At 41.3% G+C, this 144,179-nt stretch overlaps 2 protein-coding genes and 1 non-coding gene across 6 annotated transcripts in view; all 3 read left to right on the top strand.

Annotated features, from left to right (window-relative positions):
* The first annotated feature begins 1,624 nt into the window (after positions 1-1,624).
* SLC17A8 (solute carrier family 17 member 8) lies at positions 1,625-67,186 on the top strand. Of its 2 annotated transcripts, XM_025402933.1 has the most exons (12): positions 1,625-2,031; positions 25,407-25,659; positions 35,832-35,950; positions 38,199-38,313; positions 41,082-41,169; positions 46,611-46,697; positions 47,172-47,311; positions 47,429-47,578; positions 48,862-48,994; positions 57,514-57,624; positions 62,844-62,971; positions 64,950-67,186. In XM_025402933.1, the coding sequence occupies exons 1-12, from the start codon at positions 1,931-1,933 to the stop codon at positions 65,292-65,294; spliced, it is 1,770 nt and encodes a 589-aa protein (XP_025258718.1). In that variant the 5' UTR covers positions 1,625-1,930; the 3' UTR covers positions 65,295-67,186. The 2 variants fall into 2 exon arrangements, with proteins under 2 accessions (XP_025258718.1, XP_025258719.1); XM_025402934.1 differs by lacking the exon at positions 47,429-47,578.
* LOC112635712 lies at positions 46,977-47,082 on the top strand. Its single transcript, XR_003122045.1, has one exon. It is a non-coding gene; the product is annotated as a small nucleolar RNA U13 (small nucleolar RNA).
* A 51,630-nt stretch (positions 67,187-118,816) lies between the features above and the next one.
* Positions 118,817-144,179, top strand: part of NR1H4 (nuclear receptor subfamily 1 group H member 4) — an 85,990-nt gene continuing 60,627 nt past the window's right edge. For all 3 annotated transcript variants that reach the window (XM_025402137.1, XM_025402138.1, XM_025402139.1), the window contains exons 1-3: positions 118,817-119,421; positions 139,269-139,403; positions 140,217-140,349. In XM_025402137.1, the coding sequence (XP_025257922.1) occupies positions 140,271-140,349 (79 nt within the window). In that variant the 5' untranslated portion in view covers positions 118,817-119,421; positions 139,269-139,403; positions 140,217-140,270. The remainder of the gene's footprint in view (positions 119,422-139,268; positions 139,404-140,216; positions 140,350-144,179) is intronic.

Raw genomic sequence — 144,179 nt, forward strand, 5'->3', positions numbered from 1 at the left:
AAAAATGCTTAACACAGAGCCGGGACCCTAGAAAGAGCTCAAAAGATATTAGCAATATTTAGCCTACCAAGGATTCAGCACGGACTTAGTCGAACCTAAGTCAAATCTTGGAGAATATGGACAGTGGCTTGCAGAGGATATTGACTGGTCTTGTGAAAATGACTCCTGGGGAGCCTGAGAACCTACAGCCTATGATTTGTCAGTTGCATGCAGACTGGGGGATTGGAACACAGGAGCCTCAAAGATGAAGAGTTTTTTTTCCACCACAGTAGCAGTTACAGAGGCGTCATCCTGCTGCCCATAAATGTGGCTACAACGTGTAACGTTTCAGCCCCAGTTCAACAAGTATTTAGGTAACGCCCACTCCCTGCCAGGTCCTGCTGGGGCAGAGGACAGGTGATTTGGAGGCACAGAGGAGGGACATCTCACCTTGCCTATGCAGTTTTCTAGAGGATCGATATCTTAGCATGACCTGAGAACCCCTAGAAGTTACCCAGATGAAGGGGTGCAGAGAGTTACCCAGGCAGAGGGCATAGCTTGAATAAAGCCCAGAGGCGATAGGGAGCTTGCTGAGTTCAGTGAAATGAGGATGTGGAAAGCAGAGTGACAAGAAGAAAGACTTGGGGTCCCAGGGAAAGGTCTTAGGTGCCATGATAAAGAATTTTATTGTAAATAGTGCTGCAATAAACATACGTGTAGATGTCTTTATAGTAGAATGATTAGAATATATGGACACAGGGAGGGGAACATCACACACCGGAGCCAGACGAAGGTTGGGGGGCAAGGAGAGGGAGAGCATTAGGACAAATACCTAATGCATGTGGGGCTTAAAACCTAGATGATGGGTTGATAGGTGCAGCAAACCACCATGGCACATGTATGCCTATGTAACAAACCTGCACATGACATTCTGCACGTGTATCCTGGAACTTAAGGTTAAAAAAAAAAAAAAAAAGGCCATCTGGAGGGAGAAAAGGGGAAAACACAACACAAAAATAATTTTATTTATCCTGAGGAGTCAGTGGAGAGTTCTAAGCAGGTTCTTGATATCTTTCGGCTCCGAAATCTTCAATTAGATGGTCCCAAATGGCATCTACTATCATACTTTAAGAGAGCCTGCTCTGTTGATTAGGAGCAAATAAATGTCCTCCTGGATGTATGTGGCTTGGGTTTTGCATTTGGGCTACTCAAATGCAAGTTCCTCCTGGGACCACATCCATGCTTGTGGCTGGCTGAAAAATGGCTTCATGGCTCTCATGAGGGGAATAAAAGGCATGGAGTGGTGGCTGTGAGCCTGTCTGCAGGGCCAGACCTCAGAAAAGCAGAGGGCTGTAAATGTTTCATAAACTTCTCTCTGGGTGCTTGCTCTGGCTGAGAGCCCATTCATAAGCCGAGGCGGCTGAGGGGCAGGTATTGTGCCGGTTACTATAGCATCACCTTGGAAAGGCTCACTTGGTGAGAGCCGCAGGCGAGCTGGGGTGGGGCAGGAGGGGGACGCGGCTGGCTGCAGGGGCTGGAGCTAGGTCACGAATGCTGCTGCTGGTCTCAGGACTTCTGGTGGTCCGGAGTTCATGTTAGCGTCCCCAGCTGCAGCCCAGGGACGGAGAGAGGCTGCGCTCAGTCTGAGAGTGGCTGCCTGAGACAGCGGCCACAGGCTGCTGCAGAGCGTGTAGCTTTTGCAAGGGGCTGAATTCCCAGCCAGACATCCCTTGGCCTCTTTTTTGGAGGGGTGGGGAGCAGAGAGAGGAGGGAGTTGTCTTGGAAGATCATCTGGGTTTCATCTCCTTTTTGATTTTGAGTAGTTCCCTCCATGAGAACTGACTTCCAGGTGTTCACCAAGGGAAACAAGGTGGTCCTCACACTGGAAATGAGAAAGGATGACAGTTTTTGAGACTGACTGTTAACGGCTCAGAGGTACCCTTCATTCAAAATGCCTTTTAAAGCATTTGATACCTTCAAAGAAAAAATTCTGAAACCCGGGAAGGAAGGAGTGAAGAACGCCGTGGGAGATTCTTTGGGAATTTTACAAAGGTAAAGTTTGAATGCGGACTTTAGTTCCTTTCTGAGTAGCTTCGTATTGCCAATATGTGAGAGACTTGGTATCACGTTTTTAAAACCACACTTTAATGTGGAGAGGATAGGTCAGATTAGATCCTTCTGGAGCCCCTTCTAGCTCCACTAGTCTATGTCTGGAGGAAAAACAGATGCATTAAAAGTATTGGGTTCTATTAGGAAAATATCGAGACAAGTATTCTGTTTATATAGCTGGATTAGCACTTTCTGGAGATGATGATATTGCATGTGGTATGTTTGGCATTGAATTAGAAAATATTTAGGGAGATAATATTTTATGTTAATTCATTAGTAATGACACATATAGTTATGTCTTGAACTGAAATAATTTTTATGAGTTTTTCACTGAATCTTTCCACTATAAATGAAAATTAAATATTTGTAATTTTTAGCTTATTTAATAAAATATGTAAAGTGGTTCCTGATTGTATAGTTTGCAAAGAGGATAATTACACATTAGTTTGAAGGAGGTAACTTAAAAAATTTCTTTAAAGCAGAAAATCTCACATAATTGCAGTGGGAAAATGTTAAGTACTATCATTGAATTGAATGAGATTTTAGTCCAAACCAAAAAGTAAATATTTTTTAAAGTAAAATATATTAGTGGAAGGTGAGTTTGCCATAAATGAATGAATTAATGTGATATTTTTAATTTATGAATTTGTATAGACATAGTAAATGCCTTCTCAAATTATATAAATGATTTCATAAGTGGTCCTTATGTGCAAGGTAAAATGACTGCTTTATCTCTCTGATAATAAATAAATGTGAAAAATACCTTTGATAAGCTTTTCATTTGCTTGGATGATTATTTCTAATCCTGGTGAGTGAAAATGCCATCTGGTGTGTCCTTTAACTTTTCTGTTATCTCTTAAATTTAAAAACTTTTTCATTTAAAGGACTATTTCCAGGCAATCTGAGATTCATCCCATTTCTTGTGTTTTAAGACACATATGCTCCTGTCAGTGTTAAATTTTCCATTGTATCACTGCTAATAAACTTTCCTAATAAAAAAAGGGTTGGACACCTTATTATTTTAGTAATTAAAGACAAAAAGGCTTCAATCAGACCTACACTGAATTAGCATGTCTAGATGAAAACCTAGCTCAGTGACAGCAGCAGAAACCAGCCAAATATAGAAAAAATTACAATAACATTTTTTTCAGAGTGTTTTATCCTTCCGTTGAGCACTCCCCAGGTAACATCTTATTGTGATGGCGTTCATTTGATTAGAAATGCAAAAATAATTTTTGCATAATAAACACCATAGCTTAATTGGCTTATTCAAGTGATGACAAAGGAATCTGGCAAAGTCAAGAATGAAAACCATAGGCCAGGCACAGTGGCTCAAGCCTGTAATCCCAGCACTTTGGGAGGCGGAGGTGGGAGGATTGCTTGAGGCCAGAAGTTCGGGACTAGCTTGGGGAACATAGAGAGACCATGCCTCTACAGAAATATAAAAAATTAGCCAGCATGATGGCGCATGCCTGTCATCTTAGCTTCCCAAGAAGTGGGAGTATTGCTTGAGCCCAGACATTTAAGGTTGCAGCGAGCCAAGATCGTGCCTCTGTACTCCAGCCAGGGTGACAGAGTCAGACTCTGTCTCAACAAAACAAAACAACACAAAAAACAAAACAAAATAAAAAAACCCATGACATTGGGCCATACTCACCATTATAAACAGCAAACTCTGCCTTAGTTTATAAAATACTTGATATAAAAAAATACTTAGGAATTTTCTTTTCAAACTTAAGTTTAATTGCTTTTTTTGAAATTTAATTGCTTTTTTAAATAGGAATTATTGATCTAAGAGCCGGTTTTGCTATGTTGGATTGGAGGAGCCACATGGAGATCTTTTTGTTTACCAAATTGGTTTGCTTAGGGATATAACAAAATTGGTGATTTTCCAAAATGTGTGACCTCAACCAGAAATTGGGCTATGTGTCTAGGACTGTTTGAACAGTTTCCTCAGAACAATAGAAAAACAGCTAGCACAGTGCTAGGGACAGAGAATGCACTAAACAAATGCTAGATATTGTCATGGTTGTCCTAATTGTAGAATGGCTTTAGAAAAAATAAAGCCAAGGTCAAATCCCTGTTTTCAGTGATCTATAGAGAGAAATTATTGGCGGAAGAAGTGAAAACAGACATTGCTTGAGCGGTGATTCAAGTTGATCCTCAGTTCTAGTGAGGAATTATTAAGACCAGCTCTGCCACATGTTTGACATTAACCACAGGTGTATAAGGTAATTGTATGTAAATGACCCTGCCCAGAGCCTGGCATATACTGGGCATTTCCCTCTCATTTCATTGCTTTTCACGTAAAACCAGTTGACAGAATCCGACGTAAAAAAATCACAAAGAACTGTTTTCTGTTTTGTAGGAGAATTTGGAAGCTAGAAGCCCCTACATTCTAACTTACAAGGCAATGTAAATCATGGCTGTCTAATAATGTTTGAGGCTGAGGTCATCATCTAAATGGAATTCTTGAGATGCTTTTTAATCACAGTATTCCTCACGGTCAGGGGAGTGGCAATTGCACAGGGAAGCATTTGAGAGTTCGCACACAGGGTTGATTACAGTCAGGCATGATTAGCCTTCCTGGAAAACAGTCATTGATAAGAAGCAGCTGAGCAATTAATCAGCTAAAGGTAAAATAATATATTAGAAGTGTAGGAAGAAAGAAGATGCACTCATTTATAGTTTAGTATTGCATTATATAGATGACATAGAAAGCATTCAACTTGGAAATTAATGTCTAGAAATTGACATGCAGATTTGTTCAATTTAAATTATAATTTATGTATCCTTTAATTGTTCATGTCTAAAAAACATAATAGTGACAAACAAAACAGTATCTTTCAGACACAGTAAACTCATTTAATTCTATTAAAAACCCCATAGAGAGGGGATTACTATAATTACAACTTTTCTTTTTTTTTGAGATAGGGTCTTGCTCTGTTGCCTAGGCTAGAGTGCAGTGATGTGATCATAGCTCACTGCAGCCTCAAACTCCTGGCGTCAAGCCATCCTGCCTCCTTGGCCTCCCAAAGTGCTAGGATTACAGGCATGAGCCACAGCATCTAGCAACAATTTTACAGATGAGAAAACTGAGCCACAGAGAGGTTAAATAGCTTGCCCAAGGTCACACAGCTTGTAAATGGCAGAGCTGGGTTTCAAACCAGATGTTCTGTGCCCATCATTCTTAATCACTACATTATGTTATTTCTCTAATCAAGTGTCTTTCCTCTCCCTACTCACTGTCTTGATATTGGGCCGCTTATTTAGGAAGGTATACTTGGACTGCAATGTAGCCAGCAACTTCTGGACCTGCTGGCAAGTATGGGCTATTCTCCTAACTGGTTGTGCCTTTATTGAAGGCTTTCTCCAAGGGAGGCTTAAGGGGAGTCTGGTCTCTTTACAAGTATGTCTCTCTTCCCTTTAAATGAAACTAGTCCCTGCATTGTGTCTGTCCTTAGCATTCAGGAGTGTGCCAGATATGCACTTCCTGCTCCATCAACAAAGGCGAGTGTGTTAAAGCTTGCTCTGAGATCAGGCGATCTTGGGTTCCAGTTGCTGCAACATCCCTTACTTCCCTGCCTGCATGACCTCTGGTAACTTGGCTGCAATGGGATGACTCTAGGAAACCAAGTCAGATTACATCTCACACCTGCTCAAAGCTACCTCACTCAGAGTTAAAGCCAGGGCCCTTTCAATGGCCTTCAAGGTCCTCTGTGATCTAGGACTTTTGGAAGGCTCTCTGAGTTCATCTGTGACATTTACCTACCTCACTCTACTCTGGATTCACGGGCCTCCTGGCTCTTATTAGAACTCCCTAGATCCACTCCTGTCCCAGCTTTCGCCCTATGTTTCTTTTGCTTAAATGCTTTCCTCCCAGATAGCCTAATGGCTCATTCCCTCACTTTCTTCAAGTCTCTGCTCAAAGATCCCCACTTTCCTGGCCATTCTATTTAAACACAAAGCTCACCTGCCCTCCTCCTCCTGCCCTCTTCTCTGTCCCTCTTTCCTGCTTTACTTCACCTCTGTCTTAGGTAGGTTCCCTAAAAAGCACAGCCTGAGACAGGGATTTGGGTGAGCCTATAATGTGATTGAATGAGCTTTTCCTGAAAAAACTGGGAGGGAGTAAAACAACAAAGGAAAGGAGAGGCTGGGTGAGGTGGCTCACGCCTATAATCTTAGCATTTTGGGAGTCCAAGGCGGGCAGATTGCCTGAGTTCAGGAGTTTGAGACCAGCCTGGGCAATATGGTGAAGCCCCGTCTCTACTAAAAGACAAAAAATTAGCCAGGTATGGTGGCATAGGCCTATAGTCCTAGCTACTCAGGAGGCTGAGGCAGGAGAATTGCTTGAATCCGGGAGGCAGAGGTTGCAGTGAGCCGAGACCACACCACTGCACTGCAGCCTGGAAGACAGAGGGAGACTCCGTCTCCGAAAAACGAAAAAAAAAAAAAAAAAAAAGGAAAGGATAAAGAGCCAAGCAAGGATGCACGCTCACAATGCCCGGGGGCCAGATCCACAGGGGAAGGCTCTGGAACATAAGCCATGTGCTGGTCCTTCCTTTGGGGCAAGTGGGGCAGCCTTTTATATCTCTGCCTCAGTCAGTCATCAGCTCTGAGTTGATGGGGGTGGGTGAGGGGTTTCTTTGGAGGCCACTGAGCAGTGGGAAGTTCTCCAGGGTTCCTCATGCCAAGACTAGAAGCCCAGGCAAGGAGTCACCATGGTGGCAAGGGTCATGGGTCCTGATCCTCAGGAGGAACGAGAACTGTCACCTCATCAAGGGAGCAGGAAGAAATGTGTTTGGCACCGGGGTGGCCCACTCGGACATCTCCTGATACTGCCTGGGCTAGTTTTATTATTTTTTTAATTTTAATTTTTAAAATAATAGAGATGGGGGTCTCACCATGTTGATTAGGCTGGTCTTAAACTCCTGGGCTCAGGAGATCTTCCTGCCTTGGCCTCCCAAAGTGCTAGAATTACAGACACGAGCCACCGCACCCCGCCTAGTTTTAACTGTAAATGGGAAAATATAGCAACCATGACCCGCTAGCAGCTCTGGAAGTAGAACTGTGCTTGCCTATCAAGGGGATCTGGGGAGTGCGCGATGGTGTCTATGACAGCCCACCCACTGCACCGCTCAGATCACATGAAGTTCATGCCATCTAGGTACAGCTTCTCCAAGACTCTATGGTTGTAATTCCCGAGGAGCCTTCCAAAGAAGAGTTATTAAGACGGAGTCCAGGTCCCACTGTGATGACTGGTCCCTCCTCTCCACCCCTTTTGATTCCCCTCACTTCTGTTGGTTTGCGTGATGGGTTGCCCCAGCTCTTCATCTCTGAGAAGTCTAAATCCTTGGTTAACATAAACTCACCAGGTCATGGTTGCTGTATTTGCCCACTGAGAGTTAAAAACTAGCCAAGGGAGTATCAGGGGATGTCTCAGCGGATCATCTGGGTGCCAAACATATTTCTTCCTGCTCCCATGATGAAGCAACAGTTCTGGTTCTTCCTGAAGATCAGGATCCATGACCCTTACCACTGTAGTGACTTCTTGCCATGTCTTCCGGTCTTGGCACAAGGACCCCAAAGTGACTGAGCAGCTGTCATAACCATATGTTGACTGAGATTTCCATTGTGTTCCTAAATGGAAGAATTCTTCCTTGTGAATCAGGATTTCTAGACCCTCAGAGCCTAAGTTGAAGAGATGAGACATTCCTCAGGTGGGTTACTGGGAATGATGGCAAGTGGGGCCACTCCTTCTCTCATGCCTTGTTTCTTTGACCTATGTGTTCTGCCCATTGGGCACACAGCACTATATCATAACTGTTGGGTTTTTTGTTTGTTTGTTTGAGATGGAGTCCCGCTCTGTTGCCCAGACTGGATGCAGCAGCTTGATCTCGGCTCACTGCAACCTCTACCTTCTGGGTTCAAACAATTCTCCTGCCTCAGCCTCCCGAGTAGCTGGGATTACAGGCACCCACCACCGTGCCTGGCTAATTTTGTATTTTTAGTAGAGATGGGGTTTCGGCATGCTGGTCAGGCTGGTCTCAAACACCTGACCTCAAGTGATCCGCCTGCCTCAGCCTCCCAAAATGCTGGGATTACAGGTGCATAACTGTTGGTTCATGGAATATACTGCCTCATGGAGTATAGCACCTTACCCTCCCAAGGCTTCATCTCCAAGCTGATGTCGCAGCTGCATCTTTGAGAAGCGTCTTCAGAGGCTGGGTGCTGTGGCTAACACCTGTAATCCCAGCACTTTGGGAGGCCAATGCAGGTGGATCATTTGAGGTCAGGAGTTGTAGACCAGCCTGTCCAACATGGTGAAACGTGTATTTATATATATATATATATATACGCGTATATATATATATTTGAGATGGAGTCTCGCTCTGTCGCCCAGGCTGGAGTGCAGTGGCTTGATCTCCGCTCACTGCAAGCTCCGTCTCCCGTTCACGCCATTCTCCTGCCTCAGCCTGCTGGGACTACAGGTGCCCATCACCACCCCCGGCTAATTTTTTGTATTTTTAGTAGAGACGGGTTTTCACCGTGTTAGCCAGGATGGTCTCCATCTCCTGACCTCGTGATCCACCCTCCTTGGCCTCCGAAAGTGCTGGGATTACAGGCATGAGCCACTGCACCTGGCCAAAACATGTATTTTCTACTAAAAATACAAAAATTAGCTGGCGTGGTGGTGGGCACCTGTAATCCCAGCTACTCAGGAGGCTGAAGCAGGAGAATTACTTGCTTGAACCTGGGAGGCAGAGGTTGCAGCGAGCTGAGATAGAGCCACTGCACTCCAGCCTGGGTGACAGCAACACTCCATCTCAAAAAAAAAAAAAAAAAAAAGAAAAAGAAAAAGAAAAGGAAAAAAAGCTTCTTCAGCTCAGCTCTGGCAGGCTGTCAGCTTCTGGATGGTGTGGTATATGGCAAGGCTTAGGGATCCCATTGTCATGTGCCCACTGCTATGCCATCTTCACCATAAATTGGGTGTCTTGGTCTGAGAAGATGTGATGTGAGATCCCATGTTGAGAAATCAGACAGTGAATCCTCAACATGAAGCCAGATAGTGATGCTGGCTGAGACTTGTAGTCTGAATAGGCAAACTCATACATGGAGTATTTCAACCCCAGTCAGGATGAATTGCTACCCTTTCCAGGATGAAGGGGTCTGTTATAAACAACTTGTGACCAAGAAACTTGTTTGTCCCCTCAGGAATTGTGCCATCTCAGGGGCTCAGCATTGGTCTTGCTGCTGACAGCAGCAGGAGCTAGCTCAGTCCTGGTGAGTGGAAGCCCTGACACAGCCTCCATCCCTACTGCCATGGTTACTCAGTTCACAAGTGCACTGCTCTAGCACCGGGTGGCTGAGGATGGAAGCTGGCTGACATCAACTGGCCAAGTCAGCCTGTCTGTCGTCTGTTTTGTGCCTCTTCCAAGTGGCATGTGATAATGTGCAATCAGGAGAGCTCATACTAGGCATCCACTCTTATAGACTGATCCACATCCCTTCCCCAGATCTTCTTCCCAGTCCTCCAATATTGCTTTTTCTGGCCCCTGACCTCCAGTGAACTCATTCACCACTGCCTATGAGTCCATGCATATCCCTACCTTTGAATGTTGCTCTTTTCATACAAAATGTGTGGTCAGGAGACTGCTCAAAACTCTGCCTATTGGGAGGCTTTCCCCCTCACTGTCCTTCAGGGCCATCCCTGGGGGAGCTGGAGTATAGCAGCAGTCCATTTGCAACATGCTGTAACATACCAAATTGACCAGCTCTGGACCAAACTCAGTTTTTTTCCTCCTGTAATTTGTTCACGGGTGTGAGCTTATGGGGAGGCATTGGTACAGCAGATATGGGTCATGTGGAAACCTGGCCCCTCTCACATGGGCTTACTTGTGCCCTGTGGCCCTGCTGGTGTTAGATTCCAGATGGATCACTTCCATCTCATGATGAACAGTTGGACGTCGCAGGTCTGATAGTACCTAGCTCATGATAGGTCGTTTTGGCTGCGTGGCCTCTTCATATTGCATGGTCAGATGCTGTGTCTCCACCAGGACTCAGTAACATGGCATGACTTGTTTTTTGTCTGTTGTATATTTCTCTAATATAGATGATATGGCTTTGTCCCAGAATCCTAAGGCTTTGTGCTATATTTCTCCTATTGAGTTTTGACAGAAACCTCATATAGTGTCTTTTCCTATTCAGATGACTTTAGTGCCAAGGGTATGCTGGAGAATACAGCCCTAGTGGCAAGATCACTCTTATTGCAGCCTGGACTTGCTACAGAACATTTTCTTGTTTTTGGATTTCATTAAAAATCAGCAGTTTTTTATGTCATGGAATAAGTGGGTTAGAACAATATTCCCAAGTGTTGAATACACTGCCTCAAAAACCCAAAGAGGTCTGCCAACCATTGTGCGTCTTCCTTAGTGGCAGGAAGTTCAAAGCACAATAACTTTTCCTTCACTTTGAAGGGAATGTTCTGGAATGTCTCGAACACTAGACCCCTGTGAACTTCGTCCATGTGATGGACCTGTGATCTTTGTAGCAATTTTTTCCCACCCTTTGAAGCACACATGTCTTACTGAGGCATCCAGAGTACTTGTCAGTTCTTGCTCCTGAGGTCTAAACAACATAATGTCGTCTGTTGGTCATAATAGATCAATGTGATGTTCTGCAGCTGGTCCAGAAGGTCTCTCTGACTATATTATGAGAGAGAACAATCCACGGATATATACTGTCGTTCATCTCATGTCACTGTGAACTTCTTAGCCTCCTTTCTAATAGATATGGAAAGAATGCACCAGATCAAGACAGGCAAGCTATGTACATGAGTTAAGAGTGTGGTAGTTCCCTGCCATCCACCATGATCCCTTCTTTTTTTTTTTTCAGGGGCCCAGGCTGGTGAATTACATTGGGATCTAATGGGGGCTACTACCTCTGCATCCTTTAAGTCTCTGAAGGTGCAATAATCTCTGTCATTCTGCATAATATAATACTGTTTTTGATTTATCTTCTTACCCAGGGATGACAGTTTTAAGGATTTCCATTTGACTTTTTTTCTATTACAATAGCTTTTATTCTACAAGTCAAGGAACCACTGAAAGGGTTTTCCAAATGCTAGGTGTCTGTCTTCCAATTATACATGTGGGAATCATACATGGGGAAATGACCACTGGGTGGGTCCAGGGACGTGAACTCACTATGAGACGAACCTGTGCCAGGACTCCACTTATTACCTGACCCTCATAAGCCCCACTCTAACGGAGGCAGGATAGTGCTATAAATCCCTGAGTATCAACATCAGCTTTCCCCTTTACCCAAAAGTCTGCAAAAGATCGAGGTATTTCTCTTTCTTCAGTGTATGTTTACCCAAGTTAATGGTGGTAGACTCCTTCGGGGAAGGACTGTGGGCATCACGACTGCATTTTCTTCTGCGGTGTTGCAGGTTCCTTAGTCACGGAACCTTCAGTCTTCTTCAGTCTTCAGCAAGAGAGTGTGACTTTCCATTGGGGTGACCAGCCTCAGCCTACTGCTCATTCATCAGCTCTTGATCTTTTCTGGTTTTATGTATATGAAACATACCCTTACTGGCTGCCCTTTTTTTTTTTTTTTTTGCTCCTTGGAGCACCATGTTCTGTGATTCATCTCTGAGATTCCTATGGGCTGATTCCCTAACTGTCATTCTGAATTTCCTGCCCTTGCCTATGATGGTTAAGTGCTGCCAATCATCCCAATTGCCACTGGTTCTGGAGCAGCACCTCCTACGGTAAGCCTCAGCCAGCAGAGGACAGCAGCTTCTGAGCATCTCAGTGTGCTGGTGGCCCCATCACCACTACATTCCTTATTGTCTTAGGAGCAGGAGTATTCCTCAGGCCTCCTGAGGAATATAGTTCATTTGTGGGTTTTCTGGTCTTACATAGAAAATCCATTCCTGCATAGTCAGTTATTTGAGCCTTTTGATCTTCTTTATAATCTGCTATAACAGTTCCCAACATTTCTCGTTAAAAAAAAAAATAAGTTAAAGAGAGACCTTTTAATTGATCAAGAGTGTGATCAACATTAAAGATAGAACAATTACAGAATTCTTATATTCCAAATAACAGAGATCAAAACTTTACTTGAAGGAATAGAAGATAGCCAGTTTAATTATCAGCAATTCATCACTAAGACTGGTTCAAATTCAGCAATTTTTCTACCAGGTATTAAAAAATGAAATAGGCTTGTAAATTAGGTTTATATAACAATGAAGGAAAAGAGAGGATGTAGACCTGGACCAACCCAAGTCAGGACACTCTTGTGGCCTTGGGCGTTCTCTCCCGGAATGGATAATTTTTTATTCTTTTATTTATTTATTTATTTGAGACAGGGTCTCACTCTGTCACCTAGGCTGGAGTGCAGTGGCACAATCATACCTCACTGCAGCCTCAACCTCCCAGGCTCAAGCAATCCTCCCACCTCAGCCTCCTGAGTAGCTGAGACTACAGTTGCGAGCCACCATACTTGGCTAATTTTTAAAATATTTTGTAGAGATGAAGGTCTCGCTATGTTGCCTAGAATGGTCCTGAACTCCTGGGCTCAAGCCATCCTCCCAACCTCAGCCTGCCAAATTGCTGGGATTACAGGCGTGAACCACTGTGCCCAGCTTTCAATTTATTTTTTTTAAAGTCATGGTGGTCATGTCCTATATCTCTGCGTACAATGTAATAATGACTAGAAATTAGTACAGAATTACATTTTAAAATCACCAGGCTCTATTTTGTTTAAGCTCTATCTCTAGGAAAAAAGCGGCAGAGAACACATACCACTAGACTGTTCTGGATAAAACACATCTCTATTTTGTTTAAGTTTCCAAGAACTGTATTAGCAGTTTATCAGGACCATTTCTCTTAAGGCCTTTGCTGGGATGTTAGACCCTGTGTCATGGAACCATGCCCCCTTTATTAGTTTCCTAGGGCTGCTGTAACAAAGTACCACAAACCGGGTGGCTTAAAACAACAGAAACTTATTCTCTCACAATTCTGGAGTCCAGAAGTCCAAACACAAGGTGTTGGCAGGGTCAAGTTCTCCCTGAAGGCTCTGAAGGAGGCCTCATGCTTGCCTCTTTCTGGCTGCTGGTAGCTGCTGTGAATCCCAGGCATGTCTTGGCTTGTGGATGCATCATTCCAATTCCTGCATTTGTTGTCACATGGCCTTCTCCCCTGGTGTCTGGGTCTATGTGTTCAAATTCCCCCCTTCTTATAAGGACACCAGTCATGAAATTAATCTAGGATGACGTCATGTTAACTTGATTACATCTGTGAAGATCCCATTTCCAAATAAGGAATTGGGGGTTAGAACATCAACATATCTTTTTTGGAGGACACAATTCAATCACCTACCATATTGACGAACTCTCCCTTATCCAACTTTACTACCCTACTCCCTCGAAATCTAGAACATTCAGGATCCATTCCTGGGCATACTTACCTGCCTCTTGATGTAAATGTTCATCAGATTCTACGACTCCTGCTCCCGGTATCTTTTCTTAGCTCAAAAGTATATTTTCTCATCTAAAGTTTATATTCTCTCTTTTTCCAACTTCTCCCAAATCCTTTTACAACAATCAGATTTTCTAAGTGCTTCTTAAAGGTTGGTAGGGTCTATAGATTCAATACCTACAGAGTAAAGCAACCATATTATATATCTTGACATAGACATACTACATATTAACACATAGAAATAGTCTTCACTTCTGCAAGGAAATACGTTGTATCATTCAAAGTTCTTAGTTGCAATCAACAGAATCCACTCTAGCTAAAGGGGAATGAAATTTAGTAAAGAATGTTAGGAATTGGGCCAGGAGGAGTGGCTCACCCCTGTAATTCCAGCACTTTGGGAGGCCGAGGTGGGTGGCGGATCACCTGAGGTCAGGAGTTTGAGACCAGCCTGGCCAACATGGTGAAATCCCATCTCTATTAAAACTACAAAAATTAGCTGGGCATGGTGGTGCGTGCCTGTAATCCCAGCTACTCAGGAGCTGAGGCAGGAGACTTGTTTGAACCCAGGAGGCAGAGGTTGCAGTGAGCCGAAATCACACCATTGCACTCCAGCCTGGGCAACAGAGCAAGACCCCATCTCAAAAACATAAATAAACAAAAAATAAAAGAATGTTAGGAATTGTTCAGACTTCCTGGAAGGATCAGGTCTGGATGCTCTATCTCTAGGAAAAAAGCGGCAGAGAACACATACCACTAGACTGTTCTGGATAAAACACAGCTGCTACCACTGGCTGCCTCTAAGTGCTGATTATATTCATGACTTGTTCCAGAAATTCTGCCACAGCAGTCACAGAGGAGCCAGTTGCCTCTGTTGCATTCAAAACCATCTGCACTACCATTCCCCTGCATGCTGTATCCTCTTCTTGTTCTGTCCCGTATCTAAATCTTATTCAAGTGCTTCGGATTTAACAGAGTTCACCTCTCATGACTTCATTGTAGCTGCAAGAGAGTCTAGGAAAAGTAGTTTTTTTGGTTTTGTTTTGTTTTTGATTTTTTTTTTTTTTTTTTTGCTGCTCCAGCAAGATTCAAAATATCAAGAAGTCATTAAGATATTCGACAGTGATAAATGATGGTTGTCTGCTCCATATGTGTGTTGCTAGTCTAATTTTTATTTTTCAACTTTTGATACAGACATGAGTACAAAACATATTTTTCTTATGTCTTGATTTTAACTACTAGAAAAGTAACAGTCCAAGTATAATGTTAAATGGCAACTGAGCTCACTGTGGAAGTGACAATAGGGAGTGGTGGGAACTGTGGTAAATTGAGAGCCAATTGTAACCATGACAGAGTGAGAGCTTGATAATTTCAGGTCTTCAGAATTTTCAGAATAAACAAGAAATCCAAGGTTTTATATGTTTGCTTGTTTCTGCTTTTTTGAGCTATCTTCTGATATTTATTTATTTATTTATTTATTTATTTATTTATTTAATACAATTTTTAAAAGTAGAGATGGGGGTCTCACTATGTTGCCCAGGCTGGCCTCAAACTCCTACCCTCAAGCAATCCTCTCACCTTGGCCTCCCAAAGTTCCAGGATTACAGGTGTGAGCCACTATGCTGGGCCTTGGTTTTTAAACTCTGTCAATTAATCTAAATTCTTTTGTTTTTGTTTTTGTTTTTTTTGAGATGGAGTTTTGCTCTTGTCACCCAGGCTGGAGTGCAAAGACATGATCTCAGCTCACTACAACCTCTGCCTCCTGGGTTCAGGCGATTCTCCTGCCTCAGCCCCCTGAGTAGCTGGGATTACAGGTGTGCACCATCATCCATCATGTCTAGCTAATTTTGTATTTATAGTAGAGATGGAGTTTTGCCATGTTGGCCAGGCTGGTCTTGAACTCCTGACCTCAGGTGATCTGCACGCCTTGGCCTGCCAAAGTGCTGGGGTTACAGGCCTTGGCCTGCCAAAGTGCTGGGGTTACAGGCATGAGCCACCATGCCCGGCCAATTAATCTAAATTCTAAGAGAAAAAAAAAAAAAAAGCAAAAACCCATACACACATTACACCAGATAAACAAAACATGGTTATGAGTCACATATGGCCATTGGGCTGTCAGCTTGTCATCTGTGACTTAGGCTTTTTAAAGCCATGGAGACTATCTTTTTTTCCTCTTATTCATCTAATGATCCCTGCTGAGGTAAGAAGCAGTGACTCTCTGCTTAAATGGGGGGATAGGAAAGGGTCAAATTACCAGGAGAAAACAAAAACAGCCTAGGTTAATACCTCAAAATCTATGAAGCTGGGCTGAGTGCTAGGGATTTTTGGTTGTTGACTTTCTGAACTTATAATCTACCAGAAGAGGCAAATATCAATTTTAAAAATGAGAGACGTAGGTACTGTGAGAGCATTGACTGGGCTGGAGTTGACCAGGTGCACTTTATGGAGCTCCTTTTGAATGTGATGTGCTGAAATCCATGCTAATAAGATCCTATTTCAAATCTCAAACTAGCTCTGGGGATCGTATTTTAAATCCTCCTTCCCTTCTTTAAAATTTACCATTTATTGATTATTTATCAAGTGCTAGGAATTAGGCTAAGTGTTTTGTAACTCGGTCTTATTTAATGTTCATGGTAGTCCTATCTTCTTCTCATAAATAAGTGAACTGAGGTTGAGGGAAGTTAGGTAATTTGCTCAAGGCCACATACCTAATAAATACCACAGTCAGCATTGAACCCAGGACTGTCTGTCTCCAGGGCATGTTCTCTTAAACCCACTGCAATACTGCTTCTCCAGAACCTTTAAAAAAAAGTCTGTGTAGGTAAAGCACTCGCTGTTTGTCAGGCACTTTCTGATTAGTTCCTGTGGCACACTGGTAGCAATAGGCTGGATAGCAAATCTCAGTTGTGTTCTCCCTTCACCAACTGCAGCTGGATGATCCTTGGGCTATTTGTTTTGTTTTGTTTTGTTCTGTTTTGTTTTTAAGACAGAGTTCTCACTCTGTCACCCAGGCTGGAGTGCAGTTCACTGCAACCTCCACCTCCCAGGTTCAAGTGATTCTCCTGCTTCAGCCTCCTGAATAGCTGGGATTACAGGCGCTTGCCAGCACATCCAGTTAACTTTTTTGTATTTTTAGTAGAGATGGGTTTTCACTATGTTGGCCAGGCTGGTCTTGAAAGCTGACCTCAGGTGATCCACCTGCCTTGGCCTCCCAAAGTGTTGGGATTACAGGCGTGAGCCACTGCGTCCAGCTGGGCAAGGTTTTAAAAATTCTGAGTCTCAGTCTTCTGAGCTGTAAGATGGAGGCAAGTCCTATTTGTCAAGACTATTTTGAGGATTAAGGGAGATAATATATATTTTATAGAAATCTCGCGGAGTGTCTAGAGTGTAGCAAGTAGTCAATGTCCTTCAGTTAATTTTCTTCTTCTAGTAGAAGAGCAACTCAAAGATTATGTAAAAGACAACATGAGCTAAATGGGACCTTTTCGGAGGGCAAATTTGAATGCTGTATTTGTTTGCTAGGGCTGCCACAACAAAATACTACAGACTGGGTGGCTTAACCAACAGAAATTTATTTTCTGTCTGTTCTGGAAGCTAGAAGTCCAAGATCAAGGTTTGATTTCTCCTGAGGCCTTTGTCCTTGGCTTGCAGATATTGCCTTCTTGCTATGTCCTCAGATGGCCTTCCTCTATGCATATGCATCCCTGGTGTTTCTCTATGTGTCCAAGTCTCTTTTTATGTATTTTTTTGAAACAGGGTCTCCCTCTGTCACCCAGCCTGGAGTGCATAGTTCACTGCAATGTCCAACTCCTGGGCTTAAGCGATCCTCTCCCCTCAGCCTCCCAAGTAACTGGGACCACAGGCATCCATGCCACCACACCTGGCTCAAATGTCCTCTTCTTATAAGGATATCATTCATATTAGATTAGGGCCCGCCCTAAGGCCTCATTTAACCATAATTACTTCCTTAAGCACCTTATCCTAAATATAGCCACGTTTGGTGGTACTGGGGGTTAAGAGTTCAACACATGAATTTTGGGGCACACATTTCAGTTCATACCAAATACGGTGAGCAAGAAAATTGATTTAAAAATATTGTTATATATGTATTTAGCTTTAGAGAGGGTCTGTCTATATTGCCCATGCTGGTCTCGAACTCCTGGGCTCAAGGGATCCTCCTGCCTCAGCCTCCCAAACTGCTAGGATTACAGGCATGAGCCACCACGCCCATCCAGTAAATGGATTTTTAAAATTATCTGCACGTTCTCTCACTTTGTGCTCCAAGTGTTGATCTTAATTACCTATGAAACAAAACAAAACAAAACCTTTTCCGCAATTAGTGGGAACATTTGAATTGCAAAGAAATAGTTCTTTAAGTGCCTAAGGGTTAGTTAGCATATCTTAGGCAATTAGACTCCTGGGGCTTGGATGTTTGCTGGACAACTGTCTGAGAACAGAAAGCAGGCACCTCCCTAGTGTGCAGAGGGCCAGCAGTCCGCAGACCGCAGCTGTCTGTATTTGGAGAAACAAGAATGAGAATGTCACTCTAGAAAGAATGAAGATTCTCTGATCTAAAAGATCAACTGCAGTCAAGCAGGGAAGGAAAACTGAATGGGATAAATAGCTGTTAGGAATAATTAAAGTCCTCCAACGCCTAAGAAATGAGTTCGTTTTTCTTCTCTTATTCTTAAATAACTTTCTCCTCTCCCCCTTTTTATAAAGCCTTTTTTTTTTTTTTTCTGGGCAGGGATGAATAGATCCTTAACCCTGTCTATAAGTGCTTCAAGCCAGGAATGATGTCTGGAATTGATCCACCAATTCCATTCAGTTGGACAAGGATTCATTGTTTCCAGGCACGATGCTGAACATGGAGAATAAAGATGAGTTGGAAATGGTCCTGGGATCAGGGAGACCTTCATTCATATATGGACACGACACAAATCAGTGACTTTTTTTTTTTCCCCCGAGACAGGGTCTCGTTCTGTCACCCAGGCTGGAGTACAATGGTGCCATCTCGGCTCACTGCAACCTCCGCCTCCCAGGTTCAAGAGATTCTCCTGCCTCAGCCTCCTGAGTAGCTGGGATTACAGGTGCCTGTCACTGTGCCCAGCTGATTTTTGTATTTTTAGTAGAGACGGGGTTTCATTTACCATGTTGGTCAGGCCTGTTTCGAACCCCCAACTTCAGGTGATCCACCCGCCGCAGCCTCCCAAAGTGCTGGGATTACAGGCATGAGCCACCGTGCCTAGCCCCCAGTCAGTGGCTATTTACTTAGCACCTGTGCTGCTGAATGAAAATGACTCTAACTCCATGTGAGAAGTGCTCTAACAGAGGAATATGTAAAATGCTAAGGAGACACCAGGGATGGCAGAGACCCTAACGTTCAGGCAATGTCTATTCATTTATTGGCGGTAATGTGTTAGTCTTTGTAGGGTAGGCTCATGTATCTCTGTGAGATAAATGTTTATTGTACAGAAGAGGATATGTGAGATTCAGAGAGGCCAGGTTATTTGCCCCCAAGTCGAGTATCAGTGGCAGAGCTGGAAATCAAATCCAGATTATCTGACTGCCCAGAGCCTGGTGTGTTCCATGATACAGGGTGAGGGTGAGGGGGTGCTTAGTCTTCCTCTGTGAGCTAGGCTATACAAGAAATGGCCTGCTATTTGAATGCTTTTAAAACAAATCAAATCTGGCTGGGCACAGTGGGTCCCACCTATTAATCCCAGCACTCTGGGAGACTGAGGTGGGTGGATTGCTTGAAGCCAGAAGTTCGAGACCAGCCTGGCCAACATGCTGAAACCCTGTCTCTACTAAAAATACAAAAATTAGCCGGGCGTGGTGGCCTACGTCTGTAATCCCAGCTACTCGGGAGGCTGAGGCACGAGAATTGCTTGAACCTGGGAGGTGGAGGTTGCAGTGAGCCAAGATTGCGCCACTGCACTCCAACCTGGGTGACAGAGCAAGACTCTGTCTCAAAAAAATAAATAAAATGAAACAAATCAAATCTGACTCTGAGCCCCCTGCCTGGGGGAAGTTAGATTTCTGTTCATTTTGGTGCTCCCCCTTTGCCACAGCAAGGTTGTGCAAAGGACTCACAAACAACTCAGGAGGTCCTGCTAGTTGTTGATCCTCATTTGCTCCTGAGCCCATGATCCCTTGAAGTGGTGGCTCAGCTGCCACTTTGGGCAAAGGAAAGTGAGATCCTGTGCTCACACCCCTCCCCACAGCTCCCGATATCCCGTCTCCAACTGGAGAGCTGCTGTAAGGGCTGGCATCAGGTCAGCCAGCTATAGGTCCTGCTTCCTGGGGAGCCCACAGCTCCTTCTTTCAGAGCCTTCCCTTTGATCATTACTTTCCCCTTCTTTCTCTCCATCTCTCATACTGTATGTCTCCCCTCTGGAAAGTCTCAGGATATCTAAGATGGCACTGTGCACACACAGCATGCTTGTGTTGGTTCAGGTCTTCCAAGAAAGCAGATACCAAGACAGGATTTGGCACATATGAGACATGGTCTCGCTCTGTCTCCCAGGCTGGAGTGCAGTGGCACAATCACAGCTCACTGCAGCCTCAAACTCTTGAGCTCAAGTGATCTTCCTGCCTCAGCCTCCCAAAGTACTTGGATTACAGGCATGAGTCACTACACCTGGCCAAGAGATTTATTGAGGGAAAATGGGAAAGGAGCTGGAGGAGGCTGGGAGAGTGTTCAAACTGCTACCTGTGTAGGAGAGAAGGAAAGAAGAAAAGCTAGGTGAGAAGACTTTCAGACTATACTACAATACTGGGAAGTTTTGGCATGGCCAGTGGGGAGTCCTGGAGCTAGTCACTGTCAGAGGAATCCCGCCTCTGGCAGGAAAGAACGGCCTCACATCCCCCAGGTGCTGAGTTCTTGGCGGAATAGCAGCCTGTGAGAAAGAAGCGCTGTCCCCACGCCAAATGGGTGGTTGATTCAGAGCACAGCAGCTGGGGCTGTCTGCAATTAAGCACTGCAAAGCCCCACAGCGCTTTCGGTTTTCATTAGCCTTCATCTAAAGCATCTGCATGCATGTAGAGAGGGCTAAGCTTATGACAGGTGACACTTTATTAATAGCAATAGTGATAGTACTTACCACCTATTAATATAAAGTACTTTTTACATACCAGGCACTGCCATGAATCATTTACATGCATCAATCATTGAACAACCCTATGAGATACCCATTACGATTAGCCCAGTTTACAGATAGGGATTCTTACAGGCTGAATTGTGTCTTCATATGAATCTGCCCAAATTCTTTACGGTGAAATTCTAACCCTCAGTACCTCAGAATATGACTACATTTGGAGATACGGTCTTTAAAAAGGTAATTAAGGTTAAATGAGGTCCTTAGGGTAGGCCCTAATAGAATATGACTGATGTCCTTATAGGAAGAAAAAATTGGGACACGCAGATCCATAGAAGGAAGACTATGTGAAGGCACAGGGATAAGAGCCATCTGCAAGCCAAAAAGAAAGGCCTCAGAAGAAACCAAGGCCTGCTGAAACCTGGATCTCAGATTTCTGGCTCTAGAAATGTAGGAAAATACGTTTCTGTTGTTTAAGGCACCTAGTTTGTGGTACGTTGTTACAGCATCCCTGGAAGACTAGTAGCAGGTCAAGTAACTTAGCCAAAGTCACAGAGCTAGCACGTGGGAGACAGCACTGGGCGTCTCTCAGCCCAGAACCTATTCTCTTACCGTGCTCTTCTGAGTCATGGTGGCTGGGCAAGGACTACAAAGTAACAGGTGCAGATGACAAAGTGACTCAGGAAGATCATTGAGAAGGAGCACGGCTTGGTGTGCTGGGAACACACAGGAAAGGGGCCCAAGGGACCTAGACAGGAAAGGAGAAGGGTTTCATATCTTGCCTCTACCCACTAAGGGCTGTGTGACCTTGGCCGGTTTGTTCTTGCCTTCTGAACTACGGTTCTATTTTGTGTCAAATGGGAGTATTAGATTTCCCATGTCTCACTGAGCTGAATTAATGATCAAATAAGAGAATTACATGAAGGCATCTGTAGAGGAGAGCAGAGGGAAAGAACTGAATTTGCCTCATACAAGTATTGCTGTGGTTGTTACGTATTATCCTTGTTTTAGCTGCTAGGAATATACTATTATAGTAATGTGTCAACATTAGAGCATCAGTTTTCTTTCTTCTTCTTCTTCTTCTTTTTATTTTTGAGATGGAATCTCACTCTGCTGCCCAGGCTGGAGTGCAGTGGTGTGATCTCGGCTCACAGTAACCTCTGCCTCCTGGGTTCAAGTGATTCTCATGCCTCAGCCTCCAGAGTAGCTGGGACTACAGGTGCACAGAAATTCATGGAGACTACTAGGGCAGCCCATTATAAAGTCCTATCATCTAACTGCCTCTCAGAGCTAATGGCATCAATGCTTAGTCTAGCACCTCACTCATTAAGTGACGGTGAGGATTAATGTAATAAAAATAGCTGGCATATGTCACTTTTTAATATGTGGAAAGTTCTGTTCTAAATTACCTAAGTTTAATAACTCATTTATGACAATCCTAAGAACAATGCTATGAAGAAGAAACTATTATAATTCCTAGCTTACAGATGAAGAAACTGAAGTCCAGGGAGGTTAAGTAATTAGGCTGAAGTCACACAGCTGAGTAGGCGGGAGACTCAACATTTAAAGTAAAGTACATGAGCTCCTCAGTTGGACATAAATTGGAGAAGTGAGGCATCCAAGATGGCGTCAAGATTTTTTTTTTTTTTTTTGAGATGGAGTCTCACTGTCACGAAGACTGGAGTGCAATGGTGCAATGTAAGCTCACTGCAACCTCCGCCTCCCAGGTTCAAGTGATTCTCCTGCCTCAGTCGCCTGAGTAGCTGGGACTACAGGTGCATGCCACCACACCCGGCTAATTTTTATATTTTTAGTAGAGACAGGGTTTGCCATGTTGGCCAGGCTGCTCTCGAACTCCTGACCTCAGCTGATCCACCTGCCTCGGCCTCTCAAAGTGCTGGGATTACAGGCATGAGTCACCGCACCCAGCCTGATGGCTTCAAGATTTTTGCTGGAGCAACCAAAGTTGCAAAATTGTCATTACTTATGATGAGAATGACTTCAGGAATTATATACTTTTTTTAGGGGAAGTCAGTTTGGACATGTCAAGTTTAAGCTGCCTTTTAGGTGTCCAAGGAGAGGTCAGATAAGGCTAGTTATAAAGATTGGGAGCTGTTAGCGTATACATGGTATCCAAAGCCCAGAGCCAGCTTAGATGACCTAGAGGGCATAGATAGAAAGCAAGAGACCTGAGAACGGAGTCCTAGGCATTCTAGTGTATATAGGTGGAGGAAAGAAGGAATCAGCTATAAGAGACAAAAGAGAAGAATTAGGAGGATGACCAAGTGTTTTCCTGGAAGAACATAAAATGGCCAAGGCAGAGAAAGTGGTCAATTGTGTCAAATGCTGCTGCTAGGCTGATGAAATCAGATGAGGACTGAAAATGACTTTTGGACTGAGCCATGAGGAGGGCATCGAAAACCTTAAGAAGAGCAGTTTTGCGGGCTCAGGTTGGGAATACCTGGCTGGAGTGGGTCCAGGAGAGAACAAGAGGAGAGGAATTGAAGTCATTTCTTTCTTAAAAAAGGAAAATGAAAAATAGGAGGATAACTGAAAGAGAAAATGTATTTTATTTTAGATTGTCATATGGGAGGAATAAAAGTTTATTTCTAGGCAACAGGAATGATCTATTATACTAGGGAGGAGAACATAATGGATGAAGTGTGGGGGTGGGGATTTCTGGAGCAATATTTGTAAGGGGACAAAAGGGGACGAGATCTAGTGTCCAGGGAGAGGGGCTGGCCTTAGCTAGAAGCATGGACAACTGCGGATGAACACATAGACCCCATCAGTATAAATGCAGGCTGGCAAGTAGATACATCGGTAGGGAAATGATTAGAGTTCTTTTCCAATTGCTTTAATGTTCTGGCACATTTACTAAGCTTCTTCTACTCTGGGCTCACAACTTGAAACTGAAAGCTCCTTCCCGTGTTTTACCATCGCTTTTCACTTTGATTTCAACAAAACCCACATCATCCAGTAATTGTAGATGCTTGTGTATGTGTCTTCCTTCCCCACCAGCCTAAGAGCCGGAAGAAGGCAGAGAACATGTCATATTCTCTATTGCTCCCCAACACTTAACATAGTACCTGAGACACAGTAGGCACTTAATATATATCTGATGAACTGAATTGAATCCAGTATATTTGTTTCTCTATACTTGTGCTGGAAATTTGGTTTTCCTTGAGTCATAAGAATTTGCCAAGGTGCCGGGGCGGTGACTCCTGCCTGTAATCCCAGCACTTTGGGAGGCCAAAGCAGGCAGATCATGAGGTCAGGAGATCAGAACTATCCTGGCCAACATGTTGAAACCCTGTCTCTACTAAAAATAAAAAAAATTAGCTGGACGTGGTGGCACGTGCCTGTAATCCCAGCTACTCGGGAAGCTGAGGCAGGAGAATCACTTGAGCCAGGGAGTCGGAGATTGCAGTGAGCTGAGAATTGCGTCACTACACTCCAGCCTGGTGACAGACCGAGACTCCATCTCAAAAAAAAAAAAAAAAAAAAAAAAGAACCTGCCAAGGTTGTCTTTCATATGAACCGGTGGGCAAATGACTTGTGTTTCATCCAAACTATTATATTAGCTATTTGTCACTGAATTTAATATTTATGAAAACTTGCAAGTTTTGATTATCTTTAAAAACACTTGGACCTTAAGTGGGCCATGACAGCATCCTCAGAAAGATGACAATAAGTAAGAGGATACAACTTCCTTTATAATTGACAGATAGGATTCAGTTTGCCCAATTACTGTTTTTAAAAGAAGAGATAAATTCACTATAATGTGCCATAATTGGAATCTATAGAGGTCAGTGAAAAATTCTACCATTTGAATAAAAGGTGCTAGAGGACCACCTCCTTAGAGGAACCATCTAAGGAGAAAAGGATATACAACCAAATGGGTGTACATTGTGATAGAAAATGTCCCTCTCCACCTCCACTTAATATTTTATTAAGACTTAGAAAAATTAGGCCAGGCACAGTGGCTCACACCTATAATCCCAGCACTTCGGGAGGCCGAGGCGGGCGGATCATCTGAGGTCGGGAGTTTGAGACCAGCCTGACCAACATGGAGAAACCTTGTCTCTACTAACAATACAAAAATTAGCCTGGCGTGGTGGTGCAGACCTGTAATCCCAGCTACTTGGGAGGCTGATGTGAAAGAATCGCTTGAACCCAGGGAGGCAGAGATTGCGGTGAGCCGAGATCGTGCCATTGCACTCCAGCCCGGGCAACAAAAGCAAAACTCTGTCTCAAAAAAAAAAAAAGGACTTAGAAAGATTAAGGTCAACTGTAACAGCTGGGTCGAGCAATGTGAACAAAGTCTGTCAATGCTCTTTCAGCAGGAAACTCAGTATAGCATATTGTTTTAGACACAGGCTCTGGACTTCAGCTTCTATCCTATCTCAAGTGACTTAGTTTCCTTATCTATAAAATGGCATGATGACACTATCTACCTCATGGGGTTGTTATAAGATTTAAATGATTGATTGAATGCTTATAAAAGTCCCACACAATACCCAGAACATCAGTAGTTTTAGCCACTATAACTTACTTTAATAATAATAATATTTAATAATAAGACTTACTTTAATAATAATAATACACCCATAGTATTCTACTATGGGTCTTCCTTTTTGTTTTTCATCTGCTGGTACCTTTTATCTTTTTGCTTAGTATCCTTTCTTTTTCCTTTAATTCTGGCTTTTATTTTCTGCCTATCCTTCTTCCCATGTAGAAAAATCGATGGGAGCACTGAGGAAGAAGATAACATTGAGCTGAATGAAGAAGGACGGCCAGTGCAGACGTCCAGGCCAAGCCCCCCACTCTGCGACTGCCGCTGCTGTGGCCTCCCCAAGCGTTACATCATTGCTATCATGAGTGGGCTGGGATTCTGCATTTCTTTTGGGATCCGGTGCAATCTTGGAGTTGCCATTGTGGAAATGGTCAACAACAGCACCGTATATGTTGATGGAAAACCGGAAATTCAGGTTGGTATCAATCCATGGTGGAAACCTTTTCTTTTTGAAACAGGGTCTCACTCGGTCTCCCAGGCTAGAGTATGTGGCGCAATCTCGGCTCACTGCAGTCCCAACCTGCCAGGTTGAAATGACCCTCCCATCTCAGCATTCTCCCATTTCAGCATCTCAAATGAGTAGCTCCTCCCATCTCAGCATCTCAGCCTCTCAGATCAGTAGCTGAGACTACAATCGTGAGGAAACTTTTTTTGACTGCAGCTGTGTCAATACTTTGCTCCTTGAGAGAAAGCCCTGCAATTCCTTCAGTGATATGACAAAAATGGAGAGTGGCTACTTGTGCTGAGCACTGTGCAAAGTGATGGGGATAGAAAGGTGAACGACCTAGACTGGGCCCTGGAGACTAGTAAGTGATGACAGCTTTAGGGGTTGGGGGGTAGGTGCCATGTTGGAGGTACACAGGATGCTCAGGCTCATAGGAGAGGGCCCAGCCCAGACTTCGCTATTGTGAACAAATTCCCAAAGTGATGGCTGGACCAGGCAAAGAGGGTGTGGTGGGGTGGGAAGAAGAATGTTTGAAGAAAAAGGTATTGTGAACGACTGTAAGAAAGAGACAGAGACCGAGACAGAGAGTGAGTGTGTGTGTGTGTGTGTGTGTGTGTGTGTGAGAGAGAGAGAGAGAGAATGCACACATACTATGTAGGTATATTTTAGGAACTGAAACAGGAGCTCGTCATCTTTTCTGTGTCACGGACTCCTGGTGATGACTGATGAATATTTGCCAAAGTAATGTTTTAAGTTCTTAAAATAAAACACAAAGGATGACAAAAGAAGCCAATTATATTAAAATATAAATACCAAAACATTTAAAAATCGCATTTGTGACATAGAAACATATGGGCTTCTTTAGTAGTACATCGGTGACTAAATCTAGCATTGGCTCTAACTTCTACTGTGATTTTAAGTTGGAATGTAAGCTACTGTTGGAAATAGTGGCCATGACTGTAATACGATTTGAACATATTTACGATTTACATGTGGGACAGAGTCATAGGTACTTGTCATACAACTGTGGCTTGTTGCCTACATTCATAATGGCAGAAAATGCTAAATTTTGGTTAAGAGTGAAAATAAAGATGCATGTTTTCTTCCCATCCAAGTTCTCAGATCCGTAGGATTCCATCCACAGACTCCAGGTTGAGAACTCCCAGTGATTGGGTAGAGCACCTTGAGGTGGAGGCAACGAAGTATATAGGGGGCTAATCATCCGCAGCCTGGTGGGCGTGTAGCAAGGGGCTGCAAACATGGAGTGATCATACCTGTGCTCCAGACTGGTCACTGCCCCATCGCAGGGGGCCAGATTGAGGTGAGATAGGAATGGAAGCCACAGGGCCAGTTCAGAGGCCATCATAGTTACAAGCAAGGATACTTTGAAGTGACTTAAATAGTATTGTTTTAGGAATCACTGGAAACATAAAATCTGGTTTGCTGCTTAAATGATAGACCTAGAGAAGTACTGAGGTTATGGGGGAAAAGAAACAAACAAAAATGTCTGCCCAGTAGACACCCCATAAATGCATGTTTCATCGTACTAAACTCACACACTGCAGTGACTCATGCAGAAATCCGTTCATTTGCAGAGAGGCATTTAACAGTTCTCTGGTCCCTCCCTCTGTTTGAAGACACATTTAGATCACAGTTTTTTGAACTAGTGTCTGGGAAATCACCGCGCTGCAGGCTGTGCGGTGAAGAAGGCAGTGTGAGACCTGCAGCCATACTGTGCTGTGTCCTGTGAGACTTTTCAAGAGGGAGACGTGCTGGGCAGTATTTCCTGGGCTGACTTGACCATAGAATGCTCTCTTTCATGCCACATCTATTAGCATCATCTGGAACAGTCTCCCCTGCCAGGCACTGGTTTGAGAAAATTTGATTTCAATCTGTCAAAAAGAAGTCTTCAGTTGGTCTGCAAGCTATTTGTTTTTGCTTTTTTCAAACCAAGAGATTATTCTGCCAGAGGAAAACAGCACCATGGAGATCCTCCTAACTAGTCTCTATCTGATGCCACAGCCAAATCTGTCCTAAAAGGATATCCTGTCTTTTGTAGGGGTGTGGGGGATAGAGGTAGAAGGGCATATCATGCATTTTTAAAATAAAGAATGATATATATTAGCGAGGTTTCAGATGTGTATCACATGCATTCTTTCAGCCTTTTGTGAGCAAGGCCAGCTAATTAAAACTTATCTGCTGAGGCCCAGATCAAAATGAGATGCTGTTTTGCATTTGTTTGTTGCCTGAAAAGATAGACCTCGGTCAATAGAGTCTGCTCTGAGGCATATGGAAAAGACATTTTGATAAACCCGAGGAACAATGCTAATGTGCGCTCTCTAGTTTCTCTGACTGCCCTCTGGAGTCTTAAGAAACTGATTAAAATCTGAAATATGGTTTAAATTTTTTTCCTCTGGACTTAGGAGTAGGGATTTAGTATCAGAAACTCTAGCACAACTCTAATTTGTGGCAGATTATTTCTCTCTTGTTCGCCTAGAACAAAGCTTAGATACTAACTGAGCATGTTTAACCAAATGACAAATACTTTGCTAATTGTATTAAGAAAAGCTCTGAAAGGCTGGTATGTTTGTTTGGTTTTTCTCTTTTAAGGGGAAGAACTAGATATTTGGCACTGAGATACCTTTAAATCTTTATTTCAAAAGAAGGAGAGAAATAAGCAGTATGAATAGGTAGATATTTAAAATATGTGGCATATGTTCTACAAGTGGTATGAAGAGTGATTTTAACTAATGCGTGATCAATCTTTTTTTTTTCTTGAAATGGGATCTCTGTTGCCCAGGCTTCAGTGAAGTGGTGTGATCATAGTTCACTGCAGCCTTGACCTCCTGGGCTTAAGTGATCCTCCCACTTCAGTTTCCGAGTAGCTGGGTCCACAGGCTAACGCCACCATTCCTAGCTAATTTAAAAAAAAAAATGTTTTTTAGAGATGGGATCATGCCATGCTGCCCAGGCTGATCTCAAACTCCTGGCCTCAAGGGATCCTCCTGTCTTGGCCTCCCAAAGTGCTGGGATTACAAGCATGCAGCACTGTGCCTGGCCCATATTTTACATTTAATAGTTTTGAGTTAAAACATGTGAACTCTTAGAAAAGTGTTTGACATATAGTAAGAAAAAAAAATGACCGAAGTTTGAGAGCCTTGTGATTTTATTTTCTCATTACTCTCAGGAAAAGTCCAAAGTTCTTCCTATGGATCATGGGCCCTTTAGGATTCAGAGGATGGGCTTTGGAACTGGCCAGACCTGGTTTTAATGAGCTCTGGGACCTTGAATAAGTTGCCCTTGTGTCCTGGTCAGGGATTGCTGGTTGCAAAGAAGAGAAGTGCAGTGAAACTGGCTCGAGTTAAAAGGGCATTATTGGGGCCCGGCACGGTGGCTCACACCTGTAATCCCAGCAATTTGGGAGGCCAAGGTGGGTGGATCACCTGAGGTCAGGAGTTCTAGACTAGCCTGGCCAACATGGTGAAACCCTGTATCTACTAAAAGATACAAAAAGAAATTAGCCAGACATAGTGACACACACCTGTAGTCCCAGCTACTTGGGAGGCTGAGGCAGGAGAATCCTGGGAGCTGGAGGTTGTAGTGAGCCGAGATAAGCGAGACTCTGTCTAAACAAACAAAAAATGATAGCGGGGATTATTGTAGGTCTGTAAGGGGATCTCATGAAAGCTAAGGGCAGAAAGCAGGTCTGTGGTATATGTTTGTGCAGTCTGCACCCCAGGACACAGAAGCCAGCCTGAGGTGGGACTGAAACCCAGGCTGTCCTCCACCCTGAGGAGGGAAGGGAGTCTTTATGTAATTCTTTCTGAGGCCACAGGACAGGCCCTGCCAGAACTGCTGAAAGGAGCTTTCCCTCATAGGAACTAGAGAAGCCTTTGCTAAGGTCTCCGAATTGCTTGCCCCACAGTCTTTCGTCTGCTTTTCTTGGAGTCAGCTCTGTTTTCCCCCGTCCTTCATGGACTGCTTTCTTTCCTCTTCCCTGGCTTCTCACCGCCCTCCACAGTGGAAGTGCCTTGAGCCTTTGTCTTGCCAGGAAGCTGATTTACTTGGCCCTGACTCTGTGACTCCATGGGGCTTAGTTGGGTTCAAGAGTGCACTATTGTCTAATTAGAATCTCTGGGGGTTTGGGTTGCTCTGTGTGTGTGTGTGTGTGTGTGTGTGTGTGTGTGTGTGAGAGAGAGAGAGAGAGAGAGAGAGAGAGACAGAGACAGACAGAGTCAGAGACAGACAGAGACAGAGAGATGGGGAGAGGCTGACTGGCTGAGCCTAGCCTATAGCTTGGCTGTCTTGAACTTTTTTTTTTTTTTTTTTTGGAGACAAAATCTTCATCTGTTGCACAGGCTGTAGTGCAGTGGAGCAATCTCTGTTGCACAGGCTGTAGTGTAGTGGTGCAATCTCGGCTCGCTGCAACCTCCACCTCCCCAGTTAAGGCCATTCTACTCCTTAGGCTATCAAGTAGGTAGGATTAGAGGTGCATGCCACCATGCCTGGCTAATTTTTGTATTTTTAAAATAGAGATGAGGTTTCACCATGTTGGCCAGGCTGGTCTTGAACTCCTGACCTCAAGTGATCTGTCCACCCCAGCCTCCCAAAGCGCTAGGATTACAGGCGTGAGCCACCACACCTGACTGGCTTGGCTCTTTCTACTCAGGTGTCCAGTCAGCTGTGGTGGTCAGTGGGGGAGAATCCCATGTTGCTGGGGAAGGTGGAATCCTCTCAGAAGTGTGAGCAGACAGGAACTGACATTTCTAGAAGTTCTTTGCTAACCGTCATTGCCCTTATTGTGAAATGGGAATAAAAGGACTACTCTGAAGATCAAATAAGCTAACCTATATTAAATGCCTATATTAGTTCCCTGAGGCTGCCATAACATATTACCAAAAATTTGATGGCTTAAAACAATAGAAATTTATTCTCTCAGAGCTGTCGAGACAAGAAGTCTAAATCAAGGTGTTGGCAGCACCTCACACCCTCTGAAGACTTTAGCAGAGAATCCTTCCTTGACTCTTCCAACTTCTAGTGGATGCAGCAGATCCTCAGTCTGGGACAATGTCACTCTCATTTCTGCCTCCGTCTTCACATGGACATCTCTCTGCGTGTCTCCTCTTTTGTCTCAAATCTCCATCTGTCTTTCTCCTATAAGGACACTTGTCATTGGATTTAGGGCACAGCTGGATAGTCCAGATATCTCATTTTAAGATTCTTGACATTTTCACATCAGCAAAGACCTGTTTTCAGATAAGGTAGCATTTATAGGTCCCAGGGATTTGACGTGGATATCTTTTGGGGGCCATTTTTTTGGCCTTTCACAATATCTGACACAGTGTTTGGTTTACTATAGTGATGGTCCATATACAGGAGCCATTATTTTTTTAAATTATAAATTAAATTAAATTATTTAATTATATAATTTATAATTAAAAAATTTATTGTGATAAGAATGCTTAACATGGAGCTACTGTTTTAATAAAGTTTTTAGTGTACAATACATTATGGTTGACTGTAAGTACCATGTCGAATAGAGATCTCTAGAGCTTGTTCATTTTGCTTGACTGAAACTTTTTGCCCATTAATTAGTAACTCCTCATTTCTCCCTCCCCCAGCCCCTGGCAACCATCATTCTACTCTTTGAGTCTATAAATTTGACTATTTTGGATATGTCATGTAAGTGGAATCATGCAGTATTTGTCTTTCTGTGAGTGGCTCATTTCACTGAGCATAATGTCCTCCAGGTTCATGCACTTGTTATATCTTGCAGAATTTTCTTCTTTGTAAAAGATGAATAGTATTTCATTGTTTTTTGTTTGTTTGTTTTATTTTTTATTTTTTTGATATAGAGTCTCTGTCATCCAGGTTGGAGTGCAGTGGCACAATCTTGGCTCACTGCAACTTCTGCCTCCCAGGTTCAAGTGATTCTCCTGCCTCTGCCTCCTGAGTAATTGGGATTACAGGCATGCACCACCACGCTGGGCTAATTTTTATATTTTTAGTAGAGATGGGGATTCCCATATTGGCCAGGCTGGTCTCGAACTCCTGACCTCAACTGATCTACCTGCCTTGACCTCCCAAAGTTACAGGCATGAGCCACTGCACTGGGCCACATTTTCTTTATTCATCTGTCAGTGGGCATTCAGGTTTTTTCTATGTCTTGGCTATTGTGAATAATGCTTTAGTGAACATGGGGGTACTAATATCTCTTTGAGATCATGATTTCAACTCTTTTGGATAAATACCCAGAAGTGGGATTGCTAAATCATACAGTAGTTCTGTTTTTAAATTTTGGAGGAACCTCTGTACTGTTTTCCATAGTGGCTGCAGTCATTCCCACCAGCAGTGTATAAGGGCTTTATTTTCTCTTCATCCTCACCAACACTTCTTGTTTTGTTTTGTTTTTGATAATGGTCATCCTAACAGGTATAAAGCGACGTCTTATTGTGGTTTTGATTTGCATTTCCCTGATGGTTAGTGACATTGACCACCTCTTCATGTATCTATTGGCCATTTATTGGTCTTCCTTGGAGTAATGTCTATTCAAGTCTTTAGTCCACTATTACGATTTTAATGGGACTCAAATGACAATAAAAGTCAGTTCTCAGCAGCCTAGGGGCTCTTCTTCGTGTATTATTTTTCAGAGATTGACAGAAGCACTATTTCTCCAGAGAGAAAGGCATGAGAAAGGGAGGTTGTGATTGACAATTAGCAACTGGTTGAAGTGGGAGTTAAAAGGGTCTAGTTCCCTCCTGTCTTGGATCCTCGGATAATTCTGTGGATCTTGGCAAAGAAGTCTGGTCTCTCCTTAGTCAGAAAATAAGTCTCTCCAAGCAATAGAAAGAATATCGTGTTTTGGGGTTAGGCAGATGAGAGGTTTTGCATCCCCTTTTCCTTGCAAATAGTTGTATGACCTTGGACAAGTAAATTAATCTCTCTAAGCCTTAGTTTCCTCATTTGCAATTACCTCTAGGTGTTTTACAGATTAAAGGAGGAAATTTGTAGAAAGCGCCTCAGTGAAACCATATTCCACCTCTGCTCAAATTTTCCAATGGTTTTCATCTCTCTTTGTCTAAAAGCCAGAGTTCCTATGATGTCTTAAAGAACCCTTCATCATTGTAACCTCTCTTGCACTAACACCTGTTCTCTTCCTCCTCGTTCATTACCCTCCAGCCATACTGACATACTGCTTTTCCTCTAACGCACAAGACACAACCCTACCTCGGGTCCCTTGCACTTGCTGTCTCTCTGCCTGGAAAGCTCACATCTCAGATCACCATATGACTTGCTCCCTTCCTTTCTTTAGGTCTTTACTTAAAACTCATCTTCTCAGTGAAGCCTTTCCTGGCCATTCTGTCTAAAATTTACCCGACCTCACTGCCATCCAATACTTCCTATTCCCTTCCCTGCTTTATTTTTTCATCTTATTGCTGGTTACCATCTAACTCTGCCTGTAATTGTTTATTGCCGGCTATCTCCACTGGCATCTTCAAAAAGGCAGGAGTCACTACGGCTGTTCACTGCTGTACCCCAGTGCGTAGAACTATGTGTGTTACATAATAAACACAAAATACAAATTTGGTGAGCTGATTTGAATTAATTATAATTAGCTAGTTCCTTTTTACCATTGAGCTTCAACTTTCTTATTCATAAAATGAGAGAGTATAGGCCAAAGTGACTTGGACTGTGAGCTCCTAGAAGGCAAAGGCAATGCTGATTTGAGTCTGTATTTACACTGTCCAGCACCTAACGTTGCATTCAGGAGGCACAGCATGAACGTTGAACAGATGGGCAGATAAATATGTAACAACTTGTGACAGGAAAATAAGCTGTGATGAAAATTTATAAAACATACTATGATGATAATTAGGAACCCTCTTACTCCATGTTTGCATTTTGATATCAAAAAGCTTTACAAAGCCATTCATTTATTCATTCATTTGGCGAATACACACTTGGACCTTCTATGTTCCCAGGCATTTGATTTAGGTACTGAGACTATAAGTCAAATAGGACATGGCTGCTATCTTAGAGTTTCTTGGTGCCCTGTGTGGGAAATTCACATGTGGATGTCCATTCACTGAAGACAAGCCCAGGAAAAAGGGACCAGTTCAATTTTGGGGATTCAGGAAGCTTCCTCCGAGGAAGGACCATTTACAATGAGTCTAAAAAGAATAAGTTACTTTACCTGGGAAAGAACATGAGGAAAGGGATTCCAGCCCTAGAGAATCACATTTTCAATGGCCTAAGAGTTGTGGAAGGTTGTGTTGTTGCCACTGCCATCAGCATTGTAACAGTAATGACTGTTAACGTTTATTGAGTCTACACTGTGTGCCGGTCACTATCCTAATCTGCTACATGCAAAATCTCTAAGCAGAGAGATAAGCCACTGGAAATATTCATGCCATTTATCCCCATACATCCTATGGGTAGGTAGAATGGGCTTTACTGTCCTCATTAAGAAATGAGAGACTTAAGACTCTTAATTCTCTTTGTGCTATCACTAAACTGGCATCTGAATAATGTAGCAAATAACTTAGTAGCCCCCACAAAACCCCATTTTTTGCTTTCTTCACAAACTATTTTATTTTCTCCTTAGCATTCATTGCTATTTTGTGTTTTCGCTGTGTGTGTGTGTGTATATGTATATACATACATATATATACACACATACATACATATACACGTACATATACATATATATGTATGTACATATACACACACACATTATATAGATTATATATACACACACACACATTAGATATATGTATTTTTAGATACAGGGTCTTGCTCTGTCACTCACACTGGAGTGCAGTGGTGTGTTTATAGCTTATCTTAACCTCGACCAACTCCTGGGTTCCAGGGATCCTCCTACCTGAGCCTCCTGAGTAGCTAGGACTAGAGGCACGCACTACCACACCTGGCTAGATTTGTATTTTTATTTATTTATTTATTTATTTATTTATTTATTTATTTATTTATTGAGATGGAGTCTCTCTGTCTCACCCAGGCTGGATTGTAGTGGTGTGATCTTGGCTCACTATAACCTCCACCTCTTGGGTTCAAGCAATTCTCCTGCCTCAGCCTCCCAAGAAGCTGGGATTACAGGCACCTGCCACCACACCCAGCTGATTTTTGTATTTTCAGTAGAGATGGAGTTTCACCATGTTGGCTAGGCTGGTCTCGAACTCCTGACCTCAGGTGATCCACTCACCTCTATCTCCCAAAGTTCGGGATTACAAGTGTGAGCCATTGCACCTGGCCTAGCTGGCTAGATTTTTAATTTTTTGTAGAGATGGCGTCTCGCTGCATTGCCCAGGCTGGTCTTGAGCTCCTGACCTCAAGTAATCCTCCTGCCTAGGCCTTCCAAAGCGTTGGGATTATAGGTGTGAGTCACCATGACCATTACTATAAATACATATATGTTTAAATTTGTACATAATCTCTTTTCAGAAGATGAAATCTATGAGAGCAGGGACTTTGTTGTTTTTGTTTGTTTGTTTGTTTTTGAGATGGAGTCTCGCTCTGTTGCCCAAGCTGGAGTACAGTGGTGCGATCTTGGCTCACTGCATGTTCCGTCTCCCATGTTCACGCCATTCATCCTCAGCCTCCTGAGTAGCTGGGACTACAGGCACCCGCCACCATGCCCGGCTAATTTCTTTTTTTTTTTTTTTTGTATTTTTAGTAGAGATGGGGTTTCACCATGTTAGCCAGGATGGTCTCGATCTCCTGACCTCGTGATCCGCCTGCCTCAGCCTCCCAAAGTGCTGGGATTATAGGCATGAGCCACCGCACCCAGCCGGTTTTGTTTTTTAAGACGGGGTTTCACTCTGTTGCCCAGTCTGGAGTGCATTGGCACTATCTTGGCTCACTGCAGCCTCGACCTCCTGGGCTCAAGCCATCCTCCCACCTCAGCCTCCTAAATAACTGGGACTACAGGCACACATCACTATGCCTGGCCTAGAACTTTTGCTTGCTGCTATACCCCAAGTATGTAAGATGCCCTCCATAAACATGTGTTGAATAAATGAAAAAAGAAAGACCTCATGAGGTTATTATTGTGTAGGCTTGTTGGTGAAAAATGGTTGTCAGCCTTTTTCTAAGAAACACAACTATATCTGATTTCTCATTTCCAGACAGCACAGTTTAACTGGGATCCAGAAACAGTGGGCCTTATCCATGGATCTTTTTTCTGGGGCTATATTATGACACAAATTCCAGGTGGTTTCATTTCAAACAAGTTTGCTGCTAACAGGTAAGATAAATTGATATAACATGATACAAACCAATGAAATGTGGCTTTGTACCTATAAATTCTGCATAGCTAGCTCTCAATTTGGGGGTGCAGAATGAAAAATAGGAGCCATCTGGATAGATGCAATTCACAGATACTGATCGCAAATGACCCTGCTCTTAATTTATTTTTATTTTTGAGACAGTGTCTCAGTGTCACCCAGGCTGGAGTGCAGTGGTGTGATCTTGGCTCACTGCAACCTCTGCCCCGCCCTCTCCCCCACCCCACTCGGCATTCAAGCAATTCTGGTTCTTTAGCCTCCTGAACAGTTGGGATTACAAGTGTGCACCACTGCACCCACCTAATTTTTGTATTTTTGGTAGAAACGAGGTTTCGCCGTGTTGGCCAGGCTGGTCTCAAACTCCTGACCTCAAGTGATCCACCCGCCTTAGCCTCCCAAAGTACTGGGATTACAGGCATGAGCCACCAGCACCCAGTCAAGAGTCTCTTTTTATTTCATTTTTCATCCAATTAAATTTACCTTGCAATTCTTCAAGTGATTATGTGGTAAAAAGAGCAATCAACTCTGAGTCAGGAGAGGTTCCTGCCCCTTAACTGGATCACTGGGTGACCTCTATTGAGTCACTTTCCTTCCCTCACTGGACCTCAGTTTCTTCATCTGTGAAATGAAACATTGGACTAAATTGTATTTCAGTTCTCCTTGACCAGTGACATTCTGTAATCTTATGTTAATATCACCCAGAAAAGGTTTTCTCAGATGAGTGGTGGGGGCTTGCCTCTAGACTGCAAGATGTGTCTCTGATGTCCTTGAGACTCTGTAGTGGGTGTTTGAGCAATTAAAAGTATCCAAGAACAGAGTGAGCTGTCTCAAGAAGCAGTGAGTTCTCTGTCACTGGAGGTATTCAAGCAGAGGAGGATGGCCACTTGGGGGAGATGTTGTAGAGTGTATCATGTATTAGAAAAGGAGTGAACTAAATCTCTCCAGGTCCCTTCCAATTTTATTTCCCATATGACTTTCCATAAATGGATTTCATGAAGTGTATTACATTTTTTAAAAATGTTTTTTTCAAATTCTAAAGCACAACTCATTAGATAGTTGTGAAAACAATATGATGATTTACCAATGAGCATTTTTTAAAAAGAAAGAGAGAAATAGAAGAAAAGATAATCAAATAGAATAAAACAGAATAGAAAATATCTGAATGCATTGCACATAAGGGTAACTATTGGTTTTTGAAACTTGTTTCAGTTACATTTGTATGTATGAGTGTGAACTAGGTTGCAATATAAAATATATTTTGTTTATGGGTTAAGGTAAAAAAATTGGAAGCCACTACCATAAGATCTCAATATGAATAAGCATGTATTTATTTAGGTTCTTGTCTAATTTATGTCTTTTATTTATTGTTACTTACCTATTGTATTCTTTTTAAAAAGTGATAAAATATTGGTTGCTATGGTTTCCTGGGTTACTGCTTACACCTCTGCTTTGAAAAAAAATCACACATAATCTAATTTCCCAGCACATAAAAAAAGTGGAAACATCATTAACATATGTGAGAGGGGAAGAAAATGCTGCTTGCTCTCTTTTCCCAGGGTACACTGGGCTGGTCAGGGAATGGGAGCTAAGACAGGTACACAACCTGTTTTGTGCTTCTGGTCCCAGGACATACAATGCTTCTTGGATAGACAGTGTTTCCTTCTGGTAAACTGAGAGCAGCTCTGGGAAGCAGGAAACAACCTCAAATATACAGTAACAGAAAAGGTTGGTCAGGGGGAACCAGGCAGGATGGTAGGTCTCTAGCAAGCTTACCTGAACCTGGCCAATCTCCAACTTTTCAGGACGTCATCCAGGCAGGACATCCCTGTACTGCCAAAAATTTGTTCATAGTTGGTCCAGGGGCCAGAGCTTGGGAATCAAAGAAGCCCAAGAATCTAGCTTGGGGCGTACTAGACCCTAACACATCTATTTCTCCAAATTACAGGTGCCAGCCACCACACCCGGCTAATTTTTTGTGTTTTTAGTAGAGATGGGGTTTCGCCATGTTGGCCAGGCTGGTCTCAAACTCCTGACCTCAGGTGATCCACCCACCTCAGCCTCCCAAAGTGCTGGGATTACAGGCATGATCTTTCCACAGGGATTTCCACAGGGATCTTTCATGAACTGTTAGGTTTGTTTCTGGTGCTTAGCTGAAGTACCACATCCATCAGCGGGCCTGCCGAATAACACAGTGCTTTGGTCCCTCAGGGTCTTTGGAGCTGCCATCTTCTTAACATCGACTCTGAACATGTTCATTCCCTCTGCAGCCAGAGTGCATTACGGATGCGTCATGTGTGTCAGAATTCTGCAAGGTCTAGTGGAGGTAGGAGATACTTTCCTTACAGTTTTTGATGTTGCTAGAGACAGCTCAGTCCTTTAGAAAGTTCAGCTTCTGAAGAAAACTCCCTTTACTCAGTTTGTTTCTATATTTTCTTCCTTTTCCTGCTATTTCCATTCTCTGGTAATGGCTAAAATTTCAAGAATTGTAATTCAAATGCCTTGTGTGATTTTACATTTAGGAACAATAAAGGACCCTTCCATAGTGATCTTAGGGATAATCTAACCCGACCCTCTTCATTTTAATGGATAGTGAAACTGAAGCCCAAACCTACAGTTCACATAGCAAAGGCTCATTCCACTAAAGCAATTTAAGTGGATTCATTAATAAATCTGTACATTTCCAAGGGTGTAGTCTGATGCAGAGATTTAATTCAATGAAGGAGGCACCATGATATGGAGCCAGAAGGTAAATATTTTGGACTTTGCAGGCCATACAGTGTCTGTTGCACCTACTCAACACTGCTGCTATAGTGCAAAAGCAGGCAGAAACAAGCTAGAAACAAATGGGCATGGTTATGTTCCAATAAACATTTTACAAACTGAAATTTGAATTTCATATGATTGTTGTGTGCCATTAAATATTATTCTTCTTTTGATTTTTTTCTCACCATTCAAAAATGTAAAAAACATTCTTAGCTTGTGGGCTACACAAAAACAGATGGTGAACCAATTGGCCATAGTTTGCCAACCCCCGATATACAACAGTGTTTCCCAAACACAGTCATTCACCTCTGACCTTCATCAGTTTGTTATGCCCATGTACAACTTGTACCATTATTTGCCTATTGTTTTCCCCTAGATCGACTCATTTAAAACAAAAAACAAAGGGTACCTATTATTCTAAGCAACAACATCTTTGAAATCATGGGTTTGATGTGCTAGTTACATCTTTTCCTTTTTTTTTTCCTGTGAGATAGAGTCCTGCTCTATCATCCAGGCTGGAGTGCAGTGGCGTGATGTCGGCTCACTGCAACATCCGCCTCCCGGATTCAAGCGATTCTCCTACCTCAGCCTCTCGAGTAGCTGGGACTACAGGTGCCAGCCACCACACCAACCAATTTTTTTGTATTTTTAGTAGAGATGGGATTTCACCATGCTGGCCAGGCTGGTCTCGAACTCCTGACCTCAGGTGGTCCACCCACCTCTGCTCCCAAAGTGCTGGGATTACAGGCGTGAGCCACCACACTCAGCCACTAGTTACATCTTTTTCAAAGCATATATATATACACACACATATATATAGTATACTTATATAAAAATTTATATATAGATTAATTGTAATATATATACTAGCATATATGTGTTATAATTAAGAATGTAAGTTGTTTTATCATTTCAAATCCAACTCTAGTCCCACTAGAGGGACATATATTACACTTTGGGATGTACCCGTGTGGTGGAAAGAACGCGATATTAGCGTCCATGAAGACTAAATTTTAGTCACTTAATGGCCCTGAGCCTCAGGTTCTGTATCTTGAAATGAGAGGATGGACCAGCTGACTGTGGAAGGCTCTTCCTACACTGATAGTCTATGATAATATGAAATATAAATATAAAGACCTTTCCCCCATCTTTTAGCATGCTTACATGTGAACTGTATTTGAATTTCAGCATCTGTACTGTGAGTCAAAAATAGCTGAATCATGCTGTTTAGTGTCTGTCTGAGTCCGTTTGGGTTTCTACAGAATACCATAAACTAGGTAGGTTATAAAAAAAGAATTTTATTTTTATTTTTTATTTATTTTTTTGAGACGGAGTCTCACTGTGTCACCGAGGCTGGAGTGCAGTGGCGCAATCTCAGCTCACTGCAACCTCTGCCTCCCAGGTTCAAGCGATTCTTCTAGTTCAGCCTCCTGCATAGCTGGGATTACGGGCACATGCCACTATACCCGGCTAATTTTTGTATTTTTGGTAGAGACAGGATTTCGCCATGTTGGCCAGGCTGGTCTCAAACTCCTGACCTCAGGTGATCCGCCCACCGCAGCCTCCCAAACTGCTGGGATTACAAGCATAAGCCACTGTGCCTGTGCCTGGCATTTTTATTTTTTATTTTTTATTTTTATTGTTTTGACAGTCTCACTCTGTTGCCCAGGCTGAAGTGCAGTGGTGCAATCTCAGCTCGCTGCAACCTCTGCCTCCTGGGTTCAAGTGATTCTTGTGCCTCAGCCTCCCAAGGAGTTGGGATTATAAGCATGCACCATCATGCCCAGCTAGTTTTTGTATTTTTAGTAGAGATGGCGTTTCATCATGTTGGCTATGCTGGTCTTGAACTCCTGGCCTCAAGTGATCCACCCAGCTCGGCCTCTCAAAGTGCTGAGATTACAGGCATGAGCCACTGCTCCTGGCCTAGAAATGTATTTCTTACAGTTCTGGAGGCTGGGGAGTCAAAGATCGAGGTGCTGGCAGATTGGTGACTTGGGAAGGCCAGCTTCCTGGTTCATAAACAACTACCTTCTCTTTGTCTGCTCAAGGCAGAAGGGATGAGGGAGCTCTCTGGAGTTTCTTTTATAAGGCACTAATCTCATTCATTTTTTACCTAGTCACTTCCCAAAGGTCCATCTCCAAATACCATCACATTGGGAATTAGGTTTTAACACAGGAATTTGGTGGGGACACAAATATTCAACCTACAACAGTGTCTATAAATTGGGCTTTTATATTGTAGCCTGTATGAAGAAGCAGCATCCATATTTTAAACACAAGCAGAAACTAGAGTCAAATCAACTAATCTATTTTTAACTCTTCTGCCAGGGTGTGACCTACCCAGCCTGCCATGGAATGTGGAGTAAGTGGGCACCACCTTTGGAGAGAAGCCGACTGGCCACAACCTCTTTTTGTGGTGGGTGTATTAGAATAATAACAAAGTTTATTTATGAATGCTTTTTTTCGGTTCATGCGGTGGCTCACACCTGTAATCTCAGCACTTTAGGGACGCCGAGGAGGCAGGAAGATCACTGGAGCCCAGGAGTTCGAGACCAGCCTGGGCAATATAGTGAGACTTTGTCTTTAAAAAAAAAAAAAAAAAAAAAAAAAAAAGCCGAGCGTGGCGGTGTGTGCCTGGGATCCTAGCTACTAGGGAGGCTGAGGCAGGAGGACTGCTTGAGCCTGGGAGGTTGAGGCTGTAGTAAGCTATGATGGCCACAGCACTCCAGCCTGAGTGACAGAGTGAGACCTTGTCTCTAAAAAGAAAAAGGAAATGGAATGCTTTTTTAACTTCAAGTAACTGAAAACCCTACTAAGGGCCTTAAAATGAGTCTATTTATTTTATATAACAGTATTCTAGAGGTGAGTGGTTGTTAGTGTTGGTTCTGCCACTCAAAAATCCATCCAGGGCCTAGGCATGTTCTGACTTTCTACTCTGCTATCCTCAGAGATAGCTTTTTATTTACTCCTGTGCTTATTCCATTTGTCCCTTTCATCAGGAAAACAAAAGCTTTCCCAAAGCCCCCTACCAACCTTCCACTTTAATTTATTTGGCCCTAACTGTATCATATGCTTTACTAACTGCAGAGGAGTCTAGGCAAGCAGATACCTAGCTTCACCAGCCTCTTCAGGAGTGAAGGGGAAGGGAGAAAGGGTTGGAAGTGAAGGGGAAGGGAGAAAGGGCTGGAAGTGGTTGTTGGATTAGCCAGCAAATGACATTTGCTAAGGACAAAAGTGGAAAGATGGGATCATCAAGCATCTCACGCCTCTTCTTTTTATATGAAACTAAAGTTCAGTGACTTGCCCAAGATCATGGAGCTAGAACGAGACCTGACTTTTGATCTGGAGCTTTCCTTATTTCACACTCCTACCACGCACACATTGTCATATAGACATTTAAATTAATTTTTGTCATCATATCTCGGATAATAAGAAGTAGAGACCATCCATCTTATCTGAAAGTAAATGAGTAGTCCCCAAGTAGTATGTGACTTCAATTCCTGCTTCTCCAAACTTCACCTTGCTGAGGTTGCCCACCTCCAAGCTACCCCAGTGGGACTGGCCTCTCTAGGTGTGGCTGGGTCCCTAGGTACCAATCAACAACAGAACAACAACAGCACATGCTGCTGCCATCAACACAGTGGTAAATGTGTTGAGGGAAGGGGCCCATGAAGGTAAAAGTACCTTAGACCAGCCAGGCAAGGTGTCTCGTACCTGTAATCCCAGCACTTTGGGAGGCTGACGTGGCAGATTGCTTGAGCCTAGGAGTTTGAGACCAACCTGGACAACGTGATGAAACCCCATCTCTACCAAAAATATAAAAAATTAACTGGGTGCAGTGGCCCATGCCTGTGGTCCCAGCTACACAGGAGGCCAAGGCTTGAGTCCGGAAGCGGAGGTTGCAGTGAGCCGAGATCACACCATTGTACTCCAGCCTAGGTGACAGAGTAAGACCCTGTCTCAAACAAAACAAAACAAAACAAAACAAACAAAAAACAAGAAACAAAGCAAAAAAACCCCACAACAACAAAAACCTTAGACCACGGAAGTCACTATGTAGCCTAAGCAGTGTGAATTACAGCTTAGGTCTGTCTGCTTTTCAAGCTAGCACACCTTTCCTAAGATGATATTCTTTGCTAAAGGGAGAAATATAGCTTTCTATTTATTTCTGCATATGTTTTAATTTTCCTCTTCCTGCTGGCCTTTTACCTCCTTGAAATAATAATAAAGTAATCTTGAAAATGTGGTGTGAGGTATTCACCGATATGCCTACTTTGTGCCTAGTTGGGAATTGCATGCTCAGCCTTGATGTCTTTACATCTTTAGTGTCTCTTGTCCTTACAAACCATCTTCATCCACTCATTTGCAGTTTAAGAGCATCTCCATCCCACTACTGCGCTTACACCAACTCTGGAAGAGGATAAGACTCCACCCCAGCTGGCCTTGTGACTTGTTAGATCCTTGACCTTACTTTCTTTGGATGGTTTATTTGTAAGACCTTTCATTTTGATTTGCCAGCAAAATGAGAATGACTAGCAGCCACTCCCCATTCTTAGTGTGTTTTTATAGCCCTAATAGGGTTGATTTAAGAAATGGTTTGACTCTCAAGGAAAGTTACCTGATCAAGGACACAAGCTTCATTACATGTCCCAGCTAAGGTGTGGCCTTGGTTTCAAAGAACAACTTAAGGAAAATGTTAAAGAAGGAAACCCAGGCTTGGAGCGAATCAATTCTTAATCTCAAAAGATATTGGAGTTAGAAGGGATTCTAGAAAACATCCACTGATATGGTTTGGCTGTGTCCCCACCCAGATCTCATCTTGTAGCTCCCATAATGCCCACGTTTTATGAGAGGAACCTGGTGGGAGGTGATTGAATCATGGTGGTAGGCCTTTTCCGTGCTTTTCTTGTGATAGTCAATGGGTCTCATGAGATCTGATGGTTTTAAAAACGGAAGTTTCTCTGCACAAGCTCTCTCATTGCCTGTCGCCATCCACGTAAGATGTGACTCGCTCTTCTTTGCCTTCTGCCATGTTTGTGAGGCCTCCCCCGCCACGTGGAACTGTAAGTCCAGTTAAACCTCTTTCTTTTGTAAATTGCTCAGACTTGGGTTTGTCTTTATCAGCAGCATGAAATCAGACTAATACATCCAGTTACAACCCATTATTTTATAGTGGAGCAAACTAAGGCTGAGCGAGGGAAAAAAAATTTAAATTCTTGCAGCTAGTGAGGGCAGAACCGGGACCTCTTTCTCACCCCCAGTTCCGTTCTTCCCTTCTCCACATATCATTCAACAATCATCTGAGGCCCAGGGGACTGAGCTGCCGTCTGCTCCCCAGGGTAGTCTGGGAGCAGCGGGGGGCAGCTGCACTAAGGGCTGAGTGCCCTGTTGTCTGCTCAAGGGGCTGTGTCTAATAGGAACTGACATTGGAGGGTGTCTAAAAGGATGAGGAAGATTTTTTTCTGATAGAAAAGAAGGGTAGTTTAGGTCACATTGTGTATTAGTCTGTTTTCACACAGCTATAAAGAACCACCTGAGACTGGGTAATTTATAAAAGAAAGAGGTTTAATCAACTCATGGTTCTGCATGGCTGGGGAGGCGTCAGGAAACTTACAATCATGGCAGGAGGCAAAAGGGGAGGCAAGGCACGTCTTACATGGTGGCAGGAGAGAAAGAGAGAGAAGGGGAAAGTGCCACACTTTTAAACCATCAGATCTCATAAGATCTCACTCACTGTCATAAGAACAGCATGGGGGAAATCTGTCCCCATGACCCAGTCACCTCCCACCGGGTTCTTCCCTCAACACATGGGGATTACAATTTGAGATGTGATTTGGGTAGGGACACAGAGCCAAGCCATATCACATTGTAAAGTTTCCCCAATGAAAGAATGCTTCTTACTATGTAAGGGGAATTATCAGGTGATTTTGAGTGAAGGAGGCATGGCTGAAAGATTAAATAAGAGTAAGGGCTTTGGGGTTCCACAGACCTGGGCCCCTATCCAGTGACTTGTCATCTCCTCTACCTGTGTGACCTCAGGCAATCCACCTCCCCTCCCCCAGCCTGCTTTCTCCTTATAAAATGGAGGTCATACTGGTACCTACCTTGTCAAGTTGAAGGAGAGTTAAACAAAGTCATGGGTACAGAATACTTAGCATGATACTAGGCGCCCAGAAAGCACTCAGTGCATCTTAGTTGGTGGGGGTTATTCTCTACCTGCTCCTGCCCCAGGTATTCTTTTGCATTACCTAAACCAGACTCACCCACCCCACCTCCCAGGGTATTTGGCCTGGGGATGAAGGGCACCCTATCTCCATGCACAGCAGAGTCAGACCTGCAGCCCATTCTCAACACATGCCTGGAGTGCTCACCTTATTGGTTTGAGGAACTCTGAGATTGTTTGTTTTTTGAGTGTGTTGTCATTCTGTACATGATAATAGCAGTAATAGCTGGCATTTGTGTAACGCTTTATAGCTTACAAAGCATCTTCACATAGTTTATTTGAACCTCAAAACAGTCCCTTGAGATGGATATTTCATTCCCATCTTATCTCTGAGAAAAAATGAGTCTCTTAACTTCGTTGGGTGTCAAGATGTTCAGATTCCAGATCTCAGACTGGGCCTTTCACCGAGGGTCAGGCCCACCTTGGAAAGATGGGATTTAATCTACTTCTCTGGAAGATCCCCAACCTCTCACTTCCTAAAGATCTTCCTTAGCATCGAATTCTGGGATACAGAATTTCCTTTCACCACTCACTTTTTCTGAAGCAAGAGTTTTTTCATTTACAGCCCAGGGGGATTTTCAGAGAGTAACTTTTCCTTTCAGCTAATAACTCCTAATAATGGGAGGTCACAGGGCTCATGTTTCCCTACCAGATGTCCAGAGGATAGCAGAGGTCAGGTCACTGCCTCTAGTCACAATTATCTTGTCTAGACAAGATAAACATTCACACACAGGTAAGCATTTGCAAGCTTAAGTTTTACAAAGTAACAAATACATGTAAAAATGTACCCATTCAGGAGCTGAATGGAGACAGCAGCCCTCTTGCCATCTGGAATTTAATTGTTCACCCCTCACCTTTTTTTTTTTCTTGAGACATAGTCTCGCTCTATCACTCAGGCTGGAGTGCAGTGGTGAGATCTTGGCTCACTGCAACCTCCGCCTCCCGGGTTCAAGCGATTCCCGTGCCTCAGCCTTCCAAGTAGCTGGGATTACAGGCATGTGCCACCATGCCAGGCTAATTTTTTGTATTTTTAGTAGAGATGGGGTTTTGCTATGTTGACCAGGCTGGTCTTGAACTCTTGGTCTCAAGTGATCTGCCCGCCTCAGCCTCCCAAAGTGTTAGGATTACAGGCATGAGCCACTGTGCCTGGCAACCCTCTCCTTTTTGTTCTTTTAATCAAGACTTTAAAAATCATGATCTTTTAAATAATTTAATATCCCTCATTTAAAGATCTGGATGAGAATCCTCCCAGTCTTCCTAAGCAAATTTTGTATGTTCCTTCGCTTGCTCTTTTTAGCATCCAATATTGTGCCTGGTTGAATTTTCAAAATTCCTCTTAGATTTTTTTCATCTTCTGATTCCATTCTCTCATGTAATTCCAAACTGTGGTGCTGGATCAACCTTTGTCTAAATCCTGTGTGGTCCCTGGATGGAGTTAAAGGGCATGTTGGTGACCTTCCTCTCTTGGAAGCCCCGTTCTAAGGCACACTGGGAGTTTGCCTGTCTCTCTACACAGAGACAGTCTGACTCCTGCTCAGTTGGATTCATTCCTGACTTTACCACATGAATTCTAAATGAGCCAAAAAGGCTTGTGTGATGATTGGTCAGATTCCCTCAATCTTTTCTTGTTCCAGGTTCCTATGCAGGGGCAGTGGTTGCCATGCCCCTGGCTGGGGTGTTGGTGCAGTACATTGGATGGTCCTCTGTCTTTTATATTTATGGTGAGTGATTTGACTTCACAGGTTCACATGTGACTCATAGAGATGATATTTTACTGCATATGGGTTTGGCTCAGAGTTCATTACATCAAAATAGAGATTACTAAAACAAGTTTATTGTATAAATGGAATACTTTATCTATGATTTGATTAATGTTTAAAGTTGACCTAAAAAAATAAGCAGAACATTGTCTTTCTTTAAGTACCAGTTAACAACAACAGGAACATCAACAAAATACTTTCCCCTAGCTGAATATACTGCCATTTGGAAATATTGTAAAGATCCTTTTGTAGTTCATAAACGTGATAATTGAGTGTTCACATACATGTGTGAGATGTTTGAGTCCTTCAAACCTTGTTACAACATTGGCACATTACCCATTTTACATGCAAAAAATATATATGGTAAAAATTGAAAAATTTAGAAATGGAAGAAAATGAGACCATATAACCCAGTCTTTTCTTTTTTAACTGCAGGTATGTTTGGGATTATTTGGTACATGTTTTGGCTGTTGCAGGCCTATGAGTGCCCAGCAGCTCATCCAACAATATCCAATGAGGAGAAGACCTACATAGAGACAAGCATAGGAGAAGGGGCCAGCGTGGTTAGTCTAAGTGTAAGTATAAAAAGTCAAATGAAGACTTACCTGTTTTCATGAGTGATTGTGTTGCCTATTTACAGAAAAAATGTCAATATCTTTACTAAAAAATCTCACGGTATTTTTACTCCCTAGAAATTTAGTACCCCATGGAAAAGATTTTTCACATCTTTGCCGGTTTATGCAATCATCGTGGCAAATTTTTGCAGAAGCTGGACCTTTTATTTGCTCCTTATAAGTCAGCCTGCTTATTTTGAAGAGGTCTTTGGATTTGCAATAAGTAAGGTAAACATACAGATGCTCCAAATATTCTTGAACTTTAAATCTTTTGATTCTACAGAGAATAACTTTGTATGATAAAATAATTAAATTGCTGATCATAATTTAAAACAGTTCTGTGACACCTAATAGCCCAGCTGTCAGACAAGTTACACATTCTATGCATAGTATGCATAGCTGTTTAATTTCTTCTTAGCAAGGATCAGAGTCGTATTAAGCTGCTTTAAAGATTTATGTTGTACCCAATCTTAAAGTGTTTTTGAAGCTAGCTCAAGGATGGCATATTAGGTGAGGATAAAAAGATTTGAGGGTGTGAGTTTTCTTTTTTTCCTATAAGCTACTCAGTGAGTAACAGTAAGAACCTTACCACTCATTTTGCAGAACACCCTGTCTCCATAATGGTGGCTATAGCAGTAACAATCATTGCTTGCAATGGGTTAGAAAGAACCTCTTTCTGCCAGGTATGGTGGCTCACGCCTGTAATCCCAGCATTTTAGGAGGCCAAGGCAGGCAGATCACCTGAGGTCAGGACCAGCCTGACCAACATGGCGAAACCCTGCCTCTACTAAAAATACAAAAATTAGCTGGGCGTGGTGACACACGCCTGTGATCCTAGTTACTCAGGAGGCTGAGACAGGAGAATCACTTGAACCCAGGAGGCGGAGGTTGCAGTGAGGCGAGATTGCACCACTGCACTCCAGCCTGGGCAACAGAGCAAGACTCTGTCTAAAAAGAAAAAAGAAAAAGAAAAAAAAGCAAGAACCTCTTTCAGTGCCCCCAGACATTATCATCAAGCCAATTGTGTTTTAGGGAGGAAGGGTGTGGATAGTGAATCATCAACTGTCATCATAAGATAATTAAACCTCTTTCCTACAAGGGAAAGAACAGCAGCCGCGCAGGCACAAATGTCTGCCTAGCTACAGATACTGTCAGAAGTGACCATGGAAGAGCTGCCATAGTCGTGAAATGGTGGCTGTCATCAGTCATCAGTGCTCACTGGGTGCCAAGTTCTTTATCTCCCATGTGCCATGCCCTCTGTGATAAAGAAAAGTCATCTCTGCCCTCAAGGAGCTTCCAGTCTGGTAGAGGACACAGATAGGTCTAAAATCATTCACTCATTCATCATTTATTTATGATGAAATTCAGACCTTCCCAGATCCCACATAATTAGATGCTTAAATTTGGTGGTGGTAGGTAGGGGGGCTGTGGAGTGGAGGTGGGCAAGGGAATTAGGGAGGCCCCTCTCTCAGAAGTAATGACAAATTGCTTATTGTTTCTTTCCCTTCCAGGTGGGTCTCTTGTCAGCAGTCCCACACATGGTTATGACAATCGTTGTACCTATTGGAGGACAACTGGCTGATTATTTAAGAAGCAGACAAATTTTGACCACAACTGCTGTCAGAAAAATCATGAACTGTGGAGGTACTGTGGATTTCATAGATGGCTTAGGCAGCTTTTGTAGAATTAGGGTAAGCGGAACTGCAGAGCATATATTAAGAAGTGACTTTTAGGCCGGGCACGGTGGCTCACGCCTGTAATCCCAGCACTATGGGAGGCCGAGGCGGGCGGATCACGAGGTCAGGAGATCGAGACCATCTTGGCTAACACAGTGAAACCCCGTCTCTACTAAAAACATAAAAAATTAGCCGGGCTTGGTGGTGGGCACCTGTAGTCCCAGCTACTTGGGAGGCTGAGGCAGGAGAATGGCATGAACCCAGGAGGCGAAGCTTGCAGTGAGCCGACATAGCGCCACTGCACCCCAGCCTGGGTGACAGTGACACTTCGTCTCAAAAAAAAAAAAAAAAAAAAAAGTGACATTTAATCATTGGAGTGGATCTTAAAGACCTCTAAGTCTGTCCCTCAGCAGATACTTGAGTGTTGTACATCACAGTCCTGCCAAGAGGTCATCCAGCCGGGACTCTTCCATACATCCTTCCACATTTATTGTTTGCTTATGTAGTTTATTCCCTTCTCTCCTTACCTTTCTACCTATCCATATGTTTTGGTAAGAAACAGAAGAAAAGTAATCTTTCCTCCTAACCTATGCTTGTGCATGGGCTATACACACACAGACACCATTCTCTTTCCTGGTTTATTTGGCTTCTGCTTTATGTTTTAATTTTGTAAAGACAAAGTGAATGTTAGGTGATTTCCCAAAAGAGGTAGGCGAAAGTAATTGTGAACCTCTACAATGTTCATAAGTGCTTTTCAAAAAACTCATCTTTTTTGTTTAGCTTTTAAAATGAACATTTATTGAATGCTTTCTGTGCCAGACATTAAGCTAAATCTTCTAATACATTATTTTAAAAATCTTCATAACCACCATGTGGAGCAGGTACTATTACTATATGCAATTTGCAATGAGGAAACAGAGGTAAAATAAAGGGACTTGCTCAAGTAGCAGATCCCTGCAAGGTATCAGGTCCGCCGGAGCCCACCGCCAAAGCTTAGTTTGCTGCTACCCCTTTGGAGGACTAGCGTCAGGATGAGCGGGCAGGAGGTAGAGGATAGCGCCACCTATGGGCAAGAGCTCACAACCGTGATATTAAGTTGAAAGAGACGGATTGCGCATGCTCTGACAGATCAGCTAGGTCTGGAACGTTTAGAAGTGAAGACTACCGAGGGACACAGCAGCAGGCATGATCTGATCCCAGAGCATTTCGGGAAGAAAGCCTAAGAGTCTGTTGGCACCTGTTCTCCCAGTTGCTTGACGGCTGGTCCCGGGCAGGGATGTGTGGACCTGACCTTAGCTTGAACTTTCCTGTAGGGGACTGAGGGTTAGTGGATGTAGGCTTGCTGTCTGGTAGGCAGGAGGTGAAGCTCTGGGATATTGTATGCAAGTCCTCTCCAAGAGAGCTGTAGCAGCCAGAATAATGTCCATGTCCTGATCTTCAGAAGCTGTGAATATGTTTCCTCACATGTCAAAAGGACTTTGCAGGTGGGATTAAATTGAGTTTCTTGAGATGGGAGTTTATCCTGCATTATCTAGGTGGGCCCAATCTAATCACAATAATCCTTATAAAAGGAGGAAGGAGGGTCAGAGTCAGAAAAGAAGATGTGATGGTGGAGGCAGGAGTCAGAGTGATGCAGCCACAAGCCAAGGAATGCAAGCAGACCCTAGAAGCTGGAGAAGACAAGAAGAGATTCTGCCATAGCACCTCTAGAAGGAATGCAACTTCGTAGGCTGCTGCCTTGACTTTAGTCCTGTACCATTTTGGATTCTCGGCCTCCAGAACTGTACAATAGTGCAGAGCATATTTTAGAGGTGGCATCTAATCATTGGAATAGATCTTAAAGACCCCTAAGTCTATCCCTTAGTTAATACTTGATATTTGTATTGTTTTGAGCCACTGAGTTTGTGGTAATTTATTACAGCAGCAAATGAAAACTAATACAGTGGTAGGCCGGGTGCAGTGGCTCACGCCTGTAATCCTAGCACTTTGGGAGGTTGGGGCAGGCAGGTCACTTGAGCTCAGGAGTTTGAAATCAGTCAGGACAATATAGTGAGAACTTGTCTCTATTAAAAAATTAAAAATTAAAAAAATGAAAACTAATACAGTAGCCAAAGCCTCACCCTTCTAATGATAAAATTCTGCTCCAGCTGAACAGCCCTCACCCAAGCCCTGAACATATCTTTCTGTCTCTGACTTTGCCCACTCCTTTTCTCTTTCCCTGTGAGTTCTCACCTTCACCTCTTACCCCAGTCCTCTCTATACATCCAGCTCAGTTCTCCTCTTGTGTTTCCTTAAAGCCATGCCATTCTCCAGTGATCCCTCTGAATATGTCCACATGGCTATATTGGCAACTTACCATGTGGTGCCTTATTACAGCTCTCTCAGGAAAAGATTTTAGGCAGGGGGAATAGTATGTGCAATGACCCTGGGGCAGGCAGGAATGTGGCCTGTGTGAGAATAGAAGGAAGGGGAGTCAGAATGGTTGAGTGACAGGAGATGGGATTGGGATGTTTTTCTAGGGTCAGATCATGTCAGGCCTTGTTGGCGAATGCAGAACTTGGGTTTTATTTGAAGTACATTGAGATGCAGGTGATTTAAAGCACAGAATGGATATGGTCTGATTTTTTTTTTTTTTTTTTTTTGAGACAGAGTCTCGCTCTGTCGTCCAGGCTGGAGTGCAGTGGCGCAATCTCAGCTCACTGCAACCTCCACCTCTTGGGTTCAAGTGATTCTCCTGCCTCAGCTTCCTGAGTAGCTGGGATTACAGGCATGGGCCACCAGGCCTGGCTAATCTTTTGTATTTTTGTAGAGACACAGTTTCGCTGTGTTGACCAGGCTGGTCTTGAACTCCTGACCTCAAGTAATCTGCCCGCCTCGGCCTCCCAAAGTGCTGGGATTGCAGGCGTGAGCCACCTTGCCCGGCCTTATTTATTTATTTTTAATCTGGGGAATTATGCAGGGTACAAGAGTAAAAGAAGGGAGACCAGGTAGGAGGCAATTTCAGTTGTCCTGTCTAGAGAAGATGGTGGCTTGGACAAATGAGGTGGCAATGGAGATGGAGAGAGGGGGGTCGATTTCTAAATTCTCGGGGCCAACATTTCTCATCTTTAAAATCTACATAATAATATTTACTTCAGAGGGTAGTTATGATGATTAAATGATACAATGTATAAATACACTTAGTGTGGTGTTCAACCTATAAAAAATTCTCAACAAATGTTAATGCCACTTTTCTTCTCCTGTGTTCAAGATGCAAAAAACACAGAAGTTTTTCAGAGTTCTTTAACAAATATCTGCAATTCAGTTGTATTTCCCTTGGCCAAAAACGTGTACTTCTAAACCAACAACTTTAAAGAAGCTTCTGGATTTAAACACTATTTGCACAACCTCTTCTAAACCCAGATGCATTGGAGATTCTTGAGCATATTTTGTGGGAATGTCTTATTCCTATTTAATTCTGCCCCAATACCTCTGCTGTTTCTCCTTAATTGGTGGTGATGATGTTATGTTGTGGTGATGAGAACTCTCAAAGATGTTTAATTGCTAACAAAGTGCCTGTTGAGAGGAAATAGTTTTTTTCTGAAGAAACTGGAAGGCCTATGTGGAATCTTTCTGCCTCATCTCCCATCTTTAAAAAATACCTCTTCACATGGCTTTTCATGTTGTTTTATATTTTGACATAGTAGGACAAGTGAGTTATATATAGAACATAAAAATTTTAAAAAGACCATAATGGTCCCACTTTTTTCTGCTTAAATACAGAGATGCTAGAGCAGAGATAACTACATGAAAATAAAGTTTTGTGCTATCAGTGAAGAATGCAGGTTGATTTGGAAATGACGAAGCACTGGTATGATCTTCCAGAGAATTTTGGTTGGCTTTTTGGTTTCCTAATAAGAAATATAGAAGGCATTTCTCATCTGAGAAGGATCACACATATCTTGGAGCCTGTCATCTTTTCTTTCCATAGATTTCAATGTGCCATTAAAATCATTTAAAGCAAAATAGATCACCTTAAGACATGATATTCAATTCATTCTGAATCAGGGTCCACGTCTAAGATACTTAAAGACAGATGCCAAATTCTTGTCCTGCCCCCTCTATAGAACATGTAAAGTGTAACTGAGGTCAAAAATTCTATTGTGGCTGAATCAGTTGCATGTGTGAACTTCAGATTGTTTTAATATGAAATAAAATATTTCTTAGGCCTTTAAGTCCTAGTTTTGTTTTTCTGGGCAATTCTAAATAGGTTCGGTTTTAAGGATTTTCTCATTACCCCTAAAGTTCAAATTTTATTCTTAAGCTCCTGAAACATGCAGCCCTGTCTCTAGTATTTTAACTGTCAGTAGAAACCATTTAGGCTTTTAAATACTTTTTTTTCCATTGGCAATCTGCTATTTGGCCAAAACTTGTTTTCTTACAGATGAGCTGATGTATCATTTGTAAGTTTTATTCTTTACACAATATCATCATTCTAATTCTTTGGGGGAATTAACTTTCTGCACGCTTCTGGTGAGAGTGTTAAAATAAAAGAAGTTTCAGCCAAATGTCTTGTTATTTAGGATAGGCCACTTCTAAGACACATATAGTTAGTATATGAAACACTAGTAATTTTTCCCTATGTGTAATCTTAAATGTTGAAACAAAATTAAGAAAAAGTAGCAATGATATAAAGCATGTAGTTTTAAAAGTAAGACTTCCCTAATTACATTTCATCCTCTTTAGAAGTCATTTAAAACAATTATTAGTTCTTGCCCTTCTTTATAGTAGTGTTGAAGAAATGGTTCAAAAAGGCAAATATTAATAACCATCATTTATGGTAAGTACTTTAGCTTGTAAATCTTATTTTCTTTATTCTGGGTCCCATTTCCTTTCCTTTGCATTAATTCATTAAATGTTATGTATGTATGTATGTATGTATGTAGAGACAGAGTCTCACTCTGTTGCCCAGGCTGGAGTGCAGTGGTGCAATCTCGGCTCACTGCAACCTCCACCTCCCGGGTTCAAGTGATTCTCCTGCCTCAGCCTACCGAGTAGCTGGGATTACAGGCACATGCAACCATGCCTGGCTAACTTTCATATTTTTGTAGAGAAGGGGTTTTGCCATGTTGCCCAGGCTGGTGTTGAACTCCTGACCTCAGGTGATCCACCTGCCTTGGCCTCCCAAAGAGCTGGAATTATAGGTGTGCACTACCATGTCTGGCCAAACATTATTTATTGAGTGCATACTACATGCTAGCCATACTCTGTGTTAAATATACAGTTTTGTGGGAGAGGCAGAAACACAAATGAAAAGTTACAAAGCAATATTGAAAAGTTCTATAAAATGATGAGAAGGTGATGTCAGCTTCATTGGTTGAGGGTAGGGAGAGGGTTGTTAGGGAAGCTTTCTAGAGGAGGCACTATTTAATCTGGACTTTAAAAATAGTAAGATTTATTCAGAAAAAGAGAAAGTGATGAGAGAAGAGTATTCCAGGTAAAGAAACAATGTGTGAAAATACGTACGGGCATGAGACAGTATTGTGTGGTTAGAAAACAACTAATAGAGGAGTATGTCTATAGCACAGATGGCTGTCTACAGAATGGGGGCGGTAAGCAAAGAGATGAGGGCTGGAAGAAGATGAAACTGGAACGGCAGGAGGGATTCATTATAGAACACTATACTCATGATGTGGAGCCCATGACAAATACATTAAGCACAGGAGGGAATAATGAGGTGTGTGGCTTAGAAAGACAGTGGTATTGAGAATGCATCAGAAGAGGATGAGTTGGGAAGACTACCAAAGTGGCTTATTATGGCTGAGCATGGTGGCTCAGGCCTGTAATCCCAGCACTTTGGGAGGCCAAGGCAGATGGATCACTTGAGGTCAGGAGTTCGAGACCAGCCTGGCTAACATGGGGAAACCCAGCCTCTACTAAAAATACAAAAATTAGACTGGCATGGTGGCTCACGCCTGTAATCCCAGCACTTTGGGAGGCTGAGGCAGGTGGATCACAAGGTCAGGAGACTGAGACTATCCTGGCTAACACGGTGAAACTGCATCTGTACTAAAAATACAAAAAATTAGCTGGGCGTGATGGCGGGCACCTGCAGTCCCAGCTACTCAGGAGGCTGAGGTGGGAGAATGGTGTGAACCCGGGAGGCAACTGCAGTGAGCAGAGATCACGCCACTGAACTCCAGCCTGGGCAACAGAGCGAGACTCCGTCTCAAAAAAAAAAAAAAAAAAATTAGCTGGGCGTGGTGGTGGGTTATAATCCCAGCTACTGGCAAGGCTGAGTCAGGAGAACCACTTGAACCGGGAGGCAGAGGTTGCAATGAGCTGAGATTGCACCACTGCACTCCAGTCTGGGCGACAGAGCACTACTCCATCTCAAACAAAAGGAGAAAAAAAGGTGGCTTATTGCAGTTGTCCTGGTAAGAGGTCACAGGTGCTGGAACTAAAGCAGTGACAGGGGAGGAGAAAGTGGCAGTTACACTGGACAGATATTTCCGAGGCCAAACCTGCAGATTTGTACGTGAAAGCTGAGGCAGGAGGAGAAGTCCAAGGCAGTTCTGAAATTTCTGCATTGGACTTCTGGCTACCATTTGTTGAGCTGTGCCCATGTGCCACACTCAGTACCTCATATGCCAATTTCATTCACTCTTCCGATACCTCACAAGGCTGTGGTATTATCTCCATTTTTTGGATGAGGAATCTAAGAGGTGTAGTAACTTGTTCAAGGTCACACAATTAGTGATTTTGAAGTGGAAAGTGAACCCATACCAGTTTTGACTCTAAAGACTGGGTTCTAAACACAGAATAGAGAAGATTAATTTAGAGAAGGAGAAGAAAGCACGTGGTAGTGACGGTTTGCATTGTTTGTTTAGGAGTAAAAAAACAGGGGAAGAGGCCGGGGCGGTGGCTCACACCTGTAATCCCAGCACTTTGGGAGGCTGAAGTAGGTGGACCACCCGAGGTCAGGAGTGGCCAGCCTGGCCAACATGGCAAAACCAGCCTGACCAACATGGAAACACCCCGACTCTACTAAAAATACAAAATTAGCTGGGCATGGTGGGGCATGCCCATAATCCCAGCTACTTGGGAGGCTGAGGCAGGAGAATCATTTGAACCTGGGAGGCAGAAGTTGCAGTGAGCCGAGATCACACCATTGCACTCCAGCCTGGGTGATAAGACTCTGTCTCAATAATAATAAAAATAATAATAAATTAAAAAATAGGGGACGAGAGAATTGATTTGGGCATATTGCCTTTGAGGTACTGTAGGACAATTGTGTGGAGATGTCTGGAATCAGCAGTCTTCAAATGAAGCACCACTAATTGTCTCTTCCCCCTCCTAAGGCATTCTATATACTTGGAAATATTTATATTATTTTTCTGTCTGTTATTAGCTGAACTTCTTTTTTCGGGTGAGAAGAAACTTCATAATTTCCTCATTCTTTTTTTTTTTTTATTTTGCTAGACTCAATTATTCTGAATGAAAGGAACAGAAAGTACTTTTGTTCTGCAATATTTTCTGTGCAAAAATCTCATGTACTATTTGTCGTTTTTTGTTTGTTTTGTTTTTTTGTTTTTTTGTTTTTTTAAGAGGCCTGAGAGCTTGGTGAATTTCTGAAATAGAAAAATTTTGACTTTTGCTTTACAAGTGGTGAAGTGCTGTGTTTATTTTTTCTTGTTTGTTTCAGATATTTGCTACAGCTTTCTGGTTGCTTTTGGCAATAAATATTAGTGTGTTGTCATTTTACTTTTACGGGAAAGGCCATAACTAGTCAAAGGGGAATCATTACCACAGTTATATAGTAGAGTTTTAGTATTTAACAATGGCAGGGGCAATTACCCATGAAGCAACTAATAATTAACATCCCTCATCTCAGGAGCATCACTGGAACCTATTGGGACCGTGTGGTGTTCAAGGTGCACCGGGATAATGTTAGAAAGTTTGCGAACACCCAGGGAATATTAGCAGAGTCATGTAGTCATGAAATACCTGCATGGCATTGTAATCTCTGTACCAGAATGTAGGTCTGTGGGGGAACAGAAAACCAAACACCGCATGTCCCCACTCATAAGTGGGAGATGAACAATGAGAACACATGGACACAGGGAAGGGAACATCACACACTGGGGCCTGCTAGGGGGCAAGGGGAGGGAGAGCATTAGAGCAAATACCTAATGCATGTGGGGCCTAAAACCTATATGATGGGTTGATAGGTGCAGCAAACCACCATGGCACATGTATACCTACATAACAAACCTGCACATTCTGCACATGTATCCCTGAACTTAAATCCCAGAACTTCAAGTTAAAAAAAAAAAAAAAAAAATTAAATTCCAGAACTTAAAAAACACACACACACACACACACACACAAACAAAATAAATTTAGGTATGTGGAATTATAGGTTAGTTCTTATTTGATAAATAAATGAACTTGGGTTGACTGATATGAAAATGACATTTTGTTTTCCCTTGCTGTTTCCACTTGCAGGTTTTGGCATGGAGGCAACCTTACTCCTGGTGGTTGGCTTTTCCCATACGAAAGGGGTGGCTATCTCCTTTCTGGTGCTTGCTGTAGGATTTAGTGGCTTTGCTATTTCAGGTAATGTGTCCTTTGGGTTCCCAGGTCTTGACGATAGATTCAACAAGTCTCAGGAAGAAGGAAGGACAAGGATATTGTAGCACCTTCTTTCAGTAGCCAGTCCATTCTCAGATAGCAGGACCACCGCCCAGAGAATGTCATCTAGTAGGGGTGATTTTGTAAGATCACTGAGAACTGGGCTTGGGATTTCAGTTAAGGTGGAATTTTTCCTACTTACTTTGTTATGGGAAAAGACACAAAGCGCAGATGACCCTTCCGAGATATGAGCAGAGGCCCAAGCGTATGTCCTGGGTGAAGTGGACTTACATACTTTAGCACCATGTCACCCTACCTGATAGAGGCTCCTGTGACTTTTTCAAGCCTCGCCTCTGGCTAGAGAACTGTGAGTATCATTACAGTCATAGAATCAGAAGCTTTTTTAAGAGTGAAAACCTTCTTTAGATTTTTGTCTACTCCATTACTTTCATTTTCCAAACAAGAAAATGTGGGTCCAGAGAGAGGAAGTGACTTTCTCAACCGGGTAAAGCTGTTAAGAATAATGACAGTGATGATGTGAGCTAGCGATGACCAAGCACAGATTCTGTGCCAGGGACTGTTCCATGTGATCTGCGTGTATTAAGCCCTCTCACAAGTCTCTCTCACAACTACTCTGCTGGGTATCAGTGCTGTTACGATCCCCATTTTACAGGGGCAGAAAGTGGTCTACTGTATGTGAGAGAGAGGCCAGAGGGCAATCATATCAGAAGCTTCCTATGCAAAACTGGGTCAAAGGGTGAAATTTAGTTGTTTGTCTATCTTTAAAACATTATAATAAAAAATACGGTTACTGGCCGGGTGCGCTGGCTTATGCATGTAATCGTAGCACTTTGGGAGACCAAGATGAATCCATCACTTGAGCCCAGGAGTTCCGGACCAGCCTGGGCAACATGGCAAAAACCCATCTCTACAAAAAATACAAAAAGTTAGCTAAGTGTAATGGCGCACACCTGCAGTCCCAGTTACTCAAGAGGTTGAGGTGAGAGGATGGCTTGAGTCTGGGAGTTGGAGGTTGCAGTGAGCTGAGTTCGTGCCACTGCACTCCAGCCTGGATGACAGAGTGAGACCCTGTCTCGAGAAAAATAAATAAATAAATAAATAAAATAAAAATAAAAAATGGTTACTTAAAGAAAATTTTACATATATTGCATATATCTCACAACATTGTGAAGCAAGTAGTAGTATATCACTACGTTACTGATTTTTCACTATTTTACTAAAGCTCAGAAAAATTTAATACTTTCCTAATGTCACACAGTTAGTGGCAAAGGAAGGATGCCAGAACACTTCTGCGTGGCCCAAAGGCTATGCTCCTTCCATTATTCCAGCTTGCCTTAGATATCAAATAGTGTTAGTGTCCACGAATAGAAAAACATGGAACCTCTGGTCTAAACTGTCCTAAGACAGGGGCTTGTATCTGTCAAAATAAATAGAGCTGATGAATAGTTAAATTAGAAAATAAAGTAAAAGTCTAAATTAAAAGTAACTTGCAGCTAAGTAATTCGGTTTAGAGATGCACAGATCTGGGGTGGGGTTTGAGGCCCTCTTTACTACTTACTATTTATAAAAGAAAAAAATTGCTAAATTATGAAAACTCTCAAGCTTCAGTTTTCTCATCTAGAGATTGGAGAGATGAAACAGCAACCCATAGGGTGGTTGGGAGGATAAATTTAGATAATTCATGCATTTCCTCGCACTTCTTGTGGGCTGGGTATTATTCTTAGCACTGGGGATATTGCAGTGAACAAATGAAAGAGTCCATCCCCCTAAAGTTTGCATTCTAGTGGAAATATTTATTCAAATAAAAACCTTAGTTTTATTTATTTGAAGCCCTTAGCACAGTGCCAGATGCATAACAAAATTAACGAGTGTTCACCATTATTGTTCTATTAGTACACACACCAGCCCAGTGCTTCTCAAAGAGTTATATGAAATCACCATAGGATATTTCAGAATGCAGATTCTGACTTGGTAACTCTAGAGTGGAGCCTGAGATTCTGCAGTTTTAGTAAGCTCCCCAGCGCTGCTGCTGCTGCTGCAGGGCAATCCATACTTTGAGTAGCAAGGGCACAGCAATCACGACTTGCTTCCAGAAGGATGCTAAGGAACGACTTCCCTTGATAACTTTGTGAGCAAAAGAGATCCATATCCTGTTCCCAGAGATACTGAAATGTTCAAGTTCATATTGCTTCCTTTCCCCCAATTGCCAATTAAGTCACAGGCTGAAGGAGAGAAACCCAATACTCCAAATCACAGAAGCTGCTTTTTTTTTTTCCTTTTTTTTTTAAGACAGGGTTTGTTGCCTTGTGCAGTGGTTCATGCCTGTAATCCCAGCACTTTGGGAGGCCGAGGCAGATGGATCACCTGAGATCAGGAGTTCAAGACCAGCCTGGCCAACATGGTGAAACCCCATGTCTACTGAAAATACAAAAATTAGTTGGTTGTGGTGGTATGTGCCTGTAGTCCCAGCTACTGGGGGGGCTGAAGTTGCAGTGAGCCAAGATTGCACCACTGCACTCTAGCCTGGGTGACAAAGAGAGATTCTGTCTCAAAAGAAAAAAAAAATTACACAGGGTCTCACTCTGTCACGCAGGCTGGAGGGCAGTGACATGATCGTAGATCATTGCAGCCTCTACCTCCCATGCTCAATTGATTCTCCTGCCTCAGCCTCCTGAGTAGCTGGGGCTACAGGCATGTGCCACCATACCTATATGTGTGTGTGTGTGTGTGTGCGTGTGTGTAAATTTATTTATTTATTTATTTTCGAGACAGGGTCTCACAATGTTGTCTAGGCTGGTCTCGAACTCCTGGCCTCAAGTGATTCTCCTGCCTCGGCCTCTCAAAGTATTGAGATTACGGGCATGAACCACCACATCTGGCCTTCTTGCCACTTTTTAAACATGATTTCATTTAATCCTCATCACAACCTTGATGAGAAGGGTATTGCTACATTCACTTTATTGGTGGGGAAACCAAAGTGTGGTTTAACTCGCCCAGCGAAGTGACTGGGAGTGTGGAATAAAGGTCCCAGTTGGTCCCAGCAATGACACTGTGGGAGGGATTGTGGCCACGGGGCAATAATTCCTCAGGATCTACTGTCTGCCAACTTTTAAAGGAATAAACATGGATGCCAGGGAAGACTGACTGGCACAATTTAGGAGCTGATTATAGACAAGACTGCTGAGATAGATGAGGTTAAAAATAGGCAAGGAATGAGTGATGCCTGTTTTGGGAAATGTCCTATACAGAGAAGACAGATTCTCTCAGTTTGTGTGTAATTTTTTTCATCTGCTATAAAAATCTATCAATATCTCAATTTCTCAGTGATTTCCCCTCCTCCCCAAATGTCAGGATTGTGCAGCTAGAAACCTAAATGGCTTTTCCCACATTATCTTTAGCTGAATGCAGTTGCCCAGGCTTTGTATCAGAGCGTAATACTCAACAATCATATTAATTGCTTCTTATCTCTGGATTCTTTTCTAATAAAGTGTTTATCACATTCAAATCAGTGATAAGATTAATGAACTTGCAGCTGTTTTATATTCTGATCATTTGGCACATTGACCTGAAAGAGAAGGTATGTTTATTATTACCAAAAAGTTTTCTCAAAATTTCTCCCCGAAGGGAGGTAGAAAAGACAACCAACCAATGTGCCAGATTAGAACAAAAAATATTTTAAGTCCTATTTTCAGGTTTTTTTTTGCACAGAATAGAGAAGTAAAAAGCAAAGCAAAGGAAAACAAAAAGATGAATAAAGGCTACAACTCCTTGCTATAATTTCAGTAGGTGAAGGTGGTAATTAGTTTAGCAACTATTTATTGAGTGACCACAATGTGCCAGGCACTTTGCTAGTTCAGGGGAGATGGTGCTAAACAAGACGGATGGCTAACCACCTGTAAAGAGCATGCATATTGGTTTACATGTCTATACACCGTGTAGTTAACATACATTATTTAACTTAATTCCTACGTCAATATTATAAGAATCGTTATGCCATTATATAGATAAAGAAACTGAGGTTCAGGAAGTTTAAATCCTTGGTCTAGGCTTGCATCTCAGTTAAGCTAGCAGAATTGAAGTCTGTCTGATTCGAACATGCAACCCTGCAATATATTGACAACGTCGGATCTGTTTGCTGCAACTTCCGCCTCCTGGATTCAAGCGATTCTCCTGTCTCAGCCTCTCAAGTAGCTGGGATTACAGGCATGTGCCACCAGGCCTGGCTAATTTTTGTATTTTTAGTAGAGTTGAGATTTTGCCATGTTGGCCAGGCTGGTCTCGAACTTCTGACCTCAGGTGATCCGCCCGCCTCAGCCTCCCAAAGTGCTGAGATTATAGGTGTGAGCCACCATGGCCGGCCAGCAGCATTATCTTTTGATAGAAAACCTCAAAGAGAGGGAGTTACCTGGCAGTGGCAGCAGAAGGTAGTAGTAGTAGTAGTGGTAGTATAGCTTCGATATTTGCTTCACATACCTATTTCCCCTGAGTCTCTATCACTCTATCACTTTATGAAGTGAGTAGTAATATTATCCTCATATCGGAGATGAAGAAACAGAGGCCCCCAAATTACTTGTTTACATAGAAGAAATAAGATTCAAGTCCAGATTTACAAACTCCAAATTCAGTAGGTGTGTGAAAGTGTTTTGTAAATTGCAGAGGTTCTCCCAATGTTTGTGCAAATGTTTCATTAAAAAGCACCATTTTCATTGTGTGAAAATGTGGCCATGTGGCCAATAAGGTAGGCTTACTCTTGGCTGCCTTTTAAGAGTAAGTCGAAGGTAGGAGCGGGAATATTATAAAGCAAGGTTTGGTCTCGTCATACTGTATATGATTGCATGATTATTTACTCTGAATAAATGTGATTCAGTCTTTAGGCTTTTCAGTATTGTGCCAAACACCATATTTTGGAATTCAGAACCTACAAGGTAGAGATGCCATAATTCTCCTTATAGAGAGAGCCCATAATAGATATCCATAATCAGTTCGAGCATTGTCTACCAGTACTGCTTTGTGTGGACACAGCCTCTTGAACCCAGTCCTCTTGGTCTGGAAACTAATATCCATCAGTCATATACTAGAGGAAACCAAACAGATTGGTGAAGGTTGGGACAACTGAGTATTTTCCAAAGTGTATTTGGAATTCTGTTCTTGACTCTGATTTTGAGGTTTTGGCTTCACTGTAGGTTTTAATGTCAACCACCTGGATATTGCCCCCCGCTATGCCAGCATTCTCATGGGGATCTCAAATGGAGTGGGAACCCTCTCTGGAATGGTCTGTCCCCTCATTGTTGGTGCAATGACCAGGCACAAGGTAAAGTTCTCCTTTGTGGCTGTGGGTTACAGTATCAGAGGACTGGAGCACTAACACAAACTTGAGATTACAAAGCTCTATCGCAGTCTGTAAATGTGTATGTCCTTGACCTTGACTGAGTCAGCTGAACTTCTTTTATTTTTATTTTCTTCTTCTGATTTTCAAATCATTGCGTATCAATGGCACCAAGGCTAATTGTTGTTTTGTTCTATGTTTTTTCAATTGAGGAATAAAAGTCTGGGGAGAGGGGTATGGGCCTTAGAAACTGTTTAGAGACACAAAGAAGAAACTGAGGCAGTCACCTCGGGATAAGTGAGTTACTGAAGATTGTTTTCTCATTCTCAGTGATTAAACTTTATAACCTAATTCCATCCATTGCTTAGCATGTTTCAGCATGAAAAGATGAGTGCTATTCTACTTCCTTGTTAAGAATAAAATAAACAGGACATTAATAACCTACCCAGTTGTTACTGAGCCTTTGTGAATTTGGACTAGGGTGAGTGGTAGAGGCAGATCCATCCAGAATTCAACCACAGCACACCTGATTTCTTTATCTTTGTCACTGAAACGTCTCAAGATGCTGCTTTCTGCAAATAAAAATTCTTTGATACCATGGGATTATTTTCCCCCAACTATTTTCTTAGTTGGATTGCCTATTACAAATATAACTTCAGAAGTTTTTTCAGCTTCCTGCAGAAGAAAGTGTGAGAGGGCCGGGCGCGGTGGCTCATGCCTGTAATCCCAGCACTTTGGGAGGCCAAGGTCGGGGGATCACGAGGTCAGAAGATAGAGACCATCCTGGCTACCACAGTGAAACCCCGTCTCTTCTAAAAATACAAAAAAATTAGCCAGGCGTGGTGGCGGGAGCCTGTAGTCCCAGCTACTCAGGAGGCTGAGGCAGGAGAATGGCGTGAACCCGGGAGGCGGAGCTTGCAGTGAGCCCAGATTGCGCCACTGCACTCCAGCCTGGGCGACAGAGCGAGACTCTGTCTCAAAAAGAAAAAAAAAAAAAGTGAGATAAAATTTCGTACTTTTTGACAGAAAAGGAAGGTAGGATTTTATAGGCAGGGAATTCATGTTTTCCCTCTCTGTTCATGGAATTATAGGATTGATAACCTGACTGTTAAATCCAAGATATCTTCCCCCAACCTTAGACACAAATTCCCATTATATTTTGACATACTTTTTTTTTACACTGAAAATATGATTATAAATAAAGTTCTTGCCAGTCAAGGGTGAGAACTTTAATGGCTCAAATATTGTTATGTATCCAACAACAAGCAAGAAGGAGACTTCTGATATTTAAAACGGCAGGTTCCTAAAACAAGTTTAATTTAGCTGACTACGTGAAGGGAAACCCCATTTGAGTATTCAAAAAGCTATGCAATGGTGCTGCATGTATTAATATTTTTATGTGCTGCTTATTTTAAAATGTATTTTCGTGTAATCCCAGCACTTTGGGAGGCCGAGGAGGGCGGATCACGAGGTCAGGAAATCGAGACCATCCTGGCTAACATGGTGAAACCCCGTCTCTACTAAAAATACAAAAAATTAGCCAGGCGTGGTGGTGGGCGCCTGTAGTCCCAGCCACTCAGGAGGCTGAGGCAGGAGAATGGCGTGAACCTGGGAGGCGGAGCTTGAAGTGAGCCAAGATGGCACCACTGCACTCCAGCCTGGGCGACAGAGTGAGACTCTGTCTCAAAAAAAAAAAAAAGTGTTTTCTAAATTTAAAAAATTCATATTTATTGTCATGTCTAACTTTTATATTCATTGTAGTCTTAACTTTCATTTTTTAAGTTTTTCTTTTAAATTAGGTTTGAATCCTGGATGGTGCTTCTGACACACATCCTCCCTCCCAAGGAACAGAGCATTGCCTTCCAAATGGGCAGGTGCTTTTTCCCAGTAGAGGCCTCCAGGACATACTGGTAATCTCTGGTTTTAGTTAAAACATTAATTGGCACTTTATTTCCTTATTTAGACCCGTGAAGAATGGCAGAATGTGTTCCTCATAGCTGCCCTGGTGCATTACAGTGGTGTGATCTTCTATGGGGTCTTTGCTTCTGGGGAGAAACAGGAGTGGGCTGACCCAGAGAATCTCTCTGAGGAGAAATGTGGAATCATTGACCAGGATGAGTTAGCTGAGGAGACAGAACTCAACCATGAGAGTTTTGTGAGTCCCAAAAAGATGATGTCTTATGGAGCCACCATCCAGAATTGTGAAGTCCAGAAGAAGGAATGGAAAGGACAGAGAGGAGCGACCCTTGATGAGGAAGAGCCGACATCCTACCAGAATGAAGAGAGAAACTTCTCAGCTACATCCTAATGTCTGAGGTGCACTTCTGTCTTCTCCTTACTTTAGAACCAGAAACTATCCATACCTATTGCCTTTCTTTTAGCCCAGCTTGTCAGAAGTCCAAATATGGGGGGTGGAGAAGATCTACCCAGCAACAAGGAAAAGAGAAATACTATCTTTCAATGACACGTATAGGTAAGGAGCTGCGCTCAGCTGGTAACATAGTTGATAATACATATTTTTTGACTTGACAGTTGACCCTTCTCTCAAAGAGCTGAACTTACTCAGAAAGGAATGACTAGACGAAAAATGAGACAATACCATGTTGTTCAAAGAAACAGTGAAGGAAATGGGGATGTTTGGCCAGAAGGAATGTAAACAGTAGCAGTAGCTGCCACCACATCTCTAGGGTAGCCATGCAGAGGAGGGCTTCATGTTCCCAATAAACCCCACGTTGTGGCAGGTGCTTTATAAACACTCTTATTTAATCTCTGCACCTTTATGACACACATTTCTTATCCCCATTTTATAACCAACGAATCTAAAGCAACAAGAAATGAACTTGCTCAAGGTCATCTGCCAGGGTCAGTGCTGAGATTGTTGAAGCTCCCAATAGGTGGCAGTTTTTGGGAAGAAGATTTCCATTCAGTGTAGGGAAGACATTTGTAATAATGAAAACTGACAATGGAGTAATTGTGAGTAATTCACCATTTTAGCAGGTGTCAGGGAAGGGAAACATTTGGGTTGATGAGGCAGAGGGGATTCAAATGTGTGAGAGGCTAGATTCAAAGACCCTCAGTGTTCTATGTTATCTGAGGAGTCAAATGGTTCTGTGACTCCATAGTTTTTAAAGTAGTAAGGGTCACAGACTACATCAGAGATTCAAATAGTTTTTTTAAAGAAAAGCTAAGCAAGAGAGCCAAATTTTTAGGAATCTGATGGTCAAAATGGCTGAAAGCAGTAAACAAGAGTTTGGTTATTAAATTTCAACTTTTCGTAATATTAAGAATGTAGCTAAATGATGTCCCAAATTACTTGTAAACTTTTAAGACATTTAATAATTTAAGAAGTAGGTTCATGTGTTTTCTTAGGTACAATTCTCCTGAAATAATTTTCTATTTAAAAAAATGTATATCTTTAGCCTTCTCTGCTGGAGATTATAGTAGGAAGTTTCATCAGATTATACAAAATTATGATTTTGTATCAAAAGTATTCATGATGACTCTATTTGGAATGATATTCAGGGAAATCACAATAATATAGCAGTAGTTATACAGGGAAATCCTACAATGAAAACATTTGGGACAATTAGACCTACAGTTACTGTTGAAAAATTCACCTTTGATTGCATAAGGCAATTACATGGATACTTTTAGATATATTTAAATTTTTAACGTTGACATCTAGAGGGTTATTTGAAAATAAAATTATTTTCCTGTTCATTGGTTTTGAAAATTTTATTTCTACTTTCGGAAGAAATATATAATATGGAAAAATTACAGATTTATTTGTAATTTATTATTGTAGGTGGTTTTTTTTTCTAATTTCTCCCACATGTATTTCTGGTCCCCAGTAATACTAGCTGAGTTGTAGTGTATTTTATAAACGGAATAATCTCGGGGAAAAATTGTGACTCTTCATTAAATAATATTCTTTATGTCATTAGCATACAATTTATGTTAGTAGACATCTTTAAATCTCTTTAATGAGTGAATCCATGCAAGCCCTATAGAACAGTTCCTAGCATGCAGGAAATGCCCAAGTAAATAGCTGTCATCATCATTGTCATCTTTTAACATTTTGGGGGACTTTCCAGTTGAAAAGAAAACATACTATGTCATTTTTATCCATTATCCCTGGAACTTATTGTGAAAGTTGTGCTGTTTGCTAAGTAAAATAAAAAATAAAAAATTAGCAATTTATGATAGCCAGTGTTTTATTTTGTGTGTGTGTTAATAAAGTCAAATAATTGTATTTTAAAAACTCATGTTAATCCTTAGGGTAGTATTATATATATTGTGACACAAAGTTGTATTTATCGCATCGTTTGAAGTTGATGTCATGTGCAGAAAATCCACATTTTTCCTGTAACTTGCCCTTATGATATGTATTTTTTAAAAATGAAATCATGGATCAATGTGTTAAAAACTAGAAAATACATTATTTTGTTGTGATGGGTTTTTCTCTGTGTAGGTTGCAATGGATAAATAATTACATTTTAACACCAGACAGATGCCATTTGCAAGTCATTGTACATTTTGCTGCAAATGTCCATTTGTAGGTAAACTCATGGATGCAAACCGTGGATTCTAGCAGGAAGGGAAGGAGGCCTATAGGTGCAGGGTTCTTGAGACAAGAAAGATCTGATGATCCTTTCCAAAAAATCAAAGTTTTGGAAATTCCTTAATATGCCAAGAAAAGTAAGTGTTAGAGAAATAATGACCCATTTGTATCCCTGTCTGGATGTTAAATTCAACAGGTAAAAATTGGAATCTGTATTTCTATCTCACTCTGCCTCCTCCCAACCCCAATAAATCTTTTTCTTTCTCTATTTCTTATCTCAGTTAGTCACATTATCCTTTTGCTCAAGCTAGAATTCTTAGAGTCATCCTTGACTTAACATTTTTTCCCCTTCTCTTTTTTCTCTGCCAAGTTCATGTAATTTAATTTTCAATCTGTAGATCCATGTCTTACAACAGCTTGGGAAAACTCTCTCCATTACCTCTTAATATACTGCTTTTGCTCCATTCTCTCTCTCCTGTTTTTCTAGGCATTCAGTTATATGTATTCTAGACGTATGTAGGTGTCTGACCACCTGTTTTGTATTTTCCAATGCTTTGCCTCTTTATATGTCATGCTGGATATCTTCTCCTGACTTATTTTTCAGTTCTTTATCTCTCTCTTCAGTGAGGTCTAACCTGTAAAAATCCATCCATTGTGTTCTTAATCTTAGTGACTGTATTTTCAGTTCTAGAATTTTTATTGGTTCTTTTTCACTTCTGCTATGTCTTTTAAAAAACATTTCCAGCTCCTTGCTGAAATTTTCAATACCATATTTTATTTTCTGGGACATAGTAAGCTAATGGTTTTAAAGTCTGCTCAGTGCCAATATTTGGAGACCATATTAGTCTCTTTTGTTGTTGTTGGTTTTGCTGGTCCTTATTCATACTATCTTAACTGCATCTATGCCTGGTTTTCCTTGATTTTATCAGCCATTGCATTTGAAAAATTATTTGTAGAAATAATTTTTAGCAATTTTAGCCATGAAATAGTGCTTCTTCTTCTTTTTCTTTTTTCTTTTCCTTCTAGGAGATCTTTGTTTGCTTCTTTCATGAGCCTAAGGGCATTAACTGTCTGGGATCATCTTAGTCCAGTTGCAGGGCCTTAGGTATTTTGTGCCATCCAGATGATTTGAAGCTGGACAACAGGATGTGTGAAGGCTCTTTTACTTCCTATTCACCCTTACTGCTAGAGCATAGCACTTAAGGGTCCCAACCCGCACTACAATGTTTTAACCGGAGTCCAACTCTTGTCCCCAAACCAGGCCATCAAAGACACCGCTCAGCTTTGTTAGAATTAACAAACACTGGCTTTGTTAGAATTAACAAATTCTCCCAGGAGAAAAGTGGCCTCAAATGTCAGAGTCACTTCTCTGGATTTTCATCTTCTGTCAGATGTCAGATGGTAGCCTGGAAATTTTTCACTACCATGTTGGCTTTCCAACGCTTTTGAGAGAATTAATTTCTTTTTTTTTTAGTTTAGCTTTCCTAGTAGGAAGATTGGTCTGAATTACCTAGTCTACCATTAATAAACGCTGAAATATCTTTTAATTTTAACTTCACAAGTTCTCTCCAACTAATCTGCCTCCTTAGGGGTAGTGTGGTAATAAATTAAACTTAGATCTCAGTAGTTTAATATAGCAAATGTTTAGTTCTCTCTTGTGTTACAAGTTGAAAGTAGGTTGGTTGGGGTGGAGTGGAGTGGAGGCTTGTTCCAGACAGTCACTCAGGCATCCAGGATGTATTTTCTCCATTCAGCATCTTGTAGTCAATTATTGGGAACATATAAATTCTGATATCACCATGAATGAGAAAAGGAGAAGGAGGCACACTGGGTTTTACTGCTTCACTTGGAAACAACACAGTCACTTTTGGTTGTGGTCCATTGACCTATGCTAGCCGCATAGCCCCAACCTAACTTCAAGGGTGGCTAGGAAACAAAGGGGAGCACGTAGATAGCTGAGCAAGCATGAATTACACCTTCCATTCAGCTCTAGCCTTGGTTCAAGGTCTTACGAATTCTCACTTAGCATATTGAAATAGTTTTCTAACCCCAACTGTCATAAATGATGTAAACTTGCTATGTGTCATTCTGAGAGATCTGAACTAGGTTGTAAGGAGCAAATCTTTGTAGCGAAAGGGGCCATGAGCTTCCTCCAGGGAAGACCGGAGACCTCAAAGATATCAATTCCCTGGAATAAAATAGATTCTGGATGATTCTAACTTGAATTAATAACCACATGGGCCAAACTAAAGGGGCAGGGAAGTTGACTTTTCCTTTAGATTACATGTAGTACTATATCCCAGGCCTTATACTAAGTCCTTTTCATACATAATCTCATTTAATTCTCATGGCAACCCATTGAGAAAGGGTTAATGATTTCTTCCCAAATATTTATTAATAAGTAAATGGTATTTCAGAGAAGAATTTAAAGTCAGGTCCCTAAAGGCCATATTTTAATCTTAATTCTTAATTAAGACTAATAATCTATTCTTAATTTTTAAATTCTTTAACCATAAGTCTAATTAAGATCAAACTCATATTTTAATCTAATCTTAATTAAATCATACTCTTAATTCTTAACCTTTAATCTGTTCTCTATGGCTTCTACTGACTAGCAGTAATTCCAGACAGTGGTGTTCTCAAAGTCAAGAGTGTTCCAGTTATTTCAGTGAAGTATGATCAAAGTGATGGAATGAGCTCTGGCAGCTTACTCTAGACCCAAGGAGATAGGGACAGGTGAAAAACCAGATGAATGTGTGAGATCTTTCTTCTCATCAACTGCTGGACTGCAGCGGGATGTGAGAACCAGGGGCCCCTGTATTTCCCCTATTTCCATAGCTACACAGATAGGTAAGATAGGAAAAAGTTGAACCCAATGCTTACTGGGTGTGTTTGTGTTGAGTGAGGGTTCGTTTGCAAGGGGCTGATTTTTTCCCCAGGAATCCCAAGTTTAGACACAACAAACATCCAGCCACACAGTACATGCCTTGCATAGATGGGGTGCTCAACCAATATGGTCTTCAAAATCTGATGTGGTGTTTAAGGAGATTATGCTGGTGATGGCACTCAGGTTGTCTTGTTAAACATGGCAGAACAAATGCAGTCATTTCTAGCCGATTTCTAAAACTAAAATAAAAAAACACATAAACTTGCCAGGACAAAGTGAAAGTGGGAGAAAAATCACATTTAGAAAGCTGAATGGGGATGCATGAGTCTTAACTGACTTCAGCAGAACTGAGTAAGAAAGAAGAAAGCTCTTTCATGTTACTGCACCCAAGAAAGGTTTAAAATGGAAGGTACCAGCACCAGGTACCTCTGGAGGACAGAGTGAAGAGAGTGGAGTGGGGTTGAGGAGGACTGAGAACATAAGGACTGGCTGAAAGTTAACATTACCAGATTTAGCAATGCTGTTGAAAGTGCATGTAAGAAGCAGTTATCACCCCAGATCTCTCTTCCACCAGCTCAACCAAGAAACTGTCCCTCCCCATACCTACTGGAAAACAGGAGGTTCATTTTCTGGATGTGGGCACTATGGATTCAAGAACACCCATAATAGCTGAGTATCAGCTCCAAAGGCTAGAGAGTTTAGTCCATTTTGGTTACTGATATATCTCAAGTATCTAGAGATGCCTGGCATTTAATAGCCACCTGGAAATTATTTTTCAAATGCATGCATGAATGAATGAATCTTGTTAAACACAGGGAAATTAATCAAAAGTTTGCATGCTGAACACTGAAAACTTCCAGCTGCCTTGTTGGGCTGAGCTTCCAAAATGCTGCCAGTCAGAATCATATCCCTTAGGCAGGAGATTATAGGATTCATGGGATGAGTGGTGGGAACTCACATATAAGTAAAAGGGCTTATAACTATTGACATTTGGGGGTTTCCCCATCAAAATAAAATGATCTTTGCCTAGTCACTCCCTGTAGGACCTACCCACCAAGCCCTGCCCAAGGGAATTATTCATTCATTAATTCACTTATTCATTCCACAATTTTTTTTTTTTTTTTTTTTTTTTGAGACAGGATTTCACTCGGTCATACAGGCTGGAGTGCAGTGGCACCATCATGGCTTACTGCAGCCTTGACCTCCTGGGCTCAAGCGATCCTCCCACTTCAGCCTCCTGAGTGGCTGGGACTACAGGCATGTGCCACCATGCCTAGCTAAGTTCAACAACTATTCAGCACCTGTAATGAGCACCTCTAATGTTCTAGGCACTAGGGCTAGAAAATAAATAAACAAAATAGGTCTCTGCTCTTATGGAGCTTATATTCTGAGGGAAGACACAAAAAATAAGGCTGTTAATGAGTAAAACCAGGACACAGTATGCCAGTGCTAAGTGCTGAGAACAAACATAAAACCAGGTAAGGGCGGTGGGGAATATGAGGGATGATGTGTTAGGTCAAGTGTCCAGAGATAATGTGATCTTTGAGTGGAGAACTGAAGGCTGTAAGGAAGCAAGTCAAGTGCATTTTGGGGGACAGGGTTCCAGGCAAAGGAAGAAACAAGGACAAAGGCCCTGAAGGGGGGACATGATGGGCATATTTAAAGAACACTAAGTCCCTTAAGGTACTCGGGTTCTGGACATGTTTCGAAGGAAGAGGAACATTTTCTGAGAGGCAGAAGACTGGGGAGGAGCAGGACATTACTGGGGGAAGGAACTGGGAATTTTGACTTGTTTGATTTTAGAGCTTTCCTTGCCTATTGATATCTCAGTGGCAGTATCAGGTAGGCAGTGGAAATACAGCCTAGGATTCAGGCCAGAAGTCAGAGCTGGAACTGTACATTGGTAAGTCACTATCACATCACACAGCTGGTCTGTAAAGCCAGAAGACCAGATGAGATTGTCAAGATTCCAATACAGAGAAGAACACGAATAAGCCCTGGGGACACTCCAACATGGAGAAATCAGGAAGATGAGTAGGAGCAAGTAGAAGAGATAGAAAAAGGGAGATAGGGGGTGGGGGTGATGGAACCCCAAGAGAGTGGTGTCCTGTGGCCAAGTGAAGCAAGTGTGATGTGGAGGAGTGCATGGTCCCTGTGTCAAAGCCTCTGTGAGATCAAGGAAGATGAAGACTGAGGATGGGTCATTGGATTTAGCAACATGGAGATCACTGGTGCCTTGACAGTGGCAGTTTTAATATAGTGGTGATGACAAAAACCCTGAATGGTATGTATTTAATCAAGATGATCATTTTATTTTCTTCCTCTTACTTCTGAACAGACAGCCAAGGATTGCCAGATAGTTCAGGGAAGTTTCCAATAGGAAAGACAGAGATGAAAAAAAACAAAACAAAAACAAAAACAGAAAGAAAGGTAGTTGGAGGAAACCAGATATCACAGGGAATAGAACGAACCTGAACTTCAAAGAGAAGAAAAGATACTGCATGCTTGAGACAAAAATAGAATTATAGTTTCAAAAAAGGAAGATACATTCAGAGGAGAAGAGATTGGGCTAGAGAGAATCTTGAGTCTAGGAGGTCAGTTAGGAGTCTATTACAACAATTTAGAAACGAGGGCCTAGACTAGGGGATTCAGGGAATGGAAATGGGAAAAGAGGCTTGTTATAGAAAACCTAAAAACAAAAAAATTTTTTTTTCTAATTGGGTTTGGTGGTGCACACCTGTAGCTCCACCTTAGGAGGCCTAGGCAGGTGGATGGCTTGAGGCTGGGAGTTTGAGACCAGCCTGGGCACCATAGTGAGAACTCATCTCTACCAAAAAATTTAAAAAATTAGCTGGGCATGGTGGCATGTGATTGTATTCTCAGCTACTTGGGAGGCTGAGGCAGGACGATTGCTTGTGCCTAGGAGTTTGAGGCTGCAATGAGCTATGATCATGCCACTGCACTCTAGCCTGGGTAACAAAGTAAGACCGTGATGAGGTCTTACTTTGACCCCTTTGACCTCTTCAAAAAAAGAATGAGGGGGAAACCTCCCCCCTTTTTTCTAAAAAGTATAATATATGCTTCTTGTAGAAAAGCTTCGATATATAGAACATGTATTGAAGAGAATAAAAATGACCCTAGTATTGCAGCCAATTTAATAACTCTTGAATTCCTCTAGCAATCCTCTTGCCTCAGCCTTCCAAAGTGCTGAAATTACAGGCATGAGCCACCAAGCCCAGCCTCATATTTAATAACTCTTAACATTCAGGCATGTATGCCACCAGTCTTTTCTCTAAGCCAGAGGTGTCCAATCTTTTGGCTTCCCTGGGCCACACTGGAAGAACTGTCTTAGGCCACACATAACATACACGAACGCTAATGATAGCTGATGAGCTAAAAAAAAAAAAAAAAAAAAAAAATCACAGAAAAACTCATGTTTTAATAAATTTGTGTTGGGCCACATTCAAATCTGTCCTGGGCCACATGCAACCCATAGGCCGTGGGTTGGACAAGCTTGCTCTACACACATATTTTTGAACAAAATTGGGATCATACTATAGCTACCGTTTTCTATCCTACTTTTTGCACTTAACCATATATAATAAGTCCTCATGTATTTAAATATTCTTTGATAACATGATTTTTAAAAATTCACATACAATAAAATGCACAAATCAGGTTTACTGTTTGGTTGATTTTTACCTTTGTATACATATACCTGTGTAAACAGTCCTCAGTGGTAACCACTGTTCTGATTTCTATTATTGTAGATAAATTTTGCCTGAACTTAAACTTCATATAAATGGAATTTATACAGCATCAGCTCTTTTGAATCCTATTCCTTTCCTTCAGTTAATATTTTAAAAATTGATCCACGTTTTGTGTTTATCAGTAGTTCATTTTTTAATAGATGCGTCATACTGCATTGTATGGGTATATTAAAATTTGTTTACTTATTCTTCTATTGATAGCCATTTGAGTTATTTCCAATATTTTTTGGAGGATGGGTATTATAAATAAAGCTTATATAAGTATTCTTGTTTTTGGGGGAACAGGTGGTGTTCGGTTACATGGATGAGTTCTTTAGCAGTGACTTCTGAGATTTCGGTGCACCCATCACCCAAGCAGTATACACTGTACCCAACGTGTAGTCTTTTTTTTTTTTTTTTTGAGATGGCGTCTGGCTCTGTCCCTCAGGCTGGAGTGCAGTGGCGCGATCTTGGCTCACTGCAAGCTGCGCCTCCCGGGTTCATGTCATTCTCCCGCCACAGCCTCCCAAGTAGCTGGGACTACAGGTGCCCGCCACCACGTCTGGCTAATTTCTTTTTTTTTGTATTTTTAGTAGAGACGGCCAAGATGTTGGCCAAGATGGTCTCAATCTCCTGATCTCGTGATCTGCCCGCCTTGGCCTCCCAAAGTGCTGGGATTACAGGTGTGAGCCACCGCACCCGGCCCCCAATGTGTAGTCTTTTATCACTCACCCACCTCCCACCTTTTCCCCTCAGTCCCTAAAGTCCATTGTATCATTCTTTATTATTATTATATTATTGTTATTGTTATTTGAGATGGAGTCTCGCTCTGTCACCAGGCTAGAGTGCAGTGGCATGATCTTGGCTCACTGTAACCCCCACCTCCTGGGTTCAAGCAATTCTCCTGCCTCAGCCTCCCAAGTAGCTGGGACTACAAGCATGCGTCACCATGCCCGGCTAATTGTTGTATTTTTTTTTAATTTTAATTTTTTTTTTATTATACTTTAAGTTCTAGGGTACATGTGCATAACGTGCAGTTTGTTACATATGTATACTTGTGCCATGTTGGTGTGCTGCACCCATCAACTCATCAGCACCAATCAACTCGTCATTTACATCAGGTATAACTCCCAGTGCAATCCTTCCCCACTCCCCTCTCCCCGTGATAGGCCCCAGTGTGTGATGTTCCCCTTCCCAAGTCCAAGTGATCTCACTGTTCAGTTCCCACCTATGAGTGAGAACATGCGGTGTTTGGTTTTCTGTTCTTGTGATAGTTTGCTGAGAATGATGGTTTCCAGCTGCATCCATGTCCCTACAAAGGACACAAACTCATCCTTTTTTATGGCTGCGTAGTATTCCATGGTGTATATGTGCCACATTTTCTTAATCCAGTCTGTCACTGATGGACATTTGGGTTGATTCCAAGTCTTTGCTATTGTGAATAGTGCTACAATAAACATATGTGTACATGTGTCTTTATAGCAGCATGATTTATAATCCTTTGGGTATATACCCAGTAATGGGATGGCTGGGTCATATGGTACTTCTAGTTCTAGATCCTTGAGGAATCACCATACTGTTTTCCATAATGGTTGAACTAGTTTACAATCCCACCAACAGTGTAAAAGTGTTCCTATTTCTCCACATCCTCTCCAGCACCTGTTGTTTCCTGACTTTTTAATGACTGCCATTCTAACTGGTATGAGATGGTATCTCATTGTGGTTTTGATTTGCATTTCTCTGATGGCCAGTGATGATGAGAATTTTTTCATGTGTCTGTTAGCTCTATGAATGTCCTCTTTTGAGAAATGTCTATTCATATCCTTTGCCCACTTTTTGATGGGGTTGTTTGTTTTTTTCTTGTAAATTTGTTGGAGTTCTTTATAGGTTCTGGATATTAGCCCTTTGTCAGATGAGTAGATTGCAAAAATTTTCTCCCATTCTGTAGGTTGCCTGTTCACTCTGATGGTAGTTTTTTTTGCTGTGCAGAAGCTCTTTAGTTTAATGAGATCCCATTTGTCAATTTTGGCTTTTGTTGCCGTTGCTTTTGGTGTTTTAGACATGAAGTCCTTGCCCATGCCTATGTCCTGAATGGTATTACCTAGGTTTTCTTCTAGGGTTTTTATGGTATTAGGTCTAACATTTAAGTCTTTAATCCATCTTGAATTAATTTTCGTATAAGGAGTAAGGAAAGGATCCAGTTTCAGCTTTCTACTTATGGCTAGCCAATTATCCCAGCACCATTTATTAAATAGGGAATCCTTTCCCAATTTCTTGTTTTTCTCAGGTTTATCAAAGATCAGATGGCTGTAGATGTGTGGTATTATTTCTGAGGACTCTGTTCTGTTCCATTGGTCTATATCTCTGTTTTGGTACCAATACCATGTTGTTTTGGTTACTGTAGCCTTGTAGTATAGTTTGAAGTCAGGTAGCGTGATGCCTCCAGCTTTGTTCTTTTGACTTAGGATTGTCTTGGAGATGCGGGCTCTTTTTTGGTTCCATATGAACTTTAAAGCAGTTTTTTCCAATTCTGTGAAGAAACTCATTGGTAGCTTGATGGGGATGGCATTGAATCTATAAATTACCTTGGGCAGTATGGCCATTTTCATGATATTGATTCTTCCTATCCATGAGCATGGTATGTTCTTCCATTTGTTTGTGTCCTCTTTTATTTCACTGAGCAGTGGTTTGTAGTTCTCCTTGAAGAGGTCCTTTACATCCCTTGTAAGTTGGATTCCTAGGTATTTTATTCTCTTTGAAGCAATTGTGAATGGAAGTTCATTCATGATTTGGCTCTCTGTTTGTCTGTTACTGGTGTATAAGAATGCTTGTGATTTTTGCACATTAATTTTGTATCCTGAGACTTTGCTGAAGTTTTTTATCAGCTTAAGGAGATTTTGGGCTGAGACAATGGGGTTTTCTAAATATACAATCATGTCATCTGCAAAGAGGGACAATTTGACTTCTTCTTTTCCTAACTGAATACCCTTTATTTCTTTCTCTTGCCTGATGGCCCTAGCCAGAACTTCCAACACTATGTTGAATAGGAGTGGTGAGAGAGGGCATCCCTGTCTTGTGCCAGTTTTTAAAGGGAATTTTTCCAGTTTTTGCCCATTCAGTATGATATTGGCTGTGGGTTTGTCATAAATAGCTTTTATGATTTTGAGATACGTTCCATCAATACCGAATTTATTGAGAGTTTTTAGCATGAAGGGCTGTTGAATTTTGTCAAAGGCCTTTTCTGCATCTATTGAGATAATCATGTGTTTTTTGTCTTTGGTTCTGTTTATACGCTGGATTACGTTTATTGATTTGCATATGTTGAACCAGCCTTGCATCCCAGGGATGAAGCCCACTTGATCATGGTGGATAAGCTTTTTGATGTGCTGCTGGATCCGGTTTGCCAGTATTTTATTGAGGATTTTTGCATCGATGTTCATCAGGGATATTGGTCTAAAATTCTCTTTTTTTGTTGTGTCTCTGCCAGGCTTTGGTATCAGGGTGATGCTGGCCTCATAAAATGAGTTAGAGGCAATTCCCTCTTTTTCTATTGATTGGAATAGTTTCAGAAGGGATGGTACCAGCTCCTCCTTGTACCTCTGGTAGAATTCAGCTGTGAATCCATCTGGTCCTGGACTTTTTTTGGTTGGTAGGCTATTAATTATTGCCTCGATTTCAGAGCCTGATATTGGTCTATTTAGGAATTCAGCTTCTTCCTGGTTTAGTCTTGGGAGAGTGTAAGTGTCCAGGAAATTATCCATTTCTTCTAGATTTTCTAGTTTATTTGCGTAGAGGTGTTTATAGTATTCTCTGATGGTAGTTTGTATTTCTGTGGGGTCGGTGGTGATATCCCCTTTATCATTTTTTATTGCGTCTATTTGATTCTTCTCTCTTTTCTTCTTTATTAGTCTTGCTAGCGGTCTATCAATTTTGTTGATCTTTTCAAAAAACCAACTCCTGGATTCATTGATTTTTTGGAGGGTTTTTTGTGTCTCTGTCTCCTTCAGTTCTGCTCTAATCTTAGTTATTTCTTGCCTTCTGCTAGCTTTTGAATGTGTTTGCTCTTGCTTCTCTAGTTCTTTTAATTGTGACGTTAGAGTGTCAATTTTAGATCTTTCCTGCTTTCTCTTGTGGGCATTTAGTGCTATAAATGTCCCTCTACACACTGCTTTAAATGTGTCCCAGAGATTCTGGTATGTTGTGTCTTTGTTCTCATTGGTTTCAAAGAACATCTTTATTTCTGCCTTCATTTCCTTGTGTACCCAGTAGTCATTCAGGAGCAGGTTATTCAGTTTCCATGTAGTTGAGCGGTTTTGATTGAGTTTCTTAGTCCTGAGTTCCAATTTGATTGCACTGTGGTCTGAGAGACTGTTTGTTATAATTTCTGTTCTTGTACATTTGCTGAGGAGTGCTTTACTTCCAATTATGTGGTCAATTTTGGAATAAGTGTGATGTGGTGCGATAAGAATGTATATTCTGTTGATTTGGGGTGGAGAGTTCTGTAGATGTCTATTAGGTCTGCTTGCTGCAGAGATGAGTTCAACTCCTGGATATCCTTGTTAACTTTCTGTCTCGTTGATCTGTCTAATGTTGACAGTGGGGTGTTGAAGTCTCCCATTATTATTGTATGGGAGTCTAAGTCTCTTTGTAAGTCTCTAAAGACTTGCTTTATGAATCTGCGTGCTCCTGTATTGGGTGCATATATATTTAGGATAGTTAGCTCTTCCTGTTGAATTTATCCCTTTACCATTATGTAATGGCCTTGTCTCTTTTGATCTTTGATGGTTTAAAGTCTGTTTTATCAGAGACTAGTATTGTAACCCCTGCCTTTTTTTTGTTCTCCATTTGCTTGGTAGATCTTCCTGCATCCCTTTATTTTGAGCCTATGTGTGTCTCTGCATATGAGATGGATCTCCTGAATACAGCAGACTGATGGGTCTTGACTCTTTATCCAGTTTGCCAGTCTGTGTCTTTTAATTGGAGCATTTAGTCCATTTACATTTAAGGTTAATATTGTTATGTGTGAACTTGATCCTGCCATTATGATATTAACTGGTTATTTTGCTCGTTAGTTGATGCAGTTTCTTCCTAGCCTCGATGGTCTTTACATTTTGGCATGTTTTTGCAATGGCTGGTACCGGTTGTTCCTTTCCATGTTGAGTGCTTCCTTCAGGGTCTCTTGTAAGGCAGGCCTGGTGGTGACAAAAATCTCTAAGCATTTGCTTATCTGTAAAGGATTTTATTTCTCTTTCACTTATGAAACTTAGTTTGGCTGGATATGAAATTCTGGGTTTAAAATTCTTTTCTTTAAGAATGTTGAATATTGGCCCCCACTCTCTTCTGGCTTGTAGAGTTTCTGCCGAGAGATCTGCTGGGCTTCCCTTTGTGGGTAACTCGACCTTTCTCTCTGGCTGCCCTTAAGATTTTTTCCTTCATTTCAACTTTGCTGAATCTGGCAATTATGTGTCTTGGAGTTGCTCTTCTCGAGGAGTATCTTTGTGGCGTTCTCTGTATTTCCTGAATTTGAATATTGGCCTGCCCTACTAGGTTGGGGAGGTTCTCCTGGATGATATCCTGAAGAGTGTTTTCCAACTTGGTTCCATTTTCCCCCTCACTTTCAGGCACCCCAATCAGACGTAGATTTGGTCTTTTTACATAATCCCATACTTCTTGCAGGCTTTGTTCATTTCTTTTTCTTCTTTTTTCTTTTTTCTTTAGATTTCTCTTCTCACTTCATTTCATTCATTTGATCCTCAATCGCTGATACTCTTTCTTCCAGTTGATCGAGTCAGTTACTGAAGCTTGTGTATTTGTCACTTATTTCTCGTGTCATGGTTTTCATCTCTGTCCGTTCATTTATGGCCTTCTCTGCATTAATTATTCTGGTTATCAATTCTGCCACTCTTTTTTCAAGATTTTTAGTTTCTTTGCGCTGGGTACGTAATTCCTCCTTTAGCTCTGAGAAGTTTGATGGACTGAAGCCTTCTTCTCTCATCTCGTCAAAGTCATTCTCCGTCCAGCTTTGATCCGTTGCTGGTGATGAGCTGCGTTCCTTTGGAGGGGGAGATGCGCTCTTATTTTTTGAATTTCCAGCTTTTCTGCCCTGCTTTTCCCCCATCTTTGTGGTTTTATCTGCCTCTGTTCTTTGATGATGGTGACGTACTGATGGGGTTTTGGTGTGGGTGTCCTTCCTGTTTGTTAGTTTTCCTTCTAACAGTCAGGACTCTCAGCTGTAGGTCTGTTGGAGATTGCTTGAGGTCCACTCCAGACCCTGTTTGCCTGGGTGTCAGCAGCAGAGGCTGCAGAAGATAGAATACTGCTGAACAGTGAGTGTACCTGTCTGATTCTTGCTTTGGAAGCTTCCTCTCAGGGGTGTACTCCACCGTGTGAGGTGTGGGGTGTCGGTCTGCCCCTAGTGGAGGATGTCTCCCAGTTAGGCTACTCAGGGGTCAGGGACCCACTTGAGCAGGCAGTCTGTGTTCTCAGATCTCAACCTCCGTGTTGGGAGATCCACTGCTCTCTTCAAAGCTGTCAGACAGAGTTGCTTGCGTCTGCAGAGGTTTCTGCTGCTTTTTTGTTGTTGTTGTTGTTGCTGTTGTTGTTGTTGTTTAGCTGTGCCCTGTCCCCAGAGGTGGAGTCTACAGAGACTGGCAGGCCTCCTTGAGCTGCTGTGAGCTCCACCCAGTTCGATCTTCCCAGGGCTTTGTTTACCTACTTAAGCCAGCAATGGCGGGCGCCCCTCCCCCAGCCTCCCTGCTGCCTTGCCGGTAGATCACAGACTGCTGTGCTAGCAATGAGGGAGGCTCCGTGGGCGTGGGACCCTCCCTGCCAGGTGTGGGATATAATCTCCTGGTGTGCCAGTTTGCTTAAAGCGGCAGTATTGGGGTGGGAGTTACCCGATTTTCCAGGTGTTGTGTGTCTCTGTTCCCCTGGCTAGGAAAAGGGATTCCCTTCCCCCTTGCGCTTCCCAGGTGAGGCGACGCCTCGCTCTGCTTCAGCTCTGGCTGGTCAGGCTGCAACAGCTGACCAGCACCGATTGTCTGGCACTCCCCAGTGAGATGAACCCAGTACCTCAGTTGATAATGCAGAGATCACCTGTCTTCTGTGTCACTTGCTCTGGGAGTTGGAGACTGGAGCTGTTCCTATTTGGCCATTTTTGTATTTTTAGTAGAGACGGGGTTTCACCATGTTGGCCAGGATGGTCTTGATCTCTTGACCTCGTGATCCACCCGCCTGGGCCTCCCAAAGTGCTGGGATTACAGGCATGAGCTACCGTACCTGGCCATTGTATCATTCTTATGCCTTTGTGTCCTCACAGCTTAGCTCCCACTAATAAGTGAGAACATGCGACGTTTGGTTTTCCATTCCTGAGTTACGTCACTTAGAATAATGGTCTCCAGTTCCATCCAGGTTGTTGTGAATGCCATTATTTATTTCATTCCTTTTTATGGCTGAGTAGTAATTCCATGGGGGGTGTGTGTGTATGTGTCTATATATATCTCTCTCTCACATTTTCTTTATCTACACATTGATTGATGGGCATTTGGGCTGGTTCCATATTTTTGTGATTGCAAATTTTGCTGCTCTAAACTTGCATGTGCAAGTGTCTTTGAAATTGCCTTATTAAAAATATGCTTATTGGTTATTTTCCTACTAGGATATGAGCTCTATGAAAGCTAGGGCTTTGTCTGTTTTGTTTATTTTTTCTATGTACAGGGACTAAAATAGGCCTATAATAACGGTTCTCAACATTAACTATACTTTGGAACCACTCAGAGGGTGCACCCCAGCTGCACTCCAGACAACTGGTGGCGCCAAGTGATCTCAAGGTGCAGCTAAGGTTCAGAACCACTGGCCTTGCCTGAAAAACTTTATAGAAGAGATAGAAATTGGACTAAGTCTTAGAGAGAATGTAAGATTTCAACAGGTGGAGGAAAGGCAGCCTTCCTGTCAGGGTGGGCATAGGAGAAACAAAGAGGATAGGAAACGGAAGCTGCACAATGAGCAATGCCAAGAAAAGGCCTGTACACTTGATTTAGTAAGCAGTTGCTACCTTGATTATTCTTCCTGAATTTTCCAAGCAAGCTCTGATTTGAAATATTTTATTCCATTTTCCACTTAAACCAACAAAACATCTTTTAACATTTCAGCATCCAAACCTCATTTCTTTCTTTCTTTCTTTCTTTTTTTTTTTTTTTTTTTTTGAGATAGGGTCTGCTCTGTTGCTTAGGCTGGAGTGCAGTGGCACAATCATGGCTCCTGCAACCGCCACCTCACAGGGCTCAAGCAATCCTCCCAACTCCGCCTCCCAAGTAGCAGGGACTATAGTCACACACCACCACACCTGACTAAATTGTTGTAGAGATGGGGTCTCTCTTCATTGCCTGAGTTCAAGTGATTCTCCCACCCCAGCCTCCCAAATTTCTGGGACTATAGGCATAAGCCACAGGACCTGACCCCCAAACTCCATTTTAAATGCCTGGAGGAGGCCACGCTAGATTCTGTTACATTGATCAATGGTGGTGTTTACCCAGAACAGTTTAACTCAAAAGAGTAAGGCCACCCTTTTCTTATAGCCGCGACACTACTGAGCCATCATCAGGGGTTGTGACTTGCTTCTTTCTTCCAAATCCTCTCAGACCTACCTATGACTTTCTGTCCCCAATACCACGAGCCATTTCCGCTTTACTGGATAAATGTACCAGCCTGGCTGAGGTTTCTAGCTCTTTCCTCTTCCTGTCTCCAATCTCCAATCTGTTCTAACAGACCAATTATAAGATATCACTCTCATCGTTTCTATGAATCTAGAGTGGCTTCCTCCAGGCATTTCCCATATCAGGGAACATATTTTCTGAAAAAAAAAAAAATACAGGAATGATCCCCTGATGCATGCAGTTTATTAGGTAGGAAAAAACTTTGAAAACTTGGGATTTACGTGTAGGAGGTATGGGAGCAAAAAGGGGAGTACCTAGTGGTGAGAAATTTGGGGACAAACTAATCTAAACAGCTGCCTAAGAGGGTCTTGATTAGAGCAGTTGGTTAATTACTGAGAAATTCCAGGAAAAAAAAAGCTGCATTCTAAATAAACGTTTATCAGCACATAACATTTGACTAGTCTGTTCAAAGGTTCCTGTTGCAACTCATTTTGGCAGCACTTGTGTAAAACCAAGGTAGAGCAGTAAGTGACAAAGGTTTTATTTATCTCCTGTTATTATCTGTTGACTTTTAAAGGGCTCAGTAATGAACAGCTGCAGATTAGCTAACCCATGGGAAAGGGTGAAGCAATGTCTTGTGAGGCCCCAGGTTCCTGTCAGCCCCTTTGGAGCCCTCCAAGCCAGTCAAGGTCATGGGCTTATACGGGGAGAGAACACCTCAATGAACCCTTTTATTGTAGAGCTGTGTGAATGAGGCCCAAAGAGTGGGAGGAATGTATTCAAAGCCACACCATTAAATAAGAATCTGGCCGATGTAAAATGAAACTACTAATTTGAGAGAGTTCACATTAATTGTGCTCTGATCAAACCAGGCACTTTCTGTGTGTTATATCCTCTCTTTAGTGCTGCAATCTTGTGATATAGGAATTATTTTTCCCATTTTATATTCAAGAGACCTGAGACTCACAGAGGCTAAGTATTAATATCTCACCCAAGGTCCCAAATAAATGACAGAGCTGGGATTCCAATCTAATATCTTTGACTATAAAAACCTTTGATCACATTTTCTGAATTATAGTGTCTCCAAATGGGAAAAAAATTTCTTTCTCTATAAGCCTCATAGTTCCTGTTCTTTGGAATTTATAAACGATGATGATGATAGTAATAATAATAATAACTTATATTTGCTGAGTGTCTACCAGTTATAGCAGGCATTATCGTAGCTTCTGGGAATACCTAAGTGAATAGAAGAAAGAAAAATTCCTGAACATAATATATAAGCAATTTCTGTAGTTTTTTTTTTTAAAGGGTGGTAAGTGTGATGAGGAAAATAAACAGAGCAAGATAAGGGGGAATGAAAGTATTTGAGAGTGTGGCAAGTTCAAAAAGGAGAATCAGGGAAGGCTTCGCTAAGAAGGTCATACTGGAGCAAAGACCTGAAGGACGTAAAGATGCAGGTATTTGGAGTGAAATATTTGAGGCAGACAGAAGAGGATATGCAAAGGCCCTGAGGTAGAAACATGCCCTGTGGATTTGAGGACATCGAGATGATTACTATGACTAGAATGATTACAGTAAAAGGGAGAATGGTGGGACATGAGGTCAGGTGAAATGGGAGCCAGATTGTGTGGGGCCTTGTAAGCCATGGTAAAGATGTTGGCTCTTAATTATTTGTGAAAGGAGGGAATCCTTTGCAGTGTTTAGCAGGGTAGAGACAAGATCTGGCTTCCAAATTAAAAGTATTCCTCTGGCTGTTGTGTTGAGGAAAGTCAAAGATGAGAAGGACAGTGAGACCACATAGAAATCTACTTCAAATATCTAGATAAGGCCAGGTATGGTGGCTCACACCTGTAATCCCAGCACTTTGGGAGGCCGAGGTGGGCGAATCACCTGAGGTCAAGAGTTCAAAACCAGCCTGGCCAACATGGTGAAACCTGGTCTCTATCAAAAATACAAAATTATCCAGGTGTGGTGGCACATGCCTGTAGTCCCAGCTACTCGGGAGGTTGAGACAGGAGAATCGCTTGAACCTGGAAGCAGAGGCTGCAGTGAGCTGAGATCACGCCATTGCACTTCAGCCTGGGTGAGACAGAGCGAGACTCCGTCAAAAAAAAAAAAAAAAAGAAAAGAAAAGAAAAAAAATCTAGATGAGAGATGATGATGGCTTAGATTAGGGTGATAGCAATGCAGGTGGAGGAAAGTGACTGGGTTCTGGGTAAGATTTGCTGTGGGATTTAAGAGAAAGAGATGAATCAAGGATACTCACAGCTTTCCTGCTGGCTAGCTACCTCTCTCCTTGTACTGAATCCTCTAAATAACAATGCCACAGAGGATTTGTGTGTTCAAGAGCCTTCACGATGTGTATGTGACAGATGGCAAAGCATTTTACAGTAAACTATTTCATGAAAACAATCTATTCATGTCATAGTGTTGTGAACTCTAAGTACTAAGAATCAGAATACAGGGCCATTATCTCTCTGCTTGATCCGTGATCCGAGTCACTTAACCTCTATGAGCCTCCATTTATTTTTCTGTAAAATGGGGATCGCTCTTCTGCTGCCTCAATTGTAAAGGAATGTGAACTCTATGAGAGTAGTGACTGTTGGAATATTGCTGTACCCAGGCATTTCCAAATGTGCCCAACCCGTAGTAGGTTCTCAATAAATAGTTGCTGAGTGACAGAATGAATGCGAAAGACCTTTGGGGAAAATACATAAATCTATGTTAGGTCAATTCTTAGTGAACTAAGGCAACTGCTGAGACAAGGAGATTTTGTGGAGGCCTGAATTAACAGGATAATTACTTTGCTTTGACTCTGCCCGTCATTTCTAGTTGTTCATATAATGGAATAATGAGGACATCCCCTCAGAGTTTCTAGCCTCTGGTGCTCATAAGCATTTTCAGAAGCCAACAGCACCTGGACAACTTATATAAGAACAGCTTTGATGAACACCCTTTTTGAAATTAAGAACATCTGCTCCTTTTTTAGTCTCATTAGAGTTTCTTTGCACCATGAATCTGTTCGCTAGTGAAGTTGACAATACAAATGTACAAGGTACACAAAGCCAGGGGGAATTGAATTCTAATCTCAATTCAATGAGGGAATGTGAACCCTGTAACAGTGACTGTATTGGATTACCGCTGTACCACGATACTTAAAAAGGTGACTGACACATAGTAGGTTCTCAATAAATAGTTGTTGAATGGCTAAATTAATGAGAATGTACTTGAATACTTTTGGGGAAAATACATAAATCTATGTTAGGTTTATGTATGTTAATACATGAAAGCACTTAGAATGCCTATACATGAAAGCACTTAGAAAGCATGTTAATATATGAAAGCACTTAGAATGGCTATAGAAAATACTTAAGAAGCACTAGTTATTCTTATCACCTGTAAATTCTCTCCTTCCTTCCTTCTTCCCTCCTTCCCTCCCTCCCTCCCTCTCTTCCTTCTTCTCCTTCCTTCCTTCCTTCCTTCCTTCCTTCCTTCCTTCTTCATTAATCCATTTGTTTGACAAATGTTTTCTGACACTTATTTTGTGGCAGGTGTAGGGGAAATGAAGGTGAATGAGACATTGCCTCTGCTCATGAGATATTCGCATGAAGCCAATTAGAAAACAATATAGAAGTGGCATTTGACCAACCCATCTCTTTCTGACATACTAATGTAACATAAATGCTTGAGTGGGTATCCTTATGTTCCCCAGACTTTTGAGGTCCCTTCTCTCATCATAGTGAAATAAAATGACTCAAGCCTCCATTGTATGCACTGTGGGGAACCCAGGACCCTGCCCTAAGCTTTCTGAGTGGTTACTTCTTACTCCAGTTTCTCTCCTGCTCTGTTTGTCATTTTGCCTTCTACTTTCTCTGTGCTCTCTCTGAATGGATTTACCACAAGCAAACCCAAATCACACCAACTCAAGGTGACAATGGATAAGAGATTTTTTTTCATGTGTGTTTTGTGTGGCTAATGGGAGGTGAGGTATGTGATTTAAACACAGAATCGGAAACCAACTGCAATGTCAGATTTTGGTATTCCTTGAAATGTTCTAGCCATTTTCCTCAATTTCCCCATTAGAAATGTTCCTCTTTAGACTTTGGCTTCTTGCTCTCTAAATGGGACTCTCTTTTACTCCTGATAATGTTCTTTTATGACCCCCTCCTGCTCTTTCTAGAAATTGGGGTGTGGGTTGGGGTGCAAGTGTTGAAACAGGAAGACCAGAAACAAGGCTGTGGCAGAAATCTAGGCTACCGATGATGGTGATTTGGAACATTGTGAGTGGAAGTGGTGAGAAGTGGGCAGGTAGATTCGGAATTGCTTTAAAGGTAGAGTTGACAGGTTTGCTGATAGATTAGATATGGGGTTTCAGAGAAATAAAGTTAAGGACGGCCCCAAGATTCTTGGCCTGAGGAACAGGAAGAAGAGAATTAGTAACAGTAATTCATGTTTATCGCAGAGTAATGGAAAATATCTAAAATAAATGTAAGGAAACAGGAATTGCTCACAATTGCTATAATCTAATGATCATCCTTGTTAACATTTTGGTGTGTTTCTATCTGGTCATTATTTTCTTCTTTGTTAATTGTTCCAGAATGTGTGTGTGTGTGTGAGGGGTATGTGTGTGGGTGTACAATACGCATATTTTATACATATACATACTCAAACTTATATATTTATCTTGCATTAAGAAAAAATTTAACATAATGAAAATACTTCTGAGCTATTGATACCCAACATTTTTCTGTTAGCAAGCAGGATATGGAGACACACTTCTCTATAACATTATTTTCTAACATTCTGTCATTCTGTCATTAAAACATTCTAGAGGCCAGGCATGGTGGCTCACGCCTGTAATCCCAGCACTTTGGGAGGCTGAGGCAGGCAGATCACTTGAGGTCAGGAGTTTGAGATCAGCCTGGCCAACATGGTGAAACCCCGTCTCTACTAAAAATACAAAAATTAGCCAGGCATGGTGGCGCATACCTGTAGTCCCAGCTACTTGGGAGGCTGAGGCAGGAGAATCGCTTGAACCCGGGAGGTGGAGGTTGCAGTGAGCCGAGATCGCACCATTGCATTCCAGGCGACAGAGCAAGACTCCATCTCAAAAAAAAAGAAAAGTTTTAGAAAAAAATAATTTTTAACAATGCATAATATACCATAGTATAGCTGTGACATAACACCTTTAACTATTTCTCTATTTTTGGACATCTGGGTACTCTCCATTTTTGTACTATTAAAGATAATGCTGCAATCTTTGTATGTAAATATTTGTGTATATCTCTGATGACTTCCTCATGAGAGGAAATGTTGAATGGAAAATCACCGGGTCAACATTTTTTAAACAATTCTGATCATTCCTCAGAATTATACTTAACACATGGTGGTGATAAGCTAAGAGTTTAAAGTCCCCGACAGTGAACATTTAAACACTCACTTATTCAGTTTCTCATCACGCTTTTAAAACCGGTGCCTACTTCTCTTCCAACTTTGATTAAAGTATTAATTAAAAGGCTAACTATTATTAATCTGTGTTAATAAGCATGAAGAGCATTTGAAAGTTATGTAGAAACTGATGATTATGAAATATCCAACACAGTGCCCTTTATTTCATAACAGAAGAATTTTCTTTTTGATCAACGCTATGTCGATTTCTTTCACTTGTAGACCTCTCTTTGACAGGGCATGGTGCTGGGCCCTATATTAGATATTCCTTCCTCCCTCCCTCCCTCTTTCTTTCTTTCTCTCTCCCTTCCCTTCCCTTCCCTTCTTCCTTCCTTCTCTCTTTCTTTCCCTCCCTCCCTCCTTCCCTCCCTCCCTCCCTCCCTCGCTCCCTCCCTCCCTCCCTCCCTCCTTCCTTCCTTCCTTCCTTCCTTCCTTCCTTCCTTCCTTCCTTTCCTCCTTTTTTTTTTTTTATTTTGACAAGGTCTTGCTCTGTTGCCCAGGCTGGAGTGCAGTGCTGTGATCACAGCTCACTGCTGCCTCCACCTCTCGGGCTCAAGCGATCTTCCCACCTCAGCCTCCTGAGTAGCTGGGACCACAGGTGTGCACCACCACACCTGGCTATTTTTTTTTTTTTTTTAATTTTTTGTAGAGACAGGATCTTTCTCTTTCCCAGGGTGGACTCAAATACCTGGAGTCAAGTGACCCTCCCACCTTGGCCTCCCAAAGTGCTGGGATTACAGGTGTAAGCGACTGCAACTGGCCAATTTTTCTAAAACTACAAACCAAATCTAAAAATAATGAGTGTTTTTCTAAACTGATGGCTTCTCCAGCTGCTAACTAAGGATATCATTTAGGATGATGATAAACAACTGAGACCTAGTAAAATAATTGGGGAATTTCAGATGTGCAGGCAAGAGAAAACGAGAACAAAATTAGATCTCTGTCTCTGAGGCAGACTTAGGCTTCCACAGTCCTTGCTGTATTGTTGGGTTTCTGATTTGGTTTGGCAGAGGTGCAGCAAGTGTGGTTATATTATTCACATTTAATATAGTTAGGCTCATTTGTTACTGTCTGTATTTCATTTTCTGTTCCTCTTCCTCTCTGCCTCCATGGACACACTCATCTTAGTTGGTGTCAATTGACTTTATTTTTTGACATGTGAAACATTACATTGATTCTAGAGTCAAGGCTATCCAAAAGGTATATTCAGAGAAGTGTCCCTGCACCAGCCCCACCCCCATCCCTACCACCCAATTCCTCTTTCTCCACCTTCTCTACTTCATTCCCACTTACTCCTTGCAGGTAATAATCTCATTAGTTTCTGGATTATCCTTCCTGCATTTCTTTTGTGCTAAGGAGCAGAAAGAGGTATATTTTCTTACAGAACTTTTTTTTTTTTTTCCTTTTTTTGAGACAGTCTTACTCTGTTGCCCAGGCTGTAGTGCAATGGCACAGTCTAGGCTAACTGCAGCCTCCACCTCCCAGGTTCAAATGATTCTCTTGCTTCGGTCCCCCGAGTAGCTGGGACTACAGGCGCCCACCACCACACCTGGCTAATCTTTGTATTTTTAGTAGAGATGGGGTTTCACCATGTTGGCCAGGCTGGTCTCGAACTCCTGATCTCAAGTGATCCACCCACCTCAGCCTCCCAAAGTGCTAGGATTACAGGCCAGCCTGGCTCAGAACCTTCTTTCTTACTTGAAGGGTAGCAAATTGTATATACTCTTTTTCATTCTGCCTTTTTTCATTTGGCAATATAGCCTGGAGATTACACCCTTCCAGCTCATGGAAATGCTCCCCATTCTCTTTTCTTTTCTTTCTTTCTTTTTTTGTCGGAGTCTTGCTCTGTCACCAGACTGGAGTACAGTGGCACGATCTTGGCTCACTCCACAGGTGTGGGTTCAAGTGATTCTCCTGCCTCAGCTGCCCAAGTAGCTGGGACTACAGGCACGTGTCACCATGCCCAGCTAATTTTTGTATTTTTAGTAGAGACATGATTTCACCATGTTGGCCAGGAAGGTCTCCTCTTGACCTCGTGATCCACCTGCCTTGGCTTCCAAAGTGCTGGGATTACAGGCGTGAGCCACCAAGCCCAGCCTCCTATTCTTTTTTTACAGCAGCATAACACTCCCTTGTGTAGATATATCATAGTTTATCCAATCAGGGTCCTAAATATGGGGTGTTTAGGTTGTTCAATATTTTTCAGTTAAAACAGTAATGCAATAAAAATGTAATATATATATATATACACACGCACACACACACACATACACACACATGTTGGACATGTATCTTCAGTGGGATTGCTGATTCAAAAGGTAAGTGCAAATGTAGTTTTGTAATGCACTGCCAAATTTCCTTCCAGGATTATTTTACCAGTGTGTATTCCCATCAGCAATGTATAAGGGTGCCTGTTTCCCCATAGTCTTGCCAACAGAAAGTGTGGTCATACTCTTTCATTTGTGTCAGCTGAGAGATGGTACCTCTTCAAACTCTGACTTCTGTCCCCTCAATTTGGCAAGATTGCCAAGTGAGTTCTGTTTGGATAACCCTTCACGCACTGGGGTCTGGAAACTGCCTCCAGGAAGAAAGATGGGGCAATTGTAAGGCTTAACTCATTTGTTTCACTTTTCTCAGGGATGGTAGCCCTAAGTCCTATTACCCAATGTCTAAAAACCATCATTTCACATATTTTGTCTAGTTTTCTGGTTGTTTAAGGAAAGAGCATAAAGCCTTTCCCTGTTACTCAGTTATGGTTAGAAGTGGAAGCTGGTTCAACATTCATCTAAGATTTCCAGACAGAGAGAGGAAATAATCAAAGATCAGCAAAGCAATAGAAAAACATTCTAGAGCTGAACAGAGATATGTTCTTAGATTGAAAGGACCCAGAAAATTCCAAGCAGAATGAATGCAGCAAAAACCCACGTGGTTAAAATTTCTGAACTCTAAAATGAAAAAAGAAAACAAAATAGAGAATGTCTACAGAGGAAAAGAAAAGAGAAAGGGAAGCTTTCTCTACAAAAGGAAGAGAAGTTGAGTAGTAACAGACTTCTTGTTGGTGGAACACTAAAATACAGTGGGCCAAATTTTCAAAAGCCTGAGGGAAATTGATTTGGAACCTAAAATTCTGTATCCAGGCAAATTAGAATACGACTGGTAGTAGGATTTTAAGAGAATATTGTGAACAGCTTAACAGCAACAAATTTGAAAATAAAGTTGAGGCTGGGCGTGGTGGCTCATGCCTGTAATCCCAGAACTTTGGGAGGCCCGAGGTAGGCGGATCACGAGGTCAGGAGATGGAGACCATCCTGGCTAACATGGTGAAACCCCGTCTCTATTAAAAATACAAAAACTTAGATGCGTGTGGTGGTGGGCGCCTGTAATACCAGCTACTCGGGAGGCTGAGGCAGGAGAATGGCGTGAACCCAGGAGGCGGAGCCTGCAGTGAGCCAAGATTGTGCCACTGTACTCCAGCCTGGGCAACAGAGTGAGACTCCATCTCAAAAAAAGAAAAAAAGAGTTGAACTGGATAATTCTCATGGAAAATACAAATTACCAAAATTGACTCAAGAAGATATAGAAAAATTGAATACACCTACATTCATAGAGGAAATTGAAAATTAATTTCAAAACACACCTACTAAAGAGGCACTAGGTTCAGAAGTATCTATAGGAGAGTTTTACTGAATTTCCAGGAACAGATGGAAAGCTTTGTAACTCATTCAAAGAGGCTACCATGGCCGGGTGCAGTGGCTCACACCTGTAATTCCAGCACTTTGGGAGGCTGAGGTAGGTGGATCTTTTGAGGTCAGGAGTGCAAAACCATCCTGGCCAACATGGTGAAACCCCATCTCTACTAAAAATACAAAAATTAGCTGGGCATTGTGATGGGTGTCTGTAGTCTCAGCTACTTGGGAGGCTGAGGCAGGAGAATTGCTTGAACTCAGAAGGTGGAGGTTGCAGTGAGCCGAGATGGCGCCATTGCACTTCAGCCTAGGCAACAAGAGTGAAACTCTGTCAAAAAAAAAAAAAAGCTACCAGACTCTGTTACCAAAGTCAGACAAAGATAATGGACTGTGAAGGTCTAGTTTGGAAAGTCAAAGCTTGCCAGTTATCGAAAAATGGTAAAATATAGGAAAAAATAGAAAACTAGATATGTAACACTGTTACTCAGGTAACTGAAAGGACAGAAAGAGAACTCTCAGTTACCACAATTTTAGCAGCTGCAGAAAGCAGTTTCTACTTCAGGGGGTGAAGGAATAAAGGGAATAAGTTGGATTTATTAGTATATAGAAGTTCGGAGGAGGAGCCACATGAACTGAAACTCAGATCTCTGAGCAAGGGCTGCTGCCCTGCCTGTACTGGTGTCTCTGAGGGGAGGGGCATGATGAGGCTGGTTCTGCGAGTGTTGGAAAACCCCAAACTGGATTCCATTGTTGCTATGGGAAAAGCCACTGTATGGATAAAGAAACATTGCTGGGCTACCGCACTCAGGAAAAGGAAGCAGACAGAAAAGCATAGCAAGCTGTCACGCAGGAGCAAATCCTTTCTTCCTCTTCTAGCCCTGCAGTCTCCTTTGTTAGTCTAATAAGAAGCCAGCTGGCAAGGCAGAAATACAGTTTTCAGAGTTCCAGCTCCAGCATGTCAAATCAAAGCATGGAAGGGCAGGCTTGGAGCTGAGAGACAATCATGGAACAAGTGACACAGCGAGCACACTCAGAAGGAAATTTATGTCCATCCCACTTATAAATGGATGAAAAATCTTAAGCAAATAATTTGTATAAAAATGGGACTTTTTTTTTTGCCCAAAGAAATACACTATAGACAAAGCTAAGAAATGTGTGACTGACTGGGTGTGGTAGCTCATGCCTGTAATCTCAACATCTTGGGAAGCCAAGGTGGGAGGATCACTTGAGTCCAGGAGTTTGAGACCAGCCTAGGCAACATGGTGAAACCCTGTCTTTATAAAAATAATACAAAAATTAGCCAAGCATGGTGGCACATGCCTGTAGTCCCAGCAACTTGGGAGGCTGAGGTGGGAAGATCGCTTGAGCCCTGAAGGTCAAGGCTGCAGTGAGCCATGATCCGCCCACCTGGGTGACAGTGACAAAGCGAGACTCTGTCTCAAGAGAAAGAAAAGAAAGGAAACGTGTGACTGATTGGGAAGAATGTTTTTGCAACATAGTTAACAAATACTTAGCCCCCATGACCTTTTCCAATATTAAATCTATAAATGTATGGATTTAGGACTTTTAGTTATTTATTAACAATGTACTATGAGCGAGGCACTATGCTAGCTCTTTGCAGACATGATTTAGTTCTCAGAACTACCCTATGGAGTTGATATTATTATCTCCATCTGGCAGATGAAAAACGGACACTCAGGAAGTATAAGAAACTTGCTTAATTTCTCACAGTTTCTAAGCGGTGAGGCCAACATTCAATACCAACTCTGACTAACTTCAGAGCTCTTTCCCATGCCCTTTCCTCTTCCTTGTGCTAAATTAGTTTACCTTGAACATTTCTAAAATTGCGCTATTATCTCACATAAAGTATTCTCTGACCTCATCTTTTATGCTATGATACAACACAGTATTATGCCCTTAAATTATCACTAGCACAAGGAAAGAATAAATGCATTATAAGGATAGTGTAATGTCACTGAGCCTACAAATATTTATTCTAAGTGCAGGGAGAGGGATAACTTATCACATCCATTCACAATTAAACACTTGGCAAAAACAGTAGCTAGTAGAGAAATTTGAAGTTGGCCAGTTCACTAATTTGGTGCATGACGCTGTCAGAATTATTCATCAGCTTGGCTTCATGCTGACAAGCAATTATTTCTCCAAGGCCAAGTGAATTTCATGACCCAAACCCATAGGAAACTCTTAAGCATGGAATTTAAAGATGTTCACTTTATCAACAAATGACTCCAAACTAATTCTTGATTTGGAATGATGGGGTGAAACAAAGAATGAAGGTCCCATAAATTAAAAAATCTTTATTTAGATTTTAAAAACCTATGGTTTCTGTTTTTCACTTTATCTTTGGCTAAATATTTGAACAGATTTGGAATTACACAGCCAAGTGGATCGTTTTGAGTTACATTCTTTTTTTAAAAAAAAATACTTTATTTTTTAGAGGAATTTTAGGTCCACAGCAAAATCGAAGAGAAAATAGAGTTTCCATATACCCCTGCCCCACAAATGCACATCTTCTCCTACTAGCAACACCCAGCACCACAGTGCTACATTTTTTACAATCAGTGAACCTACACTGACACATCTTTATCATTCAAAGACCATGGTTTGCATTGGGGTTCACTCTTGGTGTTGTACATTCTATGAGTTTGTATAAATGCATAATGATTTGTATCCACTATTGTAGAATCAGAGTATTTTCAGAGTTACATTTAAAACATTTATTTCCTCGTGGAACTGCTATATTGTAACTACTGTTAGCTTTGTGATACGGGATGGTTAACATCTCTTGGGCTAGTTTTCTCATACCGCTTGGCAGGTTCCTCTATGTCCTTTTAACATTGGCATTTTTCTGAGTTCTATCCAAGACCTTCTCTGCCAGCCTCATCTACTTCTATGACTCCATTTCTCAAGGGTATGTAGAAGATGTCTGTATGACGTTGGGAAACTTGCTGCAAATGTCAGCGTCCCCAATAACGGCTTAACAATGATGATATTTAAGTATCTCAGAGAACAATAAGTCTGGAGATAGTCTGTTCCAGGGTTGGCTCAGGGGCTCAGAGGTGTCATCAGAAACCTGGGCTGTTTCTGCCTTTCAGCGCCGCCATTCACAGAGCTGTCTCATGGCTTCAAGATGGCGGCTGGAACTCCAAGCTTTAGATTCTATCGTAACACGTTTAAAGTGAGAAGGCAGGAAGTTTTGAAGGCGGAAGTGGGATTTCTTCTCATGCTGTTTTATCAGGGAGGAAAATCTTTCTTAGAAGTTCCCCAGTAGACTTCCCTTGCCTTAGAAATGGATTATATGTGCACCCTCAACCAATCAGTGACAAAGAGAAATGGGGTTACCATGATTGGCTTAATTTTTATTCATCACATAAACTGAGTACATCACTGCCTGAACAAAACTGGGGTTCTGTTAGCAAGGCAGATGAGAGAAGAGGTTGTTCGTCAATTAGCAGTGTTCATCATAGCACTAAAAAATCAATGACTCCAACTCAGAACTACATGAAGTTTAGACCCATTTGTACAAATGCCTACAAAATATCTCAGACCCCTCAGATTCCATGAACTCATCATCTTCCATGACAGTCTTCAGCCCAAATCCAGTCTTCAGCCCTCCCTGACAGTCTTCAGCCTTAACACACACACAAATCCCCTCCTTCTGCTTTAATGAAGTGAATGGGCTTGCCATTCATTCAGGTGCCCAAAACAGAAACCTAGGGGTATCCTTAATATCATCCATCCCCTAACCTTCACACTGAGTTCATAACAAATTCCTATTGGATGTATCTTCTAAACAGTACTCAGATTGCTGGACTTCTCTTTGTCTTCCCTTCTACAGAAGCAAGCCAATTCTCCAAATGATTGACTTGCCAATGAACCAACTCATGTATACAGTATTTACAACATTTATTGATCATAGTTTTAACATCTTTAATAGAACTTTTTACCAGCTTTAATAAACATTTTGAATTTTGTTTACTGATAAATAACATTTAAAAAAAAATTTAAGCCAATTCTGTTGGTCTGGAGTCCCTAGAAGGAGAGTATGAAACAAAACGTACATGCTATTGCTTTTTGAAAAGAGGGACACAATCCTACAGAAGACAAAGAGAGGGAAAAGGGCAGATAAGGAGGGAAAGCAATACAAGCTGGTATGCTGCCAAGTTTAGGCACCGCTTCTTAGGAAAACATTGCTGACTAATGTGGGATTTCTCCAGAGTGGTCATGTGGAGTCACTGATTCTCAGAACAATATGCTGTGGAAGAAGAATAAGGGCAAGAAATTTATTTGCAAGTTTGTTTTCATCTTCTGTCTCATTGGTGAAAGTCAGCTCTTCAGGCCATTGAGTCTCCCTCATTTGCCAGTCCCTCTGGGTAACTGTGAGCTGGGAAAACTAGAGACTCCATGGGGTTAAGTCTGGTTGAACCTGCACAAAGGACGTGCTGAGGTTCCATGCCTAAGCCCAGTCCTCATTCCCAAGGAGGCTAAGAAAATTGGAGATGTTAGGATATGAGGTGACGGTGGCAGCAGCTGAGATGTGAGTCTTCTCTGGGATTCCTCCAGCCTGGGAAGAAAGGCAAGGGGCCAAGGCTGGAGAGTGTGTGAGGATGAGCAGACCTGGAGTGGTGCACCCACTGAGCTCAGTACATAAACCAAGGATCACACGCTGCATGAGAAATTAATGAGAAGATCCTAAAAGTACTTAAAATTTGACCCCTCCCCTGACATATGACAGAATTCTTTCAGCTATTTATGATATTTTTCTGGATACTTTTGAATGCTATTTATACTTTTTCAAAATCTGGTTCCTTTTGTTTTCTTTCACCAATCCCTGAAATGCCATAAGACCCATAATTTGTTATTCCTAGAATTAAAACATTTAAATTCAAATGATATTTACTTCTCCATGGATTAAAGATCTGTATTTGAAAAACAAAACTTTAAAATTATTAGCTTAAAATATAGAGGGACGTTTTTATGATTTCAGGTAGGAGAGGATTCTTCATCAGAAGACAAAAGCACAATTCATAGAAAGAAGTAACATTAAAATGTTTAAATTATGTACATCAAAATTAAAAGACAGCTTATAGCCTGGGAGATGATAATATTTGCAATGCTTATAATTAAAAAAGGTTAAGATTCTCAAAATATAAAGAATAGCTATCAATGAACGGAACAGCCAAATAACCCAATAGTAAAATAAATCACAGTAAGAAAACTAAGTGGTGAGTAAACCTAGCCAGTAATCAAAGAAATGCCAATTAAATGATAATGAGATACCATTGAATACCCATTGTATTGGCAAAAAGTAAAAAAATCTGACAATATCATATACTAGTAAAGATATAAAGGAATGAGAGTATAAATTGGTAGAGCAAGTTTGGAGAGCAGTTTAGCAAAGTTTATTAAAATTTAAAATATGCATACACTATAACACTACCATTTCATTTCTAGGCACACATTCTAGAAAATGAGCCTTTGCATCTGGAGTTAGAAAGTTCACTGAAGCATTGGTTGAAATAGTGAAAAAGTAAAAACAACCTTAATGTTCATTAATGGAAGAATGAATACATTGCAGAATAATTATAAAATAGCATTAAAATTAATGAACAAGAATCTAATGTTGAATAAGAAAGCAAATTGCAGAATGATATTCTTATAATTTATTTATTTAAAATTTGAAAACACACTGATACTTATGATTAGGTAGATAGTAAAAGTGTAAATATATATGTAGGAATGATAACACACAACACACAACACTCATGAGAGTGGCTACCTTAAGGGAAGAAGGATGGAGAATGGGATCCGGGAGGGTCCACAGGGCTTCCAACTATATGTAAGGTTTTATTTCTTTAAAATAAAAACCTGAAAAAAATCTGAAAAAAATCTTAAGGTTTCTTGAATTTGATTGCTAGTGATTTTCCAACTGTATGTAGGGTTTTATTTCTTTCAAATAAAGAATTGAAACAAATTTGACAAAATCCTAAGATTTCTTGAATTTGATTGCTAGTGGTTTCTTGGGGTTAAATAATTTTGTTTTTTTCTGAACATTTGAAGACTATACTTTTTTCAAAAAAATCTGAAAGAAATAAAAGTTATAAACAATAAAATCTACATAGAAATTTTAAATTGAACGTAAATGTAAACTAAAGTTAAATTCAGCAACATGCAAGATTAATTGGAATTGGTTGAGAAAAATCCCATCGCATTGCATATAAAATGCTAACATTTTAAATTTATAACCCAAAACAATAGAAGTCTGTTAACTTGATAAGAGTCTGCTGAATGATTCTACATGAAAGAAGAAAACAATAACGCAAGAGAAATGAGCAGGGCTCACTCTAATGGATAATCTGATTAGAATGCCTGTCACATAACTGTTGATGCTGCTGATGTTTGCCAATATCTGGGTAAAGAGGTATATTTGGCAAGATACAGTATTAGTGGCAGTCACCAAGAACCAAAACAAAAGTAGCTTAAACAAGGGAAAAGTCTATTTCTCTCTCACGTAATAGTCAGAGTATAAATAGTCTGGGACAGGAACAGCAGCTCTGTAGTGCTAGCGACCCAAGCTCCTTCTATCTTTTTGCTCTGTCATTTTCAATACATACCATTCATTTATGGTCCAAAATGGCTGCTCCAGCCTTCACCATCAGGTCCACGTTTCATCCAATAGGAAGGAGGTAAAAAGAAAGTGGAGGACATACTCCATGACTAGTAAGTTGCTCACATGAGGTCTGCTCATATTCCGTGGCTACTCCTAGCTGCAAGAGAGGCTGAAAAAGACAGCCTTTATTCTGGGTGTCCATACACCCAGCTAAAATTTAAGGGTTCTGAGTGAATATAGCAAGAATGGATATTGAGAAACCATTAGGAATCTCTGTTGAGGTGGCAAAAATAATTCTTTAATAGCTGGTATAAGATTCATCTTAGGGAAGGAAGTGCCTTTGTTTAGGAATATATCTTTAAGAGCCATTTGAGTGTGAAAATATAAGCTTTGGCAGAGAGAAGGTAGAATAAAAGGAGTCTGGATGTTTCCCTGTATGAAGATATATATTTTTTTTCCTACAAAGAGGAGAGAGGAAGGGGTACCAAGTTACTTGACAGAAATCTTGCCCCCCCAAAGTTTTTTGTCTGTCACACAAAGAAAGGTCTTGTGACGTTGTGTTTTATGTATGGGTGTGTGTGTGTGTGAAAACCCAGGAAAGGAACTGAGGTTCATGTGTGTGCCAGCATCATGAGTGACAGGGAGAGCACTTGAGTAAGTAATGAGTTCACAATTGGAAAGACGTAGAACCACCCCTCAGCTTTATACTGGCTTGTTACCCTTGAATCCAACTTTGGAAGAGTTATTTCCCTAGAGTCTCCTGGGTTTCTGTACTAAATGAACTCCTGGCCGGCTTCCTTTAACAGTCTTCTGACTGTGCCAAGTCCTAGGAAGAACACAGCCCAGGATCCAGCTGTGGGCCCTGCTAAACTCAGTCTCCATCTTGGGGACTTGGGGGTCCATTTACCCCTCTCCGCTCTCTGCCCAAGCTTCTCCTGTCACTAAGGAGAAAGTACAACACCAAGATTCCACTCCAAAATGTTATGTGAACTTGATAATTTTGTATTAGTAGTAATGTTTGAGAATTTGGTGCAAATAGTCATGAGGAAAATAGTCAATCTCTTAAACACTGGGCGTGGCTTTGAAAGTTCTCTAAAAATTGACTCTGAGATTTTAAAACATTCTCGTTTTCTGGCTGAAGGTAAAAAATCATGTTTAAATTGTTCTTATTTTAAAAGTTATTTGTATCTCAAGTGGACTCGGTTAAATGATATTCATTTGTTCATTCATTCATTCACTCTGATAAGTGCCCCAGAAGACAACACACTACATTAGACATGGTCCTTGTCTTCATGTAGTTTTCATTAATTGATTGGTTCATTCAGTGATTCAACAAATATTTATTGAGCACCTACTATATGCTTGCTACTGGGCTAGGAACAGAGGATGAATGGGGAATGAGATGGGCTGCCAGACTTCAAGAAGTTTTTGGATGAGGCAGCCATGGAAATAAACATTATAAGACAGTATTATGTGTGTTATAGAAGAGACAGGCTTAATGTACTGTGCTTGTTGATAGGAAATACACAACTTTTAAAGTCAGAGTCATTTGTGGTTCTTTAAGACAAAAAAATAAGAACTTGCAGACTGGGAGAGCCCTCCTGGTTTTCAAGGCATCTGTGATTTCTCTGGTATTGTTTATAGAACAGAGCCTGAGAAAAATCTTTCTTGCTAACAAGCCAGAATTTAGTTTATAATTAGACAAGAGGACTCAACAACAAGGGGTGATGGAATATGGTCGAGAATCTTGGAGAAGACTAAAAGAAAATAGTTTAAAATTAATTTAAAATGTGAGGCTTTAAAAATGTCCATTTATTTTTCATGGAAAGCAAGCTCAACCCACCTCAGAGACAAGGTATTTACGCATGGAATTATTTGCTGTATGTTTACCTGCTTTAACACAAGTAGTGACTATTAAACATTTACCATCTGCCAGGCCATGCTAGGTGCTTTTTATACATTATTTAATCTTCATAAACATCTCATGTGGGAATTCTTAGCCCCATTTTACAGGTGGGCAAACTGAGGTTCAGAAAGCATAGTTTGTCTCAGTTTATACTGCTAGTGGAGCAGAACTGAGATTTGACTCTAGAGGCTATGGGATTCCAAGCCCTGTGTGCTTAGCTCCTATGCAATTGTATGTCCCAGGACTTACCACATTTACGATAAAACTACTTTAGTTATTTATAACTTACATTTATTATTTCCTGGCTACTTCCAAAAGATGCATGTAATAAAAATACATTGTACTAAACATATAATAGAAAAACACTTACAATAATGACAAAAAGGAAATCAGAGCTCTATGAGGCAGGGACAAGATAATGAAACTAAAGTAATCATTTTCCATAAATGTTCACTGAATGAATAAATAAATGAATTAAACTACAATTAGAGGGTCCAAACTTGGAAGTTTCTAGAAGCTAGACCAAAAAGTAGAAACATGATGAGTTACATACATAACATAAGAAAGCATATAAGCTTAGCGAAACAATTTTTTGCATGGACTTTAATAATGAGGGTAACACAAATGACCATGTCTTCACGGTCATTTCAACTGTTATATTTCAGAAGAAACAAAAATGATTTGCAGATGAAAGTTGTTTATCCAATAGTCTCTAAAAAACAGATGGCAAATCCTTACAAAACATTTCTCTGAGGAACTAGCAAATATGCTCTAGGTATGTCTCCTTCAGTTATGCCAACATGATGCAGTACTTGAGCTTAAAGATTGTAGAATTGTAAGACTGTGTTTGATGAAAAATAGAAACCCCAGAACACCTGACAAACTGTGATGGAACCAGCTGTGAGAAACTCAGTGAGACTAGATGACCAAGGGCCAGACCCACTCCCACTTCCATTTGCCTTTTCTTTTTTCTTCACCCTCTGATCTTACATTTATTGAGCACCTGGGCTATGTGTAAAACCTGATGGTCAACCCAAGGATAGAAACCAAGATCAATAATAGTGGCCTTTGCACTTAAGGAGCTTATATTCTTTTCTGCTACCTAATACAGAAAGAAATATTCTCGCCTTCTTACAACGCAGCTAACACTAAGGGTTTCCTTCCAGGAACCTACTCACATTCCCGGAAGGAAACCCTTAGTGGTAGCTGCATTGTGAGAATGCAGTAATATTTCTTCTCTGTTCTTTGTATTAGTTGTGGTTTTTGGTGCCTAAACTGCCAGAAGAATAGCTATGTTTTCATGTCCAGCAAGCACTCCCAGATCCCTCGGATTCTTAATGAAGGAAAAGTCCTCTGCCCAGAGATTCCCCTGCATAGGGAAAGAGTGTAAGTGTTGGAAGACTGATGGGCCTTGGTTCACACCCCACTATTTGGACTTTCTAGCCTTGGCTTTAGGCAAGCTCCGTAGCCAGCTTCAGCTTCCTTGGCTGTACAGAAGAAAACAGGATCTACTTTGGAAACTCTGAGTAAGTATCAATTACATAAAAAATGGCAGGTCAATACATGACAAGTATGATGATTATCTAATTTTCTTTGATTCTTCTATTTGCAGCCATAGAGTTTTATATTAAGATTTGTCTCAATTACGTTCAGTTGCTTTTTACTTTTATGCATTTTTTCATTTTAAAAAATATGAAGTAGGTTTAGAGTTTGCTAGATAATATGCGTCATGAAGATAGAAAATGCATCAGCCTTGTGTTGTATAACAAGCGGCTGGCCCAGCACCATGACTCAATAAATATGTATTGAATGAGTGAATTAATGAATGAATTAGGGCAAAGTAGGGAGTGCTGTGCCATAACTACAGTCATCCTCATTACACTATGCATCAAGGTTTCTGATGTGGAAAATATGGTTCTTCTCATATTAAATTGTACCAGAAGATAACTTCTGTTTTTGAAGGGGCTGAGGGATCTAAACACCCCCCACCCCTCACAGGCCTGATTGATAGTCACATATTCCTTTTCCTGCTATTGCTAAAGATCGGTTTGATTTTTGTAATCCTCTTCATCTTACGTCTTTTTACACCTTAGGAGGGAAACAATGAAGTCCAGGTCTGATAATAACTTTAGACTTTGTATGTGGTTGCTATAGACACGTTTGCTCATTTTACCATGTAGATAATATCTTTGCTTTCAATATTGTGCATTCAGCAATCAAGTCCAGGGAACTCACATTTGCTGATAGGTGATTTAATGTTATGCTATAAGAGCAATACTTTAACAAATTAGCCATTAATGAAAAATCCCACAGTTAGTTGTATTTGATCTTTGGCCATGGACTCACAGAGCAGATATTACCAAAGTGATTCATAGAGATTGGTGTTTGGAACTGAATTCTAAAAATCAATTAAGGAAAAGTGTTAATAAACCAGGAATGTGCACTCACAGATATATAATAATAACATCAGAAGGGATTTTACTGAGGAAGAGACATACGAGAGTTTTCTTCAGAAGAAGAAAATTTAAGTAGGCATCAACAAAATTAAACCCAGTAATTAAAACCCAATGAGTAATGATCTAGCTTTCTTTATAAAATAATGCTGGGCCTTGTTCTGATGATAATCTGTTTCTCTTTGATAAATATAGCAGCAGGGAGGGATAACCTTTGAAAACAAACTTTGATGAAATAACAAAGCATTCACTCTTCTCAGCTTCATGCACAATATCTGATCCTCAAGCCTGATACAGACACACTCACTTCCCTTGCCTAGAGACCGGAAAGAGAAGGCTGGGATGACAGTGTCTTATGTCTGGAATAATTCATCATCCCACAGTGAGATGTGTCTCCCCACAGTATTACCTTGTCTTATATCTTCCCAATATGATAGATGATGATGAATCGTTGTAGTAGGAGGATGAGTTTATTTCTGAAACATAAAATCCCAGAGATTGGTGTAGATCTTTTGCCTATTGTCCCAGTCCTGCTTGTAAGACACCAACCTGGGAGCATATACCCCAGGGGTAGAGTCTGATTGGCTGGGCTGGACCAGGGGAGAAATTTCTCTGATGTGGCAGAAGCAGCGCTCTCAAAGGCCACAGTCTGCATGGTCCAGGAAGGAAGATTTCAGCCAGAGCTGCAGAAGTACCACCAAGGTCCAGGAGTGAGCAGGTTTAAAACTCAGACTAGAAACTCAAGTCTAGGAAAAAAATAAACCAGTTTGCTGTTTTGTTAAGCTGGCTAGAAAATAAATCTTGATCATCATTTAAGACTCTGCTCCAGAGTTGTGTCAAGATCTTACCTGTAGTCAAACTTTGCCCACCACAGAACACCATCAGTGGTGTTTGCAATTAAGACTATCCATTGTCCCAGTCTGCATGAGACCTTGCAGTTCAGTGGTTTCTGCACCACACTTGGCGTGCCCAAATACTTAGCAGGACTTGGAATCCCTGGGAGTAGAGCCCAGTCTTTCTAGAAGCCCCAAGTAGCTATTCCTTGGAGGTCCTCCCCACTACCCAAGGTAAAGTGGAGTACGCATTCTCACTAACCTATTTCCACTTCCCAGTCTTAGGAATATCTTTCCTTTCAAACACTAAGTGGTAGATAAGTTCAAAGGCAGAATAAACAGGGCACTTGCCAGGCAGGGGTGCACACACGTATATAAACACATACAGAAGCTTTTAAAATAAACGTTTAAGAGTAAATAAAATAAAATCATAATATTCATCAAAAGGAAAACTTTGAATGTAATTGCACTTCTTTTACTGATTTGGATAAATATTGTTTCACAAAATCAATCTAGAGGGTCAGGATAAGTGTTTTTAAAAAATGAAAGAGTAAAATAAAATAGAAAATATCAAAATAGATGACACATAGAAAGTCTAAGTATTTTCTTGTAAGCTTTCATTTCAGTTACATGTGTACAAATGTGTGTGTCACTGTGCTATGATATGAAAGTTATTACTGTAAGTCATAGTCCAAATTCTTGAAAAACTCTGCTCTGTATGATATGCATCCAGAGAGTGAGGTTGTTAGAAATGTGATTTTTGGGAAAATGACTGACACCAGAACTTATAACCAAAGCAGATGAAATGAATGGTTTAATATTTATTCCAATCTTAGCTATTCAGGAGGCTGAAGTGGGAGGCTCCCTTGAAGCCACGTGTTCTAGGCTACAGTTAGCCATGATCATGGCACTGCACTCCAGCCTGGGTGACAGAGCAAGACCCTATCTCTAAAAAATAAAGTGAATAAAATAAATATTTATTTCAGAAAAGTCAAGATTTCATTATATATATATATTTATATATGTATATATTATATATATATATAACATTATTGATGACACACTTGGGATATTTTCTTGAATCAAAGAGACCTTCAGACCATCCCAAGTAACTGTCTCAGTCACTTAAAACCATGGCTAGTAGCCACTGTCTCTTTTGCCCTAAAGGGCACTAGCTGCTATTTAATGACAATTTACTATATGTAAGGCCCTGTTCTAAAGGCTTTATATACAGGATCTCTTAGTCCTTATGACAACTTTTTGAGGCTGGTATTTATTCCCAGAGTTTAAGATGAAGACACTGGGAAGCAGGCAAGGTGACTGACTTGTCCAGCAGAAGGATTCAAACCTGATTGACATCCACATCCCCAAGTCTAATCTGGAGGGAGGGATAGTGATACCACATCTTCCCTGAGAATCTGTCCCTTCGGTGCTTAGTAACTTAGCTTTATTCTGACAGAAAGATTTTCTCTGGGTCTGATTTAAATTGCTTATGCTGCGTCGAAGCCCTTTCCCTCTTTGTCTCCTTTGTGGCGGCCAAGAACAGCTGGTCACTGTCCCACTAACAACGATGCGTCGTTTAGTAGGGGATAGTAATTTTCCTCCTTCAGAACCAACAATCCCAGCTTCTTGAACTGCTTTTCCTTGGCCCTATTTTCTCCCAACCCTTCAATTACTTCTTTGTTTTTCGCCCAGTTCCTTGGGGATAGCTCCACAGCTTCGTTCCTTGTCAGCAATGGATGTGGGGGCAGGATGAGGTTGGGGCACTTCTGGTTTTTATTCTTCTGAATTTCCCTGGCTTCTAAACTCATTCAGCCACTGGGGGCCCTGACAGCCCCTCTTAGACCCTCTGCACACACAGATCTTTCTTGGTTTCCATGCATCCACTTGGAATTGTGCAGGGCGCAGGTGCCTCCAGGGCCCTTCACCTCATGTGTGGATCACTATTGTTAAAATTTGTCAGTCTGCCTAACTCAGCTTCTCCCCCTAGGATGCCCTCCCCCACCCTCCAAATATCCTTGAAATCCCCTACTCAAGTGCTCAGCAATTCCTCATGACCAGGAGCTTGGAATCTCGCCCACCCTTGGCTAGCTACATGCCTTTTCTATTTCCTTCTAAGCTCTTTTTATTTTCTGCCTCAGAATTTTTATGTATGTGTCACATCGTTCTTTTTTATGATCAATTTGTAGTTTAATTTTTAAGACAGGCAAAACTTTCACATGGTATAAAATTAAAAAGGCACAAAAGGCACACACAGCAAGCATTTTTTCCTAATAACTTGTCCCCCAGAGGCACGTGACTAGGGTTACCAGTTTTTTTGTATATCATTCCAGACATATCCCACTTACCTATTTTGTGATTTTACATATACATACACACATTTATATGTGATACATATCCAATATTTGATAGATATACACATACATATGTACACATACACATATATATGTTATCCACACATCAGATATCTACTGCACACAGTTTTCTGTGCTTTATTTTCAACTAGAAGTGTAGCTTAGTGAGTATTCCATCATGTTTATAAAGAGCTTCTCCATCTTCTTCATGGCTGTAGAATACTCTGTTCCATGGATAAACCCTAATTTATTTCATCAATCCCTCCTGAAGGACTTTGATTTTAGGAACATAGACTTTAGAATCAGACTACCTTGATAGACTTCTGGCTTGATCACATATTAGCTATATGATCTTGGACAACTTACTTAACTTCTCTGTGCCTCAGTTTTCTCACTTGTAAACTGGCAATTACCATTGCACCTCCTCTTAGGGTTGCTGTGAGGATTAAATATGTTAATTAATGTCAAGTACTTAGAATAGTGAATGGCACATAGTAAACATTAGCTATTGATTAGGTTATTTCTCAAGTTTTGCTATTGCGTTTTGTGCTGCAGTAAATAACCTTGAATATAGGAGTGATACTCAAATATTTAACAGCTATTACAGCATGGGCACTGATGAATCAGAATGATGCTGGCCATAGTGCTGAAGCAGGGTTCCAGATGAACCATGTGGTCTCAGGCATTTACCTGTTGATTTGCTGGGTTGCAGCAAGGGCTAGGAGTTCTTGGGGAGGGATTGTATGGCAAGACAGCAGCATTTACTCATCAATAAGTAAGCTTTTTTTTTTTTTTTTGAGACAGAGTCTTGCTCTGTCACCCAAACTGGAGTGCAGTGGCACGATCTTGGTTCACTGCAACCTCCACCTCCCAGGTTCAAGTGATTCTCCTGCCTCGGCCTCCTGAATAGCTGGGATTACAGGTGTGCACCATCATGCCTCGCTAATTTTTGTATTTTTAGTAGAGACGGGGTTTCACCATGTTGTCCAGGCTGGTCTTGAACTCCTGACCTCAGGTGATCCACCCATCTCGGCCTCCCAAAGTGCTGGAATTACAGGCATGGCCCAAGCATTTCAATGTTCTAATAACCAGCTCTGGAGCATACCAGAAAAGGTGCAGTTAGTTAGCTATGCGTTCACATATCACTTTATACATATGTGCATATATCTTTTAGGATAAATTCTGGGAAGTGGAATTGCTAAGTCAAAGATTATGAACACTTGCAATTTGTCCTCCTTGGAGATTGTACCAATTAGCATCATTTCCAGCAATATGTGTGGGTAGAACTTCTTTTTATCTTTGCCCATCTAATAGGTGAAAAATGATACCTCAGTGTGGTTTGCATTTCTCTTATTGTGATTGAGTTTGAATGTCTTTTAATCGACTTAACAGCCATTTAGGCTGGGCACAGTGGCTCACGCCAGTAGTCCCAGCACTTTGGGAGGCCAAGGCAGATGGATTGCCTGAGACTGGGAGTTCCAGATCAGCCTGGCCAACATGGCGAAACCCTCTCTCCTAAAAATACAAAAAAAGTTGCCAGGCGTGGTGGTGTGTGCCTGTAGTCCCAACTACGTGAGAGGCTGAGGTATGAGAATCGCTTGAATCTGGGAAGCAGAGGTTGCAGTGAGCTGAGATCACACCACTGCACTCCAGCCTGGGCAAAAGAGCAAGACTGTCCAAAAAAAAAAAGAAAAAAGAAAAAAAAAAGATTTAATAGTCATTTACACATTTTCTTTTTTGTCTTTTATTACGGTTCATATTATGATTGAGTTTTAATGTCCTTTTATGTGTTGAACAGTCCTTTACACTTCCTTTTCTGTGTACTGCCTTCTCTATGCTTCACCCATTTCACTTTTGTGCTGTTGGTCTTTTTTATATTGATTCGTAAGAGCTCTTTATATATCATATGCCATTTGTTCTTTTACTTAACTGTACACATTTATCAAGCACCTGCAGCAGGCTTGGTGCTGTTCCAGGTCTAGGGATACAGAGATTAAAAAAAACAATAACACAGTACTTACCTTCAAGTAACTTCAAGGCTAGTGAAGGAGACAGGTAAAAAAAATAAACATTCACAATAAAGAATAAAAAATAATTTGAGAGGGTGAGCATGGGGTGCTTTGAGAGCACAGAGGAGAGAGAAAACTGCCACGAACCATGTCTGATTAGGGAATTCTGCAAAGGATGTTCAAAGCCTTTGAGTGGAAGATGCTTGATAAATACTTGTTCTGTGTGTAAAGACTGATTGGTTCCTGTGGAAAAGTACCTGGTTGGCTCCTCTGTTTCAGAATCATTTCTAAGGAGGCCAGTATTCTTTCTGACTGTCATCATATCTGACTTTGCTCCGTAGTTACAACCTATTTCCAGCCCCTGAAGCACACAAAGAATAGTGAAAAAGTGTCATTACAATCACTGCGAAAGCTCTAACTTCACACTTTTCTGATAAGTAGCTTTATCTCTGTTGAAGAAAGATAGTTTACCATTGAGCTATCAGCTAGATTTCACAAATAGTTGGGGGCTTTTCCAAATATAAAACAGGCCATATCCCCAAATATGGTAATTTGTTCTACCTATTAATCATTTAGCAACCTTTGGGTTTTCAATGCTGGTTGGACATAATATAGTACTCAGGCCCAACAGTGACCTTCATCTTTCTATTATATCTTTTATTGAGGACCTGCTGTGAATGTTTCACATCCAATTAACCCATATAGTAGCACATGCTTTTAAGTGGGTCATCCTATTTTAAGACTTCTTTTTAATAGTTGAATGCAGTTTGGACAATCTATTCCAGCTGGGACTGAAACAATTGAACACAAGCCTTGGGCAGAACAAAAGTTCTAAACAGCTACAGATTGCCTTGTGTGTGGTCTAGTGCACAGCTGATACCTTGCAATAGTGTATGTCATAAACCCTCAAAGCAGCTCCTACCTTATCCACCAAGGCTGCGAGTTCTTGCTTCAGCTCTCAGCATTGCCAAATAAATGAACTCCACTTTTCTGTCAGGAAGACGGCATGTTGTCTGAGTTAATGGATAAGAATAGCTACATAAGTTGTAGGGGCTCAGTGCAAAGTAAAAATATGGTACCTCTGGTTTAAAATTATTAATAATTTCAAATGACTGCAGAATATTAAACACAGCTAGGGAGAGGCAGAGGCAGATCGACAATCATAGATGTAATGTGGCTAAAATAACATGGAGAAGGGAGGTGCAGATTGTTTTCCATGCCCTGAAATGTATAATTTCCGCTATTATAAACCATAACTTATGGTATATATTTTTCAGTAGCTAATTTTGTGCGCCTTCCTTCCCCTTCAAATTAGGCCCAGAATCAAAGTCTTTGGGGCCCCGATTTAATGAACTTTTGACGCACTAGTACTTTTCAAACTTTCTAAACTGTGACCTTACAACAGTGTTACCTTGAAATCTAGATCTCATCAACACACACATATACAAGTAAATAAAAGCTCTATTAATGGATGTTTTTACTCACAATGCAAATATTTGCTCTGCTGTTCTTTTACATACCATTTCATTGAACACAAACAAGTGCCAGTCATGACCCACTACATTGATTTTATGAACCGCTAATGGGACATATTGCACAGTTCAACAAATACTGCTTGAATGTCTATGTTGCTTATCTGCTGGGAGTGGTAGGTGAAGCCTGAGGATATTTCACCGAAAACCTCCTCTAGAAAAAGAACCACCAAGGCCCATATGAGCTGCTAATAGGGCAAGAAATAGAAATATTTGAACTCTAATAGGGGAATCTAAATTGGGACAATCTTTCTAAAAGTAGTTTGTTAAGTTTACTGTACAGTCTTAAAAATGTGTTCACTCTGACTCAGTGATTCCACCTTTAAAAATCAGGCCAAGGAAATAATCATTGATGTAGGCAAAGACTTAGCTACCAAGGATGATCAATGCAATATCATTTGTATAGTGGAGGAAAATTGGAAATAACTTAAATGGTCAACAGTTGAGAATTAAAGGAGGGCCTATATCTATGAACTGGATGTACTGCCATTAAGTCATATATGTAATGAAAGGTTTAGTGATAAAAATATTTATGATATGTTAATTGAGGAAAGCAGGAACAAAATAGTATATACTGTCAGTATGAAAAAGATGAGGATTTATATAAATTTATATGCATTTAAGGCCAGCCACGGTGGCTCACACCTGTAATCCCAGCACTTTAGGAGGCCAAGGTGGGTGGATCACTTGAAGTCAGGAATTCGAGACCAGCGTGACCAACATGGTGAAACCCCACCTCTACTAAAAATATAAAAATTAGCTAAGTATGGTGGTGCATGCCTGTATTCTCAGCTACTAGGGCGGCTGAGGTGGGAGAATCACTTGAACCCAGGAGACAGAGGTTACAGTGAGCTGAGACTGCACCACTGCTCTCCAGCCTAGGTAATAGAGTAATACTCTGTCTCACAAACAAATAAACAAACAAAAAAACTGTATTTAAACATTTAGAAGAAAACATATCAACTATTAACAGTGTATTCTCTGAATCTATGGTGTATTAGTTTGCTAGGATGGCCATAACAAAATACCATAGACTGGGTGGCTTAAACAGTAGACATTTATTTCTTACAGTTCTGGAGGCTGGAAGTCCAAGCTCATGGTGTTGGTAGGTTTGTTTTCTCCTGGGGTTTCTCTCTTTGGCTTGAAGATGGCCACCTTCTTGCTGTGTCCTCAGATGGTCTTTCCTCTGTGCATGCATACTTCCGGTACGTCTTCCTCTTCTTATAAAGACACCAGTCCTATTGGAGTAGGTCCGATCCTTATGATCTAATTTAATCATAATTATCTCCTCAAAGGCCCTATCTCCAACTATGATCACATTTGAGATTAGGGCTTCAACTTGTGAATTTTGAGGAGATTACAATTCAGTCCATAACACGTGGGTTGTAAGATTATGGGGGAATTTTATTTTCTTCTTTTTGATTTTCTGTATTTTCTACAGAAAACTTACAGACTCTACAGTAAACTTAACAAACACTTTTAGAAAGGTTGTCCCAACCTTTCTACAATGATCATTGTGTAATTTAAATTTAAATGACTTGTTTAATTAAAAAAATAGGCCAGGCGTGGTGGCTCACACTTGTAATCCCAGCACTTTGGGAGGCCAAGGTGGGCAGATCACAAGGTCAGGAGATCGAGACCATCTTGGCTAACACAGTGAAACCCTGTCTCCACTAAAAATACAAAAATTAGCCAAGTGTGGTGGCGGGCACCTGCAGTCCCAGCTATTCGGGAGGCTGTGGCAGGAGAATGGCATGAACCGAGAGGCAGAGCTTGCAGTGAGTCGAGATCATGCCACTGCACTCCAGCCTGGGCAACAGAGCGAGACTCTGTCTCCAAAAATAAAAAATAAAAATAAAAATAAATAAAATAACCAATATAGGCCTCCTCTAAAAAGAAGAGTGGGGCAGGGAAGATAATGAAAGCAACATGCATTTGATGCAGGTAAGCGAAGAAACTCATTTGAGACTGTACAATATAACTACAATATAGTTATATTATCTAACTACAATATAATTATATTTTATCTCCTGGGTTACATAGTCAATAAAGCAGTTTGTGGATATTTTCTTTTTAAAGGGTTCTAATCATTAGCACTGGCTGTCCAAGCTCTGATGAAGCTTCAGCTTCATTCTTCACCCATCTGTAGAAGAGTTTCTCCACAACATGGACCCAGGGACTTCAGTGAGTCACTTAAAATAGCTTGATTTCAGTTACTTAAAATAGTGCGATGGCTCATGCCTGTAATCTCAGTGCTTTGGGAGCCTGAGGCAGGAAAATCTATTGAGGCCAGGAGTTCAAGACCAGCCTGGGCAATAAAAAATTTAAAAATTATCAACAAGGGCCGGGCATGGTGGCTCACGCCTGTAATCCCAGCACTTTGGGAGGCCAAGGTAGGCAAATCATGAGGTCAGGAGTTTGAGACCAGCCTGACCAACATGGTGAAATCCCATCTCTAATAAAAATACAAAAATTAGTCAGGTGTGTTGGTGCATGCCTGTAATCCCAACTACTCAAGAGGTTAAGGCAGGAGAAACATTTGACCCTATGAGACGGAGGGAGGTTGCAGTGAGCTGAGATGGTGCCATTGCACTCTAGCCTGGGCGACAGAGGGAGACTCCATCTCAAAAAAACAAAAATAAAAAAACAAAAAAAAACAAAAAAAAATTAAAAAAATAGCCAGTCATGGTGGCACAGGCCTGTAGTCACAGCTGCTACTTGGGAGGCTGAGGCAGGAGGATTGCTTGAGCCCAGGAGTTTGAGATTACAGTGAGCTATGGTCATGCCACTGCACTCCAGCCTAGGTGACAGAGAACACTGTCTCAAAAAAAAAAAAAAAAAAAAAAAAAAAAACCCAGCTGACTACAGGGGTGGATGGGGCTCCCACATGGCTGCTAGCTTCTGGAAGATTTCATATCTAGTGGAGTATGCCATTTTCTTCTCTTCAATGTTTTTTACCACACACTTTCATGTGATATTTCAGGTTGATCCTTACAATAACCTTATGACATAGGAATTCATTCCCTACTATTATATATATTTTTTTGTATGAAGAAACTAAGGTCCCAGAGATTGACTTGCCGAAGGTCACATAATCAGACCCAGAGTTCAGACCCAGGCCCCTGACCCTAACATCCATGCTTTCAGTACCACCCCTACCATGTTGCCTTTAGGTCTTGGAAATTTTGTCTCCTTCTGAGAACTCAGCTGCTGGAGCGCTGTGGTGTCTAATAAGAAAAAAAAAGTGATTGAAGGCTGCAGCCACCAAGCACTTTCCAATAGATTGATTCCATGTTGGGACAAAGACTCACACTCACAGCCAAGCCTGAGCCAGTGGGGAGAGAGGCCAGTTGGATTATCCATGCTCTTTCTCCTTCCCTTTCCTTGTCCATTTCAGTGTCCCCTTTGTGGCCACCCCTTGTGAAGCTGAATGCCCTGACACTGTACTCTGACTGTAGTGCTCACTCAGGCCTCAGAGTCTGGCATAGACCCCTCCCTTGAAATACTAATATCCAAGGTTTACCTGTTTTGTTTCCTGTTTGTTTCAGAATCTTACAGTTCCTGACCTGTTGTGAACTAATTCACTGAGGGGGAGAGGTGAGGAGTGCAGATGTTTAATTGAAAAGAGAGAATCCTGGAAAGGATAAGGAAGTAAAAATATTAATAAAAATAATAATAATTTCTATGGATGCAAATCTTTTTTGGCAGGATGGCCTTTCCGCTATATTTGTAATATTATACCAGAGTTGATCACTAACAATATGTTAATGACTTCTATCTCTATTCTATTCAGCAATTAATTAAAATGTCCCAGTACTGATAAGCATTTCACAGAATAAATATTTTGATCTCACTTTCCCTGGGTTGATAGTGGAGTACAGGATAGGAGAAAGTCTATCAGCTTTGGAGAAAACAAACCTGTATTTAAAGCCCCTGATTTGTCTCTTTTGCATAAGTCTTTGTCTCTTTGCCTGAATCTCTCAGGCTTAGTCTCCTCATTTGTTAAAGGAAGATAATACTGTCTGGCTTCTAACTTGTAAGGACTAAGTGAAAGAAGCTTTCATTCTCCCAGGGCTGCCCTGGAGCCAGCTTACCCTGGTTCATGAGAGTCCGTTGTTAAATTTTCAGGGCGTTCTGAGCTGGTTGTTGTTAAACATAGCCCTTATCAAAAATTAAATTATATAAACTTATAATTAAAGACATTAAAACAAACAAAAGTAATAAATACTCAAAACTGATCATGCCCTAATTATTTTTCTATTTTATGGTCGTCTATGCTCTTGTGCTTATTTATGCCTAGTGCATCTGTGTGGTGGCATATAATGCTGTGCCAGTTTATATCCTCCCCAAGTCCGTTGGTAGGTGACATTACATTGGTAGTTTGAAATTGGCTACGATTAGAATATTTATAACATGAAAAAAATTTACAAATCAAGACCTGATTTATTGTATTGTCGATTTTCTAAGGCAGGCTTGTTCAACTTTGGTATTATTGATATTTGGGGCTGCATAATTCTTGGTTGTGGAGGGAGAAGCTGTGCATTGTAGGATGTTTAGCAGCATTCTGGTCTCTCCTTACTAAATGACACTCCCTCCGAGTCGTGACAACCACAACTGTGTCCAGATATTGCCAAATATGCTTTGGGGAGCAGAATTGCTGTTTCTCTCCATTGAGAGCTACTGGTCTAAGAAGTTGGCAAATTAAGGTCAGTGTGCAAAATTTGGCCCATGGATGTTTATATACAGCCCTCAAGCTAAGAAGTTCTACATTTTTAGAGGAATGTAAAACATAACAGAGACTAGGTATGGTCTGCAAAGCCTAAGATATTTACTTTTTGGCCCTTTAAAGAAAATGTTTGTTGACCCTTAGTCTTAGTGATAAAGAAACTGTTAACAAAGAGATTAAACTTAAAAGTGCATGATATTAGTAGCTGTTACATTGTGAAGAACACACACAGTAACTGAAGAAATGTTCTCCCAGTATATGAAAACTATTATTTGATTCAGCAAAGAAGCTACTCACATCACTCACGAACAAGTGAATTTCCAACATACATAAAGTTGGAACTCAAAGAGGGTTCAGTTTAACAAAGATAATTTGTATGAAAATCATAGTTTATCAGTAGATCACATATAACATTTCAGAACGATGTTTATATTGGGGAAAGGATTAGTGGTCTGGAATGCGATTCCATTTGTCAAACCATGGTTGAAAGGCAACCGTAAGTTGGCTATCAATACAAGAGTTTGGCAAAACTCAATGAAAACATTCCAGTTGACTCACTGGCTACATGGAATTTACAATATACAGAAATTGTATATTTATTATTATTTGTAAAACATGTGTTACTTACCTGTTCTATCAGTAAAATTTAAAATAAATGTTTATATGTATATATTCACGCACCTCTCTGAGAGCTGGTTGTTAATCACTTACCAGCACTCCACTGCTCCCACCTCCTGTTCTACCCCTATTTCTTTGTTCCTCCCCCACATTCTTCCTTGAAAGGCATTATCCTCTTTATTTCATGGGATTCTCCAATCTCCCTCCTGTCTTAGAGCCTTTGCTGCTGTCTTTTCCTTACCCTGAAATGCTCCTTTATCTCCTCCTCAACGCCTTTCACTCCCCACACATCAGAGATCCTTCCATCTTAGCTAAAACATCACTTTCTTAGGGGAAGGCTTTTTAAACCCCTTTGACATGGTGGGGGCTCCCTGCTAAATACAATCACAGAACCCTGTACTTCTCCTTCATAACATGCTGTCACAAGAGAACTTACAAGATTATCTGTGTAGTTTTTATTAATTGTCTGTCTCCCACACCAGGCTGTAAATTGCATCACTGCAGGGACCACATCATTTTGTTCACTGCTGATTCACCAGTGCCTAACTGACTGTTTGGAAAATATTAACTGCTCAGTAAATGCTTGTTCCTTTTCCACTTCTTTCTTTCTGTGCTAGTTAGAATTAATCCCATGAATACAGAGCACATTTTCTGTTTGTTATGATTAATGGACAGTATTGTATGACACCCTGAACTTTTCCATCTTATCACGTAACACAAGTGAATGTTATTCATTCTTTATGGGATTTACTTTATTATTATTATTGCTGTTATTATTTTGCTGAGTGTCCCTCCTTCATGGGATGGTGAGCTTTCAGAGCTTGGGTTTTGGGCCTCTCCTACTCAGCACTAGCACATTGCCTGGGGCATCCAGTTATCAGGGACACAGTGGTGAACAAGATAGGTGTAGTCGTCTATTTATGTCCCATATAGTGAGAAAGACATGAAATATGTCCATATATGCCACGTGGTGCTCAGTGCTTAGTGCTACAGGGTAAAATAAAGCAAGGTAAGAATGAGAAGAGAGGCCAGGTGTGGTGGCTCACACCTGTAATACCAGCGCTTTGGGAGGCTGAGATGGGAAGATCGCTTGAGCTTAGGAGTTTGAGACAAGCTCGGGCAACATGGCGAAACCCCATCTCTACTAAATACAAAAAATTAGCTGGGTGTCGTGGAACATGCCTGTAGTCTCAGCTACTCGGGGGACTGAGGCAGGAGAATCGCTTGAACCCGAAATGCTGAGGTTGCAGTGAGCCAAGATCACGCCACTGCTCTCCAGCCTAGACGATAGAGCCAGAGCCAGACTCTGTCTCCTTAAAAAAAAAAAAAAAAAAAAGAATGAGAAGAGATATCCTGGATTGAGGAGAGAAATAGCATTATATTTGGTGTGTCCAGGAAAGGCCTCTCTGGTAAGATGAGTAGAAACCTGTAGCATGCAATGGAAGGTCTCTGGGCAAAAATCAATCCAGGCAATGGAACAGAAAGTACAGGGGCCCTGGGGAGAGAATGTGCTTTATGAGTTCAGAGAACAACAAGGAGGCCTCATGACATGTCACATGTCACTCATGACAGGCCACATGTCACTCATGACAGGGTGAGTGATAGAGGAAGTTAGAGCTATGGTGGGATGGGGTAGGATTCAGGGTCATTTAGATCCTTGGGATCACTGTAAGAAGTTTGGCCACTACTCTGAGAAAGATGAAAGCCAGTGGGGGTTTTGAGCAACAGAACAACATGATCCTTTGGTTTTGGTAGGATCACTCTGGTTGCAATGCTGGGAACAAATGACAGAGTGCAAGCATGGAAATAAGGAGGCCACTTAGGAGGCCATGGCACAAACCCAGGTGCAAGAAACCTGGCATGGACCAGAGAAATGACAGTGGAGGTGGTGGGAAGGTATCAGATTCAATACATATACTGTGAAGGTAAAACTTAAACATTTGCTAATGGATTGATTGTGTGGTGAAAAGAGAAGAAAAATAATTGTTGAAATTTTTGAATGGGAAATTTTTGAAACTTATGTCATGCCCAGCACTACGTGCTACACCTTTGGAGATCCAAAAGGATGAGAAATACATGCCACCCTCAGGGAGTACCCAGTCCAGTGGGCAAATACGATTGTCAGTGTGAAGGCCCAGAGAAAATAACAACAGTTAACCCCTACACAGCACTTTCTGTGTGTCAGGTACCAGTACTTTGCATAGATTAATTCATTAAATCCTTACAATAACCTCATATGAAATACATAGTAATTATACCTTTATTTTACAGATGGGGAAACTGAGACAGATGTTAAGTAAAAGCCAAAGGTCTAAGGTCACACAGCTTGTAAGTGGCAGAGCTGGGATTTGAACCCAGCCAGGCCAGTGCCAGAGTCTGTGTCTTCAGTCATTGTCTCCTTCTCTGCTGGAGAGAATGAAATCACAGTACAAACTCTTATCATCCAAGAAGAAATGGGCTTGGTGTCACACAGAAGTCACATAGGAGTCCCTTAGGCAGCCCATAGCTGCAGAGTGCAGTGAGTGTCAGTGCAAACTCTCTTCAAATGAAAATGTACAGGCCTGGGGTGCCCCTCTTCCTTGTGCCAAAGGGGCTGGAGGATGCACCATAGTACATTGGGAACCCCCAGAAGTAGGTAGGAAGTGGGAGCCTGTAGGACCTACAAAAATGCTATTTTATAAGAGAAGCAGAATATAACATTTCTAACAGGTTTGAATGTAGATCTTCTACCAGCTGACCTTGTGACGGGAAACAAATGACACACATCACAGATGGGAAATGCACACATCACACACACACACACACATACACACACATACACATGCATGTACAGCCATGCTACTTTGCAAAGTTGGCTCACTCATTGATTAACAGAAAGTTATACAATGCTTTTTCTGTGACAGGCACTGTGCTAAGCCAGGCAGTAGATACAAAGACAAGTCTACTACCATGCCTAGTTTTTGTAAAGGTGATAAAACAAGTAGAAAACTATAATATATAAGGTCAGAGGAGTTAAGGGACAGCAAGGAAACTATAAATGAAAGATCAGGGGCGTTTGGTAGGGAGAGTAGGGGCAGATGAGGAATGGGGCTGGCTTCAGGGAGCACTCTGCTTCTGTTTCATGCCTGGAAGATGTGTGGGTGTGCAAAGAAGGTAGCTGAGGTAGAAGGAAGAGTTTGTGCAAAGGAGTGGAGGCAGGAGAGCTTGGTACAGGTTGACAGAGGTTGGGATGTCTGGAGACAGAATGTGAGAAAATCCTAGAGACATTAGGGCTAGATCTTCAGGGGTGGAAGGGGTTCTAAATGTCATGCATTTTTGTGTTTGTTTGTTAGGCATAGAGAGTACATTGGGGATTTTTGATGAGGGGAGCGCCTAGCAAGTTGCTGGGTACATAGTAGGCTGACAATCAATCAATGATGGTTCAACTAATGAAGGAAAGAAATAATAATGGCCACAAATTGTTGGGTGATTGCTATCTGCCACACTAGTTTATGAACATTTTAACTGCTCATATAATTCTCATCACAGCCCATGAGATGGTTTCTCCATATCCATTCTACAGATGAGGAAACCGAGACTCAGAGAGGATAAGGGTCTTGCTCAAGGCTGTGACTAAAAAGTTGGCATCTAACCAGAGTCCATGCTTCCACACTGCTGTGCAATTTGGAAAACAGAAGAAGGGGAGAGAAGAAAAAGGGGTTATGGGACCAATGTCACCCAGAAAGGAAGCTATGATAGGCCCAAATTAGGAGAAGAACAACGTGGGTTGGAAATAAGAGACATTCCAAAGATACAATCAACCCAAATCTATTATTGTTTGATATGAGTGGTTGGGCAGAGGGAAGGGTCAAAAAACCTCCCAGCTTTCAGTCCCTGGGAAGCGATAGAGCTATTCAAAGAAGTTGGAGTGGGAGAGAGGGAAGATGACAGTTTGGTTTTAGTTAATGTGCACAGAAATATGGGTGCCCAGGAGCCCCCAAAATGGCCAGAGGAGAAGTGCTTTCAAAGGCAAGCTGCAGGGCTCCTTGGTTTGGTCACATTCCTCATTCTGGGACTCTGTGGGTTTGTCTTGGGAATCTCGAGGCTCTCCCAAGGTTCCTTTCTATGTTTACATCATTTAGCAGGGAAGGATTGTTAATGACTAATCTGTGTCCATGAGGCACAGAGCCAAGGAAGAGATGCTGCTGCTAGCCCGGAAGGCCGCCTGTGATCATGCACAGCACACTAGAACTCTCTCCTCCTCCTCACCTCATTGTCTCCCTGACTTATCCTAATGCGAAATTGGATTCTGAGCATTTGTAGCAAAATTGCTGGAATCTGGAGAGGAAGACTCGATTCAGAATCCTCCCAGGGCCTTGAAAGTCCATCTCTGACCCAAAACAATCCAAGTAAGTACCTAATTCCTTTGGGAGTGGGGTGTCTATCTCATGGCAACAGAGAAACAATAGTCACTTAAAAGTTTCTCTTTGACATCAGTAATTTATGTCAATAAATGAATTCTAAGTTAGTAGAGTTTGATATGAAGTCCTGAAAATTAAAAAAAGAAAGAAACTCAAAAATGAAAAGAAACAGAAGTAGAAGTTAATGAGTCTTAGCAGTTGCTTACCTATTGAAAACTTATTTAGAAATATTCTTTTAACATTGTGGTCACCTGAGTAAATCACTGGAGACAGTAAATTTCAGAAATGTTTCCGTTCTGATTCCATAAACAATTTGACCTGTATAGCGTGCTATATTTTGGTGATTTATCAAATCTTGAAGTGAGTTTGGGAATATTGCTAATGTCAGATGACTTGGGAACTAAGAATAGGACATTTAACCTATGCTTAATTGAAATGAAATTTTTCCCTAAAAGAAGAGTAGGTGGAAAAATTCTTCTTTCTTGACTTCAGTTGTAAATTCTTCTATTGCTTTGCACTTCGAATATTAATATCAAATGAAAATATTTTTAAAAGACAGAAATGTGAGTATAAGGAAGAACTTCAGTGATGAAATTGTCCAAGGACTAAATCTATAGATAAGATATCTCTTTGTCTCCTTACTGAAAAAGTGAATGGGGCAACTGTGGAGCCTCACTTACTTCTTTTAATTGGGTTTTTATTTAGAAGGAAGGGGCAGGAGGGAATGACAAGTGACTCACCTTGAATTCTTCCTCTAAGAAACACCTGAGCTTTGAGCTTTAAAGAAATCTGATGCTGTTTCTGGTGCTGTTTTAGAACCACTTCAGGAGTATTGACAAGAGGGGTAGGGACCCTTAAAATAATATTAGTGATAAATAAGAAGGCAGGAAGAAACTTTTGGAGGTGATGGATAGGTTTATGGTATAGATTGTGATGATGATTTAATGAGTGTATACCTATCCCCAGACTCATCAAAGTGTATATATGGAATATGTAAAGCTTTTATATGTCAGTCACACTTCAATAAAGTGGTTTATATGTATATAATTTTTTGTGTGTTCCTAAAAAAAGGAAGGGAGAAGAGAGGGAAAGATGTACATGGAGCTACCATTTTGTTTCTAGTTGTGATTTTATAAAATGATAGATGCTTTTATCTTTTGTGTTACCTTCCTACCCCCAGTCCTCCAAATGATGGATCTGTGCCATTTGTACCATGGACTTTTCTGTTTTCTGAGGATGTTGCAACAAACACTGATGCAATTCCTGGTTAACTGATGAAGTACTGGCCAGGGACAAAGCTGTCTTGACCCTTCCTCAAGATTTGCAGCAATTTCCCACCATGTACCTCTGCCCTCTCCCCGCAGCTGGAGAGGCAAAGTCATGGAATCCTTGTCCTTCCTCTCGTTTCCACCTCTCCAAGATCGGGCCAGTTGCAATGGAATATCCAATGGTTGTGAGGCCCTTGTACTCTGTAAGGAAAAGAAAAGAAATGTGTGTATGCATGAGTGTGTGATGGAGCTAACTTTTCTTTAGTGCCTACTAACATGTCCTAGCCTTTACTTCACCTGCCTGTTTCCTTCTTACAACAACCCTGTATGGGAGTTTTTCTTTATTTTTATTTTTTTATTTTTTATTTTTTTGAGACAAAGTCTTGCTCTGTCTCCCAGCCTGGAGTGCAGTGGCGTGATCTCCGCTCACTGCAACCTCTGCCTCCTGGGTTCAAGCGATTCTCCTGCCTCAGCCTCCTGAGTAGCTGGCACTACAGGTGCGCGCCACCATGCTGCTAATTTTTGTATTTTTAGTAGAGACGGGGTTTCACTATGTTAGCCGGGTTGCTCTCGGACTCCTGACCTCAGGTGATCCGCCCACCTCGGCTTCCCAGAGTGCTAGGATTACAGGCTTGAGCCACTGCACCCAGCCAGGAATTTTTCTTATACTCATTTTACAGATGAGAAAACAGACTCAAAAAGGACAAGTAACCGGTGCACAGGCAGATGGTTAGGAAGTCGCAGGACCTAAATTTGAGGGTGAGTCTTTCTGACTCCAAAGCCTCTTCCTGGCTACTCCGATATTGCTGGAGGCTGGGAAAACTTGAAATGGGGAATGATGGGGGAGCGGGGGGATCCTAGCCGTTAAGCATTCCAGCCTGACAGGGGTGATTTGTTAAACCCAGGAACAAGTTTGACGTTTCCTGAAACCTCCTGCATAGGGCATTTTTGAGTGATTGCACCATCAGTAGGGAAACTGAAAAGTTTCGAGCAGTATATCTTTTCACCCAGAGACCAGTCTAGGATAGCTTGTTGGACATTTCATTTATCAGCATTTTAATTAAAGACCACAATGAACTCTCCATGCTGCTGTGATTAGGGACATCTTAGAGGAGCTCAGAACTGCTGTGGCTCACAGTCTCCGGATTATGAGTGCCATGAGAATGCATATCATGATGTGATAGATTTTCAAAGGCTCACATTGTCATCAGGTGGGTGCACAAAGGACAGAAAAGGTTCTTTTCTTCATAGAAAGAGATTTCCCTTCTCTTTGCTCTCAGTCTCATTTTTATCTTAATCTGTAGCAACATAGATTATAAAGGGAAATTAAAAAATATAGGAACAAGCCAGATACAGTGATGAGTGCCTGTGATCCCAGCAGCTCGGGCGGCTGAGGTGGAAGGATTGCTTGAGCTCAGGAGTTCAAGGCTGCAGTGAGCTATGATCATGCCACTGTACTCTAGCCTGGGTAACATAGTGAGACATCACCTCAAATTTTTTTTGAAATAAGAAGTAGGAAAACTTTTCTTCCCATGTATTTTTTATTGTCACAGTCGTTCCTACCAGTGACGATGTAGCTAACAGGCATCACTATACGAGTGTCCTTAGTCACCAAGCTGTATGAGGAGGCAAAAATCATTATTACGTACAAATATCCATCCTTCTCTCTTTTCTCTCCCTTCTCTCATCCTGCTCTGGAATCCCCTAACCCCTTTGCTCTTCACAGTGAATTATTTTCTCCCTCAGTTTGCCCATTTCCAATTTTGGCCATAAAGGAACATCTACTATTCCTACTCTATCTGCTTTGTAAATTTGTGATAAAATGACACTAATATAAGGCAACTTGATTGCAAAGTAAAATTGCAAATATTGCACAGGAAAAAAATAAGATTGGTTATTTGTTAGGATTAAGAAATATAACAGGGTTGTGGTGATTAAAATAAATATGTATAAATATAAAATAAATTTTTATTAATTTTCATTTTTTTAAGATAAAATCCTAACAAAACTTTGAGATTTTGCTTCCCATTTTAAAGAGATTTAGATGGCCTTTTCCAGGTCTCAATGAACCTGAGATAATCTGGGTCTCTTACATTTTAATTAATGTTATGAATGTAAAGGAAAGGAGAAATGGTGTGGCTTTGCATTGTCAAGTCCTGTAGATATATTTAACACAGTTATCTGGAAAACATGGTAAATAATATAGCTGTGCATGGAGAAGACAGTCCTGCTGTGGGATGTTGCTGATTACAGAAAATAAAAACACTGCTCTGGGCTGAGACTGTTTCTAAGCAGAGAGCTATTTGCTGCCATGTCCTCAAGAGCTATGGAAGCTGCCAGTGTAGATGGCGAGTTGATACCAGCCTGGGGCTTAAGGAGCAAAAGCTGGTTGCCATCCAGAATTTGCAGGGCAGAGACAGGACAACAAAATGTCATTCCAAAGTGGTCATGTAAAAGATTCTTGTTCTCCTGGGGTCCCGACTGAATGTGAGGCTATAATTGGGCTTCAGGGGGGCCAGGGTCACTTGAGACTACATTTAAAAATCTATGCATTTTACAGAGAATTTTCAGGGCAGTGAAATCATTCTATATGATATTACCAATGGTGGGCACATGTTATTATACACTTGTCAAAACCCATAGAATACACAACACCAAGACTGAGCCCTAATGTAAACTATAGTCTTTCGCTGATAAAGATGTGTCAGCGTAGGTTCATCGCTTGTAAAAAAAAAAAAAAATGTGCCACTCTGGTGCTAGTTGTTGAAAGTAGAGGAGGCTGCGCATGTGTGGGGGGTTGGGGGGAAGAGGTATATGGAGGCTGTCTGTACATTTTGTTCAATTTTATAGTGAACATAAAACTTCTCTTAAACATGTATTAATTTAGAAAAATCTCTGTAGTTTGTATATGTCTTTCCTAAAGAGAGGTTTATAATTTTCACTGAAGCTCAAAAATACTGTATAGTCCTAAAATTGTTTTAAGAAAATGAAGCAAACCCTTCTCTTCTAGAGAATCTAAATATATCTGCTTATAGCACCTGATTATATAATTGGCAAAATTGAGGACAGGAAATGATGCCCTAGGAGACTGACATATCTTAATGTAGTCACTGTGTTAAAAGTTACAACATTATAACTAAGTCTCAAATATTTTTTGACCTTCCCCTAGCCCCATTCTCCTCTACTTCACCGTTTCAATGTTAATACAAACCAAAACACTTTAATCTTATTTAACCACTTCCTAATATTTGATACTATAGAGCATAGTTCATTTAGTCATTCCACTGTTGATGGTTTTTTAGGTGGTTTGTTCCCTTTCTGCATTAGAGGCAATGTTTCAGTGAACATCCTGGTGCACACTGGCAAATATTTCTCTAGGAAAGATACCTAGGAATTAAAATTGCACTTTATTTTGACATACACTGCTAGAGAGCCCTCCAAAAAGACTAAAATCTATGCCCCCACTAGCAATATGTGAGAATACATATTTTCATACACTTCGAATATTATCAAAGTTAAAAATTTTTGATAATCTGATACGTGAGAATGGTGTTTAGTTAGAGTAATTTCCGTTTTTCTAATTATTATTAGTTTCAGATATTTTCTGTGTTCAGTGGCCACTTGTGTTTCCACTTTGGTGAACTTCCTTTTCGTGTCCTTTGCCAGGTTCTCTCTTGGATTGTTTATCCTTTCTGTTTTTATTTATAGGAATCATTTATATATTGTTTGTACTAATATTTTTGGTGTTATTTATGTTGTAAATATTTTCATCCATTTTCATATATTTAGCTTTGTTTATAATGCCTTAATCTCTGTCTTACACTTCAATGTTCTCAAATGTATTCTTTTCCTATTTGCTTCTTATTTAATAAAGTCCTTCTCAATCCCCAAATCCATAAAGATCATAAATATATTTTCTCCCAATAATTTTATAATTTTCGAAGTCTTTAATCCATCTGAGATGTATTTTTCCAAGAATGATGCATAAGGATATCTTTATTTTTACCCTCAAAGCATAGGCAATTTTCTTGCCACGATTTCTTGAATAGGTCATCCATCTTCCACTGATTTGAGCTGAGTCCACTAGCTACAGCATAGACAACTGTTTAGGGTTGCTCAGAACACAGCATGCTATTTTCCCTTCCTATAGCCATCCCTGTTGTGTGCTGTTTTCCTAGCCTAATGCCTGTTCCTTCAAGATTAGTTTCAGGAATCAACCCTCCACGCTCAGAAATATTTCCCTCATTCTCCTCGCTATACCCTTGTTTAAAACTCATCAATTACTTACATTTAGAAGAACATCCAAACTTCTTACCATAGCCCACAGGCCATACAAGAGCTGCCTACCCTCAGACCTCATTTCCTATAGCCCCTCCTTGGCTCACTCATTTCCAGCCTTGCTGGGCTTGTGTTGTTCTTCCAACACTCCAAGCCCAGGCCCTTAGGTTTTGCTGATCACTCTGCCTGAACTTATTTTCCCTTTGCGTGACTTACTCATTCTTGTCCTTCACATCTCAGTTCGAATGTCCACTTTTCAGAGAGCTCTTCTCTGACTCCCCTCTCCAAAATAGTGTTCGACTACAACACTGTATCCTTCTCTTTTACTTCCTTATTATCCTCATTAGAAATCCTATTATTTGTTGACTTGTGTATTATTCACTTATCCCTCTAGAATGTAAGCCCTCTGTCTTACCTACCACTGTATTTCTAAAACCTAGACCGAAACTTGGTATACTGTAGAGAATTAATGAATATTGGATGAATGAATGTCCCTGCTTGGGCTCCTGATGGCACCTGTGCTTAGCTCTGTTGTAGCAATCCTCACACTACTATAATTGGGTTTTTCTTGCCTGACTTTTCTACTAAGCTTTCTGAAAAGTCATTATTTTTTACTCTGTCCAGTGCCTGTCAATAAATGTACACTGACTAAATAAATGAGTGAATGAATGGGAAATTGATGTTGAAATGCCATTTTTAAAGAGTAAGTACCTTACCACACATAGCTAAAGAGACCAACAGGCACATCCACCATGCTAGTGGGAAATCTTAGATCTATGAGTTTATTAGAAACATTTCTATCTTCCAAGTTACCACAGGAGACAGTTTTACTGATGGTTTCATGATTATAAAAGGACCGCCATCTTCCCACCTCCTATGGGAATTTTCTTACTGCTCTTCCAGTTTCCACTAATGCGTCTCCTCTCTGCCCTTCTAGCCTCAGATCATCCCCCAATCCCAAAGCCCAGGCTATATATGTTAGGGGTTTTCTTAGACAGCATCTCACTTCTAGGTACTGATTTCTCTACCAGTTATTTATTTCTTTGTAACAACCATCCCAAAGCTTAGTGGCACAAAACAGGAATGATCCATTAATTCTCATAGTTCTGTGGGGCAGCTGAGCAGCTTCTCTGCTGGTTATACCTGGGTTCACTCATGTTGCTCATTCAGATGTGAGATCAACTGGAATGAAAGGACCGAGATGGCCTCACTCATGTCTGGGGTCTTGATGTGGCTGTCAGCTGCGACAGTTGGAAGAGCTGAACTTCTTTCTCCATGAGATTTTAAAATCTGGGATATCTGCAAACAGTATGGCAATCTCAGAGCAGCATTCTCAGATGTGAAAAACAGAAGCTGCAAGGTTTCTTAAGGCCTGGCTTGGAAGTCCCACAACCTCACTTCTACCACATTCTGTTGGTTAAGGAAGTTACTAGACCAGTTCAGGTCCAAGGACTAGGGAAACAGACTTCGTGCATTGATGAGTGTGTGGAAAGGAAGCAGTTGCGGTGGCCATCTTTGCAAACAATTTACATGAGTAAGAGGCACAATGTTTCAGAAGATCCAATGAAGTATTTGAAAAAGATGACAAGTTAGTCACGGAGAAAGCATTAAACAAATAGCTTCTTGACCATTTTGACTAATGTACATACATGAAAAAAGAAAAAACAAACTTTCCTGATTATGAAGAGCCAACATTTAAAAGACAACCACCACAACAAAACTATTCCTGGTAGTTCTAATGGAAGAGAAATTAACAACGGGAAATTTGGGAGATTAATTAAAACTATTCCGGCCCAGCATGGTGGCTCACTCCTGTAATCCCAGCACTTTTGGGAGGCTGAGGTGGGCAGATTGCTTGAGCTCAGGAGTTCTAGACCAGCCTGGGCAACACGGTGAAATCCTGTCTCTACAAAAAATAAAAAAAATTAGCTGAGGCCAGGCACGGTGGCTCACGCCTATAATCCCATCACCCGTCTCCACTAAAAATACAAAAAAATTAGCTGGGCATGGTTGAGGGCACCTGTAGTCCCAGCTACTCGGGAGGCTGAGGCAGGAGAATGGTGTGAACCCGGAGACGGAACCCGGGTTGCAGTGAGCCGAGATCACGCCACTGCACTCCAGCCTGGGCGACAGAGTGAGACTCCGTCTCAGGGGAAAAAAAAAAAAAAATTAGTTGGGCCGGTGGTGCATGCCTGTAGTCCCAGCTACTCGGGAGGTCGAGGCTGCAGTGAGCCAAGATGGCACCACTGCACTCCAGCCCAGGTGAAAGAGAGAGACCCTGTCTCAAAACAAACAAACAAAGAAACAACAACAAAAACCCTGAAACAAAACAAAACAGTTCCTGGGGTGGTCGACTCATGTATAAAATAGTTCCCATGGGGAGACTGAAAAGCCTATTGCCTAAGAGATTTCCAGTAAAAATGGTTACCGTTCACTAATTAGTCTACATTGTGGGGAAGCAGACTTAGTTGTTAGGTTTTTTTATGTGACAAAAAAAAAAAATCCTTCTTCGGCTCTTGTGTGTGTTGTGTTGTATGCCTCTATTCACTAATTTCTGTCCTACGGCCCAAACAAGACTGATTCTAAAGGTGGTTATCTAGTAGGGTACATTATTCATTCACTTATTTATGTATTAGTTACTTTATTTATTCATGCAACCATTTGTTCGTTTACTCAATTAACAAGAATTTATTGTGCATCTAAGATGTACCTGGTTGGCATTGTGCTAGGCATTGGAGATCCAATGTAATCTCTCCCAGAGCTGCTGGTTTAATGGGAGAAACAGAAAACCAAATCCACAAAAACAAAGGTTGAATTACCGTCGTGACACCACTACAAAGAAGAGGTACCCAGGGTTATGAAAGTCTCCTGGAGTTTGTGCTAGTCAAGGAGTTGAGAAGCAGGGCTAGACCTAGAGCTAGGCAAGTGAGGCACTGAGGGTGCAAAATTTAAGAAGACATTTACTTCTGGGTTCCTGGTCCTAGAGGCTTCAACTCCAGGTGCTTCTTCTACATCTAGTTGGAAATAAAGGTCAGCTGTTGTTTAGGCACCATTGTTTAAGCTCCAGAGAGCAGAGAAGCTTCGAAAGCTGTGGATATCTGGTTGATGCAGGTACTTTTATTTATTTATTTATTTATTTGTTTGTTTGTGACATAGTCTCACTCTGTCACCAGGCTAGAGTGTAGTGGCACAATCTTGGCCCACTGCAACCTCTGCCTCCCAGGTTCAAGCGATTCTCCTGCCTCAGCCTCCCAAGTAGATGGGACTACAGGCGTGTGCCACCATGCCTGGCTAATTTTTGTATTTTTAGTAGAGATGGGGTTTCACCATGTTGGCCACAATGGTCTTGATCTCTTGACCTCGTGATCTGCCTGCCTGGCAGATCTCTTGACCTCGTGATCTGATCTGCCTGGCCCAAAGTGCTGGGATTACAGGCATGAGCCCCCGCGCCCAGTCGATGCAGGTATTTTTGATGTATAGACCTGAAGGAAGTATGCCTTTCAATGGAGGTTTTAGAAACAGCAAAAGAAGTTTGAGAAGAAACAAAATAATACTGTGGTTAAACCCTGTTCCAACTTACCTGATTGATTTGTGCATGTGAACAGCTAATGCTGAGTGCCTTAGCAGAAGTGACTTTACAGAACTGCCCAGTGACCTTCACTAAGGATTGCGGGTGGCTGGTGGTAGTCTCGGTGGGAGAGCTGCATGACAGCATGGATTGAGAGTTAGACACAGGTTACATCCCCACTCTGCTTCTTACTAGTTACATGACCTGGGAAAGATTGCTTAGTCTCTCTGAACCTCAGTTTTCTCATCTGTAAAGTGTTTATATTAGCCCTTACTTAGCTTATGATGGATTAAATCAGATAACATCACATGGAACCTGCTTACTCATTAAAGTTATTTTAATTTTAATTTTAAAAATTTAATCAAAATGTTAATTTAAATATTAAATTTTATTTTAATCTATCACCAAAAAATCTATGTAGTGGTTACTAAGATAGTAATAAAAATTGTTTGGTCCTTATAGAACACTGTTTTCAGAATGATGTGGTCCAATGGCCATAATGGCTCACAGCCATCCTTGTTGGCCATATATTGCGCTTGACGTGTCTCAGGATTTTTGGAAGTATCTATTTAATGTAAATCTGTATTTCTGTCCTGAAAAGAACTTCAGTTTGAGTGCTGCTTGAAGACCAATGCTTGGAAAAATAAAATATTTTTTCTTTTCCTAGAGCTCTTTTCTCTTTTTCCTTAAGAACATATTTCCAGGCCAGGTGTGGTGGCTTATGCCTGTAATCCCAGCACTTCGAGAGGTCAAGGAGGACAGATCACTTGAGGTCAGGAGTTCGAGACCAGTCTGGCCAACATGGTGAAACCCTGTCTCTACTAAAAATACAAAAATTAGCTGGATGTGGTAGCGCATGCCTGTAATCCCAGCTACTCGGGAGGCTGAGGCAGGAGAATCGATTGAACCCAGGAGATGAAGACTGCAGTGAGCTGAAGTTGCATCACTGCACTCCAGCCTGGGTGACAGAGCAAGACTCTGTCTCAAAAAAAAAAAAAAAAAAAGTATTTCCACCCTTTGGGCAGAATCTAAGACTTCCTCTGAGCATAAAAAGATGATGGTTAGAAAACCTTCATGTTTTTTCCTACCCTTTAAAAATGGATTACATAGATATCCAACAAAGTGTACACTTTGCTATCAACAACTGAGTTCATCTGAGACAATGTCACCATGAATGATGGCTTGATGTATAGAGTTCATAGTGAACTAATGCATGTAATCGGTTTTTATCTTCATCCTCCAAAAACTAAGATTCCTCTATCGTCAGAGTCAAAGTTATTTAATTGCAGCAGTGTCTTTCCAAGGTCTCCGATTGCAAGTGGTTTATGCTAAATCAGAGGAGCTCCATACACCATGAACTTCCCGTGACACACAGTATCTAAATAAGTAAATATTGATAACCAGAAAGTGGGAGTCCAAGCTACCAGTAACTATGTGTCTTATCACAATAAAAACAAACAGTGCATACCATTTCTAAAATAATTCCTGAGTCCTTAAACGATGACTTAGGTTACAGCATTTTAGAAATAAACATTTTGTCCCTGCTTTCACCAATACCCAAGGCTTAAACTTTGCATCATCGGGATGCTGCTTCTCCTTCCTCCTCCTTTTTGTATGGCGTACACAAGTTCCTTCCTTCCCACCTGTACTGACACCACACAAGTTCCTTCCTTCCCACCTGTACTGACGCCACACAGGTTCCTTCCTTCCCACCTCTACTGACGCCACACAGGTTCCTTCCTTCCCACCTCTACTGACGCCACACAGGTTCCTTCCTTCCCACCTCTACTGACGCCACAGAGGGTTCCTTCCTTCCCACCTCTACTGAGGCCACACAGGTTCCTTCCTTCCCACCTCTACTGAGGCCACACAGGTTCCTTCCTTCCCACCTCTACTGAGGCCACACAAGTTCCTTCCTTCCCACCTCTACTGACGCCACGCTGCTATGCACTCTGGTCATAACACAACAACTTCCTGAATGTTTCTCCTTCTTTTACTGCTTCCCCTCCCCAGCCCACCTTCTCACTAGAGTAATCGTAACTACAGATTTCATTGTGCCACTCAAAATTTCCAGTAGCTCCCCACTGACCACAGTTAGGCTCCCCAAACATTTTATGGGAAGGAATTGCTTTTTCCTCAAAGCTTTAAGAATGGTGTGTAGCAAGGGCAAGAATGTGTGAGAAAGAGAGAAGCCCTGTATGAACTTACGTATTTTTACATAGGAAGCTTTCCATATATAATTTCATTTGATCTTTTCATTGTGAAATATTTTCAACATGCAACAAAATAGAGTAATATAATCAAATTCCTTGTATTTATTGCTCAACTTAGAAGGAGAGTATTACAGATATTATAGATACTCCCCATGTACCTGCCCACTCACATTCTGCAGTTCTATTCCGAATATGAGGCTCATTACTTTCATTCACGTCTTTACAGTTAAGGCAAGGATCACAAGCGTTTTCTACAAAGGATAGACTGAATATCTTAGACTTTGCAGACCATATGGACTATATTGCAACCACAGTAGTTAACTCTGTCACTGTAGCTTAGAAAGGAGCCATAGACAACAAGTAAACAAAAGGGCAAATCTGGTCTTTGGCAGGCTGGGTTGGGTCTGAGAGTCATAGTTTGCTGACCCCTGCAGTAGAGTAACAGTAGTAATATGTAGCACTGTTTTGCATATCTTTACATCAAACTGTATGTATTATTCTGCAACCTGATTCTTTTGCTCAATATGATGTTTTCCCATTTATTCATATGAATACATCTAGTTCTAGTTCATTTTATTTTATTTTAGTTTTTAATGTTTTTGAGATGGAGTTTTGCTCTGTTGCCCAGGCTGGAGTGCAGTGGTGCGATCTCAGCTCACTGAAATCTCCGCTTCCTGGGTTCAAGCGATTCACCTGCCTCAGCCTCCAAAGTAGCTGGGATTACAGGCGTGTGTCACCACCCCCGGCTAATATTTTGTATTTGTAGTAGAGATGGGATTTCACCATGTTGACCAGGCTGATCTCAAACTCCTGACCTCAGGTGATCCACCCACCTCGACCTCCCAAAGTGCTGGGATTACGGGCGTGAGCCACTATGCCCAGCTGCTAGTTAATTTTTTAGTCATTTATTTTAGTTCAGATTATAATTATTTTAATTGCTGTATAGTATTCAACTGTGTATGTGTAATTTATTTATTGTATCCATTCTCTTTTTGATGGACATTATGCTGTTTCCAATTTCTTACCATTGGAAACAATGTGGTAAACTTTTTTTTTTTTTTTTTTTTTTTGAGACGGAGTCTCGCTCTGCCGCCCAGGCTGGAGTGCAGTGGCCGGATCTCTGCTCACTGCAAGCTCCGCCTCCCGGGTTCACGCCATTCTCCTGCCTCAGCCTTCCGAGTAGCTGGGACTACAGGCGCCCGCCACCGCGCCCGGCTAGTTTTTTGTATTTTTTAGTAGAGACGGGGTTTCACCATGTTAGCCAGGATGGTCTCGATCTCCTGACCTCGTGATCCGCCCGTCTCGGCCTCCCAAAGTGCTGGGATTACAGGCTTGAGCCACCGCGCCCGGCCTTAAACTTTTTTTATACATGTCACTGTATACATATATTTGAAAACCTAGGAAAGGTTCACTTTTTAATCTTTACAGCAACCCTATTATTTCAATTTAACCCCCCAATCAGGGGAGCCTCTCGGTGGTAGTGTCGGGAGGAGGTGCTGAGTGAGCAGTTCCAGGTCACGTGTGAAGCTACGGAAGGTCAGAACTGGCACTCCACCCATAATCTTCTCATGTCTCATCCCTAGTGATATTTATACTAGACCAAAGCTATTATTTCTGCATACGTAAAACATTGCTAGCCATGCAAAGAGAATACAAAATAAATATAAGCAATGCTTCCTCTCTTCTAGAAGTTTACAATCTGGTGATATAGTAAAGACAAAAGAGATGAAGTCAAAGCATTAATTACTGTACGAGGAGGAGGGAGAGAAAAATGACAAGGAAGCATCCATCAACAAACTGGGACATACAGGGGAAAAATTGATAAGACTGAGAGGTATAAGAGCACATTTGAGCAAATGGAGACATGCTGTGCCCTTGAAAGGCAAAATTAAATATAAGAAATGAGCAGATTTTCTCCCTAAATATCTACATTTGGCACCATCTCAAACTCCCAAAGAAACTTTCCTTTTTAAGAGTGTGATACAAGATGTGATAATTTTATCATAGAAAACAAGCGAGAGTATCTCAGGAAATATTGAAAGAGAATGATCAATAATAGGAAGGGATGATATTGATATAAGAAGTAACTGCACGATCAATGGAAAACTAAAGTCTTAATCAAAGAAGCATTATAAACCAATGGGTAAGGGAAAAGGTACTCAAGAAGCAATTCTGAAAAAAAAAAAATTCCACCTTGTACCATAAACTAAAAATAAGCAGCAATAAAAGTAACCTTTAAAAAATCTGATATATTTAAGTACATACAATGCAAAACTTTTTAGATAAAGGTAATTTAAAGGCATGTAGTAAATATAATAGAATGCTAATACACTCAACATACAAAGAACTCTGCCAAGTCAATAAAAAAAAGAACACTTCAATAGAAAAATGGCAAAGGAAGTAAACTCAAAATGGAAACTGTCACAGATAGCCAATATAGATGTAAAGACATGTTTTTCAAACTTACTGCTAATCAGAGAAATGTAATTTAATGCAACAAGATAGAATTTGTCACCTAATAAATTAGAAAAAATTGTTCAAAGTGAGAGTGGGTGATGCTCATAAAGGTATGACGAGAAAGACACTCTTATTTACTGCTGGTGGGAGTGTAAATGGAAAAAAAATGATAGAATGCAACTTGACATTTTTTATGCTTTGCTGTATTGCCTCAATTTTCTGCAATAACCCTTTTATTTTAAAAATACTTTAGCTTAAAAAATAAATTTTAATAACTTTTCAGGAAAGCAGTGCATAAAGGAATTCTTAAAGTTGGGGTTTTATTAACAAACTATTAATTGAGACTGATTAAGCTAATAGAGGGGGCAGCTGGCTAATCCATCCTGCATCCACCCTATCCCTCTTCTAGGACAGGGGTGGGGAGTGGGGGAGTCAGGGGGAAGGTAGGGAAGTGAGCATGTTCAAATCAAATCTTTTTCTTTACCCGCTGATTTTTTTTTTTTTTTTTTTTTTTTTTGAGACAGAGTCTTGCTCTGTTGCCCAGGCTGGAGTGCAATGGCGTGATCTCGGGTCACTGCAACCTCTGCCTCCCAGGTTCAAGTGATTCTCCTGCCTCAGCTTCCTGAGTAGCTGGGATTACAGCAACCTGCCACCACACCCAGCTAATTTTTGTATTTTTAGAAAAGACAGGGTTTCACCATGTTGACCAGGCTGGTCTCAAACTCCTGACCTCAAGTGATCCACCTGTCTCGGCCTCCCAAAGTGTTGGGATTACAGGTGTGAACCACCACGTCTGGCCTTTCGTTGCATTTCTAAGTAGATTTGCTTCCTCTACTTCATGTGTTCTGCCAACTGTTGACCATGGCTATCACCTGACAGTGTTGTTTTCCTTTCTTTCTTTTCTTTTTGAGATAGAGTCTCACTCTGTTGCCCAGGTTGGAGTGCAGTAGTGCAATCTCGGGTCACTGCAACCTCTGCCTCCCAAGTTCAAGTGATTTTCCTGCCTCAGCCTCTTGAGTAGCTGGGATTACAGGCCTGCGCCACCATGGCTGGTTAATTTTTGTATTTTTATTACTCTTATGTTGGCCAGGTTGGTCTGGAACTCCCAACCTCAAGTAATCCACCCACCTCAGCCTCCCAAAGTGCTGGGATTGCAAGCGTGAGCCACTGCGCCCGGCCATAATGTTGTTTTCCTTTCTGATCTGGTGTTCTCTCCTCTGCAATAGACTGCTTTCTCTACTTGTGCCTTTTGGCATGGAGAATGAGCTGCCTCATTTGTAGAGACAGTGTAATGGACAAGGCATAATTTTGATTAAATGGATACTCATAATAGCTAGTCATAAAGTAAATCCTGAAAACTTAAAAAATGTTTAAAATCTTAAAGTCACTAGAAATGAAAAAAATTCAAGTTTATATACATATTTTAGTGGCAGAAAATGTGATAAAATGTCCAATAACAGACTCTCACTGTAGACATATGCTACCTTAGGATAAAATTCTGTCGTGAAGTGAATGGAATGAAATATAAACTTGAGGAAGAACAGAAATGATTAAAAAGTTTCCAGCTGTTAAAGAATAACTTCATCTATTTCTTAAAAGGATAAGGGAGGGTATAAAGTTGCTGTGATATTGAGATTTAATTGAATTATTTAAAAGTAATGCAACAACATGTAAAAATGTCAATTTTTATAATATGTCAGAAATTATATTTCTTGCAACTATTTTATTTTTTAGTGAAAGACATTAGATGTCAACCCAAAAAGTGTGTTGAAGGAGCATATTGTTTTTCAAGGTCTTTTAAAGGTTAAATGAGCTTATTCTCAACCTGTAACATGACTCCTTTTATGGAAGGGAGGATTTGAAGGAAAAAAGAAAGACTTCAAGCTAAAGTCAAGGGTCTCCTGGGAGTTCTTCTATTGCAGTTCCTTCCCCGACATGAAAGTGAAGAGTATTAGAGAAAGAAGGGCACCGAAGTAACCGTAATTAGACAAATAACGTATATGGAAGCTCTTGGCAAATAGGCTAAAGCTGCTAATCTCAGTAAGAAGCTGTTAAGAGGTAAAGAAAATCTGACTATTATGAGATATATTTAATTAAGTGGGTTTATATCCCCAAGGTACTCTTTACATTTATTAATAGTTTACCTCTAATACTACTTTGATTGTTTGAATCCCTTCTGTTATTTGTTTAAGACAGGGATTAACATACTTTTTCTGTAAAAGGCTAGATAGTAAATATTTGTGGGTTTCTGAACTGTGCAGTCTTATGTTGCAACTACTGTACTCAACTCTGCTACTGTAGGGAGAAAAGAGCCATAGATATTCCATAAACAAGTGAGTGTGGCTGTGTACCATTAAACTATTTATAGGCACTGAATACGAATTTCATATAATTTCCATGTGTCACGAAATATTCTTCTTTCAGTTTTTTTTAACCATCTGAAAATGTAAAACCATTCTATGAGTGAGAACATGCGGTGTTTGGTTTTCTGTTCTTGTGATAGTTTGCTAAGAATGATGGATTCCAGCTGCATCCATGTCCCTACAAAGGACACAAAGTCATCCTTTTTCATGGCTGCATAGTATTCCATGGTGTATATATGCCACATTTTCTTAATCCAATCTGTCACTGATGGACATTTGGGTTGATTCCAAGTCTTTGCTATTGTGAATAGTGCTGCAATAAACATACGTGTGCATGTGTCTTTATAGCAGCATAATTTATAATCCTTTGGGTATATACCCAGTAATGGGATGGCTGGGTCATATGGTACATCTAGTTCTAGATCCTTGAGGAATCGCCATACTGTTTTCCATAATGGTTGAACTAGTTTACAATCCCACCAACAGTGTAAAAGTGTTCCTATTTCTCCACATCCTCTGAACAATGAGATCACTTGGACTCGGGAAGGGGAACATCACACACCGGGGCCTATCATGGGGAGGGGGGCGGGGGGAGGGATTGCATTGGGAGTTATACCTGATGTAAATGACGAGTTGATGGGTGCAGCACACCAACAAGGCACAAGTATACATATGTAACAAACCTGCACGTTATGCACATGTACCCTACAACTTACAGTATAATAATAATAAATAAATTTAAAAAAAAAAAAAAAAAACCATTCTAAGCTCTCAGGCCACACAAAAACAGGCAGCTGACGGGCTTTAGCCTGCAGGCAATAGTTTACGAACTCTGGTTTTCAATACAGTATTTAAAGGCTCTTTTATACTGAAGAGTGAGAATATTCTGGAAGGATACACAAGGAACTAGCCATTGTAACAGTATTTGGGTAAGGGAAATGGGTATCTGAGCTGGGAAGACTTTTTTCAGTATACTATTTGAATTGTTTACCATGGGCTTGTGTTACCATTTCAAAAATTAGAGTTGTTTTTTTAAAGCCCATTCAGGAATTGTAAACCCAATGAATCTGACCTGAGTGGACCCTGCTATCTGGATTCTAGAGAGCTCTGCTGTTAGCTAATCAGGGGCATTCACATGGTGGGTCTCCAATCAGGGATAATAACTTAAATGATGCAGAATTAGGGGAATTGGACTTTTCATTTGGAGAGCAAGTGATAAATTATGTCCTAAGCTTTTTTGCCAATAGGGCTTATACCATTTCTCCAGGAAGAGCAAGTCAAATGTCATAGAATTTGGCAGAACTAAGCAAGAAAAACAATAAATGCAGGTAATTTAATAGAGCCAACATTTCTTGAGGGCTGACTGTATGCCAGGCACTTGATTTGAAGGTGCCAAGTTTATATATGAATGTATTGAAGAAAATATATCACAGGAATCCAAAATGAAGATGAGTGTGCCTGGAAAATATTAAAAAGCTGTAATGTGTGGTGGAAGTACGGGGGAGCTTGCTGAACATGGCTCAAGGTTAAAAAAGACAGAGACAAGGAGAGCACAGAGGGAAACCTAAAGTCAGAGTCACAGAGCTGTGATATTCTATTTTTAAAGACCAGAGGAAATGGGTTTTAAGTTATAGAGTATAAGCTTGGGTTGAATATTAGGAAAACTTTCTGACCGTTCACATTGTGAGTTCCTGGAAAATATTATTATGGGAAATGGTGGAATTTCCTATTCCCAAAATAGGAGAAGCTCTAAAACAATAATTGCCTAAATTTTGATGCAGAGTGGGAGTGTTTAAGTCCAGTTATCATACAATATACAGGCACGTATACACATGTAGTATCATGATTCAATATGTATTTATATATACACATTATATATATCCTTATACAATTGATATGTACATACTGAAATTTGAATTTCCCTAGTCCTCAACTAGCTTGTGAGTATGAATGAGGTTCTGTTAATAACAACAACTCAACTTTTTTTTTTTTTTTTGAGACTTTAGCTCTGTCGTCCAGGCTGGAATGCGGTAGCATGATCAGAGTTCACTGCAGCCTCGACCTCCTAGGCTCAAGTGATCCTCCTGCTTCAGCCTCCCAAGTAGTCTAGCTGGGACTACAGGTGTGCATCACCATGCCCAGCTAATTTTTTAATTTTTAGTAGAGATGAGGTTTTGTCATGTTGCTCAGGCTGGCCTCGAACTCTTGGGCTTGAGTGATTCTCCTGCCTTGGCCTTTCAAAGTGATGGGATTACAGGCAGTAGTCACTGTGCCTAGCCAGAAACTCAACTTTTACTGAGTTACTCTTCAGGACCTCCAGCTCCCTATCAGAGCCTCCTTCCCCGACAACTCCCCAGTTATTTCAGGAGTGCCTTGGGGTCTCTTCATGTTTATAACTAGGTCTGCTCTGGCTGTTCCTTCCACTCCATTTTGTGTCCATGGGGCAGAGCAGTGCCCAACCAGTAGTCATGATTCCCCTGCTGGGCACCTCTGTTGCCCAGCCCTCTTGGGTTCAAAGTTCCACGGTGACATATGGCAGAGTTGTTTGAGAATGAGGGTGAGGTTGAAATGAGCTCTGTCTCTTCTGCTTGTTGCACTGGAAGGATCTGCCTTATACCCCAATGTTTCCAGACTTCATTTTTATTTACAACCCTTTTCTTCTCACCTCTGGGTGGTAGGAAGGTCTCCTGAATCTAGTTTGGGTTGGTCAAACACAGCTACACTAAAAATTACACATGTCTCTAAGGCTAAGGCTTTCCTTTGGGGTGAAGTTCATGGTCCTTAGCTCCCCATGAGTTTAGAATGGATTTTCTCCCACCAAGCCCCTTATATTAATGGATCGTAGAGTTTGGCAGTAGGGTGTGGTGGAATTTGATAGGCTATACCACTGGTTTACCAGAGGGACCCAGATATGCTTGGACCTGACAGTGGACACAGTTTGTGTGTCTTCTCAGGAGACTCTCCCTCATTCTTGCTTCTTCAGCTGGTTCCCTTCTGGTGTTTTCCCATCAGTGCAGATTGCTCTAGTATCACCTATCTTTAAAAATTGCCCTTGAAACTGCATCCTCCTTCAGCTACTTCTCTATCTCTTGACTCCCTATCTCTTCACATCCAAACCTCTCTGTTACAGCATCCTGTTCTTTGTCCTCATAAACAGCTTTCATGACAATATATAATCATCTGTGTATTTGTGTGATTATTTGTTTAATATTTATTCCTAATTAAGCTTGATGTCATGGATCATGAATGTTTATTTTCCTGTTGCCATTTTATCTTCAAATATCTAGCACAGAATTTAGTGCAGAATATATGCTCACTGAATATTTGTTGCAAGCATGAATAAATGAATGAATGAAGCAAACAGTTTTCTGGTGCACTACCTTCCCAGAAGCCAAGTGCATCTGAAACTCACTTCTGTTTGAGCTAGGACATTTGGTGAGTGAGAGAGAAAGAGAGACGTGAATAGTGGGTAAATACTAATGAAATACATACTTATCCAAAAAATCCACTATATTCTCTTCCTGGGCAGCAAATATAGATAGCTGTTTATTTGTAAATAAAGTCATGTCTTGGTGGAGACAGAAAAAAAAGGTTTGAAAATCATCATCAGAAAACAGCTTGGGAAAAGAGATTCTGATAGCACACATTATCACTTTTAATTATTTATCCTTTCAAATTACTTCTTTAGGGAGGTAGAAAATATTTTGGAAGGAGTGAAAGAAGAAAAGAAGACCTAGAGACATAGCTCAAAGTGAACACTGCTTCTCTTGGGTTCCTGGATTTCTTCTGGACATTTCCTCAAGATGAAACTTCAGACACTTTGGTGAGATTTACCATTATTTTTCTTTTTACTGTATCTTTTTAAAAAGCCCCAGATCAATGCATGACCAAGGTAGATCATGACAGTGAAAATGAAAGCCCCTGAAATGTCCTCTAAAAGGCAGATATAAGGAAGATCTCTGATTTTCTGATCTGCTGACATAATGCCTGGATAGTAAAAAAAAATTCCAGTAGGAAGTGGCTTTAAATCCCTATTAATATTTATAAAAACCTATTCTACTTTAGAATAAAGTTTAAGATAATGAATCATGGATTCATCTGATTTTATTTTATTTATTTTTATTTATTTATTTATTTTTTGAGACGGAGTCTTACTCTGTCACCCAGGCTGGAGTGCAGTGGCGCGATCTCGGTTCACTGCAAGCTCCACCTCCTAGGTTCACGCCATTCTCCTGCCTCAGCCTCCCAAGTAGCTGGGATGGATTCATGTCATTTTAAATCAAGGCCTTTTATATATGTTTCTTTTTTCTAATAAAGACATAGTCAAAATGTCATCATATCTTGCCCAAATCTCCCAAAGGCTGAAATTTGAATGAAAATATATGATGTTTTTTTCAGATAAATTAGAGAGTATCTCTTATGAAAGCACATATCTTGGGCATTTTTAGGTCCAAATGAGGTATAAAAATGATAAATATTGAGAAAAGAGATATACAGAAAGGCTATAGTAAAATGCATTCAAAGGGAGCCATTTGTACTCTTGTAAACGATCTCACTCTCTCCTTCCCTAGCTTTCCTAACTGACCTGTACCCCATCCCCACAGTCACAAACTCTATTTATTTATTTTCCTTTCAGGAGTTTTTTTTGAAGGCCACCATAAAGAAAGTGCATTTCAATTGAAAAATTTGGATGGGATCAAAAATGAATCTCATTGAACACTCCCATTTGCCTACCACAGATGAATTTTCTTTTTCTGAAAATTTATTTGGTAAGTTGTCAAGTTCATTTGAATGTCACTAAGAACAAACTATGATTTGGGAATACATGAGGAAATGCCTAGATGATGAGTCCAACCCAGGGTCAAGAACATGTTTTTGTTCCTTCTAAGTACTCAATCAATGTTAGCTACTCTGCAAGGTTAGAGGAAGATCGGACCTTGGATTCATAGAACCTAATGGTCTTCATTTTTATAGATGAGGACTGCAAAAGCTTTGTGAATTGCTCAAGGCCGCGAGGCTAGATAATTAACAGAGCAGGGAGTAGAAAGCGATTCTTGCTCTAAGGCTAATTCCAATATTATTATAGCAGGTACTAAACTATGAAATCATGATTCTTATGGCTTAATATGATACCTATTAAAGGCTGAGTTTACTTAGGTTATAGCTGGGCAGATTTCCTTTTGCAGTTCCTCCGGTCCTGGGGGATCTATGGCACAGTGTCAGGATTAGTCATTTAAGCAGGATTGAGGACGACTTGTACTAAGTAGTTTTCAGTAGATCTGTAACTAGATGATACCATAAAATGATATATTGCTCCACTTTATGCATTTATGAAAAACATCTCATTATAAAGAGTTTCAACTGAGAACATTAACAAAGAGTCAGCCAAGGCAATATTTTGGGTGGGGCAGGGAGCCTTTCTGCCAGTGTTAAAATAATTCCCTTCTGCATAATGGCCCTGCTGGGAGCCTAGGATGCTCCCAGTTTTCACCCTACGTTAATATATGGGCCATGATATACCATAATAGTGAAAATGCAAACACTAGAAGTTCCTCAAAGTTCAATGTATGAAGGCATTACTGCTTATTTGCTTGCTGATATTCCTAGGACCTGTTAATTAATAATTTGTGCTGTTACCTATTAGTCATTAACACTTTAGTGTGTGATAGCTGATTAGGCCATTTCCAAAAAGGGGTCATTATTTGTAATAATTATTTACATGTCTACCTGCCTCCATACAGTACAAATGCATTTAAGGGCAGTGACCATATTTCATTAATATTTTATTATTCAGTGCATATTTAGTAGGCACTTGATAAATAAGAGTCCAGTAATAAACAATAGAAAGGAAAGGAAAAAGAGGTTTAGGGAAAAAACAGATGTTGATCAGTAACTCTCAGAGAGACCAAAGGCAGCAGTAATTATTTATTAAATGCCAGTTCTCCCAAGTACTTGCTGCATCTTATTTCTTCCAGTTGGCTTATCTTCATCCTGTAGATGCAGTCAAGGGCAGTGGCAGGCCCTGCCTCCATGTCTAGCCACTTCACCATTTGCTTCTGTCCTGCCTCCCCTTCTATGGTTCCTCAGAACAAAATCAATGTATAGACATCTTAATGATTTTTTCCTCTAGCAATCAGAACTCACAGAATAATTAGGACTGTTGGCATATACCACTGATAAAGAAAAATTCCACTTAAGATTTTTTTTTTCAAATAAAAACTGCCATTTCCTGCTGGAAAATTTTATGACTGTAGGCTGAGATTTCTGAGCTTAGGCCTCATGATTCATAAACCAATCTATTCAGATCCAATTTGTACACACACACAAAAAAATTGTAGTGTTTTCCTTCCAAGCTAGCCCAATTTTTAGCCAGCACACAAGATTTCAGGGTGATTTCTGCAGCCATAAGGTGAAAAAGATGTCAGTAAATACGGAAAAAACCATGAAGATGCCATCAGGTTAGAAGCATCTCAAAATGATTGCTAAGGAAGCACTGTGCCTTCTGCTTTTATGGTGTGGTTCTCTCCTCTCTCTTTTTTGCTGGACCACATTCTTATTCCATTTCCTAACACTGCATTTAAGGTTTCTGAGAATATATAGCATGAGCTGCATGAGCTGCAATGCACAGCTATAATTCTTCTCTGGAGCAGTCTCCTCAACTCTTCATCTGGTCCCCTCTTCTGGTAAGCTAATCTGACCATGTGCGACCATTAGGACTCCTTTTCCTTTTCTCCACTAGGCTGTAGAGCCAAGTTTAACATTATTTTCAAATCTCTTTTCCCTAGGCCCTCAGTCTCACTCCACTTAGCATACCTGAGCTAGGCTGGGTGTGGTGGCTCACACCTGGAATTCCAGAACTTTGGGAGGCCCAGGTGGGCAGATCACAAGGTCAGGAAATCGAGACCATCCTGGCCAACATGGTGAAACCCCATCTCTACTAAAAATACAAAAATTAGTTGGGCGTGGTGGCGCGTGCCTATAATCCCAGCTACTTGGGAGGCTGAGGCAGGAGAATCACTTGAACCAGGGAGTCGGAGGTTGCAGTGAGCCGAGATCGCGCCACTGCACTCCAGCCTGGTGACAGAGCGAGACTTCATCTCAAGAAAAACAAAAACAAAATCATACCTGAGCTAAAGGTATGCCACAGGGGAGGATGAAGAAAATTCTGATTCCTTTATTCCTCTTCCTCATCTTCTTATGTGTCATGATGACACTGATGGCTTCTATGGCCTCTTCGTGTGTTTAGAGTGGAAGGCATCAGGGAAAAGACTGGCCCATGAATGAGTAGCCCACAGGCCTAACTCAGTACTCCTGGGTCTAAGCTATCCCAGGGGTTCAGAAGGGTTAATCCATGGGTTCAACTGCCCAGAAAGCTGGACTCTTTTCCAGTGGTTAACTGTGTATTCAAAACAGCAGTCATGTTGTTACAATAAGGGCAAACAAGGTTAATGGAATAGTCTACAGATAGCTGTCATTTCTTCTCTTCAAATATCGGGCACTGACAATATGCTGGGCCTTGGAATAAAGCAGGGAATAGGACAGGCAAGATCCTAGGACAGAACAAACTCACAATAAACTTGTAAATAAAGCAATAAACAAAATCGTATCGTTTTTATATCTTATTTGGACCTAAAGATGCCCAAGGTAGTGATACATGCTATGAAAGCAACAAAATAGAGTGATGCCCTAGTGTCTGGAGGGATAGGCTGCTCTAAGTGGTATAGTCAGGAAAGGCCCCTGAGGAGTCCACAGTTGAGCTCAGCCTGAAGAGAAGGCAATACCAAATGCAAAGGCCCAAAGTCTGGAATGGACTCAGAAAGGCCTTGTCTTCTACTTGTTTTTATTTAGGGGTAGACAACTGCTTTCCCATTAACCAGCTGTGCAACCTTAACAACTCACTCAAGTTCAATTGGTAAAGGTAGATTATCAGGCTGAGAATTCTAGGACCCCATCTAGGTTAAACATTTGAGTCTACAAAAATGCTACCGTTGTCCATGTCAGGAAGTGGTGACTCAATGGTACTCACCCGGTACATGGCTCAACAGGTCCTTTTAAGGTGGTCCTGGGCATGTTTCCCTTCACTGCAGGTTATTATAAAGGCCGTAATTCAATGACATCTTTAAGGCATTTAGAAGGTGACCTAAAGACAAATACTGACAAGCACTCACTATTGGGTGCTGGAGACACTAATGACCTTTTCAGTGATAACCTGCAGCTTCTTCTAGAGGTGACCATGGGTCCCTCACTCTTCAAAGGCTTTGCTTAGAGTGAAGGGGAAATGTCTTCACTCCTGTAATGTTTATTCCAAAAAACAGAGCCCAAATGAGGACTTGTGTGAAGGCAGTTTATGTGAGAGGTGATGGGGGAGCAGAGGCGAGGGAGTGGGTGATGTGACAGGGAAGGAGGGAAAACAAAAGAGGTCAGTTGTCAAGATCCTTGCTGTGGGTGAGGCCAGCTTGATGCCACTGGGAATAGCACAGAGAACTGTCAGCAGAAGGGTCAGGGACTGGAGCGTATATTAATATTAACTGGCCTCTGACCCCCGTTGGTTGAGCGTCACCCCAGGCGGCATTAACTCCCCGCACTTCTGGACTGTTTT

The sequence above is a fragment of the Theropithecus gelada genome, chromosome 11 (genome assembly GCF_003255815.1).
Source record: "Theropithecus gelada isolate Dixy chromosome 11, Tgel_1.0, whole genome shotgun sequence".
Classification (NCBI taxonomy): Eukaryota; Metazoa; Chordata; class Mammalia; order Primates; family Cercopithecidae; genus Theropithecus; species Theropithecus gelada.

Bases quoted from the DNA above. Each gene is read 5' to 3' on its own strand.
- SLC17A8 (XM_025402933.1), top strand. From the start codon at position 1,931: ATGCCTTTTAAAGCATTTGATACCTTCAAAGAAAAAATTCTGAAACCC. The intron at 2,032-25,406 runs GTAAAGTTTGAA...CTTCCCATGTAG, and splicing joins TCTTTGGGAATTTTACAAAG to AAAAATCGATGGGAGCACTG. The intron at 35,951-38,198 runs GTAAGATAAATT...TTGGTCCCTCAG, and splicing joins AACAAGTTTGCTGCTAACAG to GGTCTTTGGAGCTGCCATCT.